The sequence below is a fragment of the Aphidius gifuensis genome, linkage group LG1, assembly GCF_014905175.1.
Source record: "Aphidius gifuensis isolate YNYX2018 linkage group LG1, ASM1490517v1, whole genome shotgun sequence".
NCBI lineage: Eukaryota > Metazoa > Arthropoda > Insecta > Hymenoptera > Braconidae > Aphidius > Aphidius gifuensis.
In genome coordinates, this window is record NC_057788.1 from 15,015,943 (window position 1) to 15,160,121 (window position 144,179).

Genomic DNA, 144,179 nt, shown 5'->3' on the forward strand with positions numbered 1-144,179 from the left:
ATCCGAAGAAATTAGACATTTCAGCTTGAAAATTTATTTTTTAGTAAGATTTAATACCTGGCTTTTACTGGCTCTTATATCTTTTTTATTATTTGTTGGAAAAAATCGAGAGTAGGCTCATTGGAAAGAGAAGCATCGATATACATAATGAAATTATTTTTATTTTTTTTTAATAATTAGAACGACATTTGATAAATTAAAAACGACGACGTCACGGACCACTGACTTAAAATACTTATACCCGGTAAGAGTCTCGCTTTTTAAAAATTGAGGCGAGACTCTACCGAGTCTCTTGATAAACTACAGAAATATTTATAAATTTTGCTATAGCATGGAGTATACCATCAACTCAAGACTTCAAATATTACTGCAAACTACAGTAAAAATTTATATAAATTATAATAATTATTATAATAAGTGGGAATTAGTTGCTGAAATGACGACGTCCATGATTATGACTACAGCATTACAGTAAATTTGCTGCAGATTTCTCTTCGTGTTAATGAGTGCGTTCCGTGGCTACCTAGTCCCTACGAACTTCAAAATCGCGGAGTTTGGAAATCTTTTGATCATTTGTTGTGATAGGTCTGATTTTTGTTCGTTTACAAACAATCTGATAAAAAATTAATTGACATTAGCCAATTTATTTGACAGATTTAAAATAATTAAATAGAAACTCTGTCAACTTAAACCTGAAAAAAATGGTAATACTTCAAATTAATATTTCAAATTTTTATAAAGCTCTGGCCTTCTCTCTGCCATGGCTATAGTGATTTAACATAGTAACTTTTAACATTATTATGATTTTCGTTTTTTTCGTCGCCATTTTGAAGTTCGTACGGACTGGGTAGCCACGGAACGCACCCAATGATTTTCTTTTTTACTTCAATTTGATAAATTAAATTTTTTCTGGAGTTGTATAATTTTACGTTTATTTGAAACAATTCTTTTCTACTGTTTAACATATTTTCATTAAAAAAAATTTTTGACTTAATCTGTATACGTGAACTCGGGACTCCTGCGTCACATCCTGGAACGTAACTTCCCGTGTAGGAATTGTCAAGACTCACAACACGACTATGCATATTGGCCCATCAATGGCACCCAACGGTTAGTAGCCAGGCATGGTTCATTCTTGGTAAATAACTGGCCTATTCTTGGATAATTGCCAGTGCATGGTTCTGATCCTGGCTGACTCTGGATGGCCAATAATTGGCAACCAAGCATAGGTTGGTTCGTAAATTGCTATCACTCAGCTGCCAAACCCTTCCCTAGTGAAAATAATTTTGTCAAATAATTGTGAGAAATTTTGTCAAATTTTATCAAACTGAAGGCAATTCAGTCAAATAATTTTCTTAAATTTCGTCAAGTTTTGCCAAAATTTGCTAAAATTGTTTGAATTGAAAAAAAAAAACATATTCTATAGTCATGTTGTCTGCATAATTATATTATGTACCCAATTTCCGACCGTTACATATCATCTTTATAAGTTTATCACATTATCTATAGAAGTCTGTCTATTGACGAAGAATATTTGACAAAATTTATCAGAAAAAAAAACTTATAGTTAATTATAGTAATATTGGACGAATTTTGACAATATTTGCCATCGAAGATTTTGGTAAATTTTGACTAATTTTAGTAAAAATATCTTTACCAGGGCTGGCTGAGACATAACTGCGCGATCCTTGTTGCCAAGTATTGGCTGAGACTTAACTGATTTTCAGGTGGCCATTGCTTGGTCGCTATTAGTTGCCAATGATTGGCTGACCTTTGGTGATACTTAAATGACCAATGCATGGTTAACAATCATCTGCCAACGCTTGCCCGGGATAAAAATTTTGAATTCGGAAAAAGTCTTGAGGTCTGAAAAAGTACGAATTCAAAGTATTAATTTGATTACAGCTCTTAATTTCCGTCCCCAAGTATACTCATTTATAAATGAGATCTGCCATATTTCAGATCTGTACAGATCTTGATAAAAACGGATTTCTCTAGCTCCAATGACTTATAGATTCAATAATGTAGGGCTTCATGCGGTACGAAAAGAGACGAGATTCAACGAGTCTCGGTCTCGGTCTTGGTCTCGCAGTTTTAGGATTTTAGGTCTCGGTCTCGTCTCGCAAGTATCGCCGGGTCTCGCTTTTATACTAATATTTTTTCGTTAAGTACACTGTAAAAAAAAAATAATTAGTTTTACTATGTTACTATAGTACTGAGGGACGTTTTCGGAAATATGGTTCAACATATTATTTTTTATAATTTTTTTTACGATGTGCATTTTAAATTTTACGATAGTAACATAGTAAAAACTACTCTGCTGAGGTAAAACTAGTTTTTATTATGGTTTTAGTAGACTTTACTTGTTCAATAGATAGTCTTCACTATACCAATGATACGAACAACCATAAACTTGTTACTTTTTACTATGCTGTGTGTTTAAATTCACCATGACCGTGAGGGTACATTTGGAAAATGAACCGTACTATGGAAACCTTTAAAATGTGCTATGCAACTCGTAGTTGTTACTATATACAAAATGGTAAAAGTTATTAGGTCTGTAGTTAGTTTCACTATGCTAGCATGAAAGAAGAAGGGAATAAAAGAGAATAAATATATATATAGACATTTTCGATTCTTCTACTGTTTTATACTTGAATGGCAATTTGGGTAAACGATCGGAGTTCAAATCCAGAAACCCGGGTTCGAATCCCGAGTTAGGTCAAGAAATAGCCAAGTTGAAAAACATGTACAAACATAATAATAATTATTATAAATAATTTAAAGTTATTTTTTAAATAACCAAATAATTCTGTTTTTTTTTATCGAAAATACAAATAGAATATAATGAAATGTACTATTGAACATCGTAAATCTCACCATGCAACATAGTAGATTCAACGAACGCTAGACTTGACTATGCAACATAGTACTTCTTAACAAGATACATCGTATCTTCTCCAATTGGAACATTGTAAACTATACTAGGATAAAAAATTTTACTATGTGCATAGTACATGTTATTATTAATTGAATAATATATAAATATTTTATTAAAAATTCATATAAAATAAAAACAATAAATATTATATATTATTTAATATTTTAAAATAAATATTGAATTATTTTAATAAATATTTTATATCAATAAAATTGATAATTAAATCATACAAAATTATAACATAATTTAATAATTTTTAGAATTTTTAAAATAAATTTTCCGAAAAAATATAAAAAGAAAAAATGTTCGAAGTTATATTGAAACTTTAAATTTTAAAAATCAATGAAGTAGTTGGACAAAAGTTGGTCTTTAGAAATTCCATAAAAAAATAATAGATTTTTTTCTTTCTTTCTCTTTATTGATATGTATTTTTCCCTTTCCACGAAGTAAAATACTGCTTTTAAAATATCAGATACAAAAAATATCAGTTTAGGAAAATATAATTGGCGTAACTTTACAATTTTCATAGGTACATATGGCTTGTAGATATCTCGTTGTGACTGTAGTGTCAATGTCTTACTCCCGAGTAGAAATTCAGGTCAGGTTCGGATCAAGCCCTGATCAGGCTTGCCTGATTTCAAATCCAATCTGGATCCGAACCTGATCAGGATGTAACGCTTTTTCGTAAAGTTTGGATCCAGAATGAATCAGGATACCTGATCAGGCTGTAGTAAAGATACATGATCCATAATGGATCCAGATACTGGATCCGAACCTGATCAGGATGTAACGCTTTTTCGTAAGGTTCGGATCCAGAATGGATCAGGATACCTGATCAGGCTGTGGTAAAGATACATGATCCATAATGGATCCAGATTCCGGATCGAAACTGGATCAGGATACATGATTTATTCAAAAAAAAAAAAAATCAATAATTTCAAATTTATTTTTTTTTTAATTTGAAATCTAACGCTTAACAGAATACAGATAAACTTTATTATTACAAACTGACCTAATTGATAATTTACCTAACTAATTATTGCTACGACCGGGGTTCGAACCCTTCGACACGGGATTACAACGCTAGTACTTGACACGCTCGGCCATTGAGGCATTCGATAATTCGTACTAACTTTTTGTCCTCGAGGTTCAAATTGAAATAGGATAGCATCAGGCCATCTCTATTTTATCCTTAATAGGGATAGCCTGATCCATTCTGGAACAAGACTGGATCAAGAAAAAATTATTTGAAAAAAAAATAAATTCAATAATTTTTTCTTGATCAAGATTTGATCCAGAATGGATCAGGCTACTCTATTAAGGATAAAATACAGATAGCCTGATGCTATCCTGATCAGGCAATTTGTAAAATTCAAAGACGCAAATTTGATACTTGTTTCTTCATCCATTTTGGATCCAGCTAGCCTTTTTCTATCCTTAATATAGTTTGATCCATTCTGGATCAAGACTAGATCAAGAAAAAACTATTAGAAAAAAAAATAAATTCAATAATTTTTTCTTGATCAAGATTTGATCCAGAATGGATCAGGCTACTCTATTAAGGATAAAATACAGATAGCCTGATGCTATCCTGATCAGGCAATTTGTAAAATTCAAAGACGCAAATTTGATACTTTTTTCTTTATCCATTTTGGATCCAGCTAGCCTTACTTATTCTTATTAGTAGCCTGATCCATTCTGGATCAAATCTTGATCAAGAAAAATTATTTGAAATATAAATAAATTCAATAATTTTTTCTTGATCAAGATTTGATCCAGAATGGATCAAGCTACTCTATTAAGGATAAAATACAGATAGCCTGATGCTATCCTGATCAGGCAATTTGTAAAATTCAAAGACGCAAAATTTGATACTTTTTTCTATATCCATTTTGGATCCCTATTCTAGTTTCTGATCCATTCTGGATCAAATCTTGATCAAGAAAAAATTATTTGAAAAAAAAATAAATTCAATAATTTTTTCTTGATCAAGATTTGATCCAGAATGGATCAGGCTACTCTATTAAGGATAAAATACAGATAGCCTGATCCTATCCTGATCAGGCCATTCCTACTCCATCTTTAATAGGGGTAGCCTGATCCAGTCCGGATCAGGACTCGATCAAGATGAAATTATTTAAAAATTAATATATAATAATAATATTAATATTATAATAATATAATATAATAATTTAAAAATGATCCAGGCTTGATCAGGATGTGATAGAGTTACTTGAATAGGGATAGCCTTACGATATCCTGATCAGGCCTGGATCAGTGTTCAGGCTATCCTGAACAAGTTTCTACTCGGGGCTGTGCAGTGTCTTACTGTGCAATATTTTACTGCATAACAGTTCTTCTTTTCAATACGATTCGTTACGAGAAAAAAAAAAAAATTCGATCTAAAATTTTCAAAGTCTCGCGATACCGACGAGACTTTCAGTCGATACTCTCGGTCTCGGTTTCGGTCTCGAGACGACGCATGCGAGACCGAGACTAGTCTCAGTCTCAGTCTCAGACACTCAGCTGATATATAAATTTTATTTGTTTCATTAACCCCGGAATATATTTTAATAATTTATATAAAAAATTTTTTTTCTTGAAATTTTCGTTATGTAAGAAAAAAATGAGTATAGCTGTTATACACATATATATATAATTGAATAAAAGATTTTCAATATTAAATTCATAACAGCGGCTCTTAATATATGTCGAAAGAATAAAAAATAATCAATTTTGGTGACCCAAAGAACAATCGACACTCGTCCGACAAATGGCAAGTCAAGTTCACCAATCTTTAATGTGCCAACTCTTGGCTTAATTGTATATTCCCAGTCTTGGCCGCCCAATAATTAACCAAGACTTGGCCGATGAACGGTCGATCAATGACTGGCCAGCCCTTAATGAGCCAAGCCTTGGCTTAATCATCTTTTTCGAGTCTTGGCCACCCAATAATTTACCAAGACTCGGCCGATAAATGGCTTGATAAGAGCTGGCCACCTCTTCTTCAACCAATGGTCGGCCAAGCATTGGAATACAAGCCTTGGTAAGCAAATAACCAGCCATGAGTCAGCCAAGCCTTGGCCCATGGATGGCGCACGATTGGCTGCCATTATTGGGACAAGACTTGGCCGTGTTGTGAGTCTTGGCAATTCCTACCCGGGATGGTGAATAGGTCAGATCCCTATATAGAACAAGTATAACAACTTTTAATTCCATCAAACTTAGGCTAATTAGATGGAATCTTGTTTAATACTTTTATTTATAAAAATTTTTCTATAGCAATTTTTTTTTTTTTTTTCAATAACGTGATAATTTTAATAACTATTTTATCGAACAAGCCAATTAAAACCACTGAAATATAATAAAACTGTTGTCGTTGTCGATACAGTCACGTCAACTAAATTCGGTTGAGACTGCTGATATATAATGTAACTTTTATACCGTGTAGAACTAGTTTGTTTTGACGTTGACTGTACAAGATTTAATGTGCGCATGCGTGAGTGAGAGAGAAAACCATCTAGACACTCCGTGCATTGGCTAAGCATAGGAGTTCACTTTCCAGTTTTAATATATTTAAGTGTTTATAACCACATTTTTTTTAATAACGTGATAATTTAAATAACTATTTTATCGATCAAGCAAATTATAATCACAGCAAAAAAAACTTTTACGCACGCGCGCATCCCTTTTTTGTCAAAAAACAGTGTTAAAATTTAAATTTTTAGTTGTTTATATTTTCAATAACTTTTGAACAAATAAACATAAAAAAATTTTGTAAAGCCCGAAAAAATCCTGATTAAATTTCCGAAAACCACACTCTTCTAAAAAATCGTTAAAAGCAATCCTTCATGGCTATTTTTTTATTAGAACATACCAGGCACTACTTATTATTATAAACGCGTTTTTTATCAAATCAGTGTGGCTCTCGGTATTTAAAAGACCAACAATTTGAGACTAAATGGAAGTATATAGCCTATATAATATAGGTTACCTTTTTAAAAAGTTATACGAGTTATAAAAAAACAGAAATTTCGTTTTTTTGTTAATTAACAAATTTCTAACGATAGCAAAAAAAAAACTATCTCTTAATTATGTAGATTCTGCAATTTTAAATGTCTAGGCAATAAATCGCATCCACGATTTGTTTTTAGTTTTCTTAATATTTTCTGTTTCAAATTTTTGAATATTCTTTTTTTGATGATAACTAATAAATAAATAATTATAATAATTTATCTCATATACCCGATTTTAGAATTTTTCATAACGTCTAATTTGGTTCTAATACAAACTTTTTATCTATATTATTTTAGGAGATATAACCATTTTTTTAAATTTATATAGTGAATTCAATACTTGAGGCTTCGCCTACGTAAAATGGTTTTTAATAATAAAAGTTTTTGGTAATAATCAGTTTCCTGGAGTCAAGAATTTAAAAAATTGTTTCACTGAAATCGAAGATCAAGATAATGTAAGTCTTTAAATTAAATTTCGACCCATCAATAAAATAAGGTAAGAAATAAAAGTTTTTTGCGGTCAATTAAGTTTCATATTCTCGAAAATAATTCATTTTGTTTTCTTTCGCGGTCTGTCTTCCGACATTCAACTAAGAGCGTTCAATCGTAAAAAAATTTGTTTCCACTTTGCTATGCCTGAAAGTCTTGTACCCATCAATCTACGAATTTTTTCCTCGTATATATAATATTCAGTTAATACAGGTTGTCTTTCCGTAGAGTTTAATGCTTCAGCCATGTATCTATAAATATAACATATTTCATCAGAATATTTTTACACAATTATTTTCTATTTTAAAATACAATTATTGTATCAAATGGCCGTAAAAATAAACGAGATTACGAATTAATCTTGTATGACAATTATTATTCAAATATCTAAATAATTGTTACAATTGTAAATTATTATAAGTTTTTTAGGGCACTTAGAAAAATTATACTTTATACGAAAAAAAAACTATTAGTCCCCCAAAAAACTTAGAAAATTTCACTCCCAACCGAAAGAAAAGAAATTAAAAAAAAAAAAGACTGAGAAGGACGATTGTCTTTCGCGAGTAGAAATTCAGGTCAGGTTCGGATCAAGCCCTGATCAGGCTTGCCTGATTTCAAATCAATCCAGATACCTGATCAGGCTGTAGTAAAGATACATGATCCATATTGGATCCAGATTCCGGATCAAAACTGGATCAGGATGTAACGCTTTTTCGTAAGGTTCGGATCCAGAATGGATCAGGATACCTGATCAGGCTGTGGTAAAGATACATGATCCATATTGGATCCAGATTCCGGATCAAAACTGGATCAGGATACATGATTTATTCAAAAAAAAAAAAAAAATTAATATTTTCAAATTTATTTTTTTTTTTAATTTGAAATCTAACGCTTAACAGAATACAGATAAACTTTATGATTACAAACTGACCTAATTGATAATTTACCTAACTAATTATTGCTACGACCGGGGTTCGAACCCTTCGACACGGGATTACAACGCTAGTACTTGACACGCTCGGCCATTGAGGCATTCGATAATTCGGACTAACTTTTTGTCCTCATAGGTTCTACAAATTGCCTGGTCAGGATAGCATCAGGCCATCTCTATTTTATCCTTGATAGAGATAGCCTGATCCATTCTGGAACAAGACTGGATCAAGAAAAAATTAATTGAAAAAAAAATAAATTCAATAATTTTTTCTTGATCAAGATTTGACCTAGAACGGATCAGGCTACTCTATTAAGGATAGTATACAGATAGCCTGATGCTATCCTGATCAGGCAATTTGTAAAATTCAAAGACGCAAAATTTGATACTTTTTTCTATATCCATTTTGGATCCAGCTAGCCTTACTCTAGCACCAAATTGAGAGTTGTCTAATTTATATATTTTTCATTGTTTTAAATTGTTTGAACATTATAATGGACTTGATTAATGATAGATTTGCATTTTTTTGAAAACAAATGATTGGCTCGTTAAGGGCTGGCCAGACATTGATCAACCATTCATCGGCCAAGTCTTGGTAAATTATTGGGTGGCCAAGACTCGAAACAGATGATTAAGCCAAGGCTTGGCTCATTAAGGGCTGGCCAGATATCAATCGACCGTTCATCAACCAAGTCTTGGTTAATTATTGGGCGGCCAAGACTGGGAATATACAATTAAGCCAAGAGTTGGCACATTAAAGATTGGTGAACTTGATTTGCCATTTGTCGGCCGAGTGTCGATTGTTCTTTGGGTCACCAAAATTGATTATTTTTTATTCTTTCGACATATGTGAATATATATTAAGAGCCGCTGTTATGTATTTAATATTAAAAATTTTTTATTTAATTATATACTGTATAACAGCTACTCATTTTTTTCTTACATAACGAAAATTTCAAGAAAAAAAATTTTTTTTTTTTAAATTATTAAAATATATTCCGGGGTTAATGAAACAAATAAAATTTATATATCGGCTGAGTGTCGGTTGATTCTTGGATTGCCATGATTATAATGTAAATTCAAGTAGAACAAATTTTCCTCATTTCTAATTATTGCTGCTATGGTTAAGTAAGTAAGGCTCTGGAGTTTCAACTAGAAGGGTACCGTGTTCAAGTCCTGGTGATGTCAAATATTTATGGTGTAGTTTTTTCAGTCGAATAAATTATTAATTATATAAATAAAAAAATTAAATTGTTTGAACAATTAAAAATTTTTTTTTTTTTATAAAATTATTAAATTTTTGGAAGTCTTGGCCGAGTATTGGTAGCCAAGCTTAAATTGGTGTCAATCCCCAAGCCTGGTGCAAGCACTGACCAAGACTTGGCAACATTTCGCCAGGCTTGGCCCAATGCTTGGCCATGTTGTTTTCTCCATCACGGGGTTATATCTTACGATAGTTTGTAAATTTGATTTTGTAATTTTGAAAGAACAACCTAATTTGTTTTATTTATATATTTGTTTCACATATTTTGTTTATTAAATACTTTTTTTCTTTAATTAATCGCAACATGTTAAAAAGACTATTCTAGGAAAGATCTTAAGTTTTCAATTTAAAAAAAAATAAAATTATAAAAAATTATTTTAATGAAACAAATACGCGCTGAACTATCTCGTATACACAGCTCTAATACAAATTCGCGTTCTTACGAGTAAGTAGAATATTAGAGGCGAAGAAGAGATAGACAGGGCGAACGCGAAAAAGAGAAAAACACAGAACCGGCAATTTTGATAAAATATTTATTTTTTAGTCTAATCTTGTACCCGGCTGATTTGGAATATTGAATTTATTCAACTTTGCATCGGAAAAATTCAAAGATAGGCTCATTAGATAAGAACATATTGATATCAAAGAGGATTGAAAATTAATTCTGATACATAAAGAACTTTGAATTGAAGAATTGACAGAAATATTAATTTTTTTGTTCGAATAATAACTCGTTACTATTCAATTAATTAATTTATTAACATTTTTTCTTTCAAATAAATGATATTCAATTACAATTATTTAATGAATTAAAAAATAAAGTTTAATATTTTTTTAAAAAAAAAAAACATTATTTTTACAGGTCTTCCCGAGTGGAAAAATTTTCAGGATGCCTCAAATTTGACCTCAAACCCTGATCAGAAACGGATCAGGATTCCTTATTCAGGGAACCTGACTCATTCCTGACCCGAACCTGGTCAGGACACCTTACGATTTCCTTAAGTCAGGTAACCTTATCCAATCCTGTTCAGGAAAGGAACAGGAAACCTTGACGTATCCTGAATAAGGTTTTCTGAACAGATTCTGACCAGGATATTATCAGAAAAAATTTATCAAATAATTTAATTTTTTTTATTCAGTTTTCCTGTTTAGGAAAGGAACAGGAAACCTGAACGTATCCTGAATAAGGTTTCCTGATCAGGATCTGACTAGAATACTATCAGGATAAATATATTTAATAAATTCACTTTTTTCACACAGTTTTCCTGTTCAGAAAAGGAACAGGAAACCTGAGCATATCCTGAAAAGGCAATCCTGATGAGATTCTGATCAGAATACTATCAGGATAAATATTTTTTGGATTTAATTTTAATTTTAATTCTAAAACAAAATGACAACGGATAATTTAACAAATTGTTATATTTTATTTTTACGTTATATTTACGTCGCAAATTCTAATTTAAGTTTTTTTTAGCTGATGTAATTTATGAAAATAAAAAATCACATCAGATCATCGATAGACGGCATGGCCGCGCGTGTTAAGGCCCGTAGTTGTAATCTGAAAGTTCCGAGTTCGCGTCCCGCTAGTGGTTAGGTAATTTAAGTTATGTTATTTATATACAATCTTATCGTTCAATCTGTTTCATCAATAACATTGCTATAGTAAATGAGTTACAAAACATCAATTAATAAAAAACAATTTTTTTAATAAAAATACTTGATCCGTTCTAGATCAGGAATCCTGTTCCATTCCTGATCAGGTATGCTGGTCAGGTTTTCTGATCCGATTCTGATCAGAATCCTAAAAAAAAGCGTTACATTCTGATCCGTTCCTGAACAGGATTCCTGGTTATATTCTAGTCAGGAATCCTGATCCATTCCTGTTCAGGTATCCTGGCTCTAACCCTACAATCTGGCCAGGTTTCCTGTTCCGGTTCTGATCAGAATCCTAAAAAAAAACGTTACATTCTGATCCATTCCTGAACAGGATTCCTGATCCGGTTCTGATTTGAAATCAGGTTCCCTGATCCGGTTCTGATCAGAACCTTAACTAAATTTCCACTCGAGTTAGTCGTCATAACTTTGTTAATAATTAATGAATCGACTTGAAACTTGGCATATGGTTTTGTTATAGCTTAGCGATAATAAAAATGACATTAACAATATTATTTACTTGTATAATTTTTTTTTATTAATATATTGAGTAATGCCGGTCGGAAAATACGTTTTTCGAAATTTAAGATAAAAAAGTGTCGAGAAAATTTTAAAATTAAAAAACTTGTCAGTGGCAACATTGTTCATCCATATATCAATAAGTTTTTCTCGAATTAATATGAGAGTGCGCATACGTTTGCTACGGACCTACGATCGTAGCGAAAGCTTACACTTTGTTAATTAGTTAATAACTTGGTTATCTATTACTAAAAAAATTTGAAAATTTGACAAAAACTTCTTGATATATAGGAAAACAATGTTGCCACTGACAAGTTTTTTAATTCTAAAATTTTCTCGACACTTTTTTATCCTAAATTTTGAAAACTGTATTTTTCCGACCGGCATTACTCAATAAATTAATAAAAAAAAAACAATACAAGTAATTAATATTTTTAATGTTATTTTTATTATCGCTAAACTATAACAAAACTATATGCAAAGTTTCAAGTCGATTTATTAATTATTCACTAAGTTATGACGACTTAGACCTGAAAAAATAATGTTTTTTTCGAAACAAAAATATTAAACTTTATTTTGGATTTATTAAATAATTGTAATTGAATATCATTTATTTGAAAGAAAATATGTTGATAAATCAATTAATTAAATAGTAACAAGTTATTATTCGAAGAAAAAATTAATATTTCTGTCAATTCCAAAGTTCTTTATGTATGTATCAAATTAAGGAGAACGGCCCCATTGAAGGAAATTATAAACTTCTTTTTGCGTTTTAGATTGTTAAAATTATGATGAATCTATTAAAACAAACTTCTAAGTCTCTTACAGAGTTAGTTTAAGAGTTATAATGTTTATAAAAAAAATAATTTAACATGGACTCTTATGGAGTAATGAAAAAATGACCCTCCAAAACAGTAGTTATTGCAAAAAAAAGTATAGATCGGAGTTATTTCGTATAATGTTTTTTTGTGAATATGAGCAAATGAAATTATTTAGAACAGATTATGACAGTAATAGTTTTGTCAGTTACTATCTTATTGCTTATAAAAAATAGCAATTAAAAAAAAAAACGCTAATTTTATCATTTTTTTTTTTCTTGTCAACAAAAACATGGCAACTGCGCATTGGATTCGTGTTATAAATTTGATGGTATATTATCGACTGCGTCTCTAAGACGCGTGTCTACTAAGATCAAACGTTGCCAAATTGCTTTTGTTGTGTAGGTGTGAATTTTTTTTTTAATTGTGTGGGTAAAAAAAATCAAAAGTTTTCACGTCAGCGACTGGTTTTGGTACAGGCAAAAAATAGAGCTCAGGGATAAAACTCTTGGTTGATATGATACGTACCGTTCTCCCTTAATTTTCGATTTCTATATTCGATCTTGCGGTCAATCGGATAACGCGCTCGTCTTCCGCCCCATAGGCCCTCGGTTTGATCCCGACTTAAGATATTTAGTTTAGGAAAAAAAAAAAAAAAAAATCAATCACCTGAAAATTTATTGAATTAACAACAAAATAAATAATTAACTACGAAAAGAAATAATTTTTTTTTTTTTTCACATTTTCAACATATCATTAGTTTGATTAGAAAAAAAAAATCGTTTGTATCAAACAAAAAAATTAATTCTTTGAAAATGCTTTTCTGTTTGTAACAAATTATAATTTATTGAATTCATTACTTTTATTGTTTATATTGAGTCATCTGTCATTTGAAACAATCATTACATCGTTTTAAATAAATGACGATTGTTTTTTTACAAACAGCCACCGTTTGAATGAAAACACCACGTGGCATAACTTTAGAAGTTTATTTCTTAAAAAATACCCCCTGCCGTTCGAAACAAGAATGTAGTCTATTATAGGGAGCGTAGTAGTGTTAGTGTCAAGGCGTGGTGGGGATACTTTTTAGAAGTTTTTTTCTTGATGAAAACGATCTATCGTTCGACACAAAACGCCATCTGTATGAAATAAACGAACTTCGATTATTTCAAACTTTTTTCTTTCTCCTTACAAAACAATTATAATTTATAAAAAAAAAAATTATTTCTTCCTTTAAAAATTTTCTTGCCAAGAAGTTTATTTCTATTATCGAGAAATATTCTTCTTTTTTTCATCAAAAAATTTTCTCAGTTTAAGGTTTTTCGTATTCAAATATCTCTACCTCGAATTGATTAATTCGGGATTAGGATAATCTTAACTTATCTTTAATGAGGATATCTTGATCCGATCTGGATCCAGACTTGATCAAGTTGAAAATATAAAAAATTAGCGTGTTGCGAGTACGCGCGGGGGAAGTGAAACTTCTTTCAGAGTAATGTCACGCTGAATATTAATAATAATAATAATAATATTAATACTGACAATAATATTCAAATATAAATATTATTAGTTAATAATAATTATTAGTATTTATATTTCGAATATTATTATTATAAATTTTATTATTTATATCGTCACATTAATGGAAAAAGGGCGTAAGTGCCATTTATAATAATTTTATTGTTATTATAATAATGATTCTTTAAACCCGCGAGATAACTATTGCTTGATACGTTCAAATGAATTTTTTTTAAAAATCAATTATTTAAGTATTAAACTCAGTTGAACTGTTTAATAATATTTAAATAAATAAACAAACAAAAAGTCGCACACGCATACACACATAGAAGCTGACGCTCACTGACGCTCCAAGTTTATACGCTATATATAGTGCATGTATAATGCTTGCCGGTATAGCAGAGAGTATAGTAGAAAGTATACGGGAGAGTAAACGCGAGAATAAACGCCAGAGTAAACGCCAGGATAAACGCCAGAATAAACGCCAGAGTATACGCGAGCGCGTAACGCTAGCAGGGCCTCGAATTTTTTTGCTACCCTCGGTAAAGAAGTTTCAATTCAAAAATAAATTATTTTCTTACAATTCGCAGGATCAGGATAGCATGAGAATAACCTTATCTCTCATAAGTTATGAGGAATATCTTGATCAAATCCAAATCGATACTCGATCAGAATAAAAATAACATATAGGTATTTATTATCAAAACAAAACATAAATTTACGATTTATGTCCCTGAAAGGCCCAATCTTACATGAGCTGTTTACTTATTTATCATAACTTTAATAATCAAAAAATATAAAAAAAAATAGCAAAATTTTGGAGTATAAAGTTGAATAATTTGCTGGATAAAAAAAAAAAAAAAAAAAATTAGGCGCTTTTTATTATAATATTATTAACATGTATCGCAAGCATTCCCTGGTGAAAATATTTCACCGAAATTACTCCGAATTTCTCCCAAATTGACCAGTGCGGAGAAATAAGTGGAGAAAGGTATCAAAATTTTTTTCGAATTTTCTCCGAATCGACTTGGGTAGAGAAACGTTCGGAAATATTTCTCCGCGATAAAAGTGCGCAGGGAAACGTTCGAAAAAAAATTTAACCGCAGAAAATTTAATCCAAAGTCAACGATGAGGGGAACTTTTTCCCCTCATTTCCTCGTATTGGTCAATTTAATCAAACGATTACGGGACTTTTTTTAGACCAAGTACCTCAGGTATATCAACTTTTTTGAAAAAAAGTGTCTTCGAATTTTCATTTTTTTTAAAGAAAATGAACATCATCATGCTTTGCGTTATGTAACAATTAATAATTAGTCATTTATTTTTGAAAATATTGAAAATTGGAAAAGTTAGAAAAAGTTAAACAAATGGTGGAGAAGTTAGAGGACGGGTAGAGATATTTGTCCGCCATTTCTCCACCTGTGTAAAAAAATAATTTTACTGCTGAGAATTTTTTTTCCAAAATCAACGACGAGGAGAAATTTTTCTGTCGTTTCTCCGAATTAACTTGGGTGAAGGAACGTCCGAAAATATTTCTCCGTAAAAAAAACACACGCGGAGACACGTGTGAAAAAGCTAATTTTACAGCGTAGAAATTCTTTCGAAATCAACGACGAGAAGAAACTTTTTCCACTCATTCCTCTGCATTGGTCAATTTGAGAAAAACTCGAAGTAACCGCGTAGAAATTCGGAGTAATCGAGGAGAAATTCGGAAAAATATTTTCACCAGGGTTATCGTGAAAAAGCGCCTTATTTTTATTTTTTTTTTTATTCAGCAAATTATTCAACTTTATACATACTTCAAAATTCTGCCATTGTTTTTTATATTTTACGTTTTCTGATTATTAAAGTTATGATTAATAAGTAAACAGCTCATCATGTTTTTTTTCTTTTTTTTGTTGATTTAAATAATTAATAATTATTACTGGGATAGAGCTAGAGTCAGAGATATATGTACTGAAATAAAAGACGAAGAATACATATAATTAGATAATTAAGATGCAAGCAATTAGACGAGATCGAACCTGAGAACAACAGATTAGTATTCTAACCGCATGCTTTAGCCCACTCAGCCACCGAACGATCGACAGAATGAAAAGTTTTTGGTCCTCATATATAAAAATGATTAGTTTCTTATTTTTCATGCATCTTTATATTCGCCACGACTTGTACACGCAACACGATATTTTTTGCTGTAACCTACGTGCATAAAGAAAATGTTTCTAAATAGAACTGAGATTATGATTTTCAAATTAAAAAAAAAACTCAATAAAACTCTCCTCAAAGCTTTATAAATGAATTTTCACTCTTTTTATTTTTATGCACTGAAAAAAAAAGTTCTACCAGATAGAACTTTTCTTCTAGGAAATTTTTAGTTCTGAAAGAAGAAAAAAAGTTCTCGTTATGAATGGAAAATTTCTTGTTAAAAGACAAAAAAGTTCTTAAAAAATGACCGATTTAAATTTGAAATTAAACTAAATTAGTTTTAAAAGAAGACAAATTATTCTTGTAATGACAAAAAAAAATTCTTGAAATAAATGCTAAAAAGGGCTTGAATTGAGACGCATACTTCTTAAAAAAAATCTTTTTGTTCCCACTTCAAAAACAACAGTTCTAAATTTTAGAACAAGAGTTCTTGGAAAAAATCAAGTTGTGTGTTACGTACCAAGTTGAAAAATTAAAATTTAACTATGAAATAACAAGAAAAAGAAAGAATATGTAAAATCAAAATTAAATAACCAAATAATCATAGAATAATTAAAATAAATCAACTTGGTATTTCACGTTAAAATTAAAAATCCTCTTATTTTGTTATTCCCTACAGGGTAACGGGTTAGGAGGGAATGTGTATGATTGTAGATGTACCTTGATGTAAGAATAATCCGAAACAATTGTTGAGAGCGTGTCAATCTGGATGGTCGCCTGTTGATGTTTGTAGTCTCGAATAATCCAAACGGTAAAATAAACTCGAAGCACAGAAAACAACACCCCGGAGAAAGGTCACAGTCAATATGCTTTTAATATTAGGAACAGTCAATTTATAAACGGAAAAATAACAATTGAAACACAAAGATTATTTAATTTAAATTCACTTTTAAAATTTTATTTATTAGAAAATTAAAAGTTCAATTGATTGTAATATTTAAGTAATAAAATATAAAATTTAGAATTAATTTAGATATTGTCCAAACAAAAGTTGTCGCAAGAGTGACGCTCCTTAATATTAAAAATAAAATTATTCCCATAAAAATTTAATTATTAGGTAGGGATGAAAAGTGGTGCCATTTCTTGAACCAATCAGATACAATGGTTCCCATAGTAGTCAGCATATTCAATTTGTTTAAACAATTTAATAAATAATAATTTAGCAACTTCAACGGATGTGGCGTCTCGCGTTGCAGAGGTGACTTTGTAAACTGCTTACCAAAATTTATATAAAAAAAGAAAAAATAAATTGTTTTGTAAAAATGCAAAATTTGAATTTAATTCCGTGTGAAAAATAAAAAAATAAAAAAAGAAAAATTTTATTGCTTGCTCGGCATCCGTTGAATTTATTAAATGATTATTTATTATCGATTATTAACTATAAATATACCAAGACGTAACATGTGTCTTGAATTGAGAACGAAAAGATTTCTATTAAGTCAAAATTAAATTCAATTCAAGTAATATATAAGTACTGATTTAAATAAAAAAAAAAATTATTTGACTAACATTACTTTTGTTAATTAACAGAAGTACAGTGCAACTGTACATTGTGAACAATGTTCCTAAACTAATAACCTATGAGGGGATTCAAACCCTCGACCAACGCAAACCACGATATCTTAAACCTAACGACTTTCCCACTGAACCACGAGCGCATGTACGTGACGGTACGAAAATTTCTGTTCTCATAATATCTGCACTGTACTTCTGTTAATTAACAGAAGTAATGTTAATCAAATAATTTTTTTTTCTATTGAAATCAGTAGTAATTTACTTCTTGAAATGAATCTAACTTTGACTTGATAGAAATCTTTTTGTTCTCAATTCAAGACACAACTTGATTATTTCCAAGAACTCTTGTTCTAAAATTTAGAACTGTTGTTTTTGAAGTGAGAACAAAAAGATTTTTTTCAAGTAGTATGCGTCTATGTTCAAGGCCATTTTAGCATTTATTTCAAGATTTTTTTTTTGTCATTACAAGAATAATTTGTTTTCTTTTAAAACTAATTTAGTTCCATTTCAAATCCAAATCTTTGTTTTTTTTTGAAATTTTCGTTCTTTTAACAAGAAGTTTTCCATTCATAACGAGAACTTTTTTCTTCTTTCAGAACTAAAAATTTCTTAGAACGAAAATTCTATTTCCAAGAAGTTTTGTTATCAAATATAGAATTTTTTTTTTACAGTGTGCAAGTACATATTTGCCACATATAAAAAAAAATAAAACTATAAAATCATGAAAACAAAAAAAATTTGTTGATTTCATCACGACAACGACAAAAAATAAGTAAGCAAGAAAGAAAATTTATTTATTACATCGACAACGGTATAAAAAAAAATACAACTAATATGAGAGTGACTGAAAACAAGAAAATTTTATTGTTTATTTATTGACAACCAATTGAATGCCCGGAGGAAAGACAATTTCCTTTTTTATAAGGAAAAGGAAATAAGTATTATTTTTATGAATTATGTGTGAGACTGGGATAGAAAAATATTTATTGTTTATTTAAATTATAAAGAATGATAAGAAAAAAAATATAAAAAAATTTTTAGTAACGAATTCGTTCTATTGAAAGTTGAAAATTTTCAAAACTCCGGCGAAAGCCCGTGTGGTTTATCTCGATTATTCCAAATTCATTACAAATTAATTTTTTTTACAACTTTAAGATATATGATTAAATTTTTTTTTTTTTTTGCCCTGACGTGCGCTGTCAAATTATGTACACAAATCAAAATACATATAAAACAAATTTGAGGTTATACTTCATGTAGGTATTGATATTAATGATTCTATTAGATTTGTTTAAGAAATCAATCAATACAAGTATTAAAAAATAAATCGTTTAATTTACTTCTTTTTTAACTAAACAAATTTTTTTTTTCAAATCATTTTGTTTAATACTTTTATTTATAAAAATTTTTCCGTGGCAATTTTTTTTTTTTTTTAATAACGTGATAATTTAAATAACTATTTTATCGATCAAGCAAATTATAATCACAGCAAAAACTTTACGCATGCGCGCATCCCTTTTTTGTCAAAAAACAGTGTTAAAATTTGAATTGTTAGTTGTTTATACCTTCAATAACTTTTGAACAAATAAACATAAAAAAATTTTGTAAAGCCCAAAAAATTCCTGATTAAATTTCTGAGAGCCACACTCTCTTCTAAAAAATCGTTAAAAGCAATCCTTCATGGCTATTTTTTTATTAGAACATACTAGACACTACTTATTATTATAAGCAATTGTTGATAACTAATTAACGCGAGTTCGGAGCGTTTTTTATCAAGACAGTGTGGCTCTCGGTATTTAAAAGGTCAACAATTTGAGACCAAATGGAAGTATATAAGTAAATTTTATAAAAAGTTAGTCGAGGTATAAAAAACGCAAATTTTGTTTTTTAAGTTAATTAACAAATTTCTAACAATAGCAAAAAAAAAACTACCTCTTAATTATATAGATTTTGCAATTTTAAATGTCTAGGCAAAAAATCGCATCCACGATTTGTTTTTAGTTTTCTTAATATTTTGATTTTAAAATTTTTGCAAAAACATTTTTTGTTGATAACTAATTTATTAACAATCAGAATATTTTTTTTTCTATTCTAGGTTGTAGTATTTCTCTTAGGCTTCAATTTGGTTCTAATACGAACATCATATCTATATTATTTCAGAAGATATGAACATTTTTCTAAATTCATATAGTGAAAACAATACTAGTAGGCTTCCGCCTACGTAATAAAGCTTATTCATATGCTTATTATAAATTATATTATATTCATTTATATTATTTAAAATCATAAAAAACTTCATGAAAAAAATAAGTAATAATAACATTTGGGAGAATAGTTGGGTACCGAATCAGGGTAAAGATCGGTACCCAATGAAAGGCATGCGTTACACTTATGAGTTGGGTCACCATTGGGCAGAGTTGTTGGTACCCAATATCAATTAGGAAGAAACCCAATTGGTCCTCGATAAGGCTTATTGCGTTTATTTATTCATAACATCCTTTTTTTTTCCTAATATTTACTGTTAAAAATTTTCAAGTTGACAGGTTCTCTGAAGCTGTGGCATCATAGTACTTTGATGTAAATTTCTCTCCATGTAGAAAATCATTTCCACTACTGTACTGTAATATTTCAAGCAACATTACTTGAATATTATAGGACAGTACACGCTTGAAAGTTACAGTGCCAAAACTTGAAATATTATGTTCGATAGTGGAATGTTAGTGCAGAACGTACAAAAATGTGCATGAATTTCGTGTTCTTTTCGTGAATTTTAGTTTACAGCGCAAAAAATAGCATTCTACATAAAAACATGAAATGTAATGCATGACGTACTTGAAACTTGTTTATTTTTAACAGTGCAGGTATTGAGAGAGAAAAACAATCGTAACTTAATTGATATAATCTTTATTATGAATAAGACTTATTTTCTAGTTGTATGAATTCTCTAAAATTAAAGGGGGGTTAGAGCCTCGTGTTTTGGAAAGAATAGTTCTCATATGTACTAAGTATGAACTGATGAAAAAGATGCATGAGTCAATTGACACGCGTTGGCCAATTGATTTCATGTGTCACGTGTCGTTTATATAACAAACCAACCACTTTACCAATGCTACAATGACACACGGCGTCCGAATTCTCAAATAGGTCAATAAAACACCCACAATGATTATGTTCTAAAAAAAAAAATGAATATAAGGAATGTTTTTTTTTTTTATTATATACAGTTTCTTTTGTAGATTTTTATAATACGAAAAACTTGAGAATATCTTTTACGCGAGGAAGTTATAAAAATAAAATATAGACTATGTGTATAAGAAGAAAATTACATTAATCAATTTGTATATGAAAATATATACAGATGTGAATGGATTAATGTTGATAATATTGGTATGGTTCCTCATCCCCTTTACGCGTCGTTGGCTGCACGCAGATCAAAGCTATTCTGTAATAATTCAGTGGGCTGGTGAGCTGGTTTTGCGAAAGTTTGAACGAACATTAGAGCAAAAAGTATAGAGGAATAAAGAATGAAACTGTTGAAGAATTATATATGTGTATACATATGTATATTTTTATGTATATAAATATATTTGCTTTCCCCATGACAGTGGTAGTACCATATTGGTGAGGCGTGGTCAAAATCTGTCGCACTCGCCACCGTGCTACAACGCACTTGCATGTCTAGCTTTGATCAAATACGCATTCAGCTGCGTATAATTACCAAACAATACATCTTACAATTCACTATCTTCATTTGTATCACTGAATTTCCCTTTTTTTCAAAGTGCTTCATATAGAAACTCATAATCTTGAATTTATATTTTTTTCATTGCTGTCGACGTTTTGTTGGGAAACTTTGAAATGAGATATATACGATTCTTACTGTTTAGCTTTTAATCGATTGCTTTGTGTTTAAAAAAAAAATTTTACCATTTTATCCAGGTAACTTTTTGTTTTAAACGACCCATTTTTGTACTGTCAATTGATGGTTCTGATCCATGGTTGAGCCTTCCCAGGTAGGAGTAAACGATTGTGCCAGGCCTGGCACAAGCTTGTGCACAAGGCTCACATGCTTGTGTCTAGCTTGTGCTACAAGCTTGTGCCAAGGTTGTTAAGTGATTGGAAATGTGCCTATGTTACAAGCTTGATGACAAGCCTCGTGCCAAGGCTCGTGTCCCAGCCTCGTGTCAAGACTCGTATTCCAGCCTTGTGCCAAGGCTTGTGCCTCGGGCTTGACTCAAGCTTCCAAAAACAATTTTAAAAAAAATATAAATAAATTATTATGGTTAATCTATTATTATTGTTAATTTAATAATTTCGACATTGTTATTTTTTAATTCAGACAATTCTATTAAACGATAATAATTAAACGAAAATCTAGGGACGCGACGCGGGATCGATCCGGGGCCTCTCACGTGGAAGTCCAATGCACTATCATGTCGACCATCGGGGTATTGATAAAAGTGGTCGTCAAAATTTTTTATATAAATAAATTCTATTGAGACTAAACACACAGTCCTCGCGAATGCCTCACACAATAGTCAAAGCCTGATAATTTTTATTTGAAATTTATATTAAATTTATATATCTAATTACTAGAATTTTTTTTTTTGAGTTAAATATATGCATAAGTCAAGTCTCGTGTCGGGCTTGGTGAAACAATGGGCACCAGCTTGAAACAAGGCTGTGATACGAGGCTCGTGTGAGGGCGGGAAAAATCAAGGGGACAGTCTTGTGTCGAGCCTGGATTAACAAGGCTTGTCTAGTGACTGGAAAAACAAGCTTGACACAACCTTGAAATTTTTAATCTTGTGTGAGACTTGGAATTAACGATTGACACAGGCTTGGTACAAGCCTGAACTAACAAGTCTTGCGCAATGACTGTAAATACAGGCTTGACATGAGCTTGGAATTTTTAACCTTGTGTGAGACTTGGAATTAACGATTGACACAGGCTTGTTACAAGCCTGGACTAACAAGTCTTGTGCAATGACTGTAAATACAGGCTTGACACAATCTTGGACTTTTTAACCTTGTGTAAGGCTTGGAATTACCGATTGACACAGGCTTGGTACAAGCCTGGACTAGCAAGTCTTGTGCAATGACTGTAAATACAGGCTTGATACGAGCTTGGAATTTTTAACCTTGTGTAAAGCTTGGAATTAACGATTGTCACAGGCTTGGTACAAGCCTGGAATAACAAGTCTTGTGCAATGACTGTAAATACAAGCTTGACACGAGCTTGGAATTTTTAACCTTGTGTGAGGCTCGGAATTAACGATTGTCACAGGCTTGGTACAAGCCTAGATTAACAAGTCTTGTGCAATGACTGGAGAAATTCTCTGTGCCAAGCTAGGCACATTCTAGTCCACCAAGGCTAGGAAACACAAGCTTGTAACAAGCCTGGCACGGCCGTTCACCCTTGTGGGATCCTACCTGGGTTGGCTGACTCTTAGATGGCCAATGATTGCCAACCATGCATCGGCCGAGCCTTGGCTGATTCTTAAGGAGGTTATGCAGAAATTACTCTTTTTTTTTAAAATATAATGAGAATGTTCTGAAATTTTGTACCCAAGTAGATCTTTTTATTCTGAATACAACGGTATAATTATTTTCTTATGTTGATCGGTCAATTAATGAGAAATTAATTATAAACTTTACAAAAATTAGATGTGGCAACGAATGGCATGTTCAAACACACACACACATACCCGCAATCCCATATATTGTATACGGGGCGCAGGCGCTTTTCACTTTATTTTTTTACAGTGTAGCCCGATTTCAGTTTTGTCTGTGACGTCAGAAGCGCCCCGCAACACCTGCAATGAGTTTGTGCATAACCTTCTTAATTGGCCGATGATTGGCAACAATGCATGGGCCAAGTCTGGCTGTCTCTTTAAAGGCCATTGCTTGGTTGCCAATCATTGGCCAATCCCTGGCTGATATATTAATGGCCATCGCTTGGTTGCCGATCATCGGCCAAGTCTTGGTGGACTTTCAATGACCGTTGCTTGGTTGCCAGACATTATAGCCAAGCCTTCGAATTCTTAAATGGCCAACGCACGGTTCCCATCACTGGCCAAGCTTCAGCTGACTCTCGGACGGCCGAGAATTAGTCTTTTGTTGATTTCATTCAAATCAGAAACTTATTCGTAAGTTTCGTTATAGCCGCCGTGGCCGAGTGGTAATGCTTCAGGATCTCTGCACCCAGAAGACCCGAGTTCAAGTCCAGGTAGAATAAAAATTATCAGTATTGTTCAATCATAATATCTTCAAACAATCATTAATAAAAACTCAAAAAATATGCTCCATTATGTTTGGGCCAAGCATTGGATGTTTTTTGCAAACATTTTATTATTTGCAAAAAGTGAACTATAATTTGATTTAACTGATAAATTATTTGATTCATATGACAAATGATAAACAAAAATTGAATTAAAAAAATTGATTCTTCGTACAAAAATAAAAGTTTAATAAAAGCCGATTGTTGAATAATAAATAAATATATATATTTTTTTTTTCAATCGAATTAAATAATTGGCCATACTTGGTTTACTCTTGGGGGACTAATGGGCCATTCATGGCCACCGACATTGAATTATCGTAACGCTCCAGGCTTGGCGCATTAATGGCCCATTAATGTTTGCCGATTATTGGCCGTGTTGTGTTCTCCTACATGGGGATTCATTGAATGTAACAGGAATTAAACTTCTAAACCTGAACAACTCTGCACCTCGACTCCTATGCTATTATAACAAACGAATAATTTCTTGTTTAGACCGACAGGCGGAATAGTTCAAGATAAAAAATCAAAAAATATGCTCCATTATGTTTGGGCCAAGCATTGGATGTTTTTTGCAAACATTTTATTATTTGCAAAAAGTGAACTATAATTTGATTTAACTGATAAATTATTTGATTCATATGACAAATGATAAACAAGAATTGAATTAAAAAAATTGATTCTTCGTACAAAAATAAAAGTTTTGCAGGAATCAAGTTTCTGTGAAAAACAAATCTTATTTTAACATTAATGAATAATATAAATAAATATGATATAATTTATAATAATAATATTTTATGTAAATAAATTTTATTTGATATAAAACACGGCCTTTACTTTGTCAAAATACCCGAGAAAACAACATGGCCAAGCATTGGGCCAAGTAGAGATGCACACGAGACGAGACGAGACGAGATTCGATCGAGTCTCGTCTCGGTCTCGAAAAATGACGAAAACAACAGTCTCGTCTCGGTCTCGTCTCGGCTGAAAAAATCAGAGTCTCGTCTCGGTCTCGTCTCGCGTTAAAAAAATCAGAGTCTCGTCTAGTCTCGGCTGTATAAATAAAAAGTGAACAAAAGTAAATTTTTTTTTTTATTATCAATACAACAATTTTAAATAGGGGAAAGCGGGGCAAAATGGAACACTTAAGGAAAAAAAATAAATCGATGTATGACAATAGTATTTTCCGATTAGTTTTTCTCCCTTATTAATAAAAAAAACATAAATAATTTTTAAAAATTAAAAAAAAAAATTATTATTAAAAATTTATTTATTGTTGTTTAATAAAATGTGATATTAATCACAAAAATTAATTTTTTTTTATTTCTCTTCATGTATAATTACGAACAATTGCTTTTAAATTAATTTATCACTATTTTTCTCGACGAAGAAAAAAAAACATATAAAAAATAATTTTCTTTGTTCTTAAAAAAAATGTTCAAAAAATTTTCAAAAAAATTTTTTTTTTATTGCATCTATTTTCTTCCGGCTTTTTAAATCGAAGAGTGACGAAAAAATGAAAAAAAATATGAGTCAAAATATTTTTTTGGGTGTTCCATTGTGCCCCGCCGTTCCATTGTGCCCCGCTTTCCCCTATATACATTCTTGTAATATATGTATGCATATAAAATATTTTTTTTTCTTTTATATTTTTTTATAACGTAAGAGTACTTTATTAGTTTTTTTTCAATTATTAATTAACAATAAATATTGCATTTATTCTAACTCAAAAAGTACGTATCAATTGTACTGAACCACAAACAAGAAAATATATAAAATGAATATAAATTAAATAAATAAATTAAGTTTAAATTAAAAAAAAAATGCTTAGTTATACTTTGATTTAACATATATAATTAAGATGTTCTTTATTTATTTCATACGTTTAAATTAAAATATAATTTACCATTATTTTTTTAAGTTGAGCTGGATTTCAATTCAATTTTTATTCATTTTATATATTTTTTCGTTCGTTTATAGTTATTATATAGATGCAATGTGTATATAAGAACTTAATACCAAAAAAGGCACAAAAAAAAAAAAAAATTAAGAAAACCAAATTTGATATTATTGACGACACGACGAGACTCTCGCGAGAGTCTCGCGAGAAGTCTCGAGTAATGCTAGTATCGTCTCGGTCTCGTCTCGCCTGAAAAATTTTCAGTCTCGTCTCGGTCTCGTCTCGAGTTCGCGAGACGAGACGAGAAAGTGCCGAGACTGGTCTCGTCTCGTGTGCATCTCTAGGGCCAAGCCTGGCAAAAGGTTGCCAAGTCTTGGCTGCCAGTCTTAGCTGCCACTCTTGGTCAGTGCTTGCACCAGGCTTGGGGATTGACACCAATTTAAGCTTGGCTACCAATACTGGGCCAAGCATTGGCTGCCAATACTCGGCCAAGACTCCCAAAAATTTAATAATTTTATAAAAAAAAAAATTTCTTTAATTGTTTAAACAATTTAATTTTTTTATTTATATAATTAATAATTTATTTGACTGAAAAAACTACACCATAAATACTTGACTTCACCAGGACTTGAACACGGGACCTCCTAGTTGAAACTCCAGAGCCTTACTTACTTAACCATAGCAGCAACAATTAGAGATGAGGAAAATTTGTTCTACTTGAATTTACATTATAATCATGGCAATCCAAGAATCAACCGACACTCAGCCGATATATAAATTTTATTTGTTTCATTAACCCCGGAATATATTTTAATAATTTAAAAAAAAAAAATTTTTTTTCTTGAAATTTTCGTTATATGTAAGAAAAAAATGAGTATATCTGTTATACACATATATATAATTGAATAAAAATTTTTTATTAAAAAATTTTCAATATTAAATTCATAACAGTGGCTCTTAATATATATGACAAATTACTTGATTTCGAAATTTCTCCGACTCTTTTTTCATTCGAAGTTAGACAAATTGAATTTTCCATCAGCACAATACAATAAATAAAAAAAATTAAACGATATAAATAAATAAAGTTTTTAATATTACTATTGCCATCGCTAGCCTATGATAAAGCTACAGTCAAACTTTCAAGTCAATTTATAAATTTTTAAAGGAGTTATCACGAGTCATATGATTAAAAAGAAGTAATTTAAAAAAAAGAAAAAAAAAATTCGTTTTTATTTTTTATCGCGTAAACTAATTATTATAAAAAAAAAAATTATTTAAATGAAAATGTATATTTTTTAATTTTATAGATCAAATTTTTTTTTTTTTTAATTTTTCAATTTTAAATTTCCACCGAAACAACGTCGCGTTTCCATGTCTTCAAGCGCTCAACGTGTCATTGCATCCAGACCCTCAATTGACAATTCATTCGTAATTCAGTATTTAAAACAAGTGTATATAAAATTTGAAAAAAAAAATATTGTGTATTATATGCATTAATATTATTCATACAATAAAAGATTAAAATAAATGTCTCCTAAATTTTCTTTGATATAAATATTTTAATAAATGAATAAACTAATTTTTTTATTTTTATTATATCTATTTGTAATAATTTAAACACATTCGTGTTTATTAATATTTCAGTACATAAATTTTATTAGATCAAGTCATTAATTTTTAAATAAAAAAATTTGGTATCATAAGGAAAATAAAATCGTAGTCGTATATATAATCGCGTCGTGGTTAAGTCGGTAAAGCGTCGGAATTAGAATAGGTAGATTTAGGTAGCGTTGTTAGGGTCAGGAGTTCAAGTCACTTCTCAGGCAAAATTTTCTGATACAAAAAAAAAAAAAAAATTCGACCAACAAAGTTCGAATAGTAAAAAAAAACAATTAAAAAAATGATTGTTAACATAATTTTTTTTTTCTCTTATATTTATTTATGTAAAAGAATTTTTTTTCTTGATTTGTTCAATATTTTTCTTGGATTATAACAAATACTTCATAAACCAAGAAGCTTACTTCTAAAATCGCGTACATTTTGTTATAATCCAAGACCTACTTGGTTATAATCCAAGAACCATACTTCTAAAAATTAGTACATTTTGCCTTGACTCAAGAAATTTTTGTTATTATTTGAGAATTTTTTTTTATAATTCAAGAAGTATTTGTTATAATCCAAGACCTATTTGGTTAAAATCCAAGAACCTTACTTCTAAAAATTAGTACATTTTGCCTTGACTCAAGAAATTTTTGTTATTATTCGAGAATTTTTTTTTATAATTCAAGAAGTATTTGTCATAATCCAAGTCCTATTTGGCCATAAACCAAGAACCTTACTTCTAAAAATTAGAACATTTTGGCATGATTCAAGAAAGTTTTGTTATTATTCAAGAATTTTTTTTTATAATTCAAGACGTATTTGTTATAATTCAAGACAATATTTCCATAATTCAAGAAATTTTTTGTTCTCGAATTATGAAGTTTTTTATTTAATATAAGAAAATTTTTCCATAATCCAAGAACCTTTTTTGCAAGAACAAAAGTTCTGTATTTTAGAATTTTTTTTTCTCAGTGTAAAAAAAATAAAAAATAAAAATTTATTCATAGCTACCGTAATTTATTTTCTTGCTTAGAGGACACACAACGACAACCTCCATATTTTCAAGATAAACAAACAAGTACAGAACCCGTACGTACAAACGTACCCATTTGACATATTGGTACTATATTAATCGTTTTATTTACACCGGTACACTCACAAATTGAAACCACGCCGAAATTTTGCTGAACTTTGCAGCCCTGATAATTACCATTATCTCACAATCGCGCTCAATCTTGCATAACAACCAAGTCAGGCTCACAAACAAACACTAACACACTTATAGTGTACCATCATCAGAAGTCCAGATTTTAAACCAGATTAAATCAGTTTTATTTAATGTAAGAGTCTAGACTGGGATAAAAGAAGTATTTTAAGAAATAAACCGTAAAATAATAAAGAATAATAAAAAAAAAAAAATATACACGGAGAAAAAAAAACGACAAAAATTATTGATAAAACAGGACAAAAATTGTCGTGCCGCACAACAAAGTAGAGGCGAAGTCGAAACTCTACAATATTTGTTCTGTTGATAGTACAGTTTTTGTTCATCTGATAGAATAATAATTGCCGTGCTGTTTAACAAAATTTGTTATGCTTTAAACAAAAATTGTTGAGCATACAACAATTTTTGTATTTAGTTTAATTATTTTTATTATTCCCCATAACAAAAATTCTTAAACCATATTAAATTTTTTTTTCTTTAAAATTACGGAATAAATTTTCATTATGATAATTAAAAATAAGAAGGAAAATAAATGAGGAACAAATTAATTAAAATTACGATGCTTTGATTTATTTTTTGTATTTATGACCAAAGATTGAAATAAAAAATCTCGCTGCAGTAAAATGACAGATGCAGGTTATGTTTGTCATTTTTATGAATCATATTTTATTCTTGATGTGATTTGTTAAATATCAAGTTTTGTTGTTCATCTAGTTGCTCACAAATATTTTATAGTTTATAATTTAATTATTACAATATATTATTAAAACCTGGCATTAATTAATTTATTTTTAGAATGTCATTTACACAAAAGCCAATCTCAACTTAGGCAATTCCACACAATACTATGTAGATATACCGAGGCACACGACCAAGACCGAGTCTTACCGATAACAACCGAAAACCGTACATTGTTGTGCAGCACGGTAAAATTTGCCTTGAAACTGGACAACATTTATTGAGCAACCGAACAAATATTATTGAGCAACACAACAAATATTATTGTATGGTAAAAATTGTTGTACAGCTGAATAAAATTTGTTAGGATTTCGCCTCTAGTTTGTCACGCTGTCACAACGAGTTTTGTCGTTTATTTTTCACCGTGCAATCATTGGTTAATCACCGGCTGATACATAAATGGTCATTGCTTAGTTGCCAATCATCAGCTTTGGATCTTTAAATGCCCAGGGAAAAATCGTCAGATCAAATTAAATCTAATTTGATCTGGCTAAGATAAGATTTGATCTAACCATATCAAATTTGATCTGACCAGATCTGGGCACAGATCAAATCTTATCTGACCAGATCAAACTTGATCTGACTAGATCTAGTTAGATAAAACTTGATCTGCACTTAGATCAATCTAGATCACGGGCGAATGAATGTTTAAGAAGACAAATGTTTCTTACGTTTTATAATCACTGCCGTGGTTAAGTAGGTAAGACTCTGGAATTGCACAGAAGTAGCATTGAGTTTAAGTCCGCATGACGTCAATTTTTTATCGTAAAAATATAGAATTCTTAATTGTATTTCATTAAAACTATGAGAAGAAAAACCAAATTCCTTAATCGAGCATATTGACTAATTTCAAATTATTTTTATTAAATTAATAAATTTTTATCCAGATCAAGTCAGATCAAGTCAGATCTGAAATTGTCCAATAATCCTTATCTGGCTTCATCTGGAATATGCCAGATCAAATCTGATCTGATTCGATCTGATGATTTTCCCTGGGTGGCCAACGCATGGTGGCCATCACTGGCCTAGCTTCTCTTGGCTGTCAGATTTTAAAAATAAAAAAATATCTCTGGCCGTCTCAGAGTCAGCCAAGGCTTGGCCATGGATCAGAATCATGCATGGGCCAGCCATTTACCGGTAATAAAACACGCCGGGCTACCAAACAGTGGGTGCCGTTGATGGAACAATGCATGGGCGTGTTGTCAGCCTTAGTAATTTTTCCACTGCACGGAAAAAAATTTACATATTTTTTTATATACGATTATAGCATAGCAATTTTTGCTTTGTGTTACAGTAAGCTGGTACCATAAGAGCACTTTCTTATATTAGAAATTGAGATTGTACATAGCAATTTTCATTGTCAAACGCCTCCTACTGGCTGTTGCGACCTTCCACGGTGTGCCATAGTAATTTACGCAATGTGCCATAGCAAATCCAACAAAAGCAAAATGTAAAATTTAAAATGTCATTCTTAGTTTTTGAAACAGTTGATATTAAAATCTACGCAACATGGCAAAGCAATGGCTGGCCAGCCATTAATCGACCGTTCATCGGCCAAGTCTTGGTTAATTATTGGGCGGCCAAGACTGGGAATATACAATTAAGCCAAGAGTTGTCACATTAAAGATTGGTGAACTTGACTTGCCATTTGTCGGACGAGTGTCGATTGTTCTTTGGGTCACCAAAATTGATTATTTTTTATTCTTTCGACATATATTAAGAGCCGCTGTTATGAATTTAATATTGAAAATCTTTTATTCAATTATATACATATATATGGGGCATTCCAAGTCAAATCACCGAGTCATCGGCCTGACCCCTACCGATTCACTTGGAAATTTTTTTCTAGGTGTATTTTGGACCAAAAAACGACCTTATTTTTTTTCAATTTTTTTCCACCATTTTTACACCATAAAATAATTTTTTTTTTCCTACTATCGAGTATTTCTCAAATTAGACCAGGTTTAAAATTCTGAAATTTTTCACATATCATCTCGAGGTAAAAACAAGTCACCCATAAAAATTTGGGAATGGGCCGAAAATAATTACTAATTTTTTTATAACTGATTAAAAAAAAATTTTTTAACAAAGTTTAAAAATAGAAAAATTTAATAATGGTTTCTTGTAGAGAAATCAAAAATAAAAATAAATCATATCTTGATTAATTTTGTTTTTCCCTATATTTATGATGGAAAGATAGAAAAACTGCGATGTTTAAAATTCAATTTTTGAAGCTTTTACCCTCAAAATATGGAAAGAACCAAAATTTGCCCAGATATCATTTATTTTTATTTTTGATTTCTCTACAAGAAACCATTATTAGATTATTCTAAAATTAGATTATTTTAAAATTCGTAAAAAAAATTTTTTTTAATCAGTTATAAAAAAATTAGTAATTATTCTCGGACCATTCCCAAATTTTTATGGGTGACTTGTTTTTACCTCGAGATGATATGGGAAAAAATTCAGAATTTTAAACCTGGTCTAATTTGAGAAATACTCGATAGAAGGAAAAAAAAAAATTATTTTATGGTGTAAAAATGGTGGAAAAAAATTGAAAAAAAATAAAGTCGTTTTTTGGTCCAAAATACACCTAGAAAAAAATTTCCAAGTGAATCGGTAGGGGTCAAGCCGATAACTCGGTGATTTGACCTGGAATGCCCCATATATATATATGTGTATAACAGCTATACTCATTTTTTTCTTACATAACGAAAATTTCAAGAAAAAAAAATTTTTTTTTTATAAATTATTAAAATATATTCCGGGGTTAATGAAACAAATAAAATATATATATCGGCCGAGTGTCGGTTGATTCTTGGATTGCCTTGATTATAATGTAAATTCAAGTAGAACAAATTTTCCTCATCTCTAATTATTGCTGCTATGGTTAAGTAAGTAAGGCTCTGGAGTTTCAACTAGAAGGTCCCGTGTTCGAGTCCTGGTGAAGTCAAGTATTTATGGTGAAGTTTTTTCAGTCAAATAATTTATTAATTATATAAATAAAAAAATCAAATAGTTTAAACAATTAAAAAAATTTTTTTTTTATAAAATTCTTAAATTTTCAGGAGTCTTGGCCGAGTATTGGCAGCCAATGTTTGGCCCAGTATTGGTAGCCAAGCTTAAATTAGTGTCAATCCCCAAGCCTGGTGCAAGCACTGACCAAGACTGGCATTCAAGACTTGGCAACATTTTGCCAGGCTTGGCCCAATGCTTGGCCATGTTGTTTTCTCCTTTACGGGTTATTAAATAATTTATTTCTTTTTTTATTCAATACATTAATAGAACGGGAATCATAATAATAATAATAATAATATACAGACTGTCCCATTTTAATTAGATAATGAATTTTTCTTGAAAAATATAGCTCAAATTGAAAAATGATTCAAGTAAAAGTTGTAGGGTTTGGAGGGGGACCCATAAAAAAAAAAAAAAAAACAAAAAATTCAAAATGGCGGAGTTTCAGGTATGAACACACCTTTTTAAAATGGATACTGTATTTTTTTTTTGCACCAAAATGTTTCTTACTCCAAAACTAACAATTTTTATTTCAAAAATTTTTCGATAAAATCACTTTTTTTTCGGCCCGATTTTATCTGTTGATGGATTTTCCTCAAAAAAAAAATGGCTTTGATTTGAAAATGATATTTGGAAAAGTTGTAGCGTTTAGGAAGACAAACACGAAAAAAAAAAAAAAATTGGTAAAAAATTCAAAATGGCGGAGTGAGAAGCATGGATAAAAAAAATGGACTTAGCCAAAAAATTTTATTTAGAAAAAGTGTTCATCTTGATGCGAACAATTTTTTAGTAAAAAAAAATTACACCTAACCTCAAAAAAAAAAGATGTTCATACTTTAAACTCCGCCATTTTGAACTTTTTGAAAATTTTTTTTTTCTTCTCGTGTTTATCTTCCTGAACGCTACAACTTTTCTGGATATCATTTTTAAATTTGAGCCATATTTTTTGAGGAAAATCTATCAACAGACATTGGACAAAATTGGGCCGAAAAAAAAGTGATTTTATCCAAAAACTTTTCGAATAAAAAGTGTTAGTTTTGATGTAAGAAACATTTTGGTGAAAAAAAAATACAGTACACTGAGAGAAATATTAACTAAGAATTACAAACGTAAAAGAAAAAATTACAAAATAAATAGTAAAAACTGCGTTCCCCCGTCATTTATAAGAATTATTCGTATATTGATAGATAATTTTTACAATAAAATTATGTAAAAAATCTGGACATTGACTATATACAATACTAAGCCATAAAATTTACACAATTTTATTGTAATTTCTGTTTAAAAAAAATGACTAAATTTACAACACTCACAAGTAAATTTTAGCAGGCTGAGAATTTACCCACTACCGGTTTTAGAATTTACTAAATTTTATTTAAAAGTTGGACATTTTTTGTGTTAAGTTGGGCAGTTTGTGCTAGATTCACGGAGAATAGCAATCAATTCCCGGCAACATTTTTTCTTTTCTGTTTACACGCTCAAAACTCGAAAACTAATTGTTAAATAGAAAAAAGTTATTCTTGATAAATTGTTTAGAAATAAATAACCAACAATAAACCTCGCTTAACCCCATACCTAGCTTCAACAGATAAGGCTGTAGAAATGCTTGAAATTACATGACAATTCAATCATTTGTTCAATCGGTCGGCCATCTTTGTGTTATTTCGCCCCACAAACAGAATTTTTACAAAGCTATATAGTAAAAAATATTTAAGTCTATGCTAACTTTTATATGTGTACATGATAATTTTTATTATATATATAAGAATATTTATTAAATTGTGCAGTATTTTTCATTCAAACATATAATAATTTTTATTGTTTTCACTAAACATGTATGTTCTTTATTTAATTAACTCATAACTCATAATCTAAGAGATTAATCAAAAAAAGTAATTCTTCATAAATTGTTTAGAATTGAATTTTCAATAATAAACTTCACTCAACCCCATGTCTATCTGCATTTTACACATTTTACATAATTTTATTGTAGAATTCCGACTCTCGCGGCCAGTCCCAGAATTAAAACAAAAATTACAAAGTACTATAGTAATTTCTATTCAACCATGATTTTAATTTTTAGTTAAAATTTCTCTCAGTGTATCCATTAAAAAAAACTATGTTCATACCTAAAACTCCGCCATTTTGAATTTTTTGAATTTTTTTTGTTTTTTTTTTATGGGTTCCCCTTCAAACCCTACAACTTTTACTTGAATCATTTTTCAATTTGAGCTATCATTTTCAAGAAAAATCCTTTATCCAATTAAAATGGGACAGTCTGTATAATGATTATAATGATAGATATTATAATAAGACATCTTATTTATTTATTATTAATTAGCCAATTAGTATATTTTATATTTTTTTTTTTTTAGCTACATCCATGTCTTGGGAGTAAACTGAATATACTGGACAATTTCCATCACCAATATCCTTAGCAATACCAGAAAAACTCAATGCTTTACATTAAAAATATCGTGCAGCATTGGAAAAATACATTAGCTGGTTATTGTTTATCAGATCCATATTGATTGCCAAGATTACGTGAATTGATTGGAAAACTCATGAGTTCATTCCGTGATCTAAGTTTACCGCACTTCTTGAGCTACAAGAAGTTATACCAACAATACCTGGTAGTATACCAATATCAGTTTATGAAAGAAAGTGTTAACAAAATAAAGATGAGCTGAATATCACGTAGTATTAGACGTGTTACATTTGCTGCATTACAAAAACGTCAACTTCGAAAATTCTTTACATTCCCAGGGAAAAATCGTCAGATCAAATCAGATCAAATTAGATCTAATTTGATCTGGCTCAGATCTTAATTTGATCTGATCAGATCTGCGCCTAGATCAAATCTTATATGACCAGATCAAACTTGATCTAACCAGATCTGTTAACATAATTTATGATACTCTTCATCAACAACAACGACAACAATAACAACAGCAAAACCATGATTTGTATGATCTTTTCGAGTCTGATGTCGAAATTATTTATGATTCATTTCATCATCATCAACAACAACAACAAAAACAATAACGATTTAATATTAGAATTAATCAAAATTATTAGTTTTTAATGGTTATTTTTTATTTAATATTATATTTCCAAGTTATGTTGATGAAAAAAAAGGTTCTGTTCAATTGAAAAAAAAAAAAACTGTTCCATTACTATAAACATGTTCTATTAATATAAATTTATTATTTATATTACGGAGGCTAGAAGCCGAAAGGCTCAGCCGCAGTATTGGATTTATCCCCCAAAAAAAAAAAACGTTCATAACTTCTAAACTAATTGTCGTAAAGACTTCGGATTTGGCTCAAAAGAAGCGGCTCTGGGAATTCTATCGCCCCTAATGAAAAAAAACATTATCTATTTGGCCATTTTTTTTTTTTTTCCAAAAAACGAAAAAAAAAAAAATTGTGTTTTTTTTTTTTTTTTTTGCACGAAAAATACTATTCGTACGATAAAAATTCATTTGAAAAAGTTATAGAATTTTGAAATACGATTATTTTAAGCCTAATATGAGACCTCTGCGACTACTCTATTTTGAGTTATAGCTTGTGCCGTTTTCATTTTTTAGGCAAACGATAACTCATGATGAAATGGCGTTAGAGACTTCATATTAGGCTTAAAACATGCGTATTCGAAAATTCTATCGCCTCTCCGAAAAAATTTTGATCTATGAATCATATTTTTCACAAAAATTAAAAAAAAACCGTTTTTTTTTTTTTTTAAATTTAGTTTTTTAAAAAAAAAAAAAAAGTGAGTGAACAGATAATGCTCTTTCTCATGAAGGGCGATGGAATTTCAGAAGACGCGTTGTGTGAGCCTAATACGAAGTCTCTACTACAATTTTATCAAAAGTTACTGCATTCCTAGTTTTCGAGTAATTTCTAAAAAACGCTCTAACTTTCGACAAAATCGTCCTAGATACTTTGTATAAGACTTAAAAAGCATGAATGGTAAAATCCTACAACTTTTAGTCGAAACTTTTTTCAAAAAAAATTATAGTTTTCATAAAATAGTAAAAAATAAAATTTTTGAAATATTTTTGTCTCTTTTGTTTCAAAAATAGAAAAAAATTGACTATTGGAATCAGGATGAACTCCCTAAGGGGCGATAGAGTTTTAAAAACCACGTTTTTTGAGCTTAATATGAAGTCATTCCGTTGATTCTAACAGAAGTTATAGCTTGCCTTAACTTGAACGAAAAAAAAAAAAAAAAAAAAAATCGATTTTCAAAAAAATAAAAAAAAATGTACTATTATTGTATTGTTACTTTTAAAAACTATTTAAGAGATAAAATTTAACACGGCCCTAGCCGGAGTATTGAAAATTTTAAATTTTCAACGGTAACGCGGGCCACACGCCCCAACAAACGTTACCAGATCTTTTTTTATTTATAATGTTTTAATTAAACTCTTTTTCCCGATATTTTTTGAGATTCATAATTAACAATGAATAAATGAACGAATGAGCCCTGGTAGAAATTTGACTTCGAGTTGCGACATTCAATGTCGCAGTGAGCTGGGCGCGACCTATGCTATGCAACACTCGCAGAAGTATCTCGCTGCGAGGTTGCTGCGACCTTAGAATTCATATACGCGCGCGCATCTGCAATTTTGGTGTTTAACCTGTACGTTAAATAATAAATAAATGGTGGTGCCTTCTGCTTTATAATAGTATGTGTAGAACATTCATATTAATCATGAAAGTAAATAATTATAAATATAAATAATTATTGTCGCTCAAAAAATTCATCTGATTATAAAACAGTAAGTAATTTTTTGAGTCTTATATAAAACGTTGATACTGTTTGAAGAGTTTTCAGAGTAATGCAACACTAGATATTCATGTAGACATCGACAAACGGGGAATGTCAACCAGAATGCATTGCATCGCATATCTTATTTTAAGTTTATGTCATATGTTATGAAAAAATAATGTAAGTAATTTTTGAATTTTATATATTTTATTACATAATTAATATTTGAAAGATTCAATAAATTTTTAATCTGAATTAATTTGTTGTAGAGTGATGATTGTAGTTCTCTAAATTGCAGTTTTTTGTCAAGATTGGTCAAGATGACAAGCAACGACAGCTTTAACTATATAAAACTTTTTCAAATTCCTGGAAACCAGTAGTATCATGATTATATTCACTATTATCAGATGGAAATTTTTATATTTAATGTGTTTTTAAATTCGAACAAATTAATAAAAAAACATAAATAATATTACTATTATTATTATTATTGCTATCATAATAAATTTAATCTAGACTACTTTGCGTTTAACCTAAATGACGATAATCGTGAAACCGCTATGTATGTAGACCGCTTCAAATGTGATTTTGCTTGTTTCCGCAGCTAAACATCGCGGCGATGATACGTGTGGCGACATCGTAATGCGTGAATATTATGACTGGGTGATAGCTGCAGGAAATTTCTACCAGGGAGTTGACTCAAAACAAAACCGATAAAGACCGCTATTTTAAAGTATAATAATGCAACGAGGAATCCTTCAATCACTGATCTTTTGTTATTACTTTGAAGAAGTTTTCCACTTTTCGACGCGTGTCAATTTACACATTTTCATTTTTTCTTTTATAATACATTTTTAACCGCATTTTCATGACGTTTTATTCGATTTTTTCAGGTAATTGTTCAATGATTTATATCTTAACTTTCATATTTTTCATCTAAAACCATAAAGTAATTTCAATTTTTTGTTTCATCAATATTGATTAAATATTATTTATATTCTTTATGGGAAAAACAAAATATTCCAAGAAACAAAGGACCATTGCCCTTTCAAAGCGAAGGTTGATTCCATTAATCGTTGTTTAACAAAAATGCTCCATTCCATTCAAATAAACAGCATACATTTTATATTTATTTAATAATTTTATTATTCACATAACAAAATTCTAAAACCATAAAATTTTTCATTAGAAATCTTGGTAATTTCATTACGATAAAACAAAGGCAGATGATTTCAAATTATTCGAGTACAGTTCATATTTATAAATTGAGATTAAAATAAAAAATCTCATTAAAATGACAGGAAGGTTATGATTATCATTTGTTTCATACTCATTTCCATTTGGTAGATTTGTTGCAAAATATTTTATTCCTTTTATCTTATTAATTCCATTCGGATTCGGCAAATAGATACTTCGAACTTAGAAAATTCCACAATATGTATAATAGGGCGCACGAACAGAACAAGTCTACCGATAACACCTCAGAAAATAATTTGTAACACGGACAAATGTATTTTGCATTGGACAACATAGAGCAGCCAATAATATTATTGAGCAACACAACAAATATTATTGGATGGTAAAAATTGTTGTGCAGCTAAATGAAATTTGTTCAACGATAGAATAAAATTTGTTGTACAACAAATTTTGTTTAACGATAGAACAATTTTTGTTGCAGCACAACAAAAAGCGACAGGATAGGATTTCGCCTCTAGTTTGTTGTGCTCTCACAACAATTTTTGAGGTTTTTTTTTCTCAGTAGTACAATAGATATAACATATATCTATTCTCCATATTATATTTGTTTTTCCCAGAAAAATTACCGGAATAACCAAATAATATCTAAGCATAAATAATTTGTATCAAAAAGTTAAAAAAAAAATTATAATAAAATCAAAGTAATGAATCTATTATATTTATTTTGTAAATAAAACTACTAAAAATAAATTATTGACCGAGAAAAGTCGAGACGAGACGAGAGAGAGCTCTCTGTCGTCTCGTCTCGTCTCACGGCATCACTACTAATTTTTATTCATATTTTTATTTCACATATTTTGTTTATTAAAAAGGGAAAAAATGAGTTACTTTTGTATATAAAAATCAAAAATTTTTGTTTTAATATATTTTGTTTCACTTATTTTGTTTAATTAATCGCAATATGTAAAAAATCTTTTCTGGGGAAGATCTTAAGTTTTCAATTTTTAAAAGAATAAAATTATGAAAAATTATTCAAAACAATCAAATACGCGCCGAACTATCCCGTATGCACACCTGCTATAATACGCATGCCAGCCTTAGTCTTCACAGATTTTAGTCGAATACTTATACTCTCCTTGCCAAAACCAACAAGTATTTTCTCGATTATAATTTTTTTTTGAAGAATCATTGAATACATACAATCTTTTCATAAGTACTTTTTAACTTACCAAATATATTTGATAGTCAATAAGTATAGTTTTAATTGCACTCAGCAACACAATTTGAAGGATCAAACACAATTGTGTTTCATCAAAATAACTCCATTTCTTTATATCGGATTAATAAAACCGAGACAATAGAACCATTTTTAGGCAATTCGCTATAGTCTATATCTTTCAATGTCATGTTTCGTATAAAAATTAACAGTAATATCAAGAAAAAAAAAGAATAATTAATTGTATAATAATAAAATGATTTGCTACCTTTACTATTTTTAAATCTCTTTTCAATCCGATAATTTTTTGTTTTTACAATCCAATCTTAAGATCCAATCCAAGAAATTAAAGTATATATATAAATGGGAAACACGGGCCGATGCATGTGTGACACGGCCGTGATATTTTTTTTGCGAATCTCGAGAATCGAAAAATCTGTTATCAGTAAAAAAATAGTGTATTGAAAAGTGATACTATTTCCTCTAAATTGAATGATAAGGTACTATTTTACATAAAATGAGAATTGTTATCTAAAAAAGGATAATACAAAAATAATCGAATTTGCAAAAAAAAATAATTCTAAAAGGTATGTTTTACGTTACCTTTTTTATTATTAAAAACCAAATAAATGATGGACAATAAAAAGTCCGGAAGAAAAATAGTAAAAAAAAATTAAGTAGATACCAAAACGTCAACGAAAAAAGTGTAGTCTATAGACTTTCTTCATCGTTGGAGGAAACCAGCAGAGAGAAGACAGCAAAAAAAAAAAAAAAAAAAAAAGAACAAACACAACTACACAAAAATAAATAAATAAAAGGGGAAGGAAAACGGAAGAAAATTGAAAAAAAAGTCGGACAGGGTCGTAAAGCAACAAGGACAAAGGAAAGAAAATCGCTGGCAGGCTATTTTCCAGAGGAATTTTCATTGGACAGCCACCATATTGGGTGCTAGGAAGAGCCTGGTTGATAGTTGGCATCGATGATTGGTTGTTGCCATGGTCCCGCATATAGTCAAGCCACCAGTAATAAAACAAGGGCAGCGCGCATCATAAACAGTCGGTGAGGGTGGTATGAATGGTGTTTTGCCCGGTCCTAAGGATCTTCTTCCATCCCCTCTCTCTCTCACTTGGACGCATCACCAAGTCACAAAACTAACTGCATTTCGAGAACAGATTCCCACAAGAACTCATAGAGAACGGTGTGCTCAAATCATCATTAGTTATCTCTAACGAAACACAAATATTCAATTAAATTCTTTTCACATTCTCTCACTGTATAACTTTCATCATAACCAACACAAAGACCAACAACATATAAAAAATTAAATTATTTTGTTCAAGATATTGAAAAAAAAAGACTTCGTTTAAAAGAGGAAAAAAGTTGGTGGTTAATGAAGAAAAAATATTTGCCGGTGGTTTAATCAGAATCACTCAATTACAAACAATTTCATGCGATATTCAAATTTTCGAGAACACTCAGCGCCCTTATAACTTAAATATATATATTCAGAAAATATACAAATCACTAGGGTATTTAAAAGAACAAAAAAATCATTCAAAAGCACTTGACAATTAAAAGAAAAAAATAAAGTTGCTCTTTCTTGCATTTAATTATCGTCGAAAAAGTGAAACAACGACAGTTACTGGTGAAAATACAACGGTTTACTTTTCTATTAGTTTTCATGACTTTTTTAAATTTTTATTCAAAATAATTTCTTGTGATTGGAAAGAAAGCTCCAGTGAAAAAAAAATTAAAGACTAATTGATTTTTATAACTTAAAGAGTGGTTGAATGAAGTTTCATTGTGTTGTTTGGAATCGAACGCGTTTATTTCGTAGATTGAGAAGTGAATTTAGTATAATATTAAATTTATGATAACATTTAATAGAAAAAACAATAAGTAGAATTTAAAGTCAAGTTACCCAGAATCTGGAAATGATGTGTTCATAAAATAAACTGAAGAGCAAAAAATTTTTCGAGTTTGATAGAATTTAGGTCTGAGGACCAATAAAGGTCATCCCGGCATCATCCTGGCCAACGACTTGTCAGGTGGCAGTGGCCCAGGTGGCGGTGTTGGTTCCGTCGGCGGAACATCAGTGAGTGGTTCGCTACCAACCACTGCACTCAGTCTGGACCATCAACAATTTAACATATTTCCAGCAATTTTTAGTCGGCAACTGAATTTTTCCGCAGCAGCAGCCAATTGCAGTCAAAATAAACTAATGGACGAATTGAGGCCTAACCTTGGTTTACTTGGAGTTGGTCTTGTTGAAAACGATACTTTTCATTTAAATCATAATCAAGAAAAAAGAAAATGCAGTAGTACAAGTTCGAATGAACAAGATTTTGGACTTTATGGTGTCCATCAAGGTCTGGAAGCTAGTCCACCAACACCAGCAGCAACACCTGGCAGAAATAGTGTTGGTAATCCTACTTCTGTTGGTGAGAAAATTTAAACTACTATATCTCACCCTTATACCTTTCACGAAATATTCAAAAGGAACAATATTATTGCTTTTTCGACACACCCACACACATGCATACAAACGAAATGATATCAGATAACTCAAAATGTATAGCACGGTTTTAAATACGGTAAATTTCCCGCTTATCATCATTCATCATGAGCAATTATAGCTTGTTGCGGTGAAACACGGAGTGCTCATAATTACTACTATGACTATAGAATATATTGAAACTACTACAACAACAACAACAACAACTACTACTACTACTACTACTACTACTACTACTACTACTACTACTACTATATTGCTATTATAATTATTGATTTTATTATTGTTATTATATTCCCACTTGATGCTACGTCCAATATGAGATCCTCACATATAGTCGTACCTGTTCTTTACATATATATAGTTATTGTAGGATAATAGAACTCTGTATCAAGGGACAGAACTGAATCCATAAAGTGCAATAAAGACTAACAGACTTTGACACGGGGGTGCCCTAATGTGGTAGGCGGACTTCTGGTTTCAGTCTGGTGAGTGCTGTAATTTCAACATGGATTTATAGCTTGGCCGACCTGAGCTATTGTTTACACTATATTGCGTAATAATGTTTTAATACAATTCTATCTCTTTTTTTTTTTTAATTTAAGAAAAAAAATATTTAGTTCTACAATTTTTCATTTTTTTTTTTTTTTTTTTTTTTTTTTTTTTTCTATGATCATAGAGAAATGAAAAAAAAAACTAATAATCGAACCAGCACAATAAGTATATATATATTTACTTTGGTAGGTCGCCTGTAATATGCGAGGTTTTTGTTATTGTCCATGAATTTTCAGTTTCACCGATTTTTTTTCTCTTTACTCCTGAAGAAGCTTCTAATGGTCAGTTAATTTTAATCCTGTCCAGCTGTTTATAAAAAAAAACAGATGAATAAAGAGGGATCAATTTGTTCATACAAGTTAAGTTAATCCACGGATTTTTCTTGAACCCGTTGAAATAATCACTTCTTTTTATTCTATTTTCTATGGTCAAATAGTATACTCGACCAACTGGTGTGCAACAAATGACAGATGTGCCCTTTCGATGTTTGTGCCTGAAGGTAAAAGTATAGTTTTAGGTCGAGTGTCTTTTTATACTCTCATTGAACTCGCCCCCATCGAAAAATTACACTTTATGAAGTACTTGACACTTATAAAACTTTTATTAACATATATTTAAAAATAGATAGATAAATAAATAAATAAAGATAAAATAATTTATATGTGAAAGACTGTGTTAGTACGTGTTACCATTTATTCACACGACGATGGCTTCAATGACCTCTACACATTGAATGCGCGTATATATATTTATGAAGCAAACAATTGACATAATTTCTAGAGTTGAATAAAAACATGTATTAATGACATCATCGTTAGCCGATTTGTGTAGAATAGCTTTTCTTGAGATTTTATTGCTCAATAGTTATAAATTGAGTGTAGTTTTAACACAGATTTAGCTTTTATATCTGTGATATCAAATTTGAAAAAGTTAACTCCAAGATGAATAGTGAGGGGGTAATTATAGTCAAACGTTGTGATACCACCTGAACTGAATAAACAAATTTTGTTAAATTCAAGAATTTTTTTTTTCTTTTTACAAATTAAATATTTCTAACCCAACCTCTAATAAATCATTTATTTCTTCTTTCAAAAAGTGTTTTGACAAAAAGTTTTTTTCTAAATTTTAGAAATAATTTTTTTCAGTGTATTTGTATGAGAACGTAAAATTTTAATCAAAACTAACTCGCGAAATGCTTTAGTCGATAGGAGCCCTGATTTCAAACTTGAAGATCCAAAGTTCAAATCCCGCTACATGAAATCAAATATCAAAAAAAATATATAACTAAGTTCTTCACAGATAATAATCTTCACATATGTACATTGAATACATATTATCTTTTTATATATACTTTTTGAATGGACAAACATGATATTCAAAAAGTAGTTTCAATGACAATCAGAAAAACAATTTGAAATATCAAATACAACTGTGTTTTATCAAAATACCTCGATTTTTTCATTTGGCATAACAGAACTCTTAGTAGAATGGCAAAATATATTTGCTAAGAGACAGGCTAGGTCTACCATCATTACGCGTTGATTTTGACAAATTCCAATGTTATTTAGGAAAAATAAGTAGGTGTAAAAAACTCTAAAAAGTCAATATCTCGTCAAATTTTCAAGATCAAGAACGCTCAAAATAGCGGGGATTTGTAGAAAAAATTATAATGAAACTTATAATTAGTCTATAATTTTAGATTTGTATCTTAGTATACTTACTATATAAACTTAGATTTGATCTATAGCTTACTACGAGATATTGAATATTAAAAAAAAAAGACAATGAAATTTTTTACATTTTTAACATTCATGGCATAACTCATTATTTTCGAAAAAATCCAAAATATAAAAATTGTAGCTAATGGAATGCTTCTTTTGGTCATGCCATGAAGTGTCTAGGCTTATTACTTAATAAGTTATTAGATATGGAGAGATAAATGTCTTTTTTCCGTAGATAAATGCAGTAATATATACGGTGTCTCTCTGCGGACCACCTCCGTATAATAGCAAGAAATAATTAGCGAGAAAATACTGTAAAAGCTTTATGTAAGTTATTACATGTAAGTTTTTTTGAATCTGATATATGGGCGGGGGGCAGCTCAGCACCGAATTTACTTACGTTCTATGGGGGTCACGGGCTTTGACTCTATCACAAGAGAAACTGAGTCAGTATCCATAGAAAATACACGGAAGATAAACACAGTAATGGAGAATATCATCTCTTTTGCTTGTCATCGGTATACTCCATACAGATTTGGCATATATAGGCTCATGAGCATGGAGTCGTTATTTTTATCATTCAATTGAATAATTTTTTTCTTTTGACTGCAATGAATTTGTTTCCTAATACCATGACATTACTTTTGACAACTATGCTTGTTTTATTTTCATTAACTCACAGTTGATTGTACTGATTGTACTGACAAATGAATACTTGCCAGCGGTCTGGAGAGCCCAACCCGGCTTTCCCAACCCTACATGAAAGACAGACTGCCATCGTATGACGAGAATGCGATCCACAATCAACATTGAATGCTATAGGGGAATTGAAACTGGGCTATCCCCTGATTCAGTAAAAATATATTTACAGATATTGCACTTAATACAGGTTATAATTTTCATGCTGAAAATGAAAAAAAATCTATACTAATTAGTATTATGATAAATTATATATATATAATATAAAGTATCTATATAAAATATTATAAAATATTAATTAATAAAGTTTTATTTTACTCATTTTCCATGTATATTTATTTCCTGGTGAATCAGAAAAAAAAAAGAAAACATCGACAAAATTCCGAAAACACTCTAGATCAGAATGATTAACAATTAAGGTTGATTCTGAATAACTGATTTCCTGGTATTTTTTTATTCTTTTGTCCATTTTCTCTCTTTTTTTTTTTTTTTTTCTTGATATTCACAGCCAAATTTATAGCTGTGAAAAAAAAACTATATTCGTGATCCTCAATTTTTTTATTTATAAGAAATAAAATTTTGTTCGTACTTTCAGCATTACCCGCGCACGTATCCCCAGTTCGAATCACGCGTTAAGCTCTTTGTTTCAGTTAGTAAGCCTAAAACAAAACGAAAAAAGAGAAATTTCTATTTGTAGTTTCCTTGATAATGTAATACATAATTAAGAATTAAATAAATTTTTTTTTTTATTTTTATATTTTCAACATTTTATTTGTTTGACGAAAAATTTGATTCCTTCAAAACCCTTATTATTTGTAACAAGAACTAATTTATTTAATTCATTACCGATAATGTCTTTCTTGAGTCATTTGTTATTTGAATCAAATTCTTTCTTGTTGAAAATAAACAGGCAATTTACTTTTCTCAAACAGCCACTGTTTGAATCGAACACAATGGGGCATAATTTTAGAGCTTAATTTTAGAGGTTATGCACAAATTACTCTTTTTTTAAAAAATATAATGAGAATCTTCTGAAATTTTGTACACAAGTAGATCTTTTCATTCTGAATACAACGGTATAATTATTTTCTTATGTTGATCGGTTAAATTTTTTGTAATTAATTATTGAAAATAATATTTAACATTGGCTCTTATGGAGATTTCAACCATTTTTTTCGGATAGAAAAAATGATGAAAAAGTCTTGAAAAAAATCACACATATACTAGAAACCGAGTTTTATTAATTGCGCGAAAAATTTTCATATGTTGATCGGTCAATTAATGAGTAATTAATTATAAACTTTACAAAAATTAGATGTGGCAACGTATGACATGTTCAAACACACACATATACCCGCAATCCCATATATTGTTTATGGGGCGCAGGCGCTTTTCACTTTATTTTTTCACAGTGTAGTCGGATTTCAGTTTTGTCTGTGACGTCAGAAGCGCCCCGCAACACCCGCAATGAATTTGTGCATAACCTCCTTAAGGTTTAGAAGTTTGCATCTTGACACAAACCATCTGTTGTTTTCAATAAGATACTCTATTTGAATAATATGAACAAAATATTTTTTCTTATAACAAATAGTGAAATAAATAATTCTTTTTTATTATAAACAACTTATTACCAAAAAGTTTTCTGCTAGCTTTAAAAATACTTTGACTTATTTTTAACCGAAAATTTTCCTAGTTTGTTGTAACAAAATCTAAATATAAGCTTATATCTACTTAGCCTTTAAATCAAAGGTGTTCACACAACGAATCGAGCTCGATTTTCTTATAAATGAACTTGACCGAGTTTCGTATGGAAATGCTTGAATGAGGTAAATGGTAGCAAGGTTCGTAAAGTGGACAGTATTCATCCTCGAACATTGAATCAGCATGTAACATGATTAGGTAATTAGTACCCTAATCAAGTTACCATAGTGTGAAAGACTTGCTTGTTACGGTGCCGCCACTGGTTCTCGTTACCTTAGTTGCATCATTCTCACCTCTTCTGGCTGTATGTATATATATATATATATATATATATCTCCCAATAGAAAATTTATTGAGTCATATTCTGAGAATGACCAAGACGTGTTCAGTTATCATTTTAGTACTCTTGATGACTTTAAAAAAATAATTTGGGTTTTTTAAAACTAACTGAAATTGACCAATTCATTTAAAATTTGATAAAAAATGACTTATTAATTTAATTGTTCCTAATAATATTGCTTATGATTTATTATTATTATTATTTGTTTTTCTAAACATAACTAATGGAATTTTGTATTTTTTATTCAAGTGTTAGAATCATTGCCATCTTCACAGGAATATGTTATAAATAAATGGTGAAATTTTTGAAAAATTTATTACATAAAAATGGGGTGAATTCACCCCTGATCTAAATAATCAAGAAGTTTTCATAAAATTTTTATTAGATAATTATTTATTTCTTGGAAATTTTAAGCTTTAAGTTGAAAAAATAAATGATTAGTTTGAGTGAAAATTGTCACCATTTGAGCTACTTTTTTTTTTTTAATTCAAGACTGGTTGTTTTTTTTTTTTGTTTTTAAGAATATATAAGATAAGTTTAAGAGAAATTTGATGAACGAATAGCCATCACCTTCAAATTAAGAGCGATGCGAAATAACACGTTAATTTAGAACAGTATTGATTTTTTTCGAATGATATACATTTAGAGATGCGCACGAGACGAGAAGAGACAAGATGATATTTTAACGGTCTCAAAAATAGCCTGCAAATTGCTAATCTTGCTTCGTCTCGTCTCGCCTAGAAAATTCCGTCTCTGTCTCGAAAAAAATTTCAAAAAGAAAACAAAAAGAGACTCCCGGGATAAAATATTAAGTATCAGCTTGAGTATTGGAATCAAATTCTAAGCCGTACAAGCCATTTTTTCCGAGATTTTTAACCATGCTAACCATGGCTAAATTAAGCCATTTTTTTAAATACTCATCATGCCAAACATTTTTATTCTTACCTCTTAACTATAAAAATGAGCCTTGAACAAACCATGTTTTTTTATGGTTAACCAGTATTGCTCATTTCAATAGTAAAACGTTGAAATTAAGTATTTAACCAAGGCTTATTTTATTAAATAAATTTTTCTAAGTTTTTTTTATCTTAGAAAATTTAAAATTGACAGTATAATTAATAAATTATTATTAACAAATGATAGTAATCGAATGATTAATTCATTATTGTTAATTCAATAAAGTTAGTAATTTAATAATATTAGTTAAAAATCAATTATTTATAAAATCAATATTCATATGTTATTATTATTTTATTAGTTATTATTATATTTACGTTATTAATCGAATTGAATAAAATATAGAAACTGTTAAGCGTTATCCGAAAAAAATTATAATTACAACCAATTGTCTGTGTACAACTATTTTCTCAAGTTCTAACTTTTTCTTTACATATTTATTTGCCAAATTAATTATCGCATAGTCTGTGATTTAATTTCAATTATTTTAAATAAAATAAACTGTTATCCGAAAAAAAATAATTATTGGAAAAATGATAGGACCGCCTCGTAACTTATGTGAACAAAATTTCTTTAATTTCCAACTTGTAAGAATGGTCTTGTGCGTTAGCACACAAGTTTAGTAAATAGGAAGTCGTAGGTTCGATCACAGTTAGGATTCCAATTCAATTTGAAAAAAAACTGCATTGAAAGTCTAAACTATCAAAAATAATGGCTTAAGCTTCGATTTTTGCCATTCTGATATTTAACCCGTGGACTCTGATGGTTACGGTGTATTCCAAGGGTTTAAGCCATTTTTTTTAATGCTTATTTGAAAAATGGCTTAACTTTCGAACTTAGCTTCAATACTTAAAAATCTTGACGTTGAGTTTTCAATGCTTATTTTATACTTGATATATTTAATTCCGGACTATCAATATTTATTTTTTATATTTAATTCATTTATATGTTATAATTGAAAAAAATAAATATAGATTATATTAAAAACATAAGTTCATCATTTTTAATGGTCAAAGATATCTATATATAATAATTCTATTATGTGTTATAGAAAAAACATGGATGCAAACAGTGAAATTTATACAAAATGATTGATAAAATAAAATGATTATTGATTTTATTGAAACATAAATCATTTGATTTAAGAAAACGCTAAATCAATTGAAAACAATAATGAAAACTGATTAATAGTACCAAATTTGTTCTAATAAAACCACATCTTTCTTAATTAAAATAGTCATTCAATCGATTTCCATCATTTCTTTCTGAATAGCATTAAATAATAAATAAGAAAAGCAATGAATTTTCAATGTCAACAAAAAAAAACTTTGTTAACATTTAATTACGTTTAAAAAATTGAATATACCTACTTATGTATCAAATCTACACTGTTAAAAATTTTTGTATACAATTACAGTTTTTGTAAGAATACAAAACTCGTTTCGTAAAGAAACATAGAATTAATTTTGAAATAACCGCCTGATATTTTTATTTATCCTTTTTATTTCACATATATTTTATTGATCTTTTTATTAAAGCACCTTTTTTTCAACTCGTATACCATTCGCAGTAAATATCATAAAAAACGCACTGATTTTGAAAAAAGCATGTATATAAAAAAAAGTCACGCGTATATATACATACAGGTTTGAGTAGATAAAAAAAAAGAATAAAAAAATATGCATTTTTTAGGTGTTGAAGGTGCTTTTAAAAAGTTGAAACCAGAACCCTGTGCGTCAAGTCCCCATATTGGCCACACACCAACCACAGCCAGTTGTCCGACACCCGCAAGAAGGCGACACAGAACAACTTTTACTCAGGTAAAGAATAATTTTCTCCTTCTTACCATAATAATATTTTGCAAAGAAACATGTTCTTGCTACGTTATTGAATTATTATTAATCTGGGAAAAATATCGTAATATTGATGAGAATATCTGCTATAATATTGATGATAATATATCGAAGATAGTTCTGATATCGATGATACGATACGATAATGCACCCGACGATACGATGATATCTCAATTATTTTTAATGCCTGAATTATCATATTGTATCGTGGCAATATTCAATGTTTGCCAAAACAGTACATATGAAGCCTATAGACACAATTTTTAATCGTTTTGTAGGAACAGCTAGCAGAATTGGAATCGGCGTTTGCAAAATCTCATTATCCGGACATATACTGCAGAGAAGAACTGGCGAGAAGCACAAAATTAAACGAAGCTAGGATCCAGGTGAGTGCAAATGCTAATTCCCGAGTGGAAATTTTGGTCTCATTCGGATCAGGTTTACCTGATATAAGGTCCGATTCGGACTTGGTTTACCAGATCCGATTTGGATCCGAATGTAACGCCGGTAGAGATCCGGATCGGATCAGGGAACACGGATCCGGTTGTAATAAGGGCCCCTTAGCAAAATCGGATTGCAAAATGCATATCCAGCATAGATCCGAATTTATACTTAAAACGGATCCGAATTTATACTTAAATCGGATCTGAATTTTGATTAAAAAAAAAAAAATATGTGCTTTTTTCAATTATTTTATGTTACAAAGGCAGTGGGAATAATGTGTGAATTTCCAAAGCGTAAGAGGGGTAGTGCGCTTTTTAGAAATTCACACATTATTACCACTGTCCCTAGTAACATAAAATATGGTTCGTTACATGTGCCCAATCAGAGAGCCCGCTCACAACTCATTTGGAGGGGAAACACTCGCCAAGGCTCGTGCTTGCCCCTCCAAATGCGTTGAGAGCGGGCTCTCTGATTGGGCACTTGTAACGAAATATACTATTTTTTAACAATATTTATATCTTAGAATATTCAACCTAAACTAAACTAAAACTCCGGAGCTTACGCGAATCGAACTCGGGGATTGTCCGTTTAAAGTCGGTGACACTATCCTGTCGACCACGGCGGTGTACATGGAATTGATAAATTTAAAAGCCATTTACAAGCGTAAAACGTTATTTAAAAATTACAATAGAAAAACTTGATATAATTGATGTTATATATGAGCAACAATGTATTTAATATTATCAAAAAAAAAAAATGACATTCTGAAATTAATTAATTTTTTTTTTTTTTTTTTTCAAATTCTTCTAAGTTAAATCTGTTTTGAATCAGGGATACCGGATCCGGCTTACCTTAGCCAAGCCTTATCGAACCCGGAGGTTAATTTTGAAGAAAAATCAAACTTCAACTGAAGCCCGGCATTCCGGATCCGATTTGGATTAGGATAGAGTAAGGAAAACTGGATCCAGTTTACCTTAGCAATACCAGATCCGATTCAGATCAGGAAAAAGTAAAAGAAACTGGATCCGGCTTACTTTAGTCAAACCCGACTGAACCCAGAGATAACTTTGAAAAAAAAAATAAAGTCCGATTAAAGATATCGAAATTTTTTTAAAAACATTTTCTTCTCCCCGACGATCTCTATTGATTGTCATTATTAAATTTGAGAATAATTCGTTATTTCAATAACTATACGACATATAACCGATAAATAGCCGTTTTTTTCATATTTCAACTCCATTTTTAACCACTTTGCGCATTCGTAGGAATTTTCCGTAGAAACACGCCGAAGATGTTTACACATAATAAACCCGCGAGTCTAGATGGCTCACAAAATTTTTTTGTTTATTTATTTTTATATATATGTACAGATAAATAAAAAAAAGCCATTGATACAATAACGAACTTAAAGTATATAAATACATATCTAATTACTATATTAAAAAACGTACGACAAAACGTAACTATGTATTCCCAAACATAAGACATCGACATTCAGGTTAAATAAAAATGACCGCGCAAGCGGGCGCTCAGTCTCGTGCGTAAAAAGAAGAAAGTTTCTCAAATGAAGAGTACGTTTTTGTATTTAAGCTACTTAAAAGATTTCGTCGATTTTTTTCCGAATATGAGAATGCTTTGAAATTTATACAGTAGATTCTTGAAATACTAATACATTTTATGTAATTTTTTGGTAATTGTTTGGAAGCTCGTTATTTTTTTATTAATTTTCAAAGTTGACAACTTTTAAGATGGGCTCTTATGGAGAATGCGATTTTTGTCAAAAAAAAGTCCATAAAAATACCAATATCTCTAATCGACAATATGACATCGTGAAAAAAAACTATCGGGTTATAAAATGAGACAAAACAAAACGTATAGAAAAAAATTTGTGTGTGAGCAGTACGCGCGAGGGAAGTGAAACGCCTTTCGCAGTTCGTCAAGATATTTGTAACGACTTTAATAATATTGACAATCAATTAATAATATTGATAATGTTTATAGTGTAGGGGTCTTCGATTCTCGGCGATTTTTTAAGTACTCGAGTACTGGATCGATTCATATCGAGTACAAGTATCCAATTCTTTTCAGAGCCGATTAATCGATTCACGACTCTTTTTCACCGAATATCGCCAAAAGAATCGGTCTTGTTTTTCGCCCTTACAAAGCGCATTGCTCTAGGTTTTATAAACCTAGGCCATCATTTGTATTTATTTTAAACTCTTTTTTAATATAAAATAAAAAAAGAAAAAAAATTAGAAAGAAACAATAAAGTTCGTTGGCACTTGATGATTGGGGATTGGCTTCTGGCAGTTCTCATATAAATAATAAATATTAATATGAAATAATAAATATTAATATAAATATGAATATTATTCAATATTTAATATTTAATGAATAATAATAATATTTAATTATTTATTATTAATATTTATAATATTCTCTTTTTTAACATCATATTTGTCATTCAATTTCATTCGTTTTTTTTTGTATTAATATTGTGTATACATAAAAAATAATGTATGATTAAAAAAATTAATAAAAAAATAATTATAAAAACACGATTTTTCAATCGATTCTTTATGAATTGAGTACTTTTTGTGGCGATATATATCGAATACCCGACTCTTACAAATTCGATTCTTGAAGATCGATTCCTTTTCTAAGAATCGAAGAACCCTATTATAGTATAAATGATGATATCAATGTGATATTTATAATAATAATATCGATCATATCGCGATAATATCCAAACTATAAATATTATAGTTAAACTATAAATATTATAGTTAAACTATAAATATTATCAATATTATATCGTTATTGATATTATTATTATTATTAATACCATTGATATTATTAAAGTATTATCAATATTATTATTATTCATATAATTATCGTTATTAATATCAGGAGACTCGGTAGAGTCTCGAGTCATTTTTTCCCAGCGCGAGAGATGTTACCGGGTGTTTATATAAATAGGTTGCGTGTGTGTGACGTCACAATTCTTTATTTATTTAATAACTCCTTAAATATCAATTTTAAATTTGAAGTAATAATAGTTTCCTTATCAATATTGATGTTTCCCTATCCAATAAGCCTATCCTCGAATTTTTCCGATGAATAATAAAACTGATACAATACCCCGTAAATGCCAGGTCACAGTTTTGACTAAAAAATATTCTTCAAACTTAAAAATGCTTCATTTCGTCGCGTTCTCTTTCCCTCTTTAATATTGCCGGTCTGATCTCTTCGTTTATCTCTCCGTCCTCTTTTATACATGCATCGGTGCTATCTTCATTTCACTTCACATCAATATATACGCATACTCACATACGGATACGCGCATCGGATTGGTTCACTGTATACAGGGATGGCTTGGCAGTTGGCACGCGTTAGATTCTTTTTTTTTTGTTTTTAAAAAACAATTGTTTAAAATTGTGAAACGAAATTTTAATGAATATACACTTGTGTTCTACATATTCTAAACTTCATTTTAATGATTTTCATTTTCAAAAAAATTTTTTTAAATTGTTAGAAACTTGAAAACTTAGGATTTTCCCCAGAATATCGTCTAATTAAACAAAAGAGGTGAAATACCATCAAAACAAAAATTCTTAATTTTTATATACAAAAGTGACTCATTTTTTCCTTTTTTAATAAACAAAAGAGGTGAAATAAAAAAAAAATATGAATAAAAAAAATTAGGCGGTTTTCTTACGATAGTTTATAAATTTGATATTTGATTTTGTAATTTTGAAAAACCTGCCTAATTTTTTTTATTCATATTTTTTTTTTATTTCACCTCTTTTGTTTATTAAAAAAGGAAAAAATGAGTCACTTTTGTATATAAAAATTAAGAATTTTTGTTTTGATGGTATTATTATTATTTATACTATGAATATATATAAATGATAATAATACGAACAATAATTTCAATAATATTATCAATTATTAACAATATTATTGATATTAATAACAATATCTATAATAATAATATTTGAAATATAAATACTAATAATTACTAATATTTATATTTGAATATTATTAACAGTACTATTATTATTTTTATTATTATTATTATTAATATGATTCATACCATTGATATTATTATTAATATGATTCATACCATTGATATTATTACTAATATTATATTAATATTATTAATATCGATGATATTATTGAAATTATTGTTGTTATTTTTATTTATACTATCGTTATAGATATCAATAATATTATGAAGAATAATAATATCAATTTAATAATAGTAATAATATCATTGGTATTCATTATATCCATAATAATAATATCGATATTAATAATAAAATAATAATTATAATAATAATATCAATAACATAAATATACTAATAATAATTTTCAATTGAGTATATGTATTCATTTATAATTTTTTGATTCATTATTTTCATAAGCGCTGCGAACCGATCAGCTACACTACACACAGAGAAGGATATGTTAACAGTTAACATATCCTGTTTAATGTTAACATATGCCATGTTAAAATGGGTGGTGGCTGATATGTTTACATCAAAGATATATATATTAACATTAAACATACGTATCTTAATAGTTAATATGCGTATGTTAACTATTAAGATATCTGTCATTGACACAATTTGAAGGTTAGGCTGATAGTTGAAGACATTTACGTATGTAAATATGAAAATTGAATGTAAAATTAAGAATGAATTTACAAAAAAACTAAATTTAAATAAATTTATGACAACACGAGTACATATTATATTATATTACAATTAGAATAGTATCACAATATAATGTCAAAAAAAAAAAAATGACAAGAAGTAGACTGGCGCATCAAAATATTTGGCCGCGTAAAGATACGTATGTTAACTATAAACATGCGTATGTTAACAGTTAAGATATCTATGTTTATTGTTAATATATATATCTTAACATTAAACTTTTGTATGTTTAATGTAAACATATTGGTATGTTAACTGTTAACTTATCCTTCTCTGAGTGTATTGGCAACGCACACACGCATTCATTCAAAGCATATCTCTTTTCTCGCTCGTAGCCACTCACTCACTCACTCTTATTAGTTATATGGGCAAATGCTTGCTCGGTCCGAGCGGTCGCTTGCTCCGAGCGTTACATGGCCGACACACTGATTTTTTTTTCACTACCCTGCGAAAAGAAGTTTCACTTCAAAAAAATAAAAGAGGTTTGGAGCTTAGTTTTTTTACAATTAATAATTAAAGTATGAAAAAATTGATTTTTATGAGGAATTATTGAAAAATCACTAGAGACCTCTTGCGGATGACTTTGAGAAACACAATATTTCTATGAGTGCGAAAGAGACAAAAAACAGAGGAAAAATATTGTCTCACTCTTCGTTTTAAAAAATCGACGAAATCCCTTAATGGTTGGGAATTGACAAGTGTTCTTTAGTGATCTAGATCAGAAAAATCAGACCCAGTTAGCCTTAGCTATAAATGAGATCCGATTCAGATCAGGAAAGTTAGAAAACCCAGATCCAGCTATAGCCTTAGCAACATTGGATCCAATTCGGATCACCTCTGTGAACTTAAAACTGCGCATCGTCTAAAAAAATTAGTGTCAGGCGAATTAGAAGCGTTTGAGTTTCTAAACATTTGTAAACCTATTAAAAAATTTTGTAAACAATAAATTAAGGGTTGGACAAAGGTTTAAGTGACTGTCTTCAAAAAATCGGTTAGAAGTGCTCAGGATAGGAGGTACTTCTGAATTTGTAAAAATTTGTAAACACAATATCAAAATTTGTAAGCCCCCCAGAATAACAGTTAACAAATTTTTTTTCAAAAAAATTAATTATCAAATTGATAACTTTTTTTCTAATAGATATATTTGATTTCTGATGCTAGCCAAATCTGATTCAGAATAGCTCAGAGCAATTCGTAAAAGCAATGTTCGAATTCGTAAACCCTCCTAAATATCAATAAACAATTTTTTTCTAACAAAAATTGATTAGCAAATTGATAACCTTTTTTCTAATAAATGGATCTAATTCTTGCTAGCTAAATTTATTGCAGAATAGCTCAGAGCAATTTGTAAAGACAGAATCCGAATTTGTAAACCCTCCAAAATGACAACCGACAATTTTTTTTGAAAAAAATTAAGGTGTTACTCGAGTAAAGTCAAAATAGTTAGAGACCAATGTAATTAAGGTACAACTAGGGCAAAATGAGAGACATCTGACGGATGTTTGCTAAAAACATTATATATTCATGAGTGCGAAAAGGACGAAAGATTAGAAAGAGAATACTGTTTCTCACTTCAACTCAAGTATTTAGACAAAGACAAAAATTTATTATCCTCTATTAATTAAAATTGAATATTAAAACCTATACTAAATTTGGGTGATGATTTTTCGTCTTTTTTTCTAGTTTTATCCTTTAGTTTTTGGTAAATATGGCATTATTTTTTCAAGTATTTCGATGGGGTATTATGAAAAGCCGAACATCATTTTCCATAAGAGCCTATGTTTAACCTCAAAAAAAAGGACCATCTTTAACAGTTAATTAATCAAAAAAACATCTTATAACAAAAAAACTGATTAAAGAAAAAGGTGTATCGTTATTTCAATTATCTACTCTATAAAATTCGTGAAATCGTCATTATTTTTAATTTTCCCTAGTTGTACCTTAATAAAAAACGATTCTATGCAAAGAAATACATCTATTCATAACTTTTTTTTTGTCCTAGGTAACTTTGTTTGTTTATAATAAACTATTAAAGTTGCTATTTTTTTCCAGGTTAAACACGGTGAGATAGGGAGATTTTACTTTTTTGGGTTCAACTTAAACTTTAATATAAAACTAAAAGTTGGAGAATTCTCAAAAACTATCAGTCTGTAGAGGAAAAAAAACTGAATTTTTCAGTTAAATAATAATTTTCTGACCTAAAATATTTTGTTCATAGAATAGAAAAATAAATTTTTGTCTTTGTCTAAATACATGAGTGGAAGTGAGAGACAATATTTTTTTCTTTTTTCTATCCTTTTTGCACTCATAGAAAATATAATGTTTTCATATGCCATCTGCCAGAGGTCTCGAGTTTACTAGAGTAACACGTTAATTAACAATTAGATAACTTTTTTTCTAATTGCGATGGATTTAATTTCTGCTAGCTAAATTTATTACAGCATAGCTCAGAGTAATTTGCAAAAACAATATATAAATTTGTAAGCCCTCCAAAAAATCATTAAACAAAATAAAGGATCCCACAAATTTCAACTGTTTCAAAATTTTTTTTAAAATATGCATGTTTTGTTAACCTATATAGTAAAAAGTGAATAACGCCCAAATTGGAAAGAAAAAATTCGCTGTTCGTTTGGTGTACATGTAGTTGAATTTTTATGCCAGGTTTATAATATATTCAAAAGACACAGTCAACATTGCGTATCTTTGCTTTTTGATATATAATTCAATGGGTGTGTTGTTTCCGTTAAAAGCTCAAGAACCACCATGACTTAACCCTGTTAAACTGCGATGCCAAGTAAAACGCGGTTTGCTTTTAGAAGCTCGTTGCCCTATAAGCTATGCACAAAGGATCACTAGATAGGCACTACTCCTTGTTCATTTCTCACTCCATAATTTTTTCCGTCTTTTATAATCATTACGAATTAATAGTTGAGGCTTGAGAGGCCCGTATACCGGAATGTTTTATTCGTGGCTTTTCCCCAAAAATTTTGTTGTACAGCTACTGTCATAAAAATTAAGTCATATTGTAGTGTGTAAATAAACAGATATAAGTATACTAACACGACATAGTAACCAATTATATATAACGTTATAATTATATATTGTACAATAGTGATTTTAAATGATATTTGTCATTGCAATATTTAAACGATGAAATTCTATCCTATTTTTAAGGTGTAATTCAAGTGTTTAAGCTATTTTTTATTACTTATTTGAAAAATAGCTTCACTATCGAACATGGTGTATATATACGACTTAACGACTGACATTTAATATTGAGAATTTTATTCCGGTCTACTATCACGGAGTGAATTTTTATGTAAAAATGACAAAAAAATATTTATTTTCACATGGTAAAAATCAAATTATTGAACATTAATCGGACTAATTGTTCTTGTATTTAATTAATTTAGTTTACAGAGTTTAATCCGTGATTTATTACAATGTAATTGTTTTTTTTCATACAAGATACAAAATACCGTGATTTTTACAAAGTGCCCTCGTGGCCGTAATAAATACACAGAGAGAAATTTTAACTAAAAATTACAAACGTATAAGAAAAAATTACAAAGCGAATAGTAAAAACTGCGTTCCTCCGATTATTTGTAAGAATTATTCGTATATTGATGAATAATTTTTACAATAAAGTTATGTAAAAAATTTGGCCATTGACTATATACAACACTAAGCCATAAAAATGACATAATTTTATTGTAATTTTTCTTTAAAAAAAAATGACTAAATTCACGATACTCACAAGTAAATTCTAGCAGACTGAGAATTTACGCACTACCGGTTTTAGAATTTACTATATTTTATTATAAATTTTATTTAAAAGTTGGACATTTTTTGTGCTAAATTCGGCAGTTTGTGCTAGATTCACGGAAAACGGCAATCAATTCCCGGCAACATTTTTTCTTTTCTGTTTACACGCTCAAAACTCGGAAACTAATTGATAAATAGAAAAAATTCATTCTTGATAAATTGTTTAGAAATAAATTACCAACAATAAACCTCGCTTAACCCCATACCTAGCTTCAACAGATAAGGCTGTAGAAATGCTTGAAATTACATGACAATTCAATCATTTGTTCAATCAGTCGGCCATCTTTGTATTATTTCGCCCCACAACCAGAATTTTTACAAAGCGATATAGTAAAAAATATTTAAGTCTATGCTAACTTTTATATGTGTACATGATAAATTTTATTATATATATTAGAATATTAATTAAATTGTTCAGTATTTTTTATTCGAACTTATAATATTTTTTATCGTTTCCACAAAACATGTATGTGCTTTATTTTAAATAACTCATAACTCATTATCTAAGAGATTAATCAAAAAAAGTAATTCTTTAAAAATTGTTTAGAATTGAATTCTCAATAATTAACTCCACTCAACCCCATGTCTATCTGCAATAGATAACGATGTACAGAGACTTGAAGTAACATAACAATTTTTTGACATTGTGTGACATTTTACATAATTTTATTGTAGAATATCATCTCTCGCGGCCAATCCCAGAAATAAAACAAAAATTACAAAGCAGTATACACTCAGAGAAGGATAAGTTAACAGTTAACATACCAATATGTTTACATTAAACATACAAAAGTTTAATGTTAAGATATATATATTAACAATAAACATAGATATCTTAACTGTTAACATACGTATGTTTATAGTTAATATACGTATCTTTACGCGGCCAAATATTTTGATGCGCCAGTCTACTTCTTGTAATCTTTTTTTTTTGACATTTTATTGTGATACTATTCTAATTGTAATATAATATAATATGTACTCGTGTTGTCATAAATTTATTTAAATTTAGTTTTTTTGTAAATTCATTCTTGATTTTACATTCAATTTTCATATTTACATACGTAAATGTCTTCAACTATCAGCCTAACCTTCAAATTGTGTCAATTACAGATATCTTAATAGTTAACATACGCATATTAACTATTAAGATACGTATGTTTGATGTTAATATATATATCTTTGATGTAAACTTATCAGCCACCACCCATTTTAACATGGCATATGTTAACATTAAACAGGATATGTTAACTGTTAACATATCCTTCTCTGTGTATAGTAATTTCTATTCAACATGGGTTTTAATTTTTAGTTAAAATTTCTCTCAGTGTACAATTACTCAGAAAAAATACACTGCGTCACATTAAAATTAAAAAAAAAAAATTGTTTATAATAAATAAATATATATATATATATATATATATATATACCTATATATAGTTTGATTAAATTTTATTGATTTATGATCATTGAATATGATTATTTATTTTTTGTTTCCTTTTTTAATTTTATTGTTAAATTTTATGTCCTGACGGAGATTTGAACCTGCAACTTCTTAAACGACCGGACCGCTTGAGGTTGAAACTAATGCCTTAACACATGGGACCAATTTTATTAATTACAAACAAAGGAATAAATATTTTACGTCAGTTAAAAATTGATAATATTGATAAAATATTTAACTAAGTGATGTGATTTTGCATTGTTTGCCGAGTATTTTGAAATTCGCACTATTTGTTTTTGTATATATATATCTTATAAACAACATAATAACTTGAAGTAGACATGATCTGGTTATTACACTATGTTGTTAGGCCACGTTTTATCTATTTAAACTGTTGTAGCGAGTGATAAATGAAGTATTGGTATTTCGATAATCCCACCACATCAGTCACGTGATATGACTAATGCGTTGGATAAATTTAAGCAAAATATGAAATTGAAAAAATATAAAATTACTTTGGGTATGGCTACCAAACTATAAGGTGCGTTCGAAAAATACTTTGAAAATTTGTGTTGGTGACATCACAAATGAATCACTAATATCCCTGGTAGAAATGCTCCGTCGAATCGACGTCGGGCCCGACTCAATATCGAGACTACATGTATAAGCATAGGGAAAAATTTTGAGATTAAACACGTTATGTCGATATTAAGTCGGACCCGACGTCGAATTTCTACCGCGGATATTGTATAGTTGTTTAAATATTTTATTCCGTATTATAAATGTTAAATAAATAGTTTTAATTCGTTTTAAATAATAAAATTGTGATCCTAATTTTAAATTATATAAAAAATGAAATATAAAAATAATTATACTGTATAGTGCAGGATTATTTGCTGGACTGAAAGAATTTTTAAAAATATATTTTTAAATTAGAAAATCCTATTTTTGATTGATAAAAAAACAGACTTTTCATTAAATAAAAAGTAAAAATTATTGTTTTTATATTTGAATGGTAAAATTTTATCGTACGATGCCAGAAAAAAGTGAAAATAATAATAAAAACAAGATCTTTCGAAAAGTCAAGACAGGAAAAAAGAGAAATATTGAAGCGAAATAGTGAGTTGTAGTAGAAAAAGAAGAGAATGCGTGCCAACGCCGTAGCATTTCAAACCTATCTAGGGTGGAAAAGAAAATTCAATTTAAAATGGCGGCTCAGATATAATGGCAGCCTCCGGTACATTGCTGCTCACCCTCGACTAATCTCAACTCTATATTTAACCATCACCCTGAAGCTCATTCTCCCATGTTTTTATTTTTTTCTGACTTATTTTTGCTTCTTTGGACCCTTCAGCTATACCTTCGTCTTCTGTATACATCCGATATGTAATTGTTTCTCAGTTTTTGATAGAATTTTTTCGTGCATCAGAACTTTTATACCTCTATAAATTAGGTTCAAGAAAAGTAGAAATTAAGTTTTTTTTTTATCTATATGGAAATTCTATATTATATTATATTTTACGTGAAATTAAACGTTGAAAAATTTTACGTGATTTTTATTGCATTGGTCTCTCATTGGTCAACCCAAAAATTTTTCCGTATGCTTATACATGTTATCTCGATATTAAGTCGGTCCCGACGTCGATTCGACAGAGCATTTCTACCAGGGGAGAGGCTGCTGAAAACCTCGCGATCAGAGTTAATGACAAACTCTGCAAAATTATTTGCATGACTCTGAGGTTGAGATGTCTTTGTAATAAAGACACTCTAATACTATACTACTAAAGAGTATAAATATAGCCTCTGAGAGCTCCTTTTGATCACCTGGGTGAGGGTACCTGACCACATTGTAAAACCAGAAAAGAGATACCTGGTCAGGAATGAGGCAGGATGCCTAAACCAAAACTAATCACAAAAAATGAATATAAATTAAAAAAAAAAACTATTTAAAAATTATTGGTTTAAATAAAGATCAATAATTTATCTATTTAATATGATGATGAGCCTGATGCAATGAATGGAAGAAATAATGTACACTTAAAACAACCTAAATCAATTCCCGTGTAAAAAAATATTGTTCTGAAAGGATGCCACAGGAATCCACATCGTAAAGTTCACCATGAATTCACTAAGAATATTCATCTAATAAAACAATTAATAAATTGCGGAAAATCATTTCAATTCATGCGATGAATTCATTTTGCAATGAATCATGCTTAAAAATACAACACAAATTACCAATATTATGAAATTATTAAATGAAAGAAAAACAACAAGTTTTGAGGTTGAAAATCTACAATATACTGAATAATTAATTCAAGAAAAAGTTATATTAAATAATTGCAAATCTGCTGTCAAACATGTTACCTGGGGGGCTATTCTCGAATTCATACGAGTCGACTCGTTCATTCGAGAATAGCCCCCCTGGTGCGTGAAACACAACTGTTTGATTTTTTTTTTCTTAATAATATAGGTAATGATAGTTTAATGCCAACTATGTCAAGTAAAAAATAATAATATTTGCCAACGTAATTTGCAGACATGTCTAGTTATCAAAGGTATACCTATATAAATTTTTTAAATAATTAAATTTTCTTTATTGAATACACCGTATACAATAAAATGCAATATATATATATATATATATATATAAGAATATATAATACAATACATAATGTATATATATCGCGGAAAACTACAAAAATATTCTGCAAGTATGCTTTGTCACAATCCAATTTTTATTTTATTTGTACAAGTCAAGATTATTAATGGGGTCAATAATATATAAAATAATTCTGGATCTTTAGGAATTGTTATTTTAACACAAACATTTTTAATATTAATTGTAATTACCCCTAGCTATAGACGTGAACTCGTGACTTTCGGTTGCCATAGACGATGACAAGTTTGATTATAATTTAGATTTAGCTCACGTTGGCTCATTTTTATTTCTAAGTTGCTTCTATCTCAACAGAGATGTTTGTCTTTAAAGGCTCTGTGATTTTGTAACTTAAAAAAAAAAATCATTTTCGAAGGCAAAAGTCACATATAGACTCTCAGAGTACTTTAGAGATTGCTGGAGGAAAATTTTTCTCTGTTCTATAGTTTTACACAAACCAATATGTCTCTAAAAAATTATTGCTTAAAGGCTACAGAGATTAATTAGACATCATTTTAGAGCATACCGAGTTGGAGACTTATATAGTTGGAGACATATATATAGTTATAAATATGCTTTAAGAGACTATGGGAAGCTATTTCCAGAGAAAAAAATTTCATCTCAGTTATTCAACGCTATCAATAAGCAAAGTATTGAAAAAGTATAGAAATTGGCAACCAGCATTACTCATACAATAAAATTTAGTATTGATTTTCCATCTTTTTAGCAGTAGTATACTGACTTTTTTTATTCCGGGATTTCTACCATGAATCGAGACATCAACTTATTTTATGGATTATGTTATAAAATTTAGACACTAGTCTTTAATATGATATTGTAAATTTCTTTTGTAAAATTACAACATTCAGTTTAACAGTAATTTCCCAACTCGCTATATGAAAAATTACAATAAGACATTTACAATGTGGAATTATAACTTTTCCAATATTCGTTAATTGTTTCAAAAACTGCTTCCGAACTTTTTTGGTAAAAATAGCCTGTATATTTTTAACAGAGTACATTTAGTCACTTTTGTTATCGTGGATATTTGTAAGAATAAAATTTCTTTATAGTAGAATATTTAATATTTATACAGAATAATTTTTTTTTTGTGTATATAGAGTATTCATTTCTCATACAAGCAAGAGCTCCAGTTGAGTAAAATAACATGTTGTGCACAAACCATCTATACTACACAGTAAAAAAAAAAATGTAAAATTTAACATTTTTTGGATGTCAAAATCGGTCTACACTTTTTTGAATGTTAAATTCAACATTTTTTTAAGTGTTAAATTTTAACACTTAAAAAATGTTAAAAAATTAACGCATTTAAAAAAGTGTTAAAAATTAACATTCGAAAAAATGTTAAAATTTAACATTTAAAAAAATGTAAATTGTCTTGAAGAAAAAAAGGATATGAATATGATTATGTTTCAAATTATTTATTTCAATCTTTTCTTAATTATAAAATTACAAACAATCACACAAAATATTAATAATAATATTTATATTCACAGAATAAATTTATTTGTAGTAAAATGGATATATAATATAAAAAAAAAATTGACACAAACGAGCAAAATCATAGGTTAGGTATGACACATTGGTAATAAAAAGTAAATAATTATTTATTTCGAATGGATATGATCTCGATAAAACAAAAAAAAGATCAACTGAAGAATAACTTATGTTTTGTAACTTCTTTAATTATATTATTTATTTTTATAATATATGTATTAAACTTATTTCTGTAACACTAAGTTTTATTTGGCGTCGTTCACTGGTAGAAGCGAGGGAAAATAATTAACGCAACTCGCAAGACCTAGCGGTCATCTCTCAACTAATTTTTAACATTCGAAAAATGTCAAATCCAAAATTTAACATTTTTTTAAGTGTTAATTGTATGTGTAAAATAAACTGACATTTTTTTAAATGTCAAATTTACATTTTTTCTAATTTTTACATTTTTTTAGATGTTAAAGATGAAAAAATGTTAAATTTCCATTTAACTCTTAAAAAAATGTTAAAGATTTGTCATTTTTATTTTAACATTTACATTTTTTTTACATTTTACATTTTTTTTTTTACTGTGTACGCATAAAATACTATAATAATTATTACTCAGGGTTCAGTACTGTACTATATATAGCTATTCATATACATATTTAGTACATAATTATTATAATCCTTAAACATGGATGGAATATTATGATATTGTTGTATAATAATATATAAGTGTATAAATAATATTATATTGAGTGGTCATATTATTATTGATGGAATGTGATGTCTTTGTGAATTTAATAAATTATTGAATTATTTTGAAATTAAAGGGACGGGTATGAGTAGGTTGTGAGTAAAAAAAACCATTTTTAATTTTGTAAATTTTCTTACGACAATTTTAAATTTTTCATGATAATTTTGTAAATTTTACTATTCTGCATCGCATCTGGTAAAAGGCGTTACTGGACACGCCCACACGTGAAGTTTTGCTACGGCTTATTTGAAAATATCATATAACGTGTCGATGGAAAAGTAGTGCTCCAGACCATTGTAAAAATTATTGTTTTTTTTTTTCAGTAAAAAAAAATATAAAATTCTCTCCGTTTACATCCTGACGAGCCTCTTGATAATTATTACCATTAATGTATTACCGGTACCCGACATAAAATAATTAAGTATTCGAGAATTATTTTCAATGTTTTATAGTGTTTGAATTATCTCCGGCAATATTTATGAGTACTTGTAAATACAATTATAATAATAACCATATGTTGCATGATTGATAATGTGTCGATCAATAACATTATTCAGATGCCAATTTTAATATACGAATAAAAAGTGGATCAATAAATACAAAGTATCGTCGATACTATTGAAGAATTTTTTTTAAATCTTGTAAGCATATATCAAGTTATCAAAAAAAAAAATAGAATACAGTTAATCAGAAACAGCGGAAGAATTATTTGGAATATTGTCGATTTTCCAGTCCATGACTAATGATGTGCCATGATGACAACCATACAGAACGTTGCCAGTTTATATTTTTTGACCTGAATGTGTTATCTGTTTTCACATTACATAGAATTTTATAATGAAGCGTGAACTGACTTTATGGAAAATAACATCACCAATTGCAGGTGATATTCTGAAAGACCGTTCGATTTTTCGTTTTGTCATGATATTTCAAGTAACGCATCTTATATCTGTATAGATAGATTTTGTAACTACTTTTCAAATGTGAAAAGATCTGTAACTACTCACTGCTATTAAAATTTTATGTTAAATCATTCTGACTGACAAATCATTCTGAACATAAAGAAAAATTTCAATTGAATTTGACAAAATAGTTTATAAAAGTGTTGTTTAGAAAAAAGATGTGTATCTACAGTATTTCTTTGAATACTTCGTATGCGAATTTTTGCTTGGCAATATTGATATACTACGTCAGCCAATGAAGTGTTACCCAGTGATGTCACTCACTAACTTGCAACCAATAGCGTGAGGCAAGCGACGTTATTCGTAGAGTAATGGAGATGGTGGGGGTGGTTTGATGGAAATTGAAAACAACCCCTCTGCCTTTTATTTATCTATCTATACCTATGTATTGATGCTCAGTGTGCGCCCGCGGGCTTTCTTATCCCTCGAAAATATAGCAGTGGGGGGGGGGGGTGTAATACAAAAGTAGTGTTTTTACTGGCGTATAGTAGTGGGCTTTCACGGCAACCATCACCCCTATTTTATTTCCCGCTCACCCCCGTTAACTTTCGTGTTTTTCAACGAAAGTTCGCTATATACCGCGCAAAATGAACAACAAAAATGCTCCTGATACAAAATGGCGATTATTTTTTAACTAAAAAATAAAAGTACAGTTTTCATCAATAGTCAATTCATTTTGGTGAATACATTTAGACTCGTTGTTAACGGAAAGTTATACCTTTTTGTTATTTAAATTTAATGGTGTTGACACAATAATAACGAATATACCAATAATTAAAATATAATTTTTTTCCTGTAAAAACGTATACACGGACTTAGGATAGCTAGCGTGGCTAACCAGCTTGTCAAGTTCGACATAATCTCAATGTCAACAGCTGTTGTGTTCATAACCTCTCTTTATTGACAGATGCACCAAATTATTATTAACAATGACTATAGTAAAAATAGTAAAAATAAATCATAAAATAATCCATATAGTTATCAAAAATTTAGCATAAGATTTTGTATTCAAGTTGGCGTTTATTTGGTGCATCAAATTAATAAGTATAAAATTAATCAGATAATAATTTTAAAAATTAGTAAATGTACATTAATATATTCTTTTTACTTCGTATGTCTATATACTTATAGTTATGCATATACGCAATCCTAAATATAGCTACTACAGCGATACTAGCGTGTCAGGCTTTGGATGGCTACCACAGCTATCCAAAGTATAGCTATAATGTAACGAGTAAGCACGCTGTTTTCACAAGAATAGTAACTTGTCAAATGTGGATTGCCAAAATAACAATCCTCTGCTAACTATCCAAAGGTTAGTTAGCCGTGGATAGGAGAGACAGCTATCTAGCTCGTTGCTGCAGCTAAAAATTTTTTACAGTGTATATATATTTTAAATGAATAATCAATAATAATTATCGTAATGAACAGTAATATCATTTGATGAAATTATAAACAATTATTATACCATTTTAGTTGCGGCCATCTATGGTTTTAAACAAGACACCATCTTCATGAAACAAACAGAATATTGTTTATAACAAGACTTTTATTTTTCTTATTACAAACAAATTATTGTTTATAATAAACTATTTTTTTCTTTTTTCAAACAGAATATTGCCAAGAAGTTTTCTTCTAACTACAAGAATATTTTTTCTTATTTTTAACCAAAAATTTTTTCAGTGTAGTATGGTTGAATAATTTTTATTGAACAGCACAATAATTTTTACGAGCCAGCAATATTTGTTGATCTTCTAACAATTATTGTAGCGCAGTGCAATAAATTTTGTTGTGTCAGCACAATAAATTTTCTCTTTCTTCCATACAAAACTGAACGTAATTCGGAAGATTCGGGATCTTTCAGTATGAGTGCCGAATCGCCAACAGCTGTCTGGTTGAATTTTAATAACTAATGTGCATTTCAGCAGTGAAAATTGTTTATAATGAAATTCAATTATTTCAATAAAAACTAATTATAAAAAAAGTTAATAATTTAATAAAAAAAAAATTAAAATAATGTTCTAAAAAAGAATCACAAAAAAAAAAAAATATTGTCTTGTAATTATCATCAATGTAAATTTTACTATGCGGCCAACAAATTTTGTTGTGCAAGCATAGTAAAATTCATTGTGCTGTGTTTAACAAAATTTATTTGCTGGTAAAACAGTTTTTATCAAATTCCCTGCGCAAGGATGACACGCAAAATCGTGAAGCGTTCCACATTTTTTAAAAAAAAAAAAAAAAAAAAAAACCAGAAACTTAGAAAAAATAACGAAGTTCCCCCGCCGGGAATCGAACCTGGGTATTTTGCTTTCCGGGCAAACGCCTTGACCACTAGACCACAGGGCTTCTTATTTTTTCTAAGTTTCATTAAGTTAACTCCAACGTCCTTCTATGCGTCAATTCATTTTTTGAAAAAAAAAAAAAATGACTTTTTATTGTGCTAGCACAACAATTTTTATTGTAAACTTCACTCCGTGTAATTGCCTATACATTTGTATTGTAAATTTCACTGAAAACTTTCCGAGATGAAATAATTGAGTGTCAGAGAAGTATTTTTAATGTTTTATATTGTTTGAACTATCTCAGTAAAGAAATAAAATATATTCAAAAAAATACTTGTTGGTTATATACATATATAACCGAACTATCCCTGGCAAGTATTATTAGTGTTCGATTGAAATATCTAGTGATATTTTTTTTTTTTTTTTTTTAATTTCCTGTCATCGGATTAAAATACTGGATCTTTAAGTTTGAAATCGGGCTATCTATCGACTGGATCATTTCGGCAACCGAATTTCATTTTTAAATTTATAATGACAATATTGTATGGTCGAATTATAAAATTATCATAAATGAATGAGTATAGACATAAATCAATAAGTTTTTTCATTTTCAACGAGTTTTTAACACATATACCATAGGTGCATGTAGAATATGATTATTATAAATTCAATAATAAAAATCGATTTCTATTAATAGTTTTGGTATTTCTAATACTTGATAGTCTGAAAAAAATATTAATTAATCAATGTATATATGAGCAGAAACGCCAATTATCGGCACGGTTTGGGTGACCCATTCTCAGAACTTCTCAAAATTTTGACAGATTATAGTCCACGATAAAATAGACTTACGTATTTTTGATGTGTAAACATCTTTAGGCGCGGGTTGGGTTAGAGTAAAAGGAAAAAACATAGAGTTTAGACGTCAGATCCGGTAACGGATCTGGGCAGGAATCCATTTTCTGTTTGCGTTTTTACATGGCTGCCATAATTCTAAACATGGCTGCCGTAATTTTAAACATGGCGCCTCCATGATCCAAGCTTTGAACACTAGATACACTACACACACATTACACACAACTACATTTTTCAGTGATATTTTGGCAATATATAGTAATGGTAATTTCGAGTGATTTAAACGCGCGTGTGAATTAAACATTGTCGAGCGGGTGGATTAAATCACGGAGGCGCCATGTTTAGAATTATGGCAGCCATGTAAAAACGCAAACTTTTGCGTGTCGTGAGTTCGCACCCTCAGTCTACATTGCACCTTGCAGCGCCATGGTAATCGGTCGGTAACCGTTACCATCAGCCGTTCTGTAGTATAGATGAATTTAAATGCGCGTATTTATATATTTAATTTATTTATTATTATATATATATATGCGCCGTTGTATATATTAATATACAAGTATTTTATTTGTATTTATTAGTTATACTTGCATTTGTTAGGCGAAGTAAAGTTCATATTGTACATATATATACATGCATATGCAAGTATTTTTCATTTACAAGATTAATATACCTATTATTATTGTTTATATAAAATAATATTTCCTAAATACAAAAGATAATATTGAATTATTATACAATAATAATTTATTTATAATATTGACTAATTTTATGTTTTAAAAAAAGAGAAATAGACATTGATGACTGATGTGTTAGTTTGAAAGAGAAAATTATTATTGTAATTGTACAGAAGAATTTCAGAAGATATTATCATAACCGAGACAACATGTTTTTTTATTCGGTTTTTATAGAAAATTTTCTCACGATTACGGGAAAAATACGGAAAAAATTCCTACGAATGCGCAGTGGTTAAAAATGGAGTTGAAATATGGAAAAAACGGCTATTTATCGGTTATAAATCGTGTAGTTATTGAAATAACGATTAATTCTCGAATTTAATAATGGCCATCAATGAATCTCGTTGAGTAAAAAAAAAAGTCAACATAAAAAAATTCGATATCGCGAATAGTTTTCGAGTTATAATAACTTATATATTTCGATATATTAAGTTTTTTTGTTTAATATTAATAAAGGCAATCGATAAAACTCGCCAAGCTAAAAAAAAAGCCCAATAAAAATTTTTATATCTCGAATAGTTATCAAATTATCGATATTTTTTTTAAAATGTATACAATTTTTTTTTCTCAAAAAAAAAAGTCGAAATTTTTGTTTTTTTTTTCAAAAAAACTGCTAATTATTGATTGTCGCGTATTGTTAAGCACGAATATATATTTTTTTTTCGAAAATAATGAATATATCCAAGTTTTTTTTACTTGGTCGCTAGGTTTTTTACTTAGCTATATTTTTTACTTAGCTATTTTTTTTACTTAGCTATATTTTTTACTTAGCTATATTTATAGCCAAACACACAATATCTACATAATTTTACTTAGCTATATTTTTCCTTAGCTATATTTTTTACTTAGCTATATATTTTTTACTTAGCTATATATTTATAGCCAAACACACAATATCTACATAATTTTACCAGCTATATTTTCAACTTAGCTATATTTTTAACTTAGCTATATTTTTTACTTAGTTATATTTTTTACTTAGCTATATTTTTTACTTAGCTATATTTTTTACTTAGCTTTATTTTTTTACTTAGCTCTATTATATTATCAATTATGAAAAAAATTATCATTAACATTAGAAAGATATCGATAATTCGAAAACTATTCGCGCGATCAAAAAATTATATTCGATTTTTTTTTCTCCTTGATGAGTTTAATCGACTTCCATTATTAAATGAATAAATAAAAAAAAATCGATATATCGAAATTTTAAAAAATATATAGAAACTATTCGAGATATTGAAATTTTTTTAAAAACATTTTCTTCTCCCCGACGATCTCTATTGATTGCCATTATTAAATTTGAGAATAATTCGTTATTTCAATAACTATACGACATATAACCGATAAATAGACGTTTTTTTCATATTTCAACTTCATTTTTAACCACTTTGCGCATTCGTAGGAATTTTTCGTAGAAACACGCCGAAGATGTTTACACATAATAAACCCGCGAGTCTAGATGGCTCACAAAATTTTTTTTTTTTTATTTTTTCGTCCATTATTTTGGCAGTTATTGTATGAGGCATTTCATTGATATTAGTTTTTTTTTTTTTTTTGGTTCATTTTCTTAGTATTTTGTCGGTGAATGAAAATATGAAGAAAAATCTTTTTTTGGGTGAAATTTTCTTAGCTTCCCGAAAAAAATATCAGTTTTTTTATTTTTACGTTTATAACACTTTGAAAATCGAGTTTTCCGCAAAAAAAGCTGTTTTAGTTGCGTTGCCCCAAAATTGACAAGTTTGAAAATATTTTTTTCGGAAAGCTGAGAAAATTTCACAAAGGATATGTGAAAATCAAGTTGTGTTCTCTATAAAAACGAACGGAATCAACAAAAAAGCAAAAAAGACAATAAATTTAAATTTTGAATTTTTTTAAATCTGTCATTTAAAATTCATGGCAAGGTCAAGATATTAGTGGAGACTAAATTTTATAACTTATATTTTAACGTCATTTTAAGTAAAAAATAATGGCCTCTACAGAATTTCGATATCTCGAATAATTTTCGAGATATTGAAGAAACAAGATATCAGATTTTTTTTTGTTTCGTTATTTTTGTTATGAACAAATGGATAAAAAAAAAATTGATTTATAAATTGTTTCTAATAGTAATTTTTACGAGGAACATTATGGATTAAACAGCAATATCATATCTAAAATATTTTTCGAGATATTAAGCTTTGAAGGTAAATTATATCGAAATTTGTTGTTAATTTTTTACTCTTTTGAGATTTTTATATAATAATAGATGCAACAAAAAAAAATATTAATATTTATTTCAGTAGTATTTTTTACGTAGAAATCGATGGACATAATGATAATCTGATATCTTTAATAGTTTTTTAGATATTAATATTTGAAATTCAAAAATATCGAGATATTTATATAAGGACGGGTTGTAATTCGAAGAAAACAGATTTCATTAATTTTCAACTATAAATATCGAAAAAAATATAAATAAAGATAAAGCCTATGTTTAATACATTATTCCATTGCCAACCTGAAAAAGATGAATTTTTTTTTTTTTTTTTTTTGATAAAACAATAGTTTTTTGAAATAATCATTGTATAATAACCTAATATTATTAATCCCTGGAATATAATTGATCAACTTTCTATTTTTTTAAACATTTATTAGATAGTTAAAAAAAATGTGTAAATCGTGAAACACCGCAAAAAAAAAAAACAGTTGGTTGTATTCAATAGTATACTGAGAGTGCGGTTGTGTTAGTGTATGATATAGCTGCTGTGACAGTATGTGTGTATCAATGTGGGATTCATTACTGGCGTTTTTAAACCTACGTGCCACAACATGGCGGATCACTATTCGGTGTTGCCAAGCGTACATTAGAATATAGTAGACGTTATATATACTGCTCGATTAGATGAATTTTTTCATACTTTAAAGTTTAATTATTAATTATAAAAAAACTAAGCTCCAAACCTCTTTAATTTTTTTTCCATACGTTTTGTTTTGTCTCACTTTATAACCCAATAGTTTTTCTTCACGATGTCATTATTTCGAATAAAGATATCAGTATTTTAATGGACTTTTTTTTGACAAAAACGTATTCTCCATAAGAGCCCATGTTAAAAGTTGTCAACTTTGCAAATTAATAAAAAAATAACAAGCTTCCAAACAATTACCAAAAAATTACATGAAATGTATCAGGATTTCAAGAATCTACTGTAAAAATTTGAAAGCATTCTTATTATTAGTAACTGGCCGAGGTAATCCCTTAATCACTCAGGTGAACATTCGTGGTAAGGAATCGGCATAAGCTATCTCGATAATCTAAGTCGGGTATACGGTCGATGCGACGTCGATATTGCCGTAATATCGACATGGTAAAAAACAAAAAATATGAAAATATTCGTATTTACGAGAGAATTATAAGTATAAAAAATTATAAATAATTATATTACAATACGATGATTGATATCATTCATTCTTTCCTTGATAATCCTATACTATAAAAAGCATGGAGGCATAATATGTATGCGCGTCAGAATTTGAATTAGCGCTCGATTTTTGAATTTTCTTTGTATCTGATTGGAGGATCAGATTGCTCACGTGCATAATTTGTGTTGACTGTTGACATACGTAAATTATAACATCATCTGTCAAAGAATATTCATGCATATAACTTACAAATAATTTATTATTATTCGATAGATTTGTTATTTTATTTTATTTTTTTTTTATTTATGTAACTAAGGTGCGGTCACTGCTGCGCCCGCATAGGCAATTAGATCTCCGGTCCATTTTGCCGTCCCCTCATTTCCCTTAAGCCATCAATACGCTGCGATCGCGCCCATTGGTAGCGTCATGATCTCTTCGGGTTTACAAAAGTGCTTCCAAAAGCATCGAAATCTAAGCTCGACCAATGCAATAGCATAGCACATGACTCGCTGTTTCTTTCACCCCTTCGTCGCACTTGCGACAAGTGTCATCCCGTACTAGTCATATTCTTTTCACATGTGCCCTGAGTCTACAGTGTTTCGTTACCAGTCTTACTACTAGCCTCAGCTGACACCTAGCAATATTTAATAGCTGCCTAGCTACCTTCCGCTCAGGTTTACCTAGAAAATCGTGAGTTTGCCTCGCCTTGGGCTCTTCTTTCCATAATTTCTTATGTACCCTGTGTTGATAGTCGCGAATTTCTGTCTTAACAAAGCAATCCACAACCCCTGCGACTGGTCCCGGCCCATAGAGTCTCAATGCTGAACCTCCACGAGCCAGTTCATCGGCTGTCTCATTACCCTGGATTCCCGAATGTCCCGGTACCCATAAAAGTTTGACCTTGTTTCACGATGCGATAGATTTGTTATCATTAAAAAGTTTAAACAAATAATAATTGAAAAACAAAAGAAAAAAAAACGAGATTAATTTTCCATGGGCCATGTGAACTGTAGTCGCGAAAGTTTTATAAAATACTCATTGGAAGACTTTTGACTTGTTTTAATTGGTACGGCAATTATTTATTTTTCACCTTAAAATTAATGAGTGAAAAAGGATTAACAGTCATATATTTTTGATGTGTAAACATCTTTAGGCGCGGGTTGGGTATGGAGTAAAAGGAAAAAAATTGAGTTTAGACGTCAGATCCGGTAACGGATCTGGGCAGGAATCCATTTTCTGTCAGTCTACATTGCGCCATGCAGCGCCATGGTAATCGGTCGGTAACCGTTACCATCAGGCGTTCTGTAGTATAGGTGAATTTAAATGCGAGTATTTATATATATTTATTTATTTATTGTTATATATATGCCGTTGTATATATTAATATACAAGTATTTTATTTGTATTTATTGGTTATGCTCGCATTTGTTAGTCGAAGTAAAGTTCATATTGTACATATATATGTATACATGCATATGCAAGTATTTTTCATTTACATTAATTTACAAGATTAATATTGTAAGATAAGTATATTAATATACTATTGTTTATATAAAATAATATTTCCTAAACCTCAAACAAAATATTGAATTATTATACAATAATAATTTATTTATAATATTGACTAAATTCGTGTTTTAAAAAAAGAGAAATAGACATTGATGTGTTAGTTTGAAAAAGAAAATTATTATTGTAATTGTACAATAATTTTACAATATAATTTATTTATATACTTTTTTGATCAAAGTAAAGAAAAAATGGTATACTTGATAAATATATATATATATATATTTATAATTATTAAGTTTATTATAGTGAATTAAAAAAAGGTCCTTTTTAGGTAAAAAAATAATTTTTCATTTAAACTAAAAAGTACCTTTTTTTCAATAAGTATAATATATTACGTATAAAAAAACACGGTGATATTCAAAGTTTCGATATCGATATTATTAGGATCTAACTATGTATTATATTTCATCTGTCGATATTTATTGATTTCCAATTATTCAAGTTCGTTTAACATACTAAATGCGAAATAGTGTTCGTAAAATATAATTTGGGAACTGAACTATCGAGATGCTGTAATGTATAGGTACACGGCGTATAAAATTGAAGACATATTAATTGAAGACAACATGTTTTTTTATTCAGTTTTTATAAAAAATTTTCTCACGATTACGGGAAAAATACGGAAAAAATTCCTACACATGCGCAAAGTCGTTAAAAATGGAGTTGAAGTAAGTAAAAAACGGCTATTTATCGGTTATATATCGTATAGTTATTAAAATAACAATTGATTAGAAAATTTATTAATATCAATCAATAAAGCTCGTCAAGGAGAAAAAAATGTTTCGATAAAAATTTAGATAATATATACACTGAGAGAAATTTTAACTAAAAATTAAAATCATGGTTGAATAGAAATTACTATAGTACTTTGTAATTTTTGTTTTAATTCTGGGACTGGCCGCGAGAGTCGGAATTCTACAATAAAATTATGTAAAATGTGTAAAATGTCAAAAAATTGTTGGGTTACTTCAAGCCTCTATACATCGTTATCTATTGCAGATGGACATGGGGTTGAGTGAAGTTTATTATTAAAAATTCAATTCTAAACAATTTATAAGGAATTACTTTTTTTGATTAATCTCTTAGATAATGAGTTATGAGTTAATTAAAATAAAGACAGATGTTTTGTGAAAACAATAAAAATTATTATATGGTTGAATAAAAAATACTGCACAATTTAATAAATATTCTTATATATATAATAAAAATTATCATGTAGACATATAAAAGTTAGCATAGACTTAAATATTTTTTACTATATAGCTTTGTAAAAATTCTGTTTGTGGGACGAAATAACACAAAGATGGCCGACCGATTGAACAAATGATTGAACTGTCATGTAATTTCAAGCATTTCTACAGCCTTATCTGTTGAAGCTAGGTATGGGGTTAAGCGAGGTTTATTGTTGGTTATTTATTTCTAAACAATTTATCAAGAATAACTTTTTTCTATTTAACAATTAGTTTTCGAGTTTTGAGCGTGTAAACAGAAAAGAAAAAATGTTGCCGGGAATTGATTGCTATTCTCCGTGAATCTAGCACAAACTGCCCAACTTAACACAAAAAATGTCCAACTTTTAAATAAAATTTGTAATAAAATTTAGTAAATTCTAAAACCGGTAGTGGGTAAATTCTCAGTCTGCTAGATTTTACTTGTGAGTGTCGTGAATTTAGTCATTTTTTTAAACAGAAATTACAATAAAATTGTGTAAATTTTATGGCTTAGTAGTGTATATAGTCAATGGCCAGATTTTTTACATAATTTTATTGTAAAAATTATCTATCAATATACGAATAATTCTTATAAATGACGGGGGAACGCAGTTTTTACTATTTATTTTGTAATTTTTTCTTTTACGTTTGTAATTCTTAGTTAATATTTCTCTCAGTGTATATATATATATTTTTTGCAAATATAATAATAGCAGTCGATAAAACTCTTCAAGTAAAAAAGAAAGTCAAAATAAAAATTTCGATATATTAAATTTTTTTTTTCTTTTTTAAACCGCTAGATTTAACTAAGCCACCCGAGTGGAAATTGAATCCGGCTTGGCCGGATCCTGATCCGAATCGGATCCAGTATGGCTAAGGTAATCCGGATCCGGGTTTCCTGACCCTTTTCGGATCCGTTATGGCTAAGGCTAACCGGATCCGGCTTTCCTTACTCTTTCCTGATCCGAATCGGATCCAGATTGCCGGACTTTAATCGGACCTTCATTTTTTTTTTCAAAGTTATCTCCGGGTTTAGTCAGGTTTGGCTGAGGCTAACCGGATCCGGTTTTCCTTACTCTATCCTGATCCGAATCGGATCCGGAATGCCGGACTTTAATTGAAGTTTGTTTTTTTTGTCAAAGTTAACTTCCGGATTCGGTCAGGCTTGGCTAAGGTAAGCCAGATCCGGTTTCCCTGATTTGAAACGGATCCAACTCAGAAGTATTTGAAAAAAAAAAAAAAAAAAATTAATTTCAGAATGTCATTTTATTTTTTGATAATAATAAATACATTGTTGCATATATATAGTATTAATTATATCAAGTTTTTCTACTGTAATTTTGAAATAACTTTCTACACTTGTAAAGGACTTTTGATTTCATCGATTCCACGTACGCCACCGTGGTCAATAGGATAGAGTGGCCGACTTTGAACAGAATAGCCCCGAGATTGATCCCCGCAAATTCCGGAATTTTAGTTTAATTAAGGTTGAATTTTCTAAGATAAAAATATTGTTAAGGTTGTTTTTAAATCGCATGACCGGGCGACGTTTTGGGTTCACAAGGGTACTTACAAACGTATGTTAAATAAAAAAATTATAGCGCCCCCTCATGCCTAAAATCTTTTCACTTTACTGATGCGTCATAAGTAGTGTGAGTGTTGCCGGCTTATATTTACAGACACTAATACTACTCTAGCAATAAACATTCAGGGGGAAGTTCCAAAACCGTACATTTCTTGTAAGAGAAGGATAGAAGAAGAGATGGAAGATTGAGCCAGAAGAGATAGAGAGAAGGATAGAGCTAGAAGAATAAAACCGAATGGCGGTATTGGAACGTACCCCAAATTTTCAATGTAATTCAGCCGGCTGAAACCCGTAAATTTAAAAAGTAATTAGCCAATAGCTTTTAAACGGCACTGAGGAAATGGATAATTTTTTTTTTTCGATTCGGAGCCTAGCGGGCGTTACATTTTCAGTCCGAATCGGATCCGGCGAGCCTGATCCGATTCGGATATGTAATCAGGTAAACCGGATCCGTCCTGGATCCGAACCGGACTGAAATTTCCACTCGGGCACTAGCTTTTTTACTTAGCCGCTAGACTTTTTACTTAGTCTCCGTTATAGCCAAATATATTTTTATCAGCTTAATTTTCCCCTCAGCTACATCTTTTTCTTGGCTAAATTTTTTCTTTAGCTAGATTTTTTCCTTATAGCTACATTTTTTACTCAGCCGTTTGATCTTTTACTTAGTCTTAATTATATATATAAACACACAATATCTACATAATTTTACGAGCTCAATTATTCCCTCAGCTACATTTTTTCCATAGCTAAATTTTCCCTTAGCTATATTTTTCACTTAGTCTCAATTATAGCCAAACAAACAATATCTATACATATTTTTACCAGCCGTTCGGAATATATTAAAAAATTTTATTTGAACTTCTTTTTCTACTTCATGTGTTTTATCAATCGTTATTATAGAATTAGGAACAAAAAATCGATATATCGAAATTCTAAAATCATTGATTATTGAAAATTACTGAACAACAATAATTGTATGAAAATGGAAAAAATGAAATAAAAACAAACAATATTTTTATAAATGAATGAAAAAAATTTGTTTAAATGTGTACTTATTATTATTTTGTTCAATTACAACAACACGCCGAAGATGTTTACACATAATAAACCCGCGAGTCTAGATGGCTGACAAAATTTTTTTTTTCAACTTGGAATCATTAGATCTTGAATGATCAGAATATTTTTTACTGATTTATTCTACAAACATTGAATGTTTACTATATAAACATCGAAAAAAAAAATATATATTTACTCCAAAATGTTTATATACAAACGCATGAGATTTTGAAAAAAAAATGCTTATCTATTTTAATGAAAAGAGCAGAAGCTTATTTTCACTTATGAGATCAGGATTCGTACATCAATAGTAATAACACGATATTGTAAATTAAAATTTGAAGAAAGCTACACTGAAAAAATTTTTTTCTGTTTTTAAGAATAAAATTTCTATCTGGTAGAACTCATTCCTTAATACGAGAATTCTATGTTACCATTTAAATCAAAATGTACTTTAATTTTAGAAGTTGGCTTCTTAAATAAAATCACTTTACTTCTCGATACAATAACTTTATGTCACAATTCAAATCAAAAGATACCTTAAATTTAGAAGTTGGCTTCTTGAATAGAATCAACTAACTTGCAGATGCGCACCCTCTCAGACCCAAACTTCGTCCACCGATGCGATTTACTTTCAACCTTAATACAATACGTTTAATAGTCATTAATTCAAGAAGTTTTTCTTTGATACAAAATCAGTATTACTCTTATCAAATGCAATTTACTATTAATTTAAATCAAATATTTAATATAATTCAAGAAAATTTACGGTTCTAATTAAGAATTTTTTTTTTTGTATCAAGACATCTTTTTCATAATTCAATACTAAAAATTTCCAAGAACAAAAATTCTAACAGATAGAAATTTTTTTTTTAGTGTATTTATTTTTGATTTTTTATAGAAGTACAAATTCTTTTTGTATTACCAAAGAAAAAGACGCTTGCTAATTTATTTGTACCAATAATAACAGAATTTATTAGCAGACAATGGCAGACAATAGATAGAAAAAAAATTGTTAAATGAAAATTATTTATCAACAATTCTATGGTGCCTTCGATAAAAAATATTTTTAAATAATTTTTTATTATTTTTGATGAGAAAGACATGTGTTACATGATTTTAATTTACTATCTATGTTATTGTTATTGTAGTGTAAATTCTTATTTTATTGATATAGCCTTTGCTCTTTTCTTTGAAATAGACAGATGCGTCTGTATATTGTATAAACATGTTGGAGTAATTTTTTTTTTTCTTGTCGTTAGTCTTTAAGTGAACATTCTGATAGTCCAAATTAATACAAAATAATTCTGATCAGTTAGCAACTTTTCCGAGTTAATTAGAAGAAAAATTGAACTGTCCTCTACTCTTCAAAAAAGGGTAATTAAAATAAATGCAGCAAATTATTACAAATAAGTACAAATCAAAAGGCTTCCGCTAAGTATTTTTAAACAGTTTCGTTTCCACGGGCTGGGCTTGAGCATTCTATCAGGCATCGTCGAATATTATTTGTAAATTGATTTTTTTTCTAATTAAAAATTTCATTTTTTTTTTTTTTTCGTTATTCACAGCACATGATGACGTGTCATTGGCATTTGTCATATAGCAACAACGAAGGCGGCTGCTTGCGGCCGTCAACGGCGCTAGTATTGTTAAATTTGTTGTTTTAAATTTTTTACATCAAAATGCAATTGAAAATTATAACCTAGAATACAAAATTCAAAAAAAACTCAGTTACTAGGTAATGTCAAGTGACTTTACCGACAGAAATATAATATCTAAGTTATTTTCAAAAAATAAAAATGTCCAAGTATTAACGCGAGGAAGTGGGATGTAAAAGGATTAAAATGATAGAACACAAGGTGTTTTAATTAACAAATAGAATGAATGTTTATTGTAAAACTAAATAATGTATTGTAGGGAGATAGAATAATCCGCGCGTATTTGATGTCTCCCACCACATTGACCTGTCATGTGACATCGTCAATGAGGTGTTACCTGTGTATATATATATGTATGTCATAGGGAAATCTCTCTCTTCTTGTCTCTTGAGACTGCGCTCTCTTCGCTTCGAGTCCGGCCACCAAACGGTGCGTCCGATCTATCTTGTAAAAGTTGTATTGGTGATGTGGCTTTGCCACCTCTCACACTCACAAATAATAATATATAGTTTGTCGTCTTGTATTTAAATAATTTGCATCATATTGATATACTTCGTTTTTTTATAAATAAATTGTTATTAAATAATATTAAAAAAGTATAATTGGGTATAAATGTTTTAAATAATTTGAACATAAAAGACAAAATTTCTTAATATCCAAAAGATAAATTTAGTCATCTTACAGTACGATTTTAAACTCTTTACAAAAGGTGACATACCTTTTGCAAACTCTCAAAGTTAACCTCAAAAACCACTTGGTGTTGTATGCACCAGGTGTGAAATACAGTGAATATAATTTAGACGTTTAGTCTATTGACGTACGAAGCGTTGTGACTCTCAGTACAGTTGGCGTAGTCCAGTAGGAGAAGTAACTAAGTATTCTCGAATCGGAGCATACACGAATCCAGCAAGCAAAGTCACGCCTGCGCGTGGTGTATCCAAGCGTTGATGTGACGTCAAAAGTACAGTTGGCCGGCAGGTGCTGCTATACCAACATACCGGTAGTCTTTCATCAATGACCAAGGCCATTGTACCCACTTGAATGTATGGAGATGTATGCAACCATTTAGACCTGACCAAATATTTTTGTAAATACTCTTTGAACTATCTGTCCCAAAAAGCCTCAATGAACTTCTTTAACAATCGCCACTTGTTGAGACGATTATCAGGTACATCCAAAACAGATGGCTCAGGTACTGCATTCAGTGGTTCACCAACCAAGAAATGACCTGGCGTTAATGCCTCAGGATCATCAGTCATTGAGCACCAAGGTCTCGAGTTGAGTTAACACTCAACTTGTGTTAAGAACGTACTAAAATGTTCATACGTGAGCTTGTGATCACCAATGACTCTCTTAATGTGATGTTTAGCTGACTTGACAACTGATTCCCATTTACCACCAAAATGTGGTGACCCAGGAGGTATAAAGCTCCAATCTGTACCATCTTTTGCTAAAAGAGTGACAACATCTTCAGCTTCCTCATCTACGACGACTCACAAATCTCTTGAATGCCGCTAGGAATCGTTCAGTTGTATAGTCAGTAGCTTAATCAAGATGAACTGCTGATGATTCCATGCAGACAAATACAACTGATTAGCTCTTGTAAGGCCTATTACATTTGCCTGACCATGTCTTCAGTTTAAATGGACCAGCATAGTCAACTCCCGTATGGAGAAATGGCTTGCATTTTAAGACTCTAGATGCTGGTAGTTGACCCATTAACTGCTATGCAGCTTCAGATCGATGTCTTACACAAACAACACATCTTTGCATTAAAGGATGAAGGGCGTAAGTGCCATTTTTGAAAATTTTTTTTTTATTAAAGGAAAAAGGGCGTAAATACAAATTTATTTATCTTTGGGTTTTTCATGTAATTTCAAAGCTTAAAAAAAAAAAAAGGAAAAAGGGCGTAATAACCTTTGATAAAGGATAAAAGGCGTATGTCCAGGGACTTACGCCTTTTTTCCGTTATCAAAATAATTTTTGATAAAAGATGAAGGGCGTATTTTCAATTTATTCAAAGGCAGTGTACTCAGACTGATCATTTATTTATTGATAATTATGAATAAATAATCAATAATTCAAAAACACTACCTTTGAATAAATTGAAAATAAAATTGGAAATACGCCCTTCATCTTTTATCAAAAATTATTTTGATAACGGAAAAAAGGCGTAAATCCTTGGACATATGCCCTTCATCTTCTATCAAAAATGATTTTGATAATGGAAAAAAGGCGTAAGTCCCTGGACATACGCCTTTCATCCTTTATAAAAGGTTGTTACGCCCTTTTTCCTTTTTTTTCTTGAAGCCTTAAAATTAGATGAAAAACCCAAAAATTAATAAATTTGCACTTACGCCTTTCTTCCTTTAAAATTGACGTTTTTGGCACTTACTCCCTTTATCCTTTAATGCGACGACATTTATTTATAAAACTTCTGACTGGTACTCGTCCACCAACAATCCAATATTGATGTCTCAATGTTGCCAACATCGGTTGTGCACCACCATGTCATGTATTTACATGGCACTCGTTGAGTATCAGTTCAGTTTTTTTTACTCTCTTGGTAATATCAACGGATTTTTTTGATCCCTTGTCATGAGGGATCTACTCAGTCTTCCTCCGACTCTCAATGCACCATCCTTGTCAAGGAATGGTGTTAATTTTATCAAAAGATTTAACCTCGATAGTCCTTTGATAATTGTTTAATCACCTCATGAAAATATAATTGTTGATTATTAATTATCAAACCCAGCAATGTATCGATAGTCACCAAGTACACTACAGCACCAATTGCTGCATCAGATGCATCACCAAATCCATGAATCTCCATTGAAGTGACTGTTGGTGTGATATTCAGCTACCGTGGTATTTTTATTTTTAACAAATGACTCAGCTCGGTATTCTGAGCGGTTGGTTGACCCCCTGGTCCTTTTATGACACCATCCTTTAGTACTGTGCTGTAATGCTGTATACATTAACACCAAAGATAGCATCAATTGGAGCTGGTACATAAAACTCAGGATCAGCAAGCTGAAGATGTCTATGTGACCCCAGCTGTGTCGCAATCGCTTGCGAATTGCAACTGATCGCAATAACCCTGTTAGCTTTGGCATTACCAATGGCTTCACCAGACCTTTATACGGCGACACTCTCGATATTACCTTCATGTCAATCGCACCTCTTGCCTGCATTGTATGTTGACCAATGAACACCACGTGATGACGTTCTACTAAGTCTTAGTCTATTTGCCAGAGCCCCAGATACCGGTGCAATCTCAGATCCTCGATACAGCAATGCTCGAATAGTGACAACCCTATCCCAGCGATCAAGTGAATCTGTAATAGTTGTTGTCAGCAGTACTGGTGGTCGAGGGTGAGCCGTCTTTACCAGGACTTGTGGATAATTCTCCACTTGTTAAAACATATTAGCAACATTTAGCTCCCTAATTTTCTAATTCTACTAATGATTCAACATGAAATTAAATATCCTTTTATATCCCTTCATTTACTACCACCCCTGCGCCTTTGTACATATTCACGGCAAGGAAATAAACTGCATGAAAATTAAATAATCTCATAAACAGCTGACGATAATGATATGCACGATAAAACACCTAAAGACTCTGGTTCCAGCTCAATATTAATGCAGCTTTATACCTGTATATGCTCAATAAGTTGTAACGAAATACATTTATGGTGTCTTTAAAAATAATTACACATGACTTGTATATTTATTTAAACAACCATGTTCATACCAAGTTTTGAATCATGATACAGGTAATGTCAATCTTGTGTATTAGTACAAAGGAGATTAAAGGGATTCAAATAAAAAGGAATTTTTGAATAGATAACTCTTAACACTCTGAATTAATAATCAAAATCAACAATCGTTATGATATGTATTCATGATAGTAACAATGAAATGAAATTAAGGTTTTGAGATCACGTGATGGATTGTTGAGGCCCCCCTCGGAATCCAATAACTCTCTCATCAACAACGCAACAATACCTAGCAAAGACAATAAAAACACAATTTTTTCTCTTATGGCTTTTGTAGAATAATTACATATACGTCTTATGTTTTCACGGTCCTTTGTTTGTAATGGTGATTTGTGGATTGATTGACGTTGTTCATGACATGAATCATGCGTGAGATTTTATACACAACAAGCTCATCTAAACTCTCTACCGGACGCCCCAGTTTCTCCAAAGTTGTACGTGAATGTTCAACTCTGAATAACGCACGAAATAATTCATGGGCATTGGCTGAAGTCATTTGTAGACTCCCCAGCAAGTTACTAAGTTCAGCATTTATCAGCTTTCTTATATTGCTAAACTCTCTCTTCAATTGGCCCCAGGCCAAAGTGATTTAGAGTTGAGAATGACGTTGCCACCGATTTTTGCCGCGCTCAGAATCATTGAAAGTCATATACAAATGGTGGAACTTTGACACATGCACATGTATATATCCCAACCTTTATAATACGTGTTCAAACAGGTAATCTCAAATTATATTAATTAGGAGAAATCGTCATTTAAAAGGTATTTCTAATGGATGCAACACTCTGAATTAATAACAAAATAAGATATGTATTGCATGATAGTAACAATGAAATTAATCATTAAACTTTGTTGCCTTGTACTCAGGTAACTTGGAATCATCTTGATGGCCAACTTGAACGCTTGACGTACCAGATATACTCTCTTTTTCTTCCATACTCCTTTAAATATATTGAAAAACAATTAGAAAGATGTTTAAACAATATTTTATACACAACAGCTCAAATCACATGACCCCCATTTAATTTCCAGGTACGTGAATAACATGAAACAAAATACCGGGCATTGGCTTCAGGAAGCATAGGAGCAATCACATATTGCTAAACTGAATTGGCCCCAGGCCAAAGTGAAGTTATCACCAGTGACGACAATGCCACCGATTTTGTCTCTAGTTCTCTAATATGCATCTAAACAATATTTTTATTTAACTACCTGTTCAAACAGACTCTCAAATTCTAGCCATTTAGTGAAATCGTCATTGGAAGATGGTACCTCTAATGGCTGCAGCTTATTCGAATTGCCTACTAGGGCAAGACAACATTAAAAATTACCACCTGTTAGTTTTCAATCCTTGAGCCAAAAGCTCGTTATTTCTTTTTTTTAAATATACAATTAAACAATATTTTATTTCACGACAGTGAAATCACATGACCATATTTAATTTCAAGTATATAAAACATGGAACAAATACTGGACATTGGATTAGGAACATAGGAGCCAAGACATATTGAAAATGACCACCTGTTAGTTTTTCAACCTTGAGCAAGCTCGTTAATTTCTGTTTTTAATATACATATATATATATATTTTTTTTAAATATCCCCATAATAATGACTCTGTGTGCACTTTGTGTATCAGCAACAACGAATACTCAAATATGTATGAAACAGCAATTAATTTACCGCATGGTTATAAAAAAAAAGAATTACGATCTTTCGATCAACTTGACAATGCTCGACAATGCATTTTTTTTTTTATCAATTATAATTGTTTTGTAAAGAGGAAGAAAAAAGTCTTGAATTCAACGAAATTTGTTTATATCATCTAGATGGCGTTTTGTGTCGAACGATAGATCGTTTTCATCAAGAAAGAACCTTCTAAAAAGTACCCCCACCACGTCTTGACACTAACACTACTACGTTTCCTATAATAGACTACATTCTTGTTTCGAACGGCAGGGGCCATTTTTCAAGAAATAAACTTCTGAAGTTATGCCACGTGGTGTTTTCATTCAAACGGTGGCTGTTTGTAAAAAGAAAATTGTCATTTATTGAAAACGGTGTAACGTTTGTTTCGAAATTAATTAATTGTTTGTTTGATACAAACGATTTTTTTTTCCTAATCAAACTAATGATATGCTGAAAATGTGAGAAAAAAAAAAAAAAAATTAAAAATTAATTTTTTTCAGTAGTCAATTATTTATTCTGTTGTTGACTCAATCAATTCTATGTGAATGATTTTTTTTTTTTTCCTAAACTTAATGGCTATGACGGGGATCGAACTGAGAACCTTTGGTGCAGGAGGCGAGCGTGTTATCCGATTGACCACGAGATTGAATATAGAAATAAAAAAATTATTCTGATACATAAAGAACTTATAAAGTTGATTCAGTATATTCTGAAAAATTATATGAGTTACATGAAGATCTTCTTTTGTGTCCAGAACACAAGGTACCACCTAATTTTAAGCAATGCAAACTGATGACAACTTTTTATCCAAAGTTTTTAACCAAAAGAAATTTATGTGCGCATACGTTCGCTAAGGACCTATGATCGCAGCGGCAAATCACAATTTGTTTAGTAATCAATAACTTGGTCAATTACTGCTAAAAAAAATTAAAAATTTGGAAAAAATTTCTCGATATACACTGAAAAAAAAACTTCTAAAAACACGTCTTGAACCAAGATACTTTTAAAATCGAAAACATTTTGTTATAATCCAAGACTTATTTGGTCATAAACCAAGAACCTTACGTCTAAAAATTATAACATTTCGTCATGATTCAATAAATTTTTGTTATTATTCAAGAATTTTTTTTTTTAGATCAAGAATCATTTAGTTCAAAACAATATTTTTATTATTCAAGAAATTTTTCGTTTTCTAATTAAGAAGTTTTTTATTTAATAGAAGACAATTTTTCCATAATACAAGAACTTTATTTGCAAGAACAAAACTTCTGTTATTAAAAAGTTTTTGTATCAGTTTTAGAATTTTTTTTTTTCAGTGTATAGATGAACAACGTTGCCACTGACAAGTTTTTGAATTCTAAAATTTTCTCGACACTTTTTTATCTTAAAGTACAAAAAACGTATTTTCTGACCGACATTACTCAGTAAATTAATAAAATAAAGCAATACAAGTAAATAATATTTTTGATGTTACTTTTAGTATCGCTATATTATAACTATATGCCGAGTTTTAAGTCGATTTATTAATTATTAACAAATTTATGACGAGTTAGACCTGGAAAAATTCATTTTTTAATTTATTAAATAATTATAGTTGAATATAATTTGTTGGAAACATAATATGTGATTTTTGATTCCTTACATGGAGGTATTTTTTTTTTTTTCTAAAAATCATTTTGAAATTTACGTCAATCTCACGTGAACAACGTTACATTTTATAGACCTCTAAGCGCTCGGCATGTTATAGCATCCGGACCCTCAATTCTTCTTCATAAAATCCTTCTTCGATTGTATGATCTTTATGATCTATTAATTTCATGATTTTTATAATTTTTCGATTTACTTAAAAATTTTTATAAAGATTTTTCAATCGTTGCTTTTGTTTTATTAAGATCGATTGGTTTCATTTTTATTGTTTTGTGTTTTGAGTTATTATAATTTTCAAGCAGACTCGATAAAATTCCTAACCACTTGTAGGATCCTTGATAACTGAATTTTTTTTCACATTTTAATTTTTAGAGTTCTATTGAAACGTTCCATAATTGATGCTTTGAGATTGCTGTATGTTGAGTACATATTTATTTTGTGTTTTCGCATAAAAGTTTCAAATTCTTTATAGTATAATTCTTTTTCTTGATCGCCATATAAATTTTCTGGAATACGTCCTTTATTTTTTCCAGTTTTTGATTTTATTGGTATAGCCAATGCGATTCACAGATGTATATACTTGCATGTCAACTAAATCTGCTTGCCAAGTTTCATCCAATTCTCTAATGTCAACATGACGACAAGTTTAATTTCTCCGAGCAGGTCTGTGTAGTTCATGAGCTACTGCTTTTTTACGATTCATTAAAACGATTTTCTAGTATTCTGAGATGACTATCCAAGATTGTTAGTTTTTTTATTATTTTAATTCCCAAATTTCCAATTTTAGTGCTCAACTTGTTGTGTGATTTTTCAAGATTTAGTATGAAATTTTTAAAGGTTTCATTCAACGAATTGAATCTAGGATTCTAATGTCTAAATGAAATCTTTATTTTGAAATGAAAGACCTTGTGCTGTTTCCAATTTAAAACGACAATTCTTAATGAACTCTCTCATTATTATCGACATCATCCTGTGGAGATTTATTTATTTGATATAATATTCGTGTTTCTTCTTTTATGATTGCCTTAGTAATTTTAACAGATGCTGCATCATTTGATTCCAATGGATTGGCAACATTACACAATCGTTTATCATTTATATTATAATGTCCATCTGATGTTCGTTCGAAACCATCACCTGGAGAACCTTGAACAATTGGTATTAAATTTTAAATATTTTTTGATTGTTGTCCAAAAATATCGATACTCATCTTGTCAACTGAGCTCAAGCGTCATATGCATATAAATTAATAGCTAATACCAGCTTCTCTTAGTTTTTCAATTATGGAAACGATTTCATTCGTATGGTTTGGATATCCTGATTGAGAATCATTATTGAATTTCGATTAGCAGGTTGAGGTTTATTAGTACTGATACTTTGGTTGATTTTAAGATTTCGAATAAACATACATATTTTTGAATCGTCGCCCATTTGGATGAGTAAGTACAGGCATTTGTTTTACCACAATTGGATGGACTACAAAAAATTCCTTGCACACTACTAGCTAAAAGTTTCCTATGTCTTTTCTGATTTTTTTTTACTCAAACTTTGTTGAACAACATCATCAAAATTGACTACTGACAACTTTACAATCTGCTCCGCAAACTCCATGTTTACGACTGACTATTTTTCTATAAATACCAGGTTTTTAGAGCTTTGATTTCATTCATCACAAAACTATGCTTGTGCACAGACGTCAGAAAAAAAGGGTAAAGGTCTCATAAATGCTTTAATCAACAAACTCCCTATTAAACTTCACGATCCAGGTTATCAATACTGTAGAGTTCTAAAATATCTAAAAAATTAGCTCGAGGTGATGAATCGTGGTATGAATCCATTAGACGCTGCCTGTAAACAGCACGATATTGCTTTTTCTGACAATCGAGATAATATCAGTGCTAGAAATTATGAATGTGTTTCGGCGAGTGATTCTATGAATCACCACTAGTTGTCAAAAAGCAGCACCTCACGGGCTAGGTGTTGAAAGCACCGCCTTGTGTGGTTTCACGGAACTCACTCGGGGCTTTACGGGCTTTGTCGGGTTCCTTCGTACGTCGTTTCTACTACGGTCACGTTCAGTATCTAGTCGGCACACAAGCAATTAAGATTTACCCCCGTATACAGCGGTTTCTAGAAGCTTTTGTCAGAGATTTAATTAAAACTGAGTAATTGAGGCCAATTATATACAATAATTGACCTCCAATAATCATCATCATTATACACAAAAATACACATACAGTTTTGCCGAGTTTTGAAATAGGAACTTCTAAAAAAAAATTAGGAAAGAAACTTTCGCTAAATTTCAAAAAACTTAAAAAAACAAATTCAAAATGGCAGAGTTTTCAGTCTGAACATAGTTTTATTAAATGGATACTATATTTTTTTTTATGCCAAAACGTTTTTTACATGTCCCCTTCCAAACCCTACAACTTTTACTTAAAACATTTTTTAATTTAAACGATATTTTTTGAGAAAAATCCCTTGATAGATTGAAGTGGGACAGTCTGTATATCTTAACCGTTAACATTTTTTTCACTCCGTAAAGACATGCGTAGGTTAGCTGTAAAGATACCCTTCTCTCAGTGTGTAATCATCGATAAATAATACGAAAAACCTCTCACCACGATTACCAACTGTGTTATGCGGTCCATGTATTATCTTAAATATTTGTACCTTGTTTTCCGTCATTTTTAAACAGTAAATTGTGCGATTTCGACTCAATAAACATTTCATTCTTCAATTCTCGAAATCGGAATGAATTATTTTTTTGCTTTACTCCGTGTTCCGGGTCAAAACTCAGCTGTCTGTCGGTCCTATGACTGACTAGATTTTTAGTTCATTTTTTTTTAAAGTAAACTACATTAAATTTATATTTTTTTATACTTCAAAAATTTTCTTGGCTATGTCATGAGGCTATAAAATTTAGACTAATATGTGACTACAAATTTGAGTTCATAGTTTTCCTAAAATACTCCTAATTACAATTCTTCAATTTATGTCCTTTTTTTTAATAGTCTTTTTTAATAGTGAATTCAGGATAAATGTATTTAGAATAATAAAAAAAAAACAATATTTATTTCTCAACTTACGTTGAATTTTGTCGAAACTCTTTCTTCTTACATACTTTGAAGATATCATACAATCTTCTTTGATTCATCCTAAACAAAAACAGTTTCTCCTCGAGCTATTGAATCAATTCGTATCAATTTGAATTAAAGATATTAAGTTTAAAGATATTCAAATTTTAATTTCAGGTTTGGTTTCAAAACCGGAGAGCGAAGTATAGAAAGCAAGAAAAACAACTGCAGAAAGCGCTGGCTCCAATTCCAGCTTGTCAGGGTGCTATGATGAGGAATATTTATCCAGGTACTGGTAGAGGATATCAACCTTACGCACATGCACATAACAGTATAAATGGCATCAATCGTTATCCACAAGTAAGAGAAAAAAGTTATAGAATTATGAAAGGTATAATTTTTAGTTTATTCATGTTGAATTAATATACATAAAAAGAAACAACCAGTGTAGGAGAACACAACACGGCCAAGCATCGGCCGATGCTTGGCGAACTTCCGCCAATAATCGGCAACCATTAATGGGCTATTAATGCGCTAAGCCTGGAGCGTTACGGTAATTTAAAATCGGCTGCCATGAATGGCCCAATAATGTTTCCCAAGATTGGCCCGATAAACGGCCCAATGATGTCCCATTTATGGCCCATGGATAAACCAAGGGTAAGCCAAGCATAGACCAACCATCAGCCATTATTGGCCTGCCATTAATGGGCCATTAATGCGCCAAGCCTGGAGCGTTACGGTAATTTAATATCGGATGCCATGAATGGCCCAATGATGTCCCCTATGAGTAAACCAAGTATGGCCCATCTATTAATTCCATTTAAAAAAAAAATATATATATTTATTTATTTATTATTTAACAATCGGGCTTTTATTAAACAAACTATCAATAATCAATTGAAGAAATTATGATCAAACACTATTGAGATTTGATTCTACCTGAACTGGAACTCGGGCATTCTGTGCGGTATCCTGAAGCATTACTACAACAAAAGACAAACTCTTGGCCACCCGAGAGTCAGCCAAAGCTTGGCCAGTGATGGCAACCATTCATTGGCCATTTGAGGATTCAAAGGCTTGGCCAACGAATGGCAACCAAGCAATGACAATTAATATATTAGCCAAAGATTGGCCGATGATTGGCAAACAAGCAACGGCCATTAAAAGTCTACCAAGACTTGGCCGATGTTCGGCAACCAAGCAATGGCCATTAATGTATCAGCCAGAGATTGGCCAATGATTGGCAATCAAGTAACAGCCGTTCAAATCAGCCAAGTCTTGGCCAATAATTGGCAACCAAGAAATGGCCATTAATATGTCACCCAGAGATTGGCCAATGATTGGCAACGAAGCAATGGCCATTGAAAGTCCACCAAAACTTGGCCGACAATCGGCAACCAACGAATGGCCATTAATGTATCAGCCGGGGATTGGCCAATGATTGTCAACTGATCAATGCCTTCAAAGAGTCAGCCAGGCTTGGCCCATGCATTATTGCCAATTATTGGCCATTTAAGAATCAGCCAAGGCTCAGCCGATGCATGGTTGGCAATAATTGGCCATCTAAGAGTCAGCCAAGGCTCGGCCATGAATCAGAACCATGAATTGGTAGTACAAGAATGGGCCAGTCGTTGCCAATGATGAATAGCCCATGCATGGTTACCAATCATTGGGTGCCATTGATGGGCCAATGCATAGCCGTGTTGTGAATCTTGGTGATTCCTACATGGGAAATGATGTCTTTCTTGTAAGGCTGTACTTAAAATATTAAATCTCTATTGAATTATTTTTTTTTTTTTTAATTAGCAATAAAATAAAGATTTTTCAGATATGACAAATTTAGATTTCATGCCTATGAATATTTTCAGACATTTGATGTTGAAGTCAATTGAATTTTGACACATATCTTGTGAAAAAAGGTCTCAAGCGGTCTGCATTTTCATTTATTGTTGCCAACTTTTCTAATGAATTTCTTTTTGGTTTCATCAATTTTTTCTTCTACCAGTACCAATTGACAGCCTTAAAAAGACAAACGAAATAAAACTATAACAATGTTTATGAATTTATAAAGAATTGAAGACAGCAAATTACAATCATAAAAATTCGGTAACACCACACAGTGAAGAATTTTTGACAAATATTGCTGTAGAACTAGAAAATGGTATCAAAACAAAATTTTGATAAAATCTGATTTAGCGGCATTCAAGTTATGTTAAACAAGGCACAGTTTCTTTCACTGTAGGGCACAATAAAATAAAAATATATTTTTAGTTTGAAAATTTTTAGCGAGACGTGAGTCTTTTAACGGAAGACGATTCAGAGTAGGGCTGGCCCCAAGACCAAGACAAGACTGATGTATTTAAAAGCAAGACAAGCCCAAGACAAGATCTCTCTTTTTGGGCCAAGATTACACAAGACTCTTGTCAGTCTTGTGTCTTTTTTTTTATAAATAAATAAAAAATAGAAATTTTAAAAATCTACGAACGTAATTTGATCTTCGATACATTCTCACAAATTACTAAACTGATCCATTATATTGAGTGTATATTCAATCGTTATCAACAAAAAACACAATAAACTAAGCATAAAGTTCCATATAATTCATATAATACTCAGTAGACATAATAATAGAAACAAAGACGACTCACACGAATAGGATAGTGGACCAGGCGCTTACGCATATACCCAAAATCATGAAACGTTACCCTGTGGATGTTTATTGCACAGCCATTATGTTTATAAATTGTTAGGTTTATCAAAAAACATAACGTACATGACGAATAAAAATATATAAATATGTACATATATTTATAAAAAGAAATAATATTTTGGGACTCTTGATAAGTTTTATTTGAAATTCAACTAGATTCAATTTCAATTTATTTACTTCATTTAATTTATAAATTTAGGTCTATTTTATTTTAGCTTCACTTAAATTTATCTGTTCTAGTTTTAATAAGATTGGCAAATGAAATTTATCAAATAATAATTAATATTATAAGTATAAATATTAAATTATTTATATAATTTATAAAAAAAAATAATAAATTATACAATAGACAAGACCAAGAAAATACCAAGACTGACCCAAGACCAAGACAAGACCAAGACCAAGACTGAACCAAGACCAAGACAAGACCAAGACAAGTTTCGCATATTTCGTACCAAGACAAGACCAAGACAAGATTGGGTCCAGTCTTGGCATATTCAGTCTTAAGGCCAGCCCTAATTCAGAGATCAACAATGGTTATAAATGTTAAAAAAGACGTTTCAAAGTCTGTCGAAGACCAAAAAGACGTTCTAGAGACAAAAAAATTTCATCTCGGGCTGTTAAAAAATGGGAATATTAAATCGAATGAGGCCCCAAAATTAAAAATAACTATGACGATTGCTTTTGGGCAAAAAAATTGAACAAAAAGAGCATCTCAGAAGCCAATTCGATTCAGCACTTTACATTATATCTCGAAAAAACAAAAAGTCACAGAAAAGCGAAAACATAAGTGTCCTATGGAACACTAAAAACAAACAAGACTTTTATAAATAAATGCAAAAAATTCGTTTGAATGTGTACTTATTATTATTTTGTTAAATTATAGCAACACGCCAAAGATGTTTACGAATAATAAACCCGCGAGTCTGGATGGCTCACAGAATTTTTTTATATATATTTTAGTGTTGTCCAGGATATGTTATCCACTATTATCTATAGTTTTTTTTTCTTCTATCAGAACTGTTGAGAGAAAGAAAGTATATATTGGCTAAGAGACAGCCAACAGGCCAGGTTGAACATTGTCCGTCGATACTGTCGATCTCGACAGTGTTATCTCCGTGTAATGTCCGAATTTGCCCATTTCGATGTTGTTATTTTGGTTATTCAACCCTAATCTTTCGATTATCAGGTCTACTTGATTTTGGACAGGAGTCGTTTGGACTGTGTGTTGTTGCAAAATATTATTAATCGATGTTTATTAATGACATTTGAATATATTTTTTATAAAAATAATATTAGACTTGGTGACCCAAAGAACAATAATCGACGAATGGCAAGTCATAGGTTGTCAAATTAGTCAAGGCTTGGCTGATGAATAGTTGATCAATGGCTGACCAGCCCTTCATGAGCCAAGCTTCGGCTTAATCATTGATTTCTACCCGTGAAGGAGAACACAACATGGCCAAGCATTGGGCCGTGGCTTTGTTTCAGTCTCCAACTACCACTCTTTGTCAGTGCTTTTCGGCTTGGGGATTGACACTTAAGTTTCTCGGCTAGAATACTCGGCAAAATGTTCATTTGCTCAAATATCATTCTGAATAATTTTATAAATAAAAAAAAATTTTTAATTGTTCAAACAATTTAATTTTTTATTTATATAATTAATAATTTATTCGACTGAAAAAACTAAACCTTAAAATATATCTTTTATGCTCGCTTCTCGTAAAGGAGAATACAACATCGCAGGGCAATGGCCTAAGCCTGGCAAAATGTTGCCAAGGCTTGGCTGCTAGCCTTGGTTTATACTCAACACAGGCCTGGGGAGTAGGGAGTGACACCAATTTAAGCACTCACCAATATATAAATCATTTGTTTCCAATATTAAAAAAATATTTTAAAATTTAAAAAATTTAATGAAAAAATACTTTATGTTATAAAAAATGAGTAGCTGTTATATATATATAATAAATAAAAAATTTTAATATTAAATACATATCTAATATATATTCACATATGTCGAAAGAATAGAAAATAATTAATTTTGGTGACCCAAAGAACAATAATCGACGAATGGCAAGTCATAGGTTGTCAAATTAGTCAAGGCTTGGCTGATGAATAGTTGATCAATGGCTATACCAGTCTTGGCCGCCCAAGCTTCGGCAATCTTGATTTCTACCGTGAAGGAGAACATAACATTGGCCAGCATTGGGCCAAGCCTGGCAATCATGTTTCCAAGTCTTAGCCACCAATAATTTACCAAGACTTGGCCGATGAATGGTTGATTGACACCAATTTAAGCAGCTGCCAATATTGGCCAAGCATTGGCTTTCAATCTTGGCCGCCCAATAATGAACCAAGACTCGGATGAATGGTCGATCGATAATGGTTCAAACAATTTAATTTTTTATTTATATAATTAATAATTTATTCGACTGTGAAAAACTACCCATAAATATTTAGCACCAGACTTGGCCGGTAAATTCTAGTTGAAACTCAGAGCCTTACTTCAACCAATGGCGGCAAGCATTAGAGACATCAGGAAAACTTGGCCCATGGAATCACACGATTGGCATGGCAATTGGGACAAGACATTAGCCGATATAAACTTTGTTTGTTTCTGTTAACACCGGGTAGTTTTGTTTACCCAATTTTTCCAGGAATCGGCGTTATGTAAGATAAATGGTAAGAGCTGGCCAGCTCTACATCAACCAATGGTCGGCCAAGCATGGCATACGAGTCTTGGTAAGCAAATAACGAGCCAAGAGTCAGCCAAGCCTTGGCCCATGGGTGAGGCATGATTGGCTGCCAAGCATTGGATGCCATTATTGGGACAAGGCTCGGCCATGTTGTGAGTCTTGGCAATTCCTAGATGGGTTGAGTATACTATTAAAATTGCTACGAATTAAAATTACTTCATTTCAAAACATTCGATCTGGCTTGATTGGACAAATATAAATTTTGATCTGAGTAGATCGGGTTACCGGTCAAACTTGATTAGCACCCAGGTCAGACGATATTTCGCCAGATCTGATCATTTCAAAATTTGAGTCAGATAAAATCAGATCTAATTTGGTCTGAGCCAGATCAAATTAAATCTGATATTGTCCAATATTTCTTATTCTATCAAATTGAATCTAACGCGTTATTGATTTTGTGAGTAATATAGTATTCTGATATTTATTCTACAGATGGGAGCATCGTCATATCCGAGTATGCCCCAGCCTTTCACAATGTCACATTCAACGTCAAACATGTCAGCAGTCACTGGGATGCGTCAAGATACAATGGGTATGTAGATACTTCGGTGGTTGATAACTTCATTGAGAAAATTTATTTCTGATTTTGACAAATAAGTTTCCTAGCAAAAAATTTTTTAAAATTAAAAATAAAATTGCACAGTAAAAGTGAACAGCATTAAGAAAGAAAAAATCGTGTTTTGAAAAAAAATTCCGTCATTTTATTCAGATAACTTTTTATTTAGATTAATACCCAGGTAGCAATTGACAACGGGCACAAGCCCAGAACAAGCCTAATTATCCGGCTCTTAAGCTTGAATGAAGCCTTGCTATCCGACTTGTGTTGAGAGCCTGGGTGCGGCCTGGGATGTTCACAATGTATTCGCTTGCGTCAGGCTACAATTTCGGGTTCAGCACAAGCCTGTATCTCGGGCTTGTCAAAAGCTGGCAAAAAAAAAAAAATATAAATAAATTATTATTGTGACTTTATTAATTGTAACATTAATATTTTTTCAATTGAACAAAAATAAAAAAAAAAATGAACATGGAAATTCCAAAACAAATCCACTTCTCTCCTTTTCACGCTAATCAGTCAGCAAGAGATATTTTCCTGATACATCTCCTCACTGTGGATCATCCCACGCTACGCCTCTTCGTCACTCGATTAATGGCTTCTATCGAGGTTTTGTTAACGGCCTTTTCTTATCAGTTATCCATAAAAATCCCAACCCCAGTTTTTGTCAGGCCTTGGTGCTTGCTCTCTATAGCTTGCTCAGGGAATTAAATTCGGAATCTACCATTTTTGATTCTGATTCTGGAAAATCATGGATGGGTGTCACTGTAATGAGGGAATTGGATGGTCGGGATGAAAGTGATTTTTAACTCGAAAAATTCTTAAAGGGTTAAAAAAATCAAAAAGGGTTGAAAATGAGTGTTTTTCAAAATATCGCTAACACTAAGGGGTTTAGGGGAAAAAAGTTTGAATAAAAGTTGTAGGAAAAAAAAAGCTTTAATTCAGTTGTCAGGGATTTTTCGCGTATTTCAAACGGTTAAGTGGAAAATTGCGATTAAAAATATCGATAAAATTCCTCTGGTTGATTGAGAAAAGGGGACATAGATTCTCTTTCTCCTCTCATTCGTAGAGCATCCGAGGCTTAAATTCTAAGAAATTTGAATAAAATTATATCTTACGAAACTTCCGGTAAAATGATTTTTACGGTAAAATGAAAGTTGCGCTTCCAGTAAAATGAAAGTTACGCACGGTAAAGTAAAAAAGACGTGTGGAGCGGGGAGTGAGTTAATAGTTCACTTTACCACCGCAAACGCGTAGAAAAAAGTAGTAAAAAAAATTCCTCAGTGAGGAAAAAATAATTTAGATTACGAATTAATTTATTTGGCTATCAACGTTTGCCATAATTAATTAGTTGAATACCTATTGGCAAATGTTGCTACAGAAAACAGAAAGAATGTAACCAAAAAAATTAATTTATAGTCTAGATTAATTCCACAGCAATATTTTCTATAATAAATTAAAATTATTGTGCCAAATAATTATGGCAAATGTTGCTAAGGAAAGAATGTGACCAAAAGATTATTTCGTAATCTAGATTAATTCCTCAGCCATTTGGAACAGTAATTTTAATTTAACATAGAAAATATTGCTGGGAGTTAATCTGGAATGAGAAGTAATTAATTTGGTTACAATCTTTTCTTAGCAACATTTGTCAATAGCTTTTTTATTAAATAATTATGGCAAATGTTGCTGAGGAAAGAATGTGACTAAATAAATTAATCTGTAGTTTAAATAAATTCCTTAGCAATATTTTCTATATTAAATTGAAATTATTGTGTCAAATGGCTGAGGAATTGATCTAGACTAATAATTGATTTATTGGGTATTCTTTTTTTTTTCTACTGTATACTCAAATAAATTAGATGTAATTATAAATTAATTGTACAATATTTATGTATAAATCAAATCATTACTTTAATAGATTGATATATAATAATTGAAGATAGTATATAATACTAACAAAAATAATTAAATTATAAAATAAATATATAAAATAGATTGAAAGAATGATTTAATAAAATTACTTACTAATATTCAGAAAATTATTAGATATATATCAAATAAATAAGAATAGAATATTTAATTTAATATAAAATAAAATATTAAAACTAGAAATTGCAATTGGGCTTTAAATTGTTTATAAAAAATTTTGTTCAGAAAATTCAGAAAAAATAAAAAAGTTTCATGTAAAAAAAGAATAGAATTTTTTTTTTATTCTTACATGAAATTACAGAAATAAAAAAAAATTCTGTTTTTCTTTTTACATGAAACTTTTTAAATTTCTTTTGAATTTTTTATTGAAATTTCTTAAATGCTCGTTATTGTTGTAAACAAAATTTATTATAAACAATCTCAATCTTGATAGTAGTTTTTAGTTTAAAAATATTAAACTTTTATTGAAGTCCGGAAATCCAGATTGAATGAAAAGCAGAACAGAGTCAGAAAACCTGGATCCCGTTAGCTTTAGCCAAACCTGACCAAATCTGGAAGTCAACTTCGAAAAAAAATCAAACTCCGATTCAAGTCCAGCAGTATAGATCTGATCCAGATAAAGAAAGAGTCAATAGAAAACTAGATTTAACTTACCTAAGTCATCCTAGGTTCGATTCAATTTCCACTCGGGTATAACCCATAATAAAATATCCTATCTATGTAAAATTATGATTTCTTGAATTTTGACACAGCACCATATATATCCCAGGCAGGAATTCTCAGAGTTGATGCCCGTGTCAGGCTCGTGCAAAGGTTGTGTACCAAGCCTTGGTAGCCAAGGCTCGTCTTAGGCCTGGGCCCGTTGATTTTACCCGTCCTTCCACGAGCCTTGGTAGCACATGCTTGATACAAGCTTGCCTCCGTTGATTTTCCCTGGCTTCACCCAAACCTTGTAAGACAGCCTTAGTCAAAACTTGACTTATGCATACATTTAAATTAGAAAAAAAATATAGTAATTATATGTTTTCGATGGAAATTTCATATAAATTCTGAATAGAAATTATCAGGCTTTGACTATTGTATCAGGCTTTTGTGAGGACTATGTATTGATTCTCAATAGAACTTATTCATTTAAATAAATTTTACTATAACTTTTATTAATACCCCGATGGTTGACTTGATAAATTTATATTCAATAAAAAATGGCACACCATCAACATCATCTGATACAACTAGATAGAAATTAAGTTCCAAAACCTTTATTTAAAATTGAAACACTACCATACCAACATGTACGTTAGGAAAAAATGAGGAAAGCCAATATCTTTCGATGTAAAAACTGTCAACGCATAAGACATGCTAGTATTAATTGTCATTTACCTAGAAGATGTGTCAAATGCTCACTAACACATGTTATTGGTAAATGCACTATCATTGACAATAATAATAAAACGCTATGAACATGTGCAAACTGTAAAGAGAAAGGTCACTTTGCATCTTATAAAGGTTGCTCATACTTCAAACTCAGAAATAATTTAATAAAACAGCAAAATAAAATCCGTTAAGGAAATGCTCAATCAGCGATAAAATTAGCAAATATTTATATAACAGAAGGCAAATCATTTGCATCAAACAAACAACAAGCAAACAACTAACAAGAGTAACAACTATCAAGAAAATGAAAAATTGAAAAAAATCAGAAACTTAGAAAAAATAACGAAGTTCCCCCGCCCGGAATCGAACCCGGGTCTTTTGCTTTCCGGGCAAACGCCTTGACCACTAGACCACAGAGCTTCTTATTTTTTCTAAGTTTCATCAAGTTAACTCCGACGTCCTTCTATGCGTCAATTCCTTTTTTGACATAGAACAGAATACACCAAAAAACAACAACCAAAATAATAACACTCTCCCTGACTGGGCAACAGCATTCAGAGATAATATGTTGAAAATGTTCTTCACAGAATTTGAAAAATTACAACAACAAGTAACTGATTAACTATCAACATTTGAAACTAAATTAGAACAAATACTAGAACATGCCCTACAACATAAAACACGAGTAATATCATACCAAGAGATACCACAATCAGAGAAAGGCAGTCATTATCAAGAAAAATAGCAGCAATCAACACCAACTCATTAATCTCATTATCAAAAATACTTGAGCTTACTTACTTCATAAACAAAAATAAATTTGACATCATTTTAATATCAGAAAGAAGTTAAATAATAAACATAAAATAACATTTCAAAATCATGATGTAATTTGTGTGATTGATATAGTTTGTGTGATTGTTTGTAATTTTATAATTAAGAAAAGATTGAAATAAATAATTCGAAACATGATCATATTCATATGCATATTTTCTCCAAGACAATTTACATTTTTTAAAATGTAAAATTTTTAACATTTTTTTGGATGTCAAAATCGTTCTACACTTTTTTGTTATATTTTAATGGAATTTATTAATAATAGATTTGTATTTTTTTCATAAAAAAATTATTAGAATATATAAAAAAACTTGTGAAAATTTAAACAAAAAAAAATTTTTTTGTTTAAATTTTTACAAGTTTTTTTATACCTATATTCTATTAATTTTTTTATATAAAAAATGCAAATTTATCATCAATAAAGTCTATCATGATGTTTAAACAATTAAAAACAATGAAAAATGAATAAATTAGACACCTCTCAATTTGGTGTCCAAAGCCTGTCAAAAGGCGGTCGAAATGCTGTCGAAACGCGATCAAAACGGTGTCGAGACAGAGTCAATGGGTATATAGCGCTATAAAACTAAAAAAAAGTTATTTTTGCGATTGTTTAATTTTTAATGCTTAATTATACTGTTTTATTTTGTTTGTACATGCAATTGTTATTAACAATTAATTTAAAAATTATAAACAAAAAAAAATTTTATTGTTTAAATTTTTACAAATTTTTTTATATATTCTATTAATTTTTTTATAAAGGAAATACAAATCTATTATTAATGAAGTCCATTATGATGTTTAAACAATGAAAACTGAATAAATTAGACAACTCTCAATTTGGTGTCAAATGCCTGTCGATTTAGTGACAAAAATATCTCGGTAATAATGACCGAGTCAATTACCGATGAATGGTCTGAGGCTCGACAGCTTTCCGACTCCAGTAGATATGCGAATCATGTCAATCTAACCTCTCTACCTTGTATAATTCAAACTCTTATTCAATATTAAATACATGTACTAGTCAAGGTTTCAGTCAGTTTAAGTTATTGTCATTATAATCTTATATTTATTTCATATTTTACCAACTCATTTTGAGTATCTGGTGCTCATGAATTACGTTTTATATATGCTATCGAATGGCTGTCAAATCGCTGTCGACTGAATGCTACATTGGAGAGTCAAATCCCGATCGAATAGGTGTTGACGCGTCCGCTAGGGAATACATATTATATACTAGCTGTTGACCTTAACACAAGAAGAACAGACTGGGGAGACTTAACCAACAATACCTATTAGAATTTATACTTTATTTTTATATTATTTCTGTGAATATTGATTTCATATTTTATAAATATCAAGAACAATTATTTAAGATTCATTATAAGGTGATCAAATAAATAATAAACGCAGTGATAGAATGTTTGGTTTTATCTTTAATGCAAAGCTAAGTATAAGGTGATCTGGTCAGAGCTATATGACGGTCAAAGCTAGACTAACGCTTTTACAAATATTATATATTTCCTCTAAATTTCCTTTTTGCCTTTTTTAATATCCTTGAAAAAGTGAAATCTTCTAAAATATATTTCCAAGGACATTGCAACATAAGTAAACACTTAAACGTAATAAAAATAAATATGTTCACCCTTATACCTGAGTTCCCAACATGCGTTTTACCTTTTACTTCGTTTTTACCATTACCCTCTTGTTTAAAGTCTACCGACAAGTAAAAACTAAATATGTTTTTCAAACATTCCCCCTCAAGAGGTAATTGTAAAAACTCCATAAAATAAAATAGAATAAAATCATACAAAAACCAGACAGTCCATAGAATCAAATTTCACTTCATGTACAACCATACATCCTTTCAAAAATTGTTTCTTTCATCCTTTGTATAATTACTTTATTCTTTTACTCATAGTTTTAAAAAAAAATAGCAATGACAAGATCATGTTCTTATACTCTCTGGGGCTAACATTACAATGGTCCAGCATTCGCTGCTACGGAAATAGGGAAACCCAGAAAAACCCAAATCAGACCAACAACAAATATATTCAAACTATGTTAATTATATTAATACAAAAATTTATTATTAATCAAAGAAATATCATTATTATTTCTGCAACCAAATTCTCCAAGCACAGCTCAGCAACCATTTCATCAGCCACCTGTTTACCTGTGTGTAATATTTATTTAAACAACACAAATTATTAGTTTTCTTTTAATTTACTAATATACCTTTACTAATATATAAGTAATCTTATCTGTTATCAATTCATGTTATCAATTACTTAATTTTATTATTCATTATTTATAATTCCTTTTATCAAATTCTTATCTTACCAATTGTAATTTTTACCTTTTTCTAAAGATTTTTAACCCTTTCATTTCATTACCTTTATATTACCTTTATATTATATATTTCTATATAACAATACCTTTCAAACATTTTTATTATATCATCATATCCTTCTAATGAATTTTAATTCAATAGTTAACGTACTTTTATATTTTATACATATTATATTTTCCTTTTGTTTTGTTTATCCAAAAAAAACGAGTATCAATATTATTTATCGCATCACTAAATGTAGGCTCTATTTGCAAATCATCTTTATAAAATTATATTGGTATTCCTATTTATATTCCCCCTGTCTTGAATACGCTATTTTTAATAATTGAATAATTAATATAAAATGACTATACTACCAGCTAGCTTTTTGTTCTAACTATACAATAATCTGAAGTCCTAAAACCACCCACAGTAGTCAGTCCAGTCTGTTTTAAATGTTTAATAATTGCCCTTTTATTTATTTATTTATTTATATTATTTTCATGAGAAAAATCCAAAAAAAAAATAATTTAAAATATCACAAGGAGACCAAATAGAATTAAGTTAATAAATTTGAAATAGTCAGTCCCAAAATGTCGTCAAATTTGTAGTTATTCAAAATCATAACTTGCAAGCCCTAATTATAAATTAAACAATTTTGTAATCGATTACTTGTTTATTTATTTATATATATTTTTAGTTATTTGTAATTTGTTATTTATTTATTTATTTGCTTATCTATTTATTTCATTTACGGATTTAATTATTTATTTATTTGCTCATTTCTTTATTTATTAATTATTCATTTTATAAAAAAAATTATTCTTTCTTAAAGTACTTTATTTATTCAAGACTTTTAATATCATTATCGTAAACTATCAGTATATTTTATATTACCAATTTTTATCATTGTTGTTGTTATTTCCAATAATTCCAAATGATCTTTAAATTAATAACATTAATCTTTCATATTATACTTACATTTATTCATATTCAGTTATCTTATAATTATCATTATCATTTATATTATTAACATGTATATTTTATATTCATATTATTTATCATTAATATATGATTTATTTCTTTAATTCCAAATGATCTTTAAATTAATAAATAACCATATTATACTTCATCATATCATATCATTTTTACATAATTATCCTTTGAATTTTTAGTTCAAATAATCATATCATATCGATATATTTTAATTAATCAACATATCCAATTTTTAAATTCTTTAACTCTTTTCAATGTTCGAATTTATTTACCTTTCAATTTTTAAATTATATCAACATTTTAATTTTTATATAATTAACATTATAATATTCAACTTTATCAATATTTCAATTTTTAAATTTTTATCAACACATTGTTTTCAAATTTATCAACCTCACTCGTCAGTGACGGTTTTGTGTAATTGCGGACCACTCGTCAGTGCATCCATGAGTTTGCCAGACTCATTTCACGAGACCCAAGAACAATAACACAAACAAAATTTATTTCCACTGATATTTTATCAGTCAATGGCTTAGTTCTTTTTAAACCTTGTCTCAATGCAATTACACCCTGTTGGTTTACCATATAAATAATAATTTTTCAACAAATAATTCCAAGTCTCTATATCGACTTTAAATTTATATACCAACGTCAAGTCTTTACTGACTTACAAAATTTACAACAAATTCAGTCTTTACCGACTTTAGATTTTTATATAATAAATTCAAATCTTCACCGACTTCCAGTATTTATAATTAATTCAAGTCATAATCGACTTCCAATTTTTACACCAAAAATTTCAACATATTTTCATACCATGATTTTTAATTGATTAACTTATTCGTTTCAGCAATTTAATATTTTATATACTTTCTAATCTATAAACTTACCACTTTCAACAATACTCATTTCTAATTTTATTCAACTGTTTGCCAGTTAACAATCAACAATAATTTCTCAAATAAATTTCATCAGATTCGTTTGCCTTTCTTTATTATACACATATTGTTTCAAACAAAAAAAATTTATTATTTCGAATATAATTTAAATTCTTATTACCATTTTATTATTGCCTTATAGCCAAATTAAATAAAAATTTTTTACTTAATTTTCAAATAACCAGTTCAACAAAATTATGACTTTTCTATATGTATTTTTTTTCACAAAAACAATATATGTTCAATTTCAATGAACGCTTTTATCCTGAGTACTAGAATATTATTAATTTTTATTTTTCATAAACGATTCTTTTTACTAAAAAAAAACTGAAACGTTTTAAGAAAAATATTCAATTCAATCATTCATCATCTCAAACTAATGTTTTACCAATTGTGTTCTTTATAATTAATAAATTATACCCCTTTTAAGATACTTGACTCAATTAAATTTATTTTCAAAATCGTAGTATTTTTAATTTTAGAATATTATTAAATTTTTCATGTAGCAATAAATATATTTGTTTTTTTTTTTTTTTTTAAGAATTTCAAAGATCTTAGTCATGAGTTATTATCCGATATATCTGTCAGAATGACCAATATTTATTAAATAATAATCTACCTCGTTTACAAAAAAAATGGCTCTTTTAAAATTACCATCTAGTCTCACATTAGGTCCTTTATCAAATTATCAATCATGTTTTTATTATTTATCTATTAATTTAAAGATTCGATTTACCTATTCGACCGAATTACTTTTATCACAAATTATCATTATTATTTTTATATCTTTAAAATATTATATATTGGATTATTTTTGCTTTAATATCAATCTCAACTTTAATCTCAATTTTTGCATTTATTTGAATCTTAATAATTATTAATTTATTCTCATGTGACTCGCGACTTATAAACATATGTGTCAATCATTTTTATCGAAAAAATTAATCAACATCAAATTATTCTAAACAACAGTTTACTTGAAAGAATGCTAATATCATTTAAACATATTTATTATTTAATACTTTACGACTACTATATTTTCTCAATTTTAATTCAATATTTTGCAACTATAAAAAAATTTGAACGAATAAGAACTCGATTCCCAGCATCAATAAGTATATTCAAATTTTTTTCTATTAATTATTTTCTTCATATAAATTAACCAATTTATTTTTTGACACCACGTATGTAATTTCATCAATATTATTAGTTTTTACTTCATTTTTAAATTTGACTATGTTAATTTTAATTAATATTGATTTCTTTAAATATGACTTTGTTACTTCTACTATTAAATTGCTATTATCATATCAAAACTTAATTTTTATATCTACTGTAAATTTATTTTTCAATTGTTCAGATCTATCACGAGCTTTGCCTAATAAAATCTCATTTTACATTTAAATAGTTTTGCTTTAAAAAAAAAATTAATAGACTATCAATAAAATTTTTAAATTTTTTGACTAGATGAAAATAAACTTTCAATCAATAAATTATACTTTTTAAATTAACAGATTATTTTACATTATCTAAACACTTCATCATTCAATATTATTTTTAAATTTTATTATCATTTTTAAAATGAATTTATTTATTAGATTTTTAAATATTAAAGAATTTCTTTTATTACTTTTTATTTATCGACAATGTGAATTAACTAGATCTTATATCATTAAATAACTTCTAATATTTTATATCAATTTATGAAATTTAAAATATTTTATTTTTTTAATCTCTTTTAGATAATTTTTCTTTTAGCTTCCATTTCAATTTAAACATTTATTTATTATTTTTATTTACCGATTTGCTTTTAGGATTTTTAGCATAGACATAGAGAACTTTTCAGCAACATTTTTAAATCTAATAAAAAAAATCTAATGCAACTTTCCTTTATGAAATACTTTTATCTATTTTCAAGTTTTATTTACCAAATCAAAAGAAATGAACATTCATAAACTATTTAAAATTTTTTTTAACTTTTAAATTTTTCAAACTTGACAATTAATTATATTTTTCATTCAAAAGGAAACTATTATTTTTACTGTCATTTTTATTTAATTCATTAATCAACTAAATTGGGATTTTTATCATTTATAATTTTTATTGAACTTTACCATTTTTAAAGAATTATTAAACGAGCTGAATATCCGAAAAACAATATAAGCTGTATACTGACATTTTTATTTATGTATTTCAGCACTATGCATCTACTAACTTATGTAATTTTTCTAATATCTATAACGTTACCAAACAGTCAAATATTTATTCTTCTTTGTTACACGAACTTTTTACACTACATCTTTACACAAAGAAAAAATCTAGATTTCCACTTACTTCTAACTTTCTTTTATTTCTATTATCAGAATTTTTGTTTTAGAATTTATTTCTCTTAAAACAATTTCACTTAAATATTTTTGAGGGACTTTATTTTCAAGAACAAAAAAAATATTTAGAATTTTATTATTATGATTTTGTTTCTAACTTTTAATTCGTTTAGATATAATTTTTAATCTTTACTTTTCTTTTTATCAAGAAATTATTTTTCAACTTTATTGTTTTGTATTTTATTTCAAAAATTGCTTTTTCAAAAATGGATCATTTGAAGAATGATAAATTATTTTTATTTATATTTTTAATTTTTTTTAATCAAAGCACTAAATTATTTACTAGAGATCACTTGACAAATATTATCATAAACTTTTCACTATTAATCACTTCAAGAAATTTTATTTTATTTTATTTTAAACACACGCAAGAATATAAACTAAGCTATGAAGCCTGGGCCCATAACCTATTAGAATTTATACTTTACTTTTATATTATTTCTGTGAATATTGATTTCATATTTTATGAATATCAAGAACAATTATTTAGGATTCATTATGAGGTGATCAAATAAATAATAAACGCAGTGATAGAATGTTTGGTTTTATCTTTAATGCAAAGCTAAGTATAAGGTGATCTGGTCAGAGCTATATGACGGTCAAAGTTAGACTAACGCTTTTACAAATATTATATTTCCTCTAAATTTCCTTTTTGCCTTTTTTAATATCCTTGAAAAAGTGAAATCTTCTAAAATATATTTACAAGGACATTGCAACATAAGTAAACACTTAAACGTAATAAAAATAAATATGTTCACCCTTATACCTAGTTCCCAACATGCATTTAGTAAAAACTAAATATGTTTTTCTAACAATACCAAAGGAGGATTATTTAAAAACTGGGAAAATAAAAATACACAGCAATACAACTTCAAGGTGTATACACCAGCTCAATCAACAAACCCACTTGCTGGATCATACTTAGACATTTGTTTGGCTGACACGAGACTCAATATCACATCAGGTCCAAATGATAATCTTAAAACAATGACATACCATAGCATTCATCGTGATATCATTTTTACATTAAACCTTGATAGTACAGAACCAGACGAAGTAACAACTTCAACAACAACAAACAAGTACCATTATAAAAAAACCAAATAGAATAAATTCCAAAAGGCACGTGATACAGAAACATACATATTATCTCCTGATAAAAGAAACCTTTTTTATCAAAGAAATAGATGATGAAATGATGAAAGTAGAAAAAACAATAACAAACTAGATCAAAAAAAACAGTACCAACACTAAAACCTCAAAATAGTATCAACAAACATACAACAACTGAAATAAAACAATTATTAAAAACCAAACATACACTACAATCAGCATTACACACATGGCAAAAATATTCCCATTCACTCCAAGATACAACTACAAATAGTTTAAAATCAACAATAAAAGAAAATAAAAAAATTACTGAAAAATGAATTAGACAAATCAACCAAGATACAACTATAAATAGTTTAAAATCAACGATAAAAGAAAATAAAAAAAGTACTGATATGGTATTTTGTGTAACAAGTTTTCAATTTTATGCCTGAGTTACACACACTCAGGGATGTGAAAAAATTTTGCGACCGTCACATGACCGTTTTGTGACGCCGTCTGTGACCGTCTGTGACGCGGGCAAAAATCGTGACCATTTTCATGACCCAACTGTTGTGACCAAATTTATGACGACTTATCGACTGACCGTCAGTTTTACTTCTAGTATGCCATCTATTGAATTTTTTCGTATTTTTTTTTTTATCAAAAAGAGACAGACGCACACACACAGATAGAGTTGAAAATCTTTTAAATTATTGATAAACAATTATCTGTTTTTAATATATGAATGAAAACCGAGTTATATTTTTAAATAATAAATATTAGGCCAAAGATAATATTAATTATTTAACTTGTTGAGTATCGAAAATCGTACTAAGAAAATATGGTCTGAAAAGCAATATTCAATACAAATGAAATATTGAAAAAATAATAATAAAAAATTATTTAATAAATTAATTTATCGAATTAATATTGAATTGTTAAATCTTATTTAACAATTAAAATTGTTAAATTTGACATGTTATGTTGAATGTTCAACATTTAATATTGTTTTTCTTTTTTTATATTAGATATAACGGTTAATATAAAAGAAAAAAAAAAAACATGAAAAATGCTAAACATTTAACATAAAATATTAAATTTAACCATTTAATAATTAAATAGCATTCAACAATTAAATATCAATTCAATAAATTAATAATTAATGAAAAAAAATAAAAACAATACTAAATGTTAAACATTTAACGAAAAATATATATTGGTATATTAAATGTTTGTCTTGATTTAATCAAATAAAAAAAAAAATTCAGATTTTTCGTGTTTTTTTTAATAATATGCATTTCTTTAAGGAATTTTTTTATCTAGCATTTTCAAAAAACAAATTTAATGACGAAAAAATGACGAAATATTTTGTGACGGTCTTTTTTACAACCATTTTGAAGATTTTAAAATAAATACCAATTGTGACGGAGAAAATGTGACGAAAAAAAAATGACGGTCACAGACGGTATTTTTTTTTGTGACGTGACACAAAAAAAAAAATGACCGTCATATACCGTTAGTTTTGTAGAAAACGTTTTGGTGCAAAAAAAAAATGCAGTATGCATTTAAAAAAACTATGTTTATATCGAAAACTCCGCCATTTTGGATTCTTCGAATTTTTTTTTTTTTTTTTCTTCGTCCCCCTCCAAACCCTACAACTTTTACTTCAAACATTTTACAGTTTAAGCTATATTTTTCGAAAAAAATCCATTGATAAATTCAAATGGGACCCTCTGTATAATAATCAATTAATAATAACAATTAATCAAATTAATATTTAATAATGACATTCATCAGTTGAATTCATTATAATGTGGTCTCTCGACTTAGGACCAACGAACACACGTAACACAAACACATACACGGCAATACATGTAAAATATCAAGCCAACGTGACTCTTGAATAATGTTATTTCCCCGGTGCTGATCCACCGCCGGGAGTGCACAAAATTTTCGAAGTGTGTAGAAAATTTTCTACACAGTTCTCTACCACGCCGAGAGTGTATAAAATTTTCGCAGCGTTCTAAAACTACCCCGACAGTGTATAGACCTTTCGACAGGAGAAGTTCCAGAACATGCCGTTTCCAAGGCTGAACGCGTGCATCGAAAATCAAGGTTTCGATACATGAATGGCAAAAAATAAATTAGACAATACAGATACACAAATAATAAACAACAAATACATATTCACTAAGCCAGTGGATTAGCTGAATGCAATAGAGGCATCACACGAATTATTAAATTCACAGCAACAAATCAACAACCAAGAAAATGTCATTAACTTTGCCAAAATGATTAAATCAAAAGCAAATAATTCGATAAAAAAAAGAGAAGAATTCATAAACGATAATAAAACATAACAAATTCACAAAAAATAACAAATCAACCAGCCCAAAACAAAAGGACCCAAAAAAACAAATACCTGAGTAATATAAATGAAGTGACAAACATATTTCACAGGTTACCAAACAGAACATCAGTAGGAATAGACAATATTCCAGCAATAATTCCAAAAAAACTATCAAAAAAATAATAACTGCATATGCAATCATATTTATTAATGCTCTCAATAATTATTTTCCAACTGGTTGGACAACAGCTCTTGTACTACTAATAGCAAAAAAGAACAAAGCACCTGAAGAACCACTTAGTTACAGACCACTAAGTCTTACTCCTCCAGTCAGCAAAGTTTATAAAGCAATAATTAATAACAATATCATGAATCACTGTAATAAAAACTACACAATACCACGAAACTGATTTGGATCTAAAGCTAAACACAACATTAAACATGCACTACACAAGTTCATGAATGACACACCAACATACTTAGCAAATAACATGAAAATTGGAGCTGTGCTACTAGACTTAGAAAAGGCATTTGATACGGTCTGGTTAGCTGGATTAATGTACAAACTGATGAATAACATAGTACCTAAACATTTATTATATATATGATCCAAAACATGATAAAAGACAAATATTTCTCACAACAGATGGTACTAATAAATCATCTATAATATTTGACATACAGGAGTGCCTCTAACAAGGCAACATAAACTCACCCACATTGTTTAACATATATAATTTAAACGTCATCAATAGTTATGAACTAAACGAGCCTGGAAACAAAACACATTCATTAGCAATTGACATTCACTGATGATCTAATAATATACGTAGCTGATAAAAAAACAAAGATGAACTGAACAAAACAGTCAATAATATCAACACGTGCTATACCGCTTGGAAATTACGTATCAACCTAGGCCAATGCTAGTCAATGAAAATACGTAAACCTGATGATGATGATGATGATGATGATGACGAGGATGATGATGATGATAATGGACAAAAAATAATTGATGAAGTCAATGCAATTAAAATAGATTTATTGCCAGAAAAGTCTCGTCATTGTGCAAGGCTGAATACAACAAGTACAAAGTTTGGCTAAAGAATAAAAAAAAAAAAAAAAACAGACGAAAGTCATGTATTAATTTATTTTAATGAAATGAAACAAAAATATCGATTATCGACATTGAGGTACACAATGTACGAGCTACCTTTGAAATGTATAAAAGAATTGACCTATCAAAATATCCACTATTAAAAAAGCTATTAAAAAGAACAGCTGTTGGTAATCGATCAAAAAAATCAAAACTTTTCAAAGCAGAAAAGATTAAGAAATTCTTGGAAAGAGTACCCGACTCAGAATTTATTGCGGAAAAAGTAAGTCTATTTATTATTAAATAAATCTAAAAAAAAAAACAAATTAATAAATAAATAAATAAATATATAAATAAATGAATAAATGAATAAATAGTATAATTTTAATATTTTAGGTTTCAGCAATATTTGATATTTGTGGTGGAGTTAGAAAACAAGAGTTAACTGATTTAAAATTGTCAAACATAAAAAAAAAGAAGATATTTCAGTTGTCAACATTATCAAGTATAAAAGCAAGAACCTTAATTATCCACGACTCACGATGGATATGTAGAATATGTCGAGAAATATCAATCACTGAGACCAGCTAATGCCGCATCTGAACCTTTTTTTTCTTAAATACATAAATGGTAAATGTATGAATCAAATCATTGGTATCAATTTGGCAAAATGCCGAAATTAATAGCTAATTATTGAAAACTTGAAAATGCTGATAAATATACAAGCCATTCGTTTAGAAGAACTGCAGCAACATTATATGCCAATGCTGGCTCTGATCCAGCTATGCTTGAACGTCAATTTAAATGGAAATCTGATGCAGTTGCAATGGGTCACGTTAAGGATTCGACAGAACAAAAATTAGAAGCTGGTAGAATGATTACCAAAAAACTAAATATTGATAATAATCGTGATACCTTACCATCAATAATATCGTATTTTGAAAAATCAAAATATGATAATCGTGAAAATACTCAGCCTATTTTAAACATTCAACACAAACAAATAGACAATGATAAACCATTAATTGTGGTGCACCAACATCAAGCAACCACCAGGATCATAATTTATAATCGAGTTCTACTTCTGATGATGGGAAACTGTCCCTTGTGACATAAATTTTTTTTCTCATGTAATAATTTGAGTGTTCAACTGTTTAAACATCTTGTCGATTTTGTTTTTTTTTTTGTTCAGTAAAAAAATTGCTATTTTTTTTTTTTTTTTTTTTAGATAAATATTTTTATTATTTATTAAATAAATAATTATTACCACTGAATTTTTTGTAGACCGAAAAAAAAATAAAAAATATTCTCTGTTTGTTGTAACAATATGAAAGCAAATCTATACGATATATTAAGGTACAACCAGGGCAAATTTTTGTGGGCGTGGCTTAAAAATAATGCCTATGCTTATACACAGTAAATTTAACGAGTACCAACCATGAAAAAATAAAATTTCAAAATTTTGATAATGAGTAATTGCATCATATAAATTTTTTTTTTTATCTTATTGTACTTTTTATACTATATAAAGTTATTAAGATTGGTTGACAATCAATATAATAAGTGATAATTCAATTTTAAATAATTAAAATTTGCTTGAGTGCACTTGACAACACCACTTTTTTTTTTGTGAGTGTGCCACTACTGAATGGCGTCAAGATGAGTGCGCGTTGTGTAACAACTAACAAGTGATTCTAGTATGTGTGTAAATTGTTGTTGCTGTTGAAATGGAAACTTGTAATAAAAAAGATGATAAAAATAAACAAAAGCGTCTATGGAAAGGTAGATATGTTACTGAGAAAATGTATAATCTACGATTAAAACAACATGAAACTGGTCTAAAAAGAAAGAAAATAATAGAAGAAGAAGAAGAAGATGAACCAGATTGTGTTGTCAAAGGAAGTCGAGTAGTCGATTTTGAGGTTATATTAAAATACATGAAGTGTGAATTTTGTAAAGATAAATTATTGTTACACAATATTGAAAAAGAATGCTTCAAGGGATTAGCATCATTACTAATGATTCGGTGTGTCACAGCCACCAAGACCAATAGCATTCACTGATATTGTTCGTCTTATTTTATCGTATGACATGGCTTGGAGTAAGCGTGGAAATGACAGCTTAAATGGTTTTGGTGCCATAATCGGGATGGAATCTGGCAAGATCATCGATTATGGTACCAGAAACAGATTGTGTAAAAAATGTGAGATTGGCCATGATAAAAATGATCATATTTGCTTTCAAAATTTCAATGGCAGTGCCAAATCAATGGAGGCTGATCTTGGTGTTGATCTTATGATAAAAAGCAATATTTTGAAGGAGAATAATTGTGGAGTTGGAATATATATTGGGGATAATGATTCTACAACATCAGCTGCTTTGAAAGCAGCTTGTCCTTATAACATTTTAAAGTTTGCTGATAAAAACCACACTTCCAAAGGAGTGTCAACTGCATTATATAATTTAGATAAAAGTTTTGACCCTGATAAAGAATTAAATCCAATGACAATCAAATATTTACATGACGGTTTTACATATGCGATGGCCCAGAATAAAGGGAACAGTGAGAAAATGGCTGCTGCAATACGTAACATTCCTGATCATATATTTAATATTCACGATAAATGTGGTACCTGGTGTGGGTATTTAAAAGATCCAGAAAATTATGATCACGCCACTGTACCAGGTGGTTTTAAAAATCCAATTTTACATAACAAATTGAAACAAATGTTTAATAATTTAGCAAATAAGGCTAAAGAATTTTGTGCCTGTGCATCGAGCAACTCTAATGAAAGTTTTCACTCGTCAGTATCTCGATTTTGTCCCAAAGGATATTGTTACAGTAAATCAGGTTCAGCTAACACTCGTATAGCCTGTGCTGTGGCTAACAAAAACGAGGGTCCACAATACTTAAAACAAACAATTCAAGAATTAAATACAGGATCAGGTTTTTTTTTTTGATAAATATGTTGACAAAAAAACTTTAAAACGACAAGAAGTTGTTAAATATCAAAGTACTCATGAATATAAGAAAAAAAGATTACAAACGAAACACAAAAGAGCACAATTACGTTATAGAAAAGAAAAAAAAGAAGGAATAACTTATGAATCAAATATGTGTTTATTTGGTGATGAAGATGAGGATTTAATAAATGATGGTGCTGTTGATGTTGTTGTTAATGCTGGTGGTGATGTTGGTGATGATTCAGGGATTTACTCTGATGATTTTAATGATTCTTTAAATCAATTAAATGACTTAGTTCATAACTCGATGTCTAGTCTGAATGATAATGACATTAATCATTTTCAAGATGGTGATAGTAAGAATGCATACAAAACTGGTTCTACATTTTTATATAGAAAACCAGACAAATATCGTTTAGTTTTCTTTGATTTAGAAACGAGTGGATTTGGTAATAACTGTGATATTTTACAAATCGCAATGAGAAGTTATGATAGCAAATTTAATATTTATGTTAATCCATCAAAGATGATTGACCCAAGAGCATCAAACGTTCATGGATTAACCAAGCAAGGGAAAGATTTATATTTACATGGACACAAAATTACAAGTTATTCGAAAAAAGAAGTAGGAGATAAAATACTTGAATTTTTATCTTTCCTTAGAAATCAATGCATATTAATAGCAGATAACAGTATATTTGATACACCATTAATAATAAATTTTTTTAGAAATTTAGGTATTCTTGATTCGTTGAAATGTATGGTGTTTGGTTTTGTGGATACTCTTCCTCTTCTTCGTGCAAAATATCCACTTAGAAAAAGAAAAGGTGCTCACACACTTGCTGGCTTGGTACAAGATGAATTAAAATTACCTATTGATAATATTCACGATGCCACATGTGATGTTTATCTACTTCAACGTATTATAAACCATGCAAAAATATCATATGATGATATCAAAGCTAAATGTATTACTTTTGATGAAGTAATTGAAAAAGAAAAAAAAAAAGAAGAATGTAAAAAAAATTTAAAAACTTTGAGTTGTTTTAAAAATATATTAAATAAAGAAATGTTAAAAAGAATTGCTGATGCTGGAATTACATTGAATAAAATAACTAGTACGTATTGTAGAGAAGGAATTCCAGTAACTTCTGCTTTATTGAAAGGTGAGGTAAATGGTCGTCCTCAGGTAATTAAAACTGAAAAAATTTAAAAAAAAATATTGGTTTTTTTGAAAGATGGTTTAAAACTTGTTCCAAATGTTGTTCCAAATGTTGTTCCACATGTTGTTCCACATGTTGTTCCACATGTTGTCTGATTAAATTATTATATGTTTACGTTTAAAAATATAAATAAAGTTATATATTTTATGAAACATGAATTTTGAATGTATTTGTTTTATATTGTTACTTATTTTTAAATTATTTAATGAAAATATCTTTAAAAAATTTTTCTTTTTCAGTGGAATATTTGTTCTTGCAACATTTTATATATCTAATATATATATTCAATTTTTTTATTTGATATTTATTAAATATTTTCATTATTTAATGTGTATATTAATCTTTCTTACACTTATATTTCTTTCAATGCACACAAAATTATTCATTTTATATGTTCATAAGATCTTAATGTGTAATTATTTGCTTCATTTTGTAATTTTACAATTTAAATTCTCCCGCTTTTACAGCGTTGCCAAGTCTCATGGCCATTAAGTAAAAATTCCATAAAATTACAGATTTTTTCTAACATTTTTAATTATTAATTAAAATTGAGTATTATAGCCGATATTAAATTTAGGTGAAGTTTTTTCGTCTTTTTTTCTAGTTTCATCCTTTAGTTTTTGGAAAATGTGGCATGATTTTTTCAAATATTTCGATGGGGTATTATGTAAAACCGAACATCGTTTTCCATAAGAGTCTATGTTTAACCTCTAAAAAAAGGACCATCTTTAACAGTTAATTAATCAAAAAAACATCTTATAACAAAAAACCTGATTAAAGAAAAAGGTGTATCGTTATTTCAATTATCTACTCTATAAAATTCGTGAAATCGTCATTATTTTTAATTTTCCCTGGTTGTACCTTAACAGTGATAAATTTGGAAAAAAGTGAATTTCAGTGAAAGTTTAGACTTAGTAATGTTAACAAACAGTTTGTTTTTTTCAATAAAACTATTTAAAAAATTATTAATCATGTGTGAATTTTCGAATTTCCTTCTTTAAAAAGTGGGAGGGGGCCACCCCCTCTCCATTCCCCGCACTTTTTCTTTTGGATTCAATGTTTTCATTCAACATGAACTTGCGGTCAATAAGATGCCTATGTTAGGAAAAATAGTATTGATACTATTTGCAACTGGTCGTGTTGATGTGATTAACGGCATAGCCCTGGTGAAAAAAATCTGTCAGATTCTGCCAGCCAAATACTTGACTTTCAACAGTCTGCCAGATTCTGCCAGGTCAATTTATAAATATTGTTTTTTTGTAATGAATTAATTTTTTTAGATACATACAATTAAATAAGAGACATCAAGTAGTCATCGAATTAATAGTCTGTTATAATTTATTCTTTTATAGCTCATTTATTCACATATATAAGAACTGAGATTATGATATTTATAAAAATTTAAAAAACATACTAACGTTCAAAAAATCTGCAACGCTTTGAGATTGAAGTTTCTTGGTACCATACCGTGATGTTTATAATAACTACAATGTTCGTTCTGGATTTCTTTTTTTTTTTTTTTAGAATTTCCTCGTGAAAATAGTCTGGCAGATTCTTACAGATTCAAACTGGTTTTTGAAACAACTACCAGATTTTGCCAGATTCTGTCGGATTCTTACAGATTTAGACCAGTTTTTGGAACAACTGCCGGATTCTGCCAGTTTTTTTTTACCAGGGAGGTGTTTATTTTTATAATTTCTTTTTTTACATCTTATAAATAATTCACGAAAGTGAATAATGTCAAACTTTGTTCAGAATTTGTAGCGAATTATGTAATGAAAAAAATCAGAACTAATAAAATGCGGATTTAAAACTTTGAAGGTAATAATATGTAGGTGTTGCCTTGATATTAGTCATGATCTCACTAAAACTGAATTAGAAAATATTTTTTTGATAAGTTTTCTCTGCAGCGGAAAATATCAGTTTTGTTTGCAAGGCATAGCTAATTATTATATTAAACAAAAAATTATTATAATTAAAATTAGAATTATTTTTTTTATGCGTTATTGGTTAAAATTCTTCTATTAATGATTATATATATGCTTATTGAAGCAAGTAATATTTTTCTGATTTTCAGGGATGTCAGCAGAAGATGAGTGGTACAACAAAAGTATTTCGGCTCTCAGAATGAATACGGCACACCATCCAAATTTATCAGCACCTATGCTCCAGTATCAGACATAGATTTAGCCTCACTACCAGGAACTAAGGACTAATATGAAATGTATAGACAGCAGAAGTGACGAATGATTCATGAATGAAGAAGTTGTATATTGTCATTAATTTCTGAGTTTTATTATTCGCTAGTCAAATATCTAGTCTGAATCAAATTGGTCGTATCAAAGTTATTTTTTTTTGGATTTCTTATTTTCAAGCAAATCATAACTTTTTCAAACTGAGACTTGTCTACATGTCCAAGAAAGTATATCATTTATGAATACCCATTAAAATCATGTGAGCAAATGAACGTTAATTGACACAACTAAAAAAAATATAGTATACAGTCATACAGACTCTTCTTTTTTTCAAAAATATTCCAACCTCTGGATTATAAAAATTATAATTGTTTTAATTTTTATCGTGCAAAATAAGGTTAAATCACAAGAAGAAGATTATTAGAGTCCGTCAGTGACAACAACGAAGCAATTTTAAGGAAAAAAAAAATAAATGTTTCCGATAAAAAACTAGACAACATGAATATGTAAGAAAATGGATTAATAAACATTATTCCAGACTTAAAAGTTCTATAATGCGATAAGGTGTACATAAAATTGAATAGTATTAAAGTTAAAAAGCACCGATACAAGTTAATGCGATGATATTATTGATAAATATAGCATATATACGATTTTTCAATGTCCTTTAAAAATATAAGCCAATAAAAAGAATATTACAGATTTAATCTTTCGCTTTCGTCGTTTAATTTTTGTCTATTAGTTATTTCTTCAGTTCTAAATTCTGCAAGAATCTATAAAAAAATAAAAAGGTGATAAAATATAAAAAAAAAATAAATAAACAATATGTCGCGTTAACATATAAAGTTTGAAGAAGATTTTGTTGACAAGGCCAACTCGCAATGTTCAAACCAGCTAAAGTTGACAGATCCATAGAGTAAACCCAGCGACCAACTATTCTGAATTATAGCGTGAAAAGAAATAAATTGGTATTTTTCATTTCTATTTTTAACTTTGTTTGTTACAAAGAAACGCATTTAATAAGCTTATTTTGGAACTTGGTAAAAATGCTCAGCACTACAAACGCTGAGCAATTATTTTCAAGAACACCAAGATATTTTATCATTTAAGGATCCAGGTGCAATAACCGGCTGCATGCTCAAAGCCCAAAAAAATGCTCTGAGTGAAGAATCGAAAATTGAAAATAAAAATACATTCATCTAAAAAAAATACACATTTTCTTCTAAATTATTTTTCTTTTTTATGATAAATAGTGAACGCGATAAAAAATAAGAACAAAAAAATTTTTTCCTGAAAAAATACTTTTTTAAAATATATGTTTATCGAGTTATTAGTTTAACAAATTGTAAGCTACCGTTAATGCTATATATAATAGAGTGGGTATAAGAAGAGTGACGCCAATAGCGTTTCAGTTTTTGATTGGTCCACTATTATCTGCTTTTTGTATAGAGTGGGGAAAGAGAGGGAGTTTTAAACAGTCAAAAAGTGTCATGATTTTTTATTGAAATTAATTCAATATATAAATTAAGTAAATATATAATTTAAATAAATACAGCTATATTAAGGAATGAATAATTCAAAGAAATGCAGTGTCATTTCCGAGTTTACCCGTAATAATAATTGATTTGTACTTACTTTCATTTGATCCTAACCTCGTGGTCAATAGATCGGGTTCATAGCACAAAAAAGAAAAGACGAGAGGTGAGAGAGATAAGGTTATTGTAATTGTTACACTTTGATTTAATATTAAAAATTTCAAATGAAGTTTTTATTAGTTATTGGTTCTCGGGGTTATGATTATCATGTTCGTTTAGTTGAGCACATATATTTATAATATCAATTTACTTATATTAGCTGATTTTATCGTTACAATGATTAATTATTTATAATGGCTCGTAGATCGTCTCTTGGTTTTTTTCTCTTTGATTCATTGATGATGGATTGAGTCGTGCGTTGATATTATGTATTTGAAAAAAAACCACTACACTGACTCGATTTACAATCTGATTTAATTTGCATGATGAAATATTTTTATTAATTGAATAAAAATATTTGTTGTACAATAATATTGATAATGAAAATACAATTGTTGAATTAATCATTTGAACTTAAATTACTGGTTGAATTTACTTGAATGTAACTTTTACAAAGTCAAGTTTTTAGAAAAATCAGAGATTAAAATTTTCTAATTTTTAATTTAATTAAAATAATAATTGTACTAAGTGTCAAGGAGATGATCTCGAACCAGCCCTGGTCTTACGATAACTGATTTCGAATTATTTTTCCAGGGTATATATACAGATTGAGACCAAGGGACGCTTTGTTTTCGGGAGAGAAAAGCGTCGGTTTTTGTGTGCAAAAAGGGTCGTTCTAAGTCTCACTTAGGTCAAGTCGTAAATTTTCTATTTTGATCCATCCAAGTGTTTGTCGTTTCTATTTATTTTAGATATTCCTTTTTTTTATATTCCCTGTCGGGTTTTGTGTTTCTCTAATTCTGTATTTTTTTTATTACTTTAGTCTGTCGTTTTATCTTGTTATCGTCTTGAGGGTCTGACTCTAGTTTTATGTCTTTTCTCGGAATTCGTCTGGGTCCAATGCATTTTCTAATCTGTATGAACTTTTATATATTTCTTTATTACGTCTCTTATTTTAGTCATGTAACGTCTCGTCTTTGTGGTCTGACTCTAGTTTTTATGTCTTTTTTTGGGTTTTTTTTTTTTTTTGGTCTAATGCATTTTCTGATTTACGTGTACTCTTATATTTGTAACGCTTTTTTTATTTCAGTCATGTGTCGTTTTGTATTTTGTATTTTTAGTTCTGTCTTATCTTTGTTTTTTATCTATTCTTACATACTAATGCATCCTGTTGGATGTAACAGCAGCTATATTAATAATTTAATTTCATTCATATTAAAATTAGATTTATAAAATTATATTCATATTTAACCAATATAAATGTACCTATATATTAACAGCATTAATATATATTTATAATTATAAAATTTACGTATGATTATAATTCTAATATAAATATGATACAAATATACATATTTGAAGAGAAAAACACTACAGACCAAGTAACAAATAATATTTTTATTTTTATTCATCGATTTTAATGTTGTCAATTCCAATCATTTTACATAATTAAAAAAAAAATTATGTTGTATACATGATTAAAAAAAAGTTGATACTAAACTGACTGATAAATAACAAATATTGATACATTTTTGATATATAAAAAAGACTCAATTTTAATTGTATAATTAAAATTTAATTATAACAACAAATACAATTTTACTACACGTCTCATACTTTGATTGAACTATATTTATAAAATTAATCATGTACTTACTGTAATCTATCACTTTTTTTTAGTTAAAATCAGTTTGTTTATGATGCTGTTTTACTTTTTTTTTCTCTGTGTCACTTTGTATGTTTGTTGATGACAACAAGCATTACTAATAATTATAATCAGACACGACGTTTAATACAGAGAGCGCTGAATGTTTCCGTAGAATATATGTCACTTCTGGGCGGCTATTCTCGAATGAATACGAGTCGACTCGTTTACACGGATCGAAGTCCGTGAACGGATCTACTTGACCGGCGAAATGAGATCCGTTCACGGAAGAAAGTTTGTATGAGAGTAGCAAGTTCGTCGACGAATGTAAATATTCGTCTCTCACACACTTTGAGTTGAGCGCGAGACAATTGCTATAATTTTTATTTTAGTTTATTGTTGCTTGTTCATTTCAATTGTTGTATATTGATTTATTTTGTTCTATCATCATTTAAAAAACAATTCAATAAACAATAAACCAAAATAAAAAATAAAAGCAATATTTTCGCGCTCAACTCAAATTGTGTGAGAGACGGATATTTACATTCGTCGACGAGCTGGCTACTCTCATACGAACTGTCCTCCGTGAATGGATCTCAGTTCGTCGTTCAAGTAAATCCGTTCACGGACCGCGATCCGTGTGAGTGAGTCGACTCACATTCATTCGAGAACAGCCTCCCTGGGCTGGTTTTCGTCTTTGGTGTCACTCTGCTTACCCACTCTGATATATGCTTGATCGTCATCCCACCTGCCGTCAGCGGCTATGCACGCACGTTCGTATATTCCAATAAATACCAACGATATACAAGCAAATTGTTGATAAATAAATAAATCTGTGAATAATTAATAAAAATACCAAAAAATTGCATGAAACTTTTTGATGTGAAACTTTTTTATAATGGGTAGTGAGAATAACAAAACAAAAGAGGAATGCAACGAATATAACGCTATGAAGGTAGGATTTTTTCGAATTATATTTTCAACTTTTTTGTTTTTGTTTTGTTGTAACCATTTATCATTGAGTAAAACATACAGTTGAGCTTGCCAATGTTGATTTCGGGGTTAAGCCAAACACTTACAAACACATATAAACATGAAGCGTCCGTGACGCTTGAAAAAACCGAATTCGAACCGAACGCTAAAGAACGATCCTTCATGTTTATATGTGTTAGTCTTAACCCCGAAATTAACATTGGCAAGCTCAACTGTAATAAGTTGTTGATGTTATTGCTGGTGTTATTATTCGATCTAGTGATGCCGCGATAGACGAGAGAAGATTTAGTTCTTGTTTTTATTTTTTTTAATTTTAATATATTTTCAAACTACTTATAATAAATATCTGAGCTGTTTTATATTACTTGTTTTTAATAAGATTTTTTTGGTTTAGTGATTATACTTTTTTTTTTCACTTTCATAATTTTGTATTGAGTGAAAGGCGATTAATAATATATGAGACACATTGATTTATTGCATAAATGATAATTAGACAAGTTTAATGTAAAACAGAGTATTACAGAGTAAGTGAGTGTATGTGTGTGTGTTGCTGTTACTTGTGTATTCTAACACTCCCCCTCAAGTGATCAGCTGTTGAATCTTGATGTTTATGTCTTGCATTTCACGATGTAAGACACAATTTTGATGTTTCAATTGACTTTTGATAGTTTAGTTCTACCAGATTACGTATGTCAATGTGTTTTGTTTGTGAATGGTATATTGAGTGTTGAGTAAGTTTGTGTGCTCTTCAATTGTCATTATTGATTGTTATGTTTTCTTGTTTTAACCGGTGTAATTCTTGAGAAAAACGTTTCAAATATATGGCTTCTTTTGTTGCCTCGGTTATGCCTATATAATCTGCTTATGTTGAAAAGAGTGCAACAGCTTGTTGTTTTCTAGATTCCTATGTAACTGGTCGACCAGCAAGAGTAAATACGGAGCCAGTTTGAGTTTTTCTATTTTTTATGCATCCTCCTCAGTCTGAGTCAAGGTAGCCTGTTAATTGATCTTGATTGCATTGATATGATATACCAAATGCTTGTGTTTCTTTTAGGTATCCTAAGGTGCCGCTCAGTGTTGTTTGTTGTAATTGTTGTCGAATTGGCTGAGATAATTAACTTAGTAGAATATATCTGATCTAGTACCAACAGCTAAATAATTTAGACTGCCAAATAATTCTTGATATGGATAAGTTTCTTTTGTGTTATCTGTATTATTGTCATTATCAGATGTTATGTTTGGATCCAATGGTGTTGCAACAGGTTTACACTCAGTCATGTTGAATTTTTCAAGTAGTGTTGTAATGTATGTTGAATAAGTGATTGACATTGTAATTTTATTGTATGTGAATTCAATTCCTAAACAAGTTTTTGCTTGACTAGGTCAGTTATGTAACAATGTTTATTTGATTGTCTTTTACTTTGTTTGTTGTATTTATGTCTTTTGAAAATATCAGCATGTCATCCACGTAGCTTTGTATATATTGTAACGAGATTTTGCTGATCTCATGCTCCCGAAAATAATTAAAGGTCTAGTCTGAGGGGTTTTATCGACTAAGACGCTCATTAATACCACCGATTTGTGAGTAGCCTCGGTAATGACATCTATTTTCGCCTGAATGTCAGTGTTGACTTGGTAGACATCCGCTACGAGCGGATAATCTAGATTCCTACCCTGGCTACGTCAGGTTCGTATCTCCTACTTGACACTCCCACCGGAGAGTCACATTAGGTGTGCGCACAGATGGTCGTATGAAGTAGATCAAACGGGAGAGGGGATAGAGAATCCATAAAACTGGTGATCGCTTACATCTCACTGCCAGTGGTCGGTCAGCTCCCGGAGCTGACTGATGGCACCGGGACTGGTGACAGTGCCTGGTTGACTTCCGATGAAGCTAGCTGACTCCTTGGTGGAGTTGGCTGGTGACTTAGAGATGTCGGACATGCTCCTATGGAGGAGCTAGTCGATATCACTGGTGAAGCTGGCATGACTCCTTAGTGGAGTCAGCTGACTTAGATGTTGACGTCAACCGGTTTCTAGGTTGGAACTAGTTGATGTCATTGATGAGTCCAACCAAGCTCTGAATGCATGGTGCATGCTCTTGAGGGTTGTTTACCATGTCGCTATGCTGCATAGGTAGGACGTTGTATATCACTCGCTCTCTCGCTCTAGTGTGGTTACTTACTGTCAGGATAACCTATAATCGAGTAGTCAAATGCATAGGGTGGTCCGGCGTAGGACCAGCGTCACTACGGATGGACTTTATGTTCTTGGTGCACTAGAGTAAATAGGCAATAGGAGGATATTCGGTAAAGCCTGCGAGGTACAAATATCCTCATTGTCTTGTTGTGATACGACCACTTGGATGTGATACACTATGTATTATATTAAAAGTTGTTTCACGTAATGATTGTGGTATATATGGTCTGATTATTCCTGATCCAGTGTCACAATAAATATCTATTGTTTATTGGTTCTATTGTTAATTTTTGTAGTTTCAAAGAAGTTTGATTATCCAAAATGTTATTTAATTCTTCATCGTTGAGCTTCTTGAATTGTTGTTGCATCGAGAGTTGTTGGCATGTCGATTCTGTTAATACGTGAAAAAGCATCTGCAACCACGTTGTTTGCTCCTTTAATGTAAATTATTTTGGTGTTGAATTGTGATATATAATCCAATTGTCTCAGTTGTTGTTTGGACGCTTTTTCTGTTCAAATGCTTGTGTTATTGGCTGGTGGTCTCTGTTGATTACAAAAGGACGACATTCCAACATATGATGAAAATGTTTAACAGCTGAGAAAACACCAAGTAGTTCACGATCATAAGTGCTGTATCTCGTATAAGTATCGCTCAATTTACGTGAGAAAAAACCTATTGGTTGCCACACATTATTAATTAGTTGTTCAAGAGAAGCACCTATTGCAGTTATTGATGCATCGATATGTGCGGTACTCAGTGGTGCACTTGGTGAGAAGTAAAACATTTGTGTATCTTTTGCTAAGATTTGTTTTGTATTATCAAAAGCATGTTCAGCTTCAGCTGTCCATTTGATGGGTGTTTTGTTATTTTTCTTTGATTCAATTAAATATTCATTTAGATGTTTCATGAGTGTTGCAGCCTCTGGTATTCTTCTTTGATAATAATTAACTATTCCCAAGAATCTTCTAAGATCCATCACTGTTAAGGCAGTATGTAAATCCCAAGGTAGGATAATTCTTTGGGTTCAAAGAAGCACCCTTGTAACGATAGCTTAAACAAATAATAAGTGCCCTCTAATGTCTAAAATTTGTATACTTTACTGACGCGTCTTTAGAAGTAAGAGTGAGGGCGCCTCGTATTTACACACACTAATACTACTTCAGCAGATGTTCAATGCTTCGCCTGGTACTTTTTGACTGTTTTTGACCCTAAATTTTCGTCTTAAATAATTAATAACTTTTACAATTCGTGGTAGAAATCGATGATTTTTTTAAAATTATTTTTGTTATTAAAAGAAGTATAAGCTGTAGTAAAATAAAGGTTTTCTGTGAGAGCGTTTTTTCAATAGAAGTAAAAACGTGCCGATGCTTCCTATGCATGTGTGTTAAAGTGTTAAATTGTCGTCAACTTTGACCCTAATTATCTCGGTCAAATCGTGGTAGAAAATTACAAAAAAAATTTGATAAAATAGATCTTTATTTCACTTAAAAAATAAGCCTTCTTTGATCAAAATCTGTGAGAGGGAATTTTTTTTCAATATTACGACATACTGCTTTAATGGTTTTGGGTAGTTAATGATTTTATCAATACGTTCAAAAGTTGGTGTGTAACCTTGAGAATTTATTGTATACCCAAGAAAATCAACTTGTTGTCCAAAATTACATTTTGTTGTGTGAATTGTCAAACAGCGTTTTTTTAATCTTTGGAATACTTATCAAAGGTGCTCTTTATGTTCTTTTTCTGTGTTTGACATTACCAGGATGTCGTCTATGTAAACGTAAACAAAATCTAGATCTCTAAATATTGAGTCTACATATTGTTGAAACGTCTGGCAAGCGTTACCCAGACCAAAACTCATTACAACATATTCAAATAACCCCCATGGAGTAATTTCTGCTGTTTTACAAATATCATCTTGATGTTATTGTCACTTGGTGATATGCTTTTTCGAGATCTATTGTCGAAAAGATGGTTTTGTTGTGAAGAAGAGGAAAAAGATCTTGAATTAGTGGTGGTGGTTACCTATCTGGTGCTGTCATTGCATTCAATTTACGGTAATCACCACAAAGTCTCCATGTGCCATTCTTTTTCTTAGCCATGTGTATTGGACTTGAGTAACAGCTGTTTGATAGTCTAATTATTCCATTGTCAAGTAGATTTTGTATTTCTTTTCGTGCTGCTTGAGCTTTTTCACCGGCTAATTTGCGACATCGTTCAGTTACTTGTGGTCCATTAGTGACAGTGTGATGTGAATAATTAGTGTTGATTGAACTGGGTTTTGTCAATGGTTTTGTGATCTCGTTAAATTGTTTTAACAAGTTACAGTATTTGGTATTTGGATTTATTGTTGAAATTCCGAGTTCTGGTGTGTTTAAAATATTGCCTTTTGTTATTTGATTTGTTGTTGAGTCAACCAGACCGATGATGGCTGTTTTAACGTCACTAATTATAAATGACCAGTTAAACGATCTTCTTAAGCCCAATGATACTGTAATGTTCTTGTTACCATATGTTTTAATTTCAGTTTAGTTGGCAGCATATAATTTAAAGTTGCTAGTTTTAATATTTTTAGATGATTTAATTGTTGATACGACTGATCCCGAATCAATGAGAAAAAGTGAATGTGTTGTGTCATCCCAAATATGCAGTCTAGTCTTTTTGATTAATCTGTTGATGCTGTCGTCAACTGGTTGGGCTGATGACAGCCCAGTTAGTTTTCCGCTTGAGACTTAAATTGAAAGTAATGTATGCACCATAGGATGCATTTTGTAATGAATCACCAAATCTACGATGATAGAAGCAGGTATCATTGGTATTCCTGGTGCTTGATGTGCTTCGTGATCTGTTTGTTGGTGATTTAGAGCGAGATCTTCCATGATAAACTTGTTGTAATTGTTCAACTTTATTCGTTAATTCTTTAATTTGTTTACAAAGACTGTTCATTAATAATGTATTGTTTGTTGATACTTCTTGTAATTGTGTATCAGTGTGTTGTTGATTTGACATTGCAAAAATTGATGATTTCGTATTTTGTGATAAATCATATGCTTGATCGGCCATTTGTGCTAAACGGTCAAGGTCTTCTTTTCGACTGAATAATAATAAAATACGAATTTGTTCAGGCAATCTGTCCAAGAAGAAGGTTTTTACCAGAGTTGAATTACATTCACCAGCAGCTAGGTTGTTAATATTGGCTAAGATTTCACTTGGTTTTTTACCATCTGTATTAACTCCTCTAAATACTTGTCTTAGTCTAGCCTCGGTTGTTTCAGCGAAACTTTGTAAAATTTTATTTTTCAATGTTTCGAATTTATTCACCAATGGAGGATTGTGTGCTAATTCTAATATCATCAAGAGAACGTTGCCTTCCAGGTTTACTAATACTTGAGAAAATTTTTCATCATCAGTTTCAATGCCACTTAATTGAAGTGTTGTTTCTACTTGTTTCCACCACAATCAAGGTTGTTCAATATTAAATTTAGGTAGATTGACTCTATGTTTGTGTGTATTACTTTTCTTTTCCTGTTTCCTGATTCTGGTAAGGTGTTTTTCATTTGTAAAGCTTTGATAATGGCAATTTCTTCTAGAAGTTTGTTGATTATATCATCTTTGTTTGAATTTTTGTTGTGATCAGGTTTACTCACTATATTTTTGATTTTGCCAGCAACGAAGTCCTATTGTTTATCAAATTCATTTTTAATTATTGCTCCTTGTTTGAGATTCATGGGATTCAACAAGTCACACGTACACGCACACACACAAGCACACTCAAGCTGGAATCACGGCACACGTTTTTTCATAGTTTTGTACAGTCGTAGTAAGAACACAGTCAAGCACACATTCAGTTTTTCATTTTGTTTAAACAATTAGTCCACATAAATTAATGTACACAAAATACACATCATAAATTATCGAGTACACATAGTTTACCATTTTACAACACACAGAACACAACCAGAATCGTGATTGATAAATTAATATAATTTATAGTGTCACAGTGCCGGGTTGTGGTTAGTTTCCTATCAGAACATTTTAGAACACAAAAGAACAAAGATTGGCATTGTAACTTACAACTACAAGGTCAAAGAACACTTGTAATTATGTAATATAATAGTTTTTAAGTTATTGTGTTTTTAAATAAATGACATTAATTTTTATAAAGTGCTGAATACAATTATTGAAAATGGTATCGATACCAAAACCTATCACAAGCCATCCGAATTCTTAAACTAAAATTTAAGATAAATAAAACAATTTAGTTCACAAACACTCCTTCTTCGATTTTGTCTGTTACAGCATTATCAGCAGCTTGATAAATGTTTTCAATGTTTTCTTGGACCTGATAAAATTCTCTGTATAATTTATCAATTGTTTCTAGCTTAACATCAGCTTGCGTTTTGATTCTGTCAGTCTCAAAATATTTGGTAATTGCTGTTACTTGTTTTTGGATTGTAAGATTGGGCTTTTATATTTTTATTTTCTTTTATTGTTAAATATGAAAACGACCAATCTTACTTGTTTAAATTTTATCAAATGAATATGCAATGAAATTTAATTTAAAATATGAATATTAATTATTTAAATTTACCCTGAAATAGTTTAGTTAACAACTGGATGTTTACTGGTCTGGTTAATATATCAACAGTCAACGTTATTTAACAGGCTTTGACAATTTCATCCGAGCATTCTGGTTGTCTCAATAACACAAACATAAACAAACCGTCATTGACCTGAAACTATCTGCGTAATGTCTGGAACTCAGTTGTGGCCAACAGTATAAGTAAATTGATCCGTAGCATTTACTATGTAGGACCAATAATTTTCTATATTCACTAACATTCACCATCAAAGACTTCACCACTGCAGCTATGCGCAGAATTCACCCACCATGAATCACACATATATATTACGCACACTAAGCCAAAACGCCTGATGCCAAAATAATAATAATAATTCCAATCAAATGATTAATAAACAAAGCCCCGTCAAAGATAAATGCTCATGTTGTGTAATTTTAATATCTGCACTTCAATATCCATACACATCCAGATCTCAAACCCTGCTGCACACTCCCAAAAACTTTAAATCACTATTTGCTTACTCCTAACCTCACTATCACCATGCGGCAAAACTCCACATCCGAAAAAAAGTCCAATTTATGCACTTATCAGAATAAACTTAATATTCAAGTAATATCCCGCTAATAAACCAAATAATCAATAATAAAATTTATTGCTTATTAAATAATTAACTATATAACTGCAAATTATTTCTTAAACAGTAGCAGTAGAAAAAAGACAGGTCTTTCCCATACGCCACCTAACGGTAATTAGTTAAAAAATCAGTTTAATATTTTTAGATTCACAATTCAGTACTTGGATTTATTTGAGTTGGCTTGGCCAACTTAATATTTGCCAGCGTCTTGCTTGCCAGCCAAGACCCAAGTGTACGGAGCACACTCTCTCCGTAGAACTTTACTCTCTCTACACTCTCCTCCTTCCCTTACTCCAATCTCTCCGTCTCTCTAACTCACACACACACGCATCATAATAGGTGGCGCACCATCTAGCATTACTATCTCGCTACAGGATATTGTTTCTTTTTTTTAATAGATTTTTTATATTCTCGTTTTATTGGTTATGTATTGAGATCACGTCGGGGTCACCAATTATGTGGTGTAATTCATTGTGATTACCCACACTTGACGTGCGTACAAATTTATTACATAAACTTGTAAGCACTTAATTTTATTTATTATATTTTATTAATCAAATAAATACGATTATCAATATACAACACAATTAATATTTCGGAGTAGTAAAAAGTAGTCTTTATTGTTCTAGCAAAATCTTACGTTATCATTATAATAATAATATTTTAATATATACATACCTATGATCAACTTCGTGTCAGAGTTTCATATATTTTGTATTTTGTAGCTTATATCGAGATATATGTCTGTGAATTTTTTCAGATTTTTTCTAGCTTTATTTTAGCCACTATTATATGGGGTATTTCACGATTTTGCAAAAAAATTTTTTTTATAGTCAATTTTAATTGGTATTTCTTGCAACAAAAAAATTTAATGATGAATTATTTTTTATGTAAAAAAAGGTCAGCTTTTCAAAAAAAATATTTTTTTTTTTCCAAAACATTTTTTAACCATTGAAAGTTCACTTTTTTTTCTAAAAATCGATTTTTATGGAATTGCGCATACATTGATCATCTTGAAAATATTTTTTTCGAAAAACTTAGCAAATTTTACGTAATATATGTCTTAATGTCAGTGGGATCTCCATAAAAACTCTCGCAATCATTTAAAAAACCAAAAAAAAGATGTGATTTTTCCATAGTTTCATTATATTTTAATCTTTACTAGTCTTAAAAAAGTTTTTTTACAGAAAAATTTGATGAAGTCGATACTGTTTTGACTGTCAAGGACCCTAAATTATTAAGAACAGTCGTAAAGTAGTGTAGGCCTTGAGTACCTTTTATAGTTCTAGACGACGAAGCTCTTGAATCCAATTTTTGTTTTGTTACAGAATATTCTGCGTTGTCGATATGAACAAAATTTATATTTGGCAATGCTTTAATTGCCCATTTAAATAAATCAAGAGGTATTAAAATTTGATTTTGTATGCCTATTTGTAATGAAGCTTTTCTCGCTTGGCGCTTGATTGACCCAGCTAAACCATCACAGGCCCCTTTACCATGTGCGGTAGCGAGAAATTCCATTCAGCTTAAATTTTAAAATCATCTTGGTGATAGCAAAGATTGGTAAAAGCATTTTTATTCTCAAATTGTTGTGGTGCCCCATCTGAGAAGTAATGAACTTTGTTCAGATTACTATTGATTTTTTTTCTTAGCAAATTCATTAACTTTTCTTGAAAAAGATAAACTACAGCAAAATCATGCTTCGAGCATTCGGTAATACCCACAAAACTAAGATGTTTAGTTTCATTATTTTCAGAGTAACATACCACTATCGGTAATAATGTAGCCTGATCATTATTGTAATATTGCAAAATCTAATGTTACTACCATTTCATTTTCCTTCAAATTCTTTTTTAAATTTGAAAAATATACAATTTGACATTTTGCAATGAAATTATGCTTTAAAAGCTTTTCCAATTGCTCAACGAGTAAATCAATAAATTCATCTGCAGGAGAGATCACATTCAGAATTGTGCAACGATCAGTTGCCGTCCACTGTTTATATTCGATGTCAGTGATATCATCAGTATCGGATAGATCTTGAAAGAATTGGACCATGTTGTCACTACTGGGACAATTTTCACAAGTTCTATCGTAGCACTGTTCAGTTGGATGGTCACATATTAACTTACCGAGCAAGTTGTTATAGATTGGGGTTGATGCTTCTATCCAATTACAATCTTGGATCAATAAGTCGTATTTACATCCTAGATCAGAAAAACATAAGAACGTATGAATTTTAACAATTTTCTATAAAAAAAATAAGGATCGATTTATTTTATTAAAGTCAATCAATAATTATTACCGCTCAACATCAACTTCACGTTTTGGTGTATGATACACACACAGACTATATACGTACCACTACTGCCTGCCATCACACAATACTTTGGCCTTAATAAAGCGAATTTAGCAAATTTAACGTTAATCATTGGATATTCCATTTTGAAATTTGTAAATAATTCTCGTAAATTGCTTAGGAGCAGTCTGTTTTGAATTTTTTCACGACTTCCATCGGGTCTTTTGATGCTTTCAACATCGTTCATTCCTGGCAATATTCGTGAATTGATGTCATCTTCATAAAAATCGATTACCAGTTGTTGAATTTCTGAGCTCAACGGCTAATTTCCTGGCTTTTTCAAAGACGTCTGTTTAGTATCGTCAACTGATCCATTGAGATACTTCTTAGCGGCTAAAGCCGTTAATCGTGAACAATGAAATTCATTAGTGACCTTTGTGATGTCCCAACGACTAGGCAAAGTTGATAGCAATGCCAAACGGATAGATCTATTCAATTAAAATAAAAATTAAATAATATTATCGAAATTTACTAAAATAAAAATATGACTATTAAATAAAATAAGTGAATAAAAATTACTTGTTTTTTTCAGCATTGTAAACTTGTTTTAAATTCATCATCATTGAATCATAGTCTTCTACGATTTTTTCTGATCGCATTTTTGGTATAACGCCAAACTGTGCCTTTAATTTTTGGTTCACCCGAGAATGTATCTGTTCAAATTTTTCAGTCTGATATACCACACTGGAAATTCTAATTCAACAAAAAAATATAGTAAATAGTAATAATAATCAGAGCCGGGAAGTTCGTCTGTTATTTTAGCTTGCCGTAAATACCATGCCAACATGGTGAAATATAGTTGAAAAAAAGACGATCTGAACTCTGAATGATCTGAATGTTTTTGGCCTCTTAAAAATAGCCTCGACAGTTTAGCCATTTTTCAACTAAAATAAATGTTTTTAAATAAATAATTTCAATAGGCCATTTTTTAAGGCCATTTCTAGAAGGCCAAAAACATAAAGCCATTTTTAAGAGGCTAAAAAAAAAAATTGCCATGGTGTTTACGGCAAGCTGAAATGACAGACGAACTTCCCAGCTCTGATAATACATCCGTAATAAAAACTAAGAAATTTGTATACCTGCGGTTCTCGACTGGACTTATGTTCAAAAATTTCTCTCGTGCATGCTCGTGATGATCGACTAATGAATCACTGAAATTGCTTGTCGTTGCTGACTGTGGTGTCAAAGTCATATTTGATAGATTTGACGCTTGCGACAGAATTTCATTTTCTGATGATGGTTGGTATTGTGATACTAGTGTTCTACACCCGGAACATAATACACTATCATCATCGGCTGTAGGAAATTTCCATCTTTCGCTATCAGGAAATTTGCGTAAATCTTCAACACTACGGTTTTCTAGAAAAAAAATTGGTTATGTTTGGAAAATTTGATGTCCTGTAGAAAAAACAAGAATACTTACGACAAGGCGTAGTGTCTTCGAATGGATCGAACCAAGATCGACAAAGTCGTTTACGCTTATTCATTGTTATATATTTTGAATTTTTTTTTTTTCACGTATGAAAGAAATTAATTAAACTCTAATGAGAACACTTGTCACAAATATAACTCACGGTTGCTCGAATAAACAAAACAGCTGATTACTCACACAACAGCATCGTCGCGCCTCTATGGTCGAATAAACAGAACATTTTTCTTTAAATAAAAAAATCCCTATATTTTTGTAACTAGTATAAAAAACTGGTGATAGAATATGATAGTCATTTACAGACTATGATTTCTAAGCAGTTTATTTATGTAGAAAAACCAATAAATAAACGTAAAAAAAATATTTTTTTTGAAAAGCTGACCTTTTTTTACATAAAAAATGATTTACCATTAAATTTTTTTGTTGCAAGAAATATCAATTAAAACTGATTATAAAAAAAATTTTTTTGCAAAATCGTAAAATACCCCATGAAATAGTGGCTAAAATAAAGCTAGGAAAAATCTGAAAAAATTCACAGACATATATCTCGATATAAGCTACAAAATATATAAAACTCAAAGTGATCGCAGGTAGTGACGCACGAACTGTTGATCATAATTGGTAGACATAGCCATATAGAAAAGGAGAGTGAAGATATATTTGGAGAGAGATAGATGTTCCTCTGTTGTCGGCTAGGAGCGCTGAGGCCCGGCGGCCAGTTGCCACAGTTATACACCAGCTGGCTCCCTCCTGGCAGTGAGAGAGGAGGATGGTAAGAAATCCTCGTTGATTCCATAGTAACTGACGCTTCTACTTTATCGGTAAAAAAAATCTGTTTTAAACCATATTAGGCTTTGTTCATTAAACAAACTTTATTGCCCTCTTGAAGTGTTGATAACATTTTTGTTGCTGTTGTATTTTGTAAAAATTGTTTATCATTTGATATTTGTATTAACATTTCATTGAGCATCTTAGGTGTATATTAAAATATTTTATCAGTTATATTTCTATTTAGGAATGCTGTCTTAATGTCTAAGTGATGTATCATCATTTTATGTTGTGCTGATAGTGCTAGTAATATTCTTAAAGAGCTTAGGTGAACTACAGGTGCAAATGTTTAGTTGAAGTAAATGCCAGGTCTTTAGAAATATCTTTTTGGAACTAAACGACCTTTTTTTATTGGTGTACCATCTGGTGTAATTTTTTTTTTCAATTTTATTCTTGAATCAATAATATTTGTGAGAGGGAGTTCATCAACCAGAGTCCAAGTATTATTTTTGAATATTGATTCAAATTCTTTTTGATTTGCATTTTTCCATTCACTGTGTTCATCACTGGAAAGTGCTTCTTTTATTGTTAGTTAAACAAGACTAGCTTGCTCCATTTTCTCTTCCCCAAGAAAAAGTCTTGGCCCAGAAACAAAAACTTTTCTTGGTCTTCCTCTTTCACCAGATTTTACATATTTATACCATGCCGGTATTTCATCTTTTCTACATACACTGAATTTTTTGACCAGTTTTTTTCTCTGTAAACTTATGATATATTTTGAAAGCATTCGGAGAATCACTTTTATTTTTTAAGAATTTGAAATTAAAAAGGATGAAATAATTATCACTATTTTTAGGTGTATTTCTCGTTGTTACATACAAGTCTGTGTTTATCAGTTCAAATGGTTTTGTTTCCTTTTTTGATACCTTTGGAAAAAGTATTTTGGTTATTTTATTCATTATGCGCGTTCCACATTTGAGTTCATGTAGGTTTATGTTGTATTCGATTTCGTTTTTTCGGTAGTTTGAGTAGATCAGGAAATTTTAATCGTCTTAATTTTTAGTGCCAGTTATTTAGCTCTAACTTTGATGTATCATTTGAGATGATGTTGGATTCTTCGTTAGATTCATTTATGTAGTTGTTACCAGTTGTTTATTATCATCTGTTACTTCCATTTCCAGGGAAAAATTGTCAGATCGAATCAGATCAAATTAGATCTAATTTAATCGTAGCTAGATCTGACAAGATCAAACTATATCTAATTAGATTAAACTATATCTACCTAGATTAAACTGGACCCAGAACAAATCTCATCCGACCAGATCAAACTTAATCTAAAATGAGATGGAATCTTATCTGAATGAACTCGGTTCGTTAAAGTGTGACTAGATCAAGCTTGATCTGACTAGATCTAATTTAATAAAACTTGATCTGCATTCAGATCACACTTGAACAAGGTTGAATGAATGTTCAAGAAGACAAACTTTTCTTATGTCTCCTAATCACCGCTGTGAATAAGCAGGTAAGGCTCTGGAATTACGCACCAGAAGCACTGAGTTCAAGTTCAAGTGATGTCAATTATTTATCGTAAAAATATAGAATTCATAATAGTATTTCATTCAAACTATAAGAAGAATAACCAAATTGTATAATCGACCATAGACTAATTTGAAATTATTATCATTAAATTAATAAATTTTTATTCAATCTAGTCAGATCAAGTCAGATCTGAAATTGTCCAATAACCCTTATCTGGCTTGATCTGGAATATGTCAAATAAAATCTGATCTGATTCGATCTGATTATTTTTCCCTGGGTTGTTTTTTGTAAATATTACTTGTAACCTTGTCTTGTTATTTTGCAGCAGATAGAAGATTTGTACGAAGATCAGGAACATGTACAGGCGAGCTACTGAATGTTTGGATCTGAGTTTTTTCTCTTCAAGTCTATATTTCCCTTTTCATGCATCCCTCAAATCACACACACAATTAAAAGAAAAATAAACGATGTAATCCGAGTGCTTCCGAATTTACTCGAGATAGCCGAAATCAGCTGAAATTAACATGCTCGGCAGCACTCGGTTTACATCGTTTATTTTTTTATAAATGTATGTGTGACTTAAGGGACGAATGGAAGGGGAAATAAAGGCTTCAAGATAAAATACTTAAATCCAAACATTGAGTAGCTCGCCTGTAGTGTATTTGTTAATGATAATATTATATTGTTATTATTATTGTTTGTTATTTCAAGTTTAACAGTACCTTCAGCTATTATTGATGTAGTTTTGTTGCTCGCAAAATAAAGTTGTTGATTATTGCATTTATTATATTCATTAAACTTTTCTTTTTTGGCACACATATGTGATGTGGTACCACTGTCAAGACACTATCTGCTTGACTTTTGTTGGCTGGTGTTTATTGAAAATTGATCATCGTTTTTAGTGCATAAAAAACAAATTTAGCAAGTTGACTCGATTTTTCCGTTTGATTATTGTTGGCTTTGTAATGCCAGCATTTTGATATGTGATATTTTTCACAGTGTTGTCAAGGTTGTCTTTTATTTGTTTTTGAATTCGATGAATTTGCATTGTAATTTTGTTGATGTTGATGTTGTATCAGCAACTTTTGATCTATTTATATACCAACTTCATTTAATTTATCAACTGTATTAAAAAAAGCATCAATTTGTTCTCTTACTTCATCATTACAGACCATTCTCGCTGAACTTTTTGACTAATATATAGTATGAAGTTTTATCTATATTTCATTAGATGGACTACAACTTTCAATTTGTTTTAATTTTGTTGGATAGATTGATGAAATTAAATCAGCTTTTTCTTTTGCATCAATTCTTTTATTCCTTTCTAACAATGCAGTTGCCACTGCTAGTGCTTTTTTAGTGGAATTTCCATATTCAAAAAAGTCATTTTCAATTTGTATGGACTCCATTTAAAGTACCCAAGTGTTAAAATTGTTTTTATTGAATGACTCAATTCTAATTGAGTGTGATGTGGCCATGCTTCTTTCTTTAATTTCAAAATTTTGCTAGCGGTCTTTGAATATGATTTTTTTTACTCCTTTTTTTTTTTGAATTATATTTTATTTTAAAGAAAATTTCAATTGATATATTATAAACCACTGTTCATTAATCTGGGCCCATAACCTATTGAGTGAAACGTATATAAGACACACATTGATTTATTGTATAAATGATAATTAGACAAGTTTATTGTAAAAGGGAGTATCACAGAGTAAATGAGTGTCGTTTATCAGTACACATATATATTATTGCTGCATATTATTGTTAATATTATTATTTGCTGCTTCATTTATGTCGTAATGTTGCTGGTATTGTTGTTATACACTGAACGTGCGTTTTTGTTGGTAACGATAATATATTGGCCATTCACCTCTTTCATTTTTAGGTTTGCTTCCCCATTGTTCAGTCTGTCTCTTAGTTCTTCCTTCTTGGCAATATAATTTTGCTGTTGTAATTTTGTCTTGTCGTGTGCAAAGTAAATTGCTTTTAGTTGATTCATGGTATCTGGTCCTTTTTTTCAGGTTCCATAGGCCCTGTAATATTAATTAACAGTCAGTAATATTCGCACATCGTACTTTTAAAGGCCTGAGTTTATTTAAGTTTTGAGTTATACCTATTCTAGTTAACTTAACTGATCCAGCACGAGTGATGATTGTTTCATCATTAGTTGCCTTTATTATTTTTGTAGAGAGTGATATCACCAGTTTCACGTTCAAGTTGACTTGAGTAGTATATATAGGAGAGTTCTGGCTCACCCCCCCTGTTCCCCTTCCCCGCAAAATCCGCGACCCCCCGCTGCGATCCGCGGAATCCGCGATGCCTCACTCCCGAGTGTCCGCGAATTAATTGATTGGGTCAAATCGCTGCAGGGGGTCCTAGAATGAATTAATTAGGTCGATTAATTAATTAATTAGGTCAAATCGCCATGGGGGAGCCGGTTTTTCATAAGATGCCATATTGGTTTTTCTATAAGACGCCATATTGGTTTTTCGTAAGACGCCATATTGGATTTTTTTGAATGTCATCTTTGGTTTTTAAAAGACGCCATCTTGTGTTATTATTGTTAACTCTTGAACTCGGACCTTTGGCATGTAAGTTTGGCACGCTATCCTCTGAAACAAACAAGAGATTATGCTATTCCCTGTCGGTAAAAGAATATTCCTTTAAATATTATTTATTAAAAAATTATATCGTCTTCGATAGCCCAGTTGGTAGAAGCGATGGACTGTAATTGGTTTGATTAAAAAATGAGAGATATCCAGAGGTCGCTGGTTCGAATCCGGCTCGAAGGAATATTTTTTTTTATTTATTTATATAAAAACAATGTTGATGGAATTAAAAAAAAAAAAAATTGTCTTGATGATGGTTTGAACTGAGGACTAATCATTTTATAGGTTGGAACCTTAGCTCTTGCATCATCAAGACAAATTACAGAAAGTATTGTAAATAATTCCATTATTTCATCTTCTATTTGATGTTTATAAAATAAGTTGTAGAGGGGGTAAAAGGAAGTGGAAGGAATGGAAAAGAGGGGAGTGGAAATCCAGAGGTATAAAAGAAATATCATCAGTTCAGAACTGGTCACTATACAGTCGAGTTGAGTTGAGTTGACATATTAAAACAAAATGTCAGCATTCATTGTTTTTCAAGGATTTCAAGAACCTCAAGGTTTATTTGTTGTAAAAGAGTTAGTTATCCAACCTATAAATTCAAGATCTTCACCAACTATAAAAATATTTAAACCACCTTGTGAAAAATCAAATACAACAGAAGAATATAAAAAAACTGTGAATAATTGTGAAAAAAATTATCATGGGATATCTTGGGAAGCTGGTTATGATCAATATAACAACGTATCAACAAAAATCATTGAAGAATTGATTGGAAAGTTTAATTGATTATTTGTCAAAGGTGAAGATGGAAAAAAATGGTTAACATTTATTTTACGTTTTAATCCAATGACAATTTTTAATTTGGAAGACCTGGGATGTTCAGATATAAAAATATTAGAGATGGAACATCCAGCAATACGACATATGAATTTACATCCTTTATGCAGTTCTTACAAATGTGCATATGAAAATGCACAGAGATACAAATACTGGTATATTAAAAAATTTTCAACAAGAGCCAACATGAAAAAATCCATTTTACATTTTTGTGCAGTTGAAAATATAACTGACTTGACACAAAAAGATATTGCTGCACTTCCAGTGATGGCTATTATAAAATTTGCATCACATCAAATTGATGAAATTTGGGAAAAATTAGCAGTAGAACAACGTTCAAATCCAACAATTTCAAAATTAAAACGATGTGAAAAACATCCAATACAAAATGATTGTGAAAATGAAGTTGGAATATCTCATTATGTACTAGAAAAAGATTGTTTAAAATGTAAAGAAGGAACTGACAATGGAGGATTGAATTTTATTAATGAATAAATGATGCAAAACCAAATTTTTAAAAATTGTTAATTTTTTAGAATTATCCTTCCTTCCTTTAAATATAAGATATAAAAAAAAATAAAGATTTAGTTTGTAGAATAGAAGAATAAAAACAAGTTTTAACATGTGTAAACAGGAAAAAAAAAAAATACTGTCTAGATTTCATTGTTATAAAAATTGATGAATCATCTGTCAACAATGGATTAAATTTTAAAAAATATACTGAAACATGTTCAAACAGGAATTATTAGCTTTTCTCAAAAGAATATTTTTCACATCTATCGTTATAATTCCAGGAAAAAAGATTAAAGGATCAAAAGATTAAGAGATTAGAACAATAGAAAGTAAAAACTATTTTCGAAGAAGAAAAAAATTTTAGTAGGGATAAGCATAACCTGTTTTTCCTTCTCCCACAAAATATTAACCAATCACAACGTTCCCCCACTCTTAAAGAATTTATAGTAGGGATAAGCATAACCTGTTCTTTCTTCTCCCGATAAATATTAACCAATCACAACGTTCCCCCACTCTTAGTGAAAAAAGGAAAGGGAACTTTTTCGTTGGTGGGGGACCTGAGATTTAGTATATATTCTCGTGCACAGAGACTAAGCATCACGCATCGTTCAGTCCATCAGCTCTAGTGCGCCCAGTCTTAGAAATCAACAAGTGAGTTTTATCATATATTTATAAATTTTTATTAACTTATTAATACTTTTAATGTTTTTCGATTATTTTGTTAACTAAAAAATAACTTTTCCATTTACAGATATTAAAAATGGGTTTTGCAAGAGCAAAAAAACTTCAAAAAGCTAACGAACGCAAATCATTGAAAGATTTGAAGATAAAAGTAGTTTATAAAATTACTAAAGTAGCGAGATTTCCAACATCAAAGTATGGTCCAGCGCTAACAGTTGAAATCAAGAATGAAAATTATGCATATCTAGCAAAAAGATTTGCTACGCATTTCAATCAAGATGATCAAGAATTTAAGGAGCTAGAAAATGCTGTCAAGAAAGGAACACTAACCATGGTTCTTGATGGTGAAAATAACCAAGATGTAATATCAGATGATAGTACATATGATCTACGTGATTTCGATGATGATGATGAAGAAATGTGAATAAATAAATAAATACCCTAAATCAAATTATTTTCGTTTGTTTTTTATTTAATTAAAACCATCGGTTACAATTAATTTATGTTAATTTATGTACTATTCCACTTATTGGTCTATATTCAATTATTTTATCATGTAAAATTAAGCAATATGCTGTCGTTCCTTGAGGAAAATTTTCTTTTGATTCAAATTCTCAAAAGTGTACATCTACAGCACCAGTCTTCAAAAACTCATTTTGTTTACTACAATCAATAACAATTAATGGAGATTTTTTAATAAAATTATCTTTTGTTAATAAATCTAGCATACATTTCGTATATAAAGCAAATTGATTTTTTTCAATATCAAGATTCAAATTCCCATATGGAAAAATATGAGATTTAAGTTTAACATTTGTTATTTTACAATGATCAAAAAGTGTTACATCTTTTTGCCAATCATTTTTTCTATTTGATTGAAAACCAAGAATAACATAACGTGGCTTTTCCAGTTGAGTTGGAGTTTTCACTGTCCATATATGATGAGTTGTTTGTGGCAGCAATGGATATTCATATGAATCCCAAGTTCTAAATCCGGGAGAAATGACAGGATCTTTTTGTATATATTTCATTATATCAATTTTATTTTTGTTTGATAACATTATATACGGTACAAGCCATTCAATTTTTGTAAATTTTAAATCAAATTCTGGCATATCAGGAACTGTCTCATTATCTTGTACGATCGCATTCAAATTTGAACGTGATCGTATCATAATGAGTTCATGTTTCGCATTGACAATTATTTTTTGATAATCTTCAGCAAAGCCAAAAATTATATTTAATGGAACGCATCAAAATATCCATTATTATTTTTTGATTTCATACCACTTTGATTTATCCACCCTGCATTTTCATAATTCATTCTTGAACTTAATGACAAATAATTTTTCATTGTAGATGTCATACCAACATTCTTTGATTTATCAATTAAAACTCCATTTAATTCATAACGCATTTCATCAAACAAAAAACACATAGCATTATTTACTAACGTTAAAGAAAAAATATGGGCAAGTGGATCTTCTGCATTTGCAGCAGCATGTTGTTGCGTTGATTTTTCACTCATACGTATATAGCTTATTAATAGTAGAACAAACAAATCTTGATTCTGTATTGATATTCTTATTTCATCACTATTATCGAAACTGGTTGATCCAAATGACTGATGAGCATGTAGCTCATAGTTGGATATTTCATTGTTAAATTGAACTGGCGCGTTTATATCGAAAATATTTTTATCACTCATTTTGACGTGTAAAACAATCAAGACAAGTTATATTTATCCAATTAAAGTTCCAAAATTATTTTTTACTCTTAGACCTAGACTCTGCAGGTAATTTATATTCTGAAGTGTCAACTTCTTGACTGCTCGATTCAGACTGACTGGAGGTGTCGATGATGTGCTGCTTTTATACGATGACCCACGTTTTATTGCGCGTGAATTGAAGCAAATTCCCATTTCTATGATTTTACATGTAACGTAATGGTTATTGTTTCACCACGAAAATTCACTAATTTACCGTTTTGATTAACTATTTTTAGTTGTAAATGATCAATGGTTTTAACAGTAATTGGTAAATAAATTGGATTAGCTGGTACTTCAATTATTTTATAGCCAGGTTGTACAGCAGGAAAAAAGTTATATATTGTATGAACATTTTGTTGATTCACGTAAGCTCCTGTTGTAATGTTGCACTCGATTCTCAATGTATTCACTTTTAAAATATTAATCGGGTAGTTTGATTCATATTTTGTATCAGCCCTCAATAGTCTAGGTGTAAATCCTAGTAAACGTGCTGGTGATTTTGGTTCTACAAAATCAATATCTCTTTCACTTGTAATATATGAATGTAAAGTATTTTTATTATATGTAATTTTGATTCCATATTCTTCTAAGTAAGCAGCTAAATCATCTATTTCATAACTTCCAGTTGGTATTTCAATTTTATCATAACTGTCAAAATGTGAAATTACATTATTTCCTGATCGATATTTGGCAATGAATTAAATGATAAAAATGAAATTAGTGCTATTGAATAATTTTTTTCACTTGATAATTGTATTGGTGGAATGTAATCAGTTTCTAAGACTGAAGATTTACCGGTGAGAGTTAAAGTAAATGTATCGTTTATTCTCAAGCTCGATAAATAACTAATTGTAAATTTTATTATCCTCTGCTTTTATAGTTTTCCAGTGAGAAAAGCGAGACATAAATGTCCACAATTATACGTATTCCAATCTTGATAACGTTTATGATTATCATTGATGCTACCAACATTTAGATAACTGACAAGATCTTTCGGTGGTTGTAAGTTGCCAAAACTATCAAAGTATATTGCTGAATTTTTATTGAGTTTTTTATATGCTACCCAATGTGTTCCAGGATTTCTTTTATCATCTAAATTAATGATTCCACACTCTTGTTTCCAAGGTCCATCTTTTGGCATATCATTTCGCATAAAAACTCCACAAAAATTAGCA

The 144,179-nt window shown here is 29.9% G+C and overlaps 1 protein-coding gene across 2 annotated transcripts; it reads left to right on the forward strand.

Moving 5' to 3' along the window:
- Window positions 1–40,963: 40,963 nt before the first annotated feature.
- Window positions 40,964–119,456, forward strand: LOC122849168 (homeobox protein unc-42). Of its 2 annotated transcripts, none has more exons than XM_044147772.1 (6): window positions 40,964–42,262; window positions 50,002–50,129; window positions 50,441–50,548; window positions 91,198–91,380; window positions 96,919–97,018; window positions 118,635–119,456. In XM_044147772.1, the coding sequence occupies exons 1-6, from the start codon at window positions 42,043–42,045 to the stop codon at window positions 118,739–118,741; spliced, it is 846 nt and encodes a 281-aa protein (XP_044003707.1). In that variant the 5' UTR covers window positions 40,964–42,042; the 3' UTR covers window positions 118,742–119,456. The 2 variants fall into 2 exon arrangements, with proteins under 2 accessions (XP_044003707.1, XP_044003716.1); XM_044147781.1 differs by having other exon boundaries at window positions 40,964–42,244.
- Window positions 119,457–144,179: the final 24,723 nt, after the last annotated feature.

What these genes read in the sequence shown, in the direction of transcription:
- LOC122849168 (XM_044147772.1), top strand. Translation starts at nt 42,043, where the DNA reads ATGGACGAATTGAGGCCTAACCTTGGTTTACTTGGAGTTGGTCTTGTT. An exon ending in TGGTAATCCTACTTCTGTTG is followed by an intron (nt 42,263 to 50,001) that starts GTGAGAAAATTT and finishes TGCATTTTTTAG; the next exon opens with GTGTTGAAGGTGCTTTTAAA. An exon ending in GATGCGTCAAGATACAATGG is followed by an intron (nt 97,019 to 118,634) that starts GTATGTAGATAC and finishes TCTGATTTTCAG; the next exon opens with GGATGTCAGCAGAAGATGAG.